This window comes from Taudactylus pleione, unplaced genomic scaffold, assembly GCF_031769625.1.
Source record: "Taudactylus pleione unplaced genomic scaffold, aTauple2 ptg001033l, whole genome shotgun sequence".
Taxonomy (NCBI): Eukaryota; Metazoa; Chordata; class Amphibia; order Anura; family Myobatrachidae; genus Taudactylus; species Taudactylus pleione.
Genome location: NW_028285434.1, coordinates 224,603 through 366,583, shown reverse-complemented (window position 1 = coordinate 366,583; position 141,981 = coordinate 224,603). Strand labels below are relative to the sequence as shown.

At 46.6% G+C, this 141,981-nt stretch overlaps 1 protein-coding gene across 2 annotated transcripts; it reads left to right on the top strand.

Annotated features, from left to right (window-relative positions):
* Positions 1 to 21,285: 21,285 nt before the first annotated feature.
* On the top strand, positions 21,286 to 114,195 carry TPP1 (tripeptidyl peptidase 1). Of its 2 annotated transcripts, XM_088461327.1 has the most exons (13): positions 21,286 to 21,392; positions 21,655 to 21,735; positions 29,230 to 29,369; positions 35,822 to 35,972; positions 37,151 to 37,272; positions 41,636 to 41,814; positions 94,169 to 94,367; positions 94,562 to 94,750; positions 103,993 to 104,065; positions 112,199 to 112,319; positions 112,416 to 112,574; positions 113,167 to 113,295; positions 113,404 to 114,195. In XM_088461327.1, the coding sequence occupies exons 1-13, from the start codon at positions 21,382 to 21,384 to the stop codon at positions 113,539 to 113,541; spliced, it is 1,692 nt and encodes a 563-aa protein (XP_088317453.1). In that variant the 5' UTR covers positions 21,286 to 21,381; the 3' UTR covers positions 113,542 to 114,195. The 2 variants fall into 2 exon arrangements, with proteins under 2 accessions (XP_088317453.1, XP_088317454.1); XM_088461328.1 differs by lacking the exon at positions 21,655 to 21,735 and having other exon boundaries at positions 21,297 to 21,392.
* The last annotated feature ends 27,786 nt before the right edge of the window (positions 114,196 to 141,981 follow it).

Sequence of the window (141,981 nt, the reverse complement as noted above, 5' to 3'; positions counted from 1 at the left end):
AGGAGGAGGCAGCAGGAGATGGAGCAGCATTAGGTGCAGCAGGAGTAGATGGGTGTCAGGGGCAGGAGGAGGCAGCATTAGGTGCAGCAGGAGTAGATGGGTGTCAGGGACAGGAGGAGGCAGCAGCAGATGGAGCAGCATTAGGTGCAGCAGGAGTAGATGGGTGTCAGGGACAGGAGGAGGCAGCAGCAGGAGATGGAGCAGCATTAGGTGCAGCAGGAGTAGATGGGTGTCAGGGGCAGGAGGAGGCAGCATTAGGTGCAGCAGGAGTAGATGGGTGTCAGGGACAGGAGGAGGCAGCAGCAGGAGATGGAGCAGCATTAGGTGCAGCAGGAGTAGATGGGTGTCAGGGGCAGGAGGAGGCAGCAGCAGGAGATGGAGCAGCATTAGGTGCAGCAGGAGTAGATGGGTGTCAGGGGCAGGAGGAGGCAGCATTAGGTGCAGCAGGAGTAGATGGGTGTCAGGGACAGGAGGAGGCAGCAGCAGGAGATGGAGCAGCATTAGGTGCAGCAGGAGTAGATGGGTGTCAGGGGCAGGAGGAGGCAGCAGCAGGAGATGGAGCAGCATTAGGTGCAGCAGGAGTAGATGGGTGTCAGGGGCAGGAGGAGGCAGCAGCAGGAGATGGAGCAGCATTAGGTGCAGCAGGAGTAGATGGGTGTCAGGGGCAGGAGGAGGCAGCATTAGGTGCAGCAGGAGTAGATGGGTGTCAGGGACAGGAGGAGGCAGCAGCAGGAGATGGAGCAGCATTAGGTGCAGCAGGAGTAGATGGGTGTCAGGGGCAGGAGGAGGCAGCAGCAGGAGATGGAGCAGCATTAGGTGCAGCAGGAGTAGATGGGTGTCAGGGACAGGAGGAGGCAGCAGCAGGAGATGGAGCAGCATTAGGTGCAGCAGGAGTAGATGGGTGTCAGGGGCAGGAGGAGGCAGCAGCAGGAGATGGAGCAGCATTAGGTGCAGCAGGAGTAGATGGGTGTCAGGGGCAGGAGGAGGCAGCAGCAGGAGATGGAGCAGCATTAGGTGCAGCAGGAGTAGATGGGTGTCAGGGGCAGGAGGAGGCAGCATTAGGTGCAGCAGGAGTAGATGGGTGTCAGGGACAGGAGGAGGCAGCAGCAGATGGAGCAGCATTAGGTGCAGCAGGAGTAGATGGGTGTCAGGGACAGGAGGAGGCAGCAGCAGGAGATGGAGCAGGAGTAGATGGGTGTCAGGGGCAGGAGGAGGTAGCAGCAGGAGATGGAGCAGCATTAGGTGCAGCAGGAGTAGATGGGTGTCAGGGGCAGGAGGAGGCAGCAGCAGGAGATGGAGCAGCATTAGGTGCAGCAGGAGTAGATGGGTGTCAGGGGCAGGAGGAGGCAGCATTAGGTGCAGCAGGAGTAGATGGGTGTCAGGGACAGGAGGAGGCAGCAGCAGATGGAGCAGCATTAGGTGCAGCAGGAGTAGATGGGTGTCAGGGACAGGAGGAGGCAGCAGCAGGAGATGGAGCAGGAGTAGATGGGTGTCAGGGGCAGGAGGAGGTAGCAGCAGGAGATGGAGCAGCATTAGGTGCAGCAGGAGTAGATGGGTGTCAGGGACAGGAGGAGGCAGCAGCAGGAGATGGAGCAGCATTAGGTGCAGCAGGAGTAGATGGGTGTCAGGGGCAGGAGGAGGCAGCAGCAGGAGATGGAGCAGCATTAGGTGCAGCAGGAGTAGATGGGTGTCAGGGGCAGGAGGAGGCAGCAGCAGGAGATGGAGCAGCATTAGGTGCAGCAGGAGTAGATGGGTGTCAGGGGCAGGAGGAGGCAGCATTAGGTGCAGCAGGAGTAGATGGGTGTCAGGGGCAGGAGGAGGCAGCAGCAGGAGATGGAGCAGCATTAGGTGCAGCAGGAGTAGATGGGTGTCAGGGGCAGGAGGAGGCAGCAGCAGGAGATGGAGCAGCATTAGCTGCAGCAGGAGTAGATGGGTGTCAGGGACAGGAGGAGGCAGCAGCAGGAGATGGAGCAGCATTAGGTGCAGCAGGAGTAGATGGGTGTCAGGGACAGGAGGAGGCAGCAGCAGGAGATGGAGCAGCATTAGGTGCAGCAGGAGTAGATGGGTGTCAGGGGCAGGAGGAGGCAGCAGCAGGAGATGGAGCAGCATTAGGTGCAGCAGGAGTAGATGGGTGTCAGGGGCAGGAGGAGGCAGCAGCAGGAGATGGAGCAGCATTAGGTGCAGCAGGAGTAGATGGGTGTCAGGGGCAGGAGGAGGCAGCATTAGGTGCAGCAGGAGTAGATGGGTGTCAGGGACAGGAGGAGGCAGCAGCAGGAGATGGAGCAGCATTAGGTGCAGCAGGAGTAGATGGGTGTCAGGGACAGGAGGAGGCAGCAGCAGGAGATGGAGCAGGAGTAGATGGGTGTCAGGGACAGGAGGAGGCAGCAGCAGGAGATGGAGCAGCATTAGGTGCAGCAGGAGTAGATGGGTGTCAGGGGCAGGAGGAGGCAGCAGCAGGAGATGGAGCAGCATTAGGTGCAGCAGGAGTAGATGGGTGTCAGGGGCAGGAGGAGGCAGCAGCAGGAGATGGAGCAGCATTAGGTGCAGCAGGAGTAGATGGGTGTCAGGGACAGGAGGAGGCAGCAGCAGGAGATGGAGCAGGAGTAGATGGGTGTCAGGGGCAGGAGGAGGTAGCAGCAGGAGATGGAGCAGCATTAGGTGCAGCAGGAGTAGATGGGTGTCAGGGACAGGAGGAGGCAGCAGCAGGAGATGGAGCAGCATTAGGTGCAGCAGGAGTAGATGGGTGTCAGGGGCAGGAGGAGGCAGCAGCAGGAGATGGAGCAGCATTAGGTGCAGCAGGAGTAGATGGGTGTCAGGGGCAGGAGGAGGCAGCAGCAGGAGATGGAGCAGCATTAGGTGCAGCAGGAGTAGATGGGTGTCAGGGGCAGGAGGAGGCAGCATTAGGTGCAGCAGGAGTAGATGGGTGTCAGGGGCAGGAGGAGGCAGCAGCAGGAGATGGAGCAGCATTAGGTGCAGCAGGAGTAGATGGGTGTCAGGGGCAGGAGGAGGCAGCAGCAGGAGATGGAGCAGCATTAGCTGCAGCAGGAGTGATGGGTGTCAGGGACAGGAGGAGGCAGCAGCAGGAGATGGAGCAGCATTAGGTGCAGCAGGAGTAGATGGGTGTCAGGGACAGGAGGAGGCAGCAGCAGGAGATGGAGCAGCATTAGGTGCAGCAGGAGTAGATGGGTGTCAGGGGCAGGAGGAGGCAGCAGCAGGAGATGGAGCAGCATTAGGTGCAGCAGGAGTAGATGGGTGTCAGGGGCAGGAGGAGGCAGCAGCAGGAGATGGAGCAGCATTAGGTGCAGCAGGAGTAGATGGGTGTCAGGGGCAGGAGGAGGCAGCATTAGGTGCAGCAGGAGTAGATGGGTGTCAGGGGCAGGAGGAGGCAGCAGCAGGAGATGGAGCAGCATTAGGTGCAGCAGGAGTAGATGGGTGTCAGGGGCAGGAGGAGGCAGCAGCAGGAGATGGAGCAGCATTAGCTGCAGCAGGAGTAGATGGGTGTCAGGGACAGGAGGAGGCAGCAGCAGGAGATGGAGCAGCATTAGGTGCAGCAGGAGTAGATGGGTGTCAGGGGCAGGAGGAGGCAGCATTAGGTGCAGCAGGAGTAGATGGGTGTCAGGGACAGGAGGAGGCAGCAGCAGGAGATGGAGCAGCATTAGGTGCAGCAGGAGTAGATGGGTGTCAGGGGCAGGAGGAGGCAGCAGCAGGAGATGGAGCAGCATTAGGTGCAGCAGGAGTAGATGGGTGTCAGGGGCAGGAGGAGGCAGCAGCAGGAGATGGAGCAGCATTAGGTGCAGCAGGAGTAGATGGGTGTCAGGGGCAGGAGGAGGCAGCATTAGGTGCAGCAGGAGTAGATGGGTGTCAGGGACAGGAGGAGGCAGCAGCAGGAGATGGAGCAGCATTAGGTGCAGCAGGAGTAGATGGGTGTCAGGGGCAGGAGGAGGCAGCAGCAGGAGATGGAGCAGCATTAGGTGCAGCAGGAGTAGATGGGTGTCAGGGGCAGGAGGAGGCAGCATTAGGTGCAGCAGGAGTAGATGGGTGTCAGGGACAGGAGGAGGCAGCAGCAGGAGATGGAGCAGCATTAGGTGCAGCAGGAGTAGATGGGTGTCAGGGGCAGGAGGAGGCAGCAGCAGGAGATGGAGCAGCATTAGGTGCAGCAGGAGTAGATGGGTGTCAGGGGCAGGAGGAGGCAGCAGCAGGAGATGGAGCAGCATTAGGTGCAGCAGGAGTAGATGGGTGTCAGGGGCAGGAGGAGGCAGCAGGAGATGGAGCAGCATTAGGTGCAGCAGGAGTAGATGGGTGTCAGGGGCAGGAGGAGGCAGCATTAGGTGCAGCAGGAGTAGATGGGTGTCAGGGACAGGAGGAGGCAGCAGCAGATGGAGCAGCATTAGGTGCAGCAGGAGTAGATGGGTGTCAGGGACAGGAGGAGGCAGCAGCAGGAGATGGAGCAGCATTAGGTGCAGCAGGAGTAGATGGGTGTCAGGGGCAGGAGGAGGCAGCATTAGGTGCAGCAGGAGTAGATGGGTGTCAGGGACAGGAGGAGGCAGCAGCAGGAGATGGAGCAGCATTAGGTGCAGCAGGAGTAGATGGGTGTCAGGGGCAGGAGGAGGCAGCAGCAGGAGATGGAGCAGCATTAGGTGCAGCAGGAGTAGATGGGTGTCAGGGGCAGGAGGAGGCAGCATTAGGTGCAGCAGGAGTAGATGGGTGTCAGGGACAGGAGGAGGCAGCAGCAGGAGATGGAGCAGCATTAGGTGCAGCAGGAGTAGATGGGTGTCAGGGGCAGGAGGAGGCAGCAGCAGGAGATGGAGCAGCATTAGGTGCAGCAGGAGTAGATGGGTGTCAGGGGCAGGAGGAGGCAGCAGCAGGAGATGGAGCAGCATTAGGTGCAGCAGGAGTAGATGGGTGTCAGGGGCAGGAGGAGGCAGCATTAGGTGCAGCAGGAGTAGATGGGTGTCAGGGACAGGAGGAGGCAGCAGCAGGAGATGGAGCAGCATTAGGTGCAGCAGGAGTAGATGGGTGTCAGGGGCAGGAGGAGGCAGCAGCAGGAGATGGAGCAGCATTAGGTGCAGCAGGAGTAGATGGGTGTCAGGGACAGGAGGAGGCAGCAGCAGGAGATGGAGCAGCATTAGGTGCAGCAGGAGTAGATGGGTGTCAGGGGCAGGAGGAGGCAGCAGCAGGAGATGGAGCAGCATTAGGTGCAGCAGGAGTAGATGGGTGTCAGGGGCAGGAGGAGGCAGCAGCAGGAGATGGAGCAGCATTAGGTGCAGCAGGAGTAGATGGGTGTCAGGGGCAGGAGGAGGCAGCATTAGGTGCAGCAGGAGTAGATGGGTGTCAGGGACAGGAGGAGGCAGCAGCAGATGGAGCAGCATTAGGTGCAGCAGGAGTAGATGGGTGTCAGGGACAGGAGGAGGCAGCAGCAGGAGATGGAGCAGGAGTAGATGGGTGTCAGGGGCAGGAGGAGGTAGCAGCAGGAGATGGAGCAGCATTAGGTGCAGCAGGAGTAGATGGGTGTCAGGGGCAGGAGGAGGCAGCAGCAGGAGATGGAGCAGCATTAGGTGCAGCAGGAGTAGATGGGTGTCAGGGGCAGGAGGAGGCAGCATTAGGTGCAGCAGGAGTAGATGGGTGTCAGGGACAGGAGGAGGCAGCAGCAGATGGAGCAGCATTAGGTGCAGCAGGAGTAGATGGGTGTCAGGGACAGGAGGAGGCAGCAGCAGGAGATGGAGCAGGAGTAGATGGGTGTCAGGGGCAGGAGGAGGTAGCAGCAGGAGATGGAGCAGCATTAGGTGCAGCAGGAGTAGATGGGTGTCAGGGACAGGAGGAGGCAGCAGCAGGAGATGGAGCAGCATTAGGTGCAGCAGGAGTAGATGGGTGTCAGGGGCAGGAGGAGGCAGCAGCAGGAGATGGAGCAGCATTAGGTGCAGCAGGAGTAGATGGGTGTCAGGGGCAGGAGGAGGCAGCAGCAGGAGATGGAGCAGCATTAGGTGCAGCAGGAGTAGATGGGTGTCAGGGGCAGGAGGAGGCAGCATTAGGTGCAGCAGGAGTAGATGGGTGTCAGGGGCAGGAGGAGGCAGCAGCAGGAGATGGAGCAGCATTAGGTGCAGCAGGAGTAGATGGGTGTCAGGGGCAGGAGGAGGCAGCAGCAGGAGATGGAGCAGCATTAGCTGCAGCAGGAGTAGATGGGTGTCAGGGACAGGAGGAGGCAGCAGCAGGAGATGGAGCAGCATTAGGTGCAGCAGGAGTAGATGGGTGTCAGGGACAGGAGGAGGCAGCAGCAGGAGATGGAGCAGCATTAGGTGCAGCAGGAGTAGATGGGTGTCAGGGGCAGGAGGAGGCAGCAGCAGGAGATGGAGCAGCATTAGGTGCAGCAGGAGTAGATGGGTGTCAGGGGCAGGAGGAGGCAGCAGCAGGAGATGGAGCAGCATTAGGTGCAGCAGGAGTAGATGGGTGTCAGGGGCAGGAGGAGGCAGCATTAGGTGCAGCAGGAGTAGATGGGTGTCAGGGACAGGAGGAGGCAGCAGCAGGAGATGGAGCAGCATTAGGTGCAGCAGGAGTAGATGGGTGTCAGGGACAGGAGGAGGCAGCAGCAGGAGATGGAGCAGGAGTAGATGGGTGTCAGGGACAGGAGGAGGCAGCAGCAGGAGATGGAGCAGCATTAGGTGCAGCAGGAGTAGATGGGTGTCAGGGGCAGGAGGAGGCAGCAGCAGGAGATGGAGCAGCATTAGGTGCAGCAGGAGTAGATGGGTGTCAGGGGCAGGAGGAGGCAGCAGCAGGAGATGGAGCAGCATTAGGTGCAGCAGGAGTAGATGGGTGTCAGGGACAGGAGGAGGCAGCAGCAGGAGATGGAGCAGGAGTAGATGGGTGTCAGGGGCAGGAGGAGGTAGCAGCAGGAGATGGAGCAGCATTAGGTGCAGCAGGAGTAGATGGGTGTCAGGGACAGGAGGAGGCAGCAGCAGGAGATGGAGCAGCATTAGGTGCAGCAGGAGTAGATGGGTGTCAGGGGCAGGAGGAGGCAGCAGCAGGAGATGGAGCAGCATTAGGTGCAGCAGGAGTAGATGGGTGTCAGGGGCAGGAGGAGGCAGCAGCAGGAGATGGAGCAGCATTAGGTGCAGCAGGAGTAGATGGGTGTCAGGGGCAGGAGGAGGCAGCATTAGGTGCAGCAGGAGTAGATGGGTGTCAGGGGCAGGAGGAGGCAGCAGCAGGAGATGGAGCAGCATTAGGTGCAGCAGGAGTAGATGGGTGTCAGGGGCAGGAGGAGGCAGCAGCAGGAGATGGAGCAGCATTAGGTGCAGCAGGAGTAGATGGGTGTCAGGGACAGGAGGAGGCAGCAGCAGGAGATGGAGCAGCATTAGGTGCAGCAGGAGTAGATGGGTGTCAGGGACAGGAGGAGGCAGCAGCAGGAGATGGAGCAGCATTAGGTGCAGCAGGAGTAGATGGGTGTCAGGGGCAGGAGGAGGCAGCAGCAGGAGATGGAGCAGCATTAGGTGCAGCAGGAGTAGATGGGTGTCAGGGGCAGGAGGAGGCAGCAGCAGGAGATGGAGCAGCATTAGGTGCAGCAGGAGTAGATGGGTGTCAGGGGCAGGAGGAGGCAGCATTAGGTGCAGCAGGAGTAGATGGGTGTCAGGGGCAGGAGGAGGCAGCAGCAGGAGATGGAGCAGCATTAGGTGCAGCAGGAGTAGATGGGTGTCAGGGGCAGGAGGAGGCAGCAGCAGGAGATGGAGCAGCATTAGCTGCAGCAGGAGTAGATGGGTGTCAGGGACAGGAGGAGGCAGCAGCAGGAGATGGAGCAGCATTAGGTGCAGCAGGAGTAGATGGGTGTCAGGGGCAGGAGGAGGCAGCATTAGGTGCAGCAGGAGTAGATGGGTGTCAGGGACAGGAGGAGGCAGCAGCAGGAGATGGAGCAGCATTAGGTGCAGCAGGAGTAGATGGGTGTCAGGGGCAGGAGGAGGCAGCAGCAGGAGATGGAGCAGCATTAGGTGCAGCAGGAGTAGATGGGTGTCAGGGGCAGGAGGAGGCAGCAGCAGGAGATGGAGCAGCATTAGGTGCAGCAGGAGTAGATGGGTGTCAGGGGCAGGAGGAGGCAGCATTAGGTGCAGCAGGAGTAGATGGGTGTCAGGGACAGGAGGAGGCAGCAGCAGGAGATGGAGCAGCATTAGGTGCAGCAGGAGTAGATGGGTGTCAGGGGCAGGAGGAGGCAGCAGCAGGAGATGGAGCAGCATTAGGTGCAGCAGGAGTAGATGGGTGTCAGGGGCAGGAGGAGGCAGCATTAGGTGCAGCAGGAGTAGATGGGTGTCAGGGACAGGAGGAGGCAGCAGCAGGAGATGGAGCAGCATTAGGTGCAGCAGGAGTAGATGGGTGTCAGGGGCAGGAGGAGGCAGCAGCAGGAGATGGAGCAGCATTAGGTGCAGCAGGAGTAGATGGGTGTCAGGGGCAGGAGGAGGCAGCAGCAGGAGATGGAGCAGCATTAGGTGCAGCAGGAGTAGATGGGTGTCAGGGGCAGGAGGAGGCAGCATTAGGTGCAGCAGGAGTAGATGGGTGTCAGGGACAGGAGGAGGCAGCAGCAGGAGATGGAGCAGCATTAGGTGCAGCAGGAGTAGATGGGTGTCAGGGGCAGGAGGAGGCAGCAGCAGGAGATGGAGCAGCATTAGGTGCAGCAGGAGTAGATGGGTGTCAGGGACAGGAGGAGGCAGCAGCAGGAGATGGAGCAGCATTAGGTGCAGCAGGAGCAGATGGGTGTCAGGGGCAGGAGGAGGCAGCAGCAGGAGATGGAGCAGCATTAGGTGCAGCAGGAGTAGATGGGTGTCAGGGGCAGGAGGAGGCAGCAGCAGGAGATGGAGCAGCATTAGGTGCAGCAGGAGTAGATGGGTGTCAGGGGCAGGAGGAGGCAGCATTAGGTGCAGCAGGAGTAGATGGGTGTCAGGGACAGGAGGAGGCAGCAGCAGATGGAGCAGCATTAGGTGCAGCAGGAGTAGATGGGTGTCAGGGACAGGAGGAGGCAGCAGCAGGAGATGGAGCAGGAGTAGATGGGTGTCAGGGGCAGGAGGAGGCAGCAGCAGGAGATGGAGCAGCATTAGGTGCAGCAGGAGTAGATGGGTGTCAGGGGCAGGAGGAGGCAGCATTAGGTGCAGCAGGAGTAGATGGGTGTCAGGGACAGGAGGAGGCAGCAGCAGATGGAGCAGCATTAGGTGCAGCAGGAGTAGATGGGTGTCAGGGACAGGAGGAGGCAGCAGCAGGAGATGGAGCAGGAGTAGATGGGTGTCAGGGGCAGGAGGAGGTAGCAGCAGGAGATGGAGCAGCATTAGGTGCAGCAGGAGTAGATGGGTGTCAGGGACAGGAGGAGGCAGCAGCAGGAGATGGAGCAGCATTAGGTGCAGCAGGAGTAGATGGGTGTCAGGGGCAGGAGGAGGCAGCAGCAGGAGATGGAGCAGCATTAGGTGCAGCAGGAGTAGATGGGTGTCAGGGGCAGGAGGAGGCAGCAGCAGGAGATGGAGCAGCATTAGGTGCAGCAGGAGTAGATGGGTGTCAGGGGCAGGAGGAGGCAGCATTAGGTGCAGCAGGAGTAGATGGGTGTCAGGGGCAGGAGGAGGCAGCAGCAGGAGATGGAGCAGCATTAGGTGCAGCAGGAGTAGATGGGTGTCAGGGGCAGGAGGAGGCAGCAGCAGGAGATGGAGCAGCATTAGCTGCAGCAGGAGTAGATGGGTGTCAGGGACAGGAGGAGGCAGCAGCAGGAGATGGAGCAGCATTAGGTGCAGCAGGAGTAGATGGGTGTCAGGGACAGGAGGAGGCAGCAGCAGGAGATGGAGCAGCATTAGGTGCAGCAGGAGTAGATGGGTGTCAGGGGCAGGAGGAGGCAGCAGCAGGAGATGGAGCAGCATTAGGTGCAGCAGGAGTAGATGGGTGTCAGGGGCAGGAGGAGGCAGCAGCAGGAGATGGAGCAGCATTAGGTGCAGCAGGAGTAGATGGGTGTCAGGGGCAGGAGGAGGCAGCATTAGGTGCAGCAGGAGTAGATGGGTGTCAGGGACAGGAGGAGGCAGCAGCAGGAGATGGAGCAGCATTAGGTGCAGCAGGAGTAGATGGGTGTCAGGGACAGGAGGAGGCAGCAGCAGGAGATGGAGCAGCATTAGGTGCAGCAGGAGTAGATGGGTGTCAGGGGCAGGAGGAGGCAGCAGCAGGAGATGGAGCAGGAGTAGATGGGTGTCAGGGACAGGAGGAGGCAGCAGCAGATGGAGCAGCATTAGGTGCAGCAGGAGTAGATGGGTGTCAGGGGCAGGAGGAGGCAGCATTAGGTGCAGCAGGAGTAGATGGGTGTCAGGGACAGGAGGAGGCAGCAGCAGGAGATGGAGCAGCATTAGGTGCAGCAGGAGTAGATGGGTGTCAGGGACAGGAGGAGGCAGCAGCAGGAGATGGAGCAGGAGTAGATGGGTGTCAGGGACAGGAGGAGGCAGCAGCAGGAGATGGAGCAGCATTAGGTGCAGCAGGAGTAGATGGGTGTCAGGGGCAGGAGGAGGCAGCAGCAGGAGATGGAGCAGCATTAGGTGCAGCAGGAGTAGATGGGTGTCAGGGACAGGAGGAGGCAGCAGCAGGAGATGGAGCAGCATTAGGTGCAGCAGGAGTAGATGGGTGTCAGGGGCAGGAGGAGGCAGCAGCAGGAGATGGAGCAGGAGTAGATGGGTGTCAGGGACAGGAGGAGGCAGCAGCAGATGGAGCAGCATTAGGTGCAGCAGGAGTAGATGGGTGTCAGGGACAGGAGGAGGCAGCAGCAGGAGATGGAGCAGCATTAGGTGCAGCAGGAGTAGATGGGTGTCAGGGGCAGGAGGAGGCAGCAGCAGGAGATGGAGCAGCATTAGGTGCAGCAGGAGTAGATGGGTGTCAGGGACAGGAGGAGGCAGCAGCAGGTGATGGAGCAGCATTAGGTGCAGCAGGAGTAGATGGGTGTCAGGGGCAGGAGGAGGCAGCAGCAGGAGATGGAGCAGCATTAGGTGCAGCAGGAGTAGATGGGTGTCAGGGGCAGGAGGAGGCAGCAGCAGGAGATGGAGCAGCATTAGGTGCAGCAGGAGTAGATGGGTGTCAGGGGCAGGAGGAGGCAGCATTAGGTGCAGCAGGAGTAGATGGGTGTCAGGGGCAGGAGGAGGCAGCAGCAGGAGATGGAGCAGCATTAGGTGCAGCAGGAGTAGATGGGTGTCAGGGGCAGGAGGAGGCAGCAGCAGGAGATGGAGCAGCATTAGGTGCAGCAGGAGTAGATGGGTGTCAGGGGCAGGAGGAGGCAGCAGCAGGAGATGGAGCAGCATTAGGTGCAGCAGGAGTAGATGGGTGTCAGGGGCAGGAGGAGGCAGCAGCAGGAGATGGAGCAGCATTAGGTGCAGCAGGAGTAGATGGGTGTCAGGGGCAGGAGGAGGCAGCATTAGGTGCAGCAGGAGTAGATGGGTGTCAGGGACAGGAGGAGGCAGCAGCAGGAGATGGAGCAGCATTAGGTGCAGCAGGAGTAGATGGGTGTCAGGGACAGGAGGAGGCAGCAGCAGGAGATGGAGCAGGAGTAGATGGGTGTCAGGGACAGGAGGAGGCAGCAGCAGGAGATGGAGCAGCATTAGGTGCAGCAGGAGTAGATGGGTGTCAGGGGCAGGAGGAGGCAGCAGCAGGAGATGGAGCAGCATTAGGTGCAGCAGGAGTAGATGGGTGTCAGGGACAGGAGGAGGCAGCAGCAGGAGATGGAGCAGCATTAGGTGCAGCAGGAGTAGATGGGTGTCAGGGGCAGGAGGAGGCAGCAGCAGGAGATGGAGCAGGAGTAGATGGGTGTCAGGGACAGGAGGAGGCAGCAGCAGATGGAGCAGCATTAGGTGCAGCAGGAGTAGATGGGTGTCAGGGACAGGAGGAGGCAGCAGCAGGAGATGGAGCAGCATTAGGTGCAGCAGGAGTAGATGGGTGTCAGGGGCAGGAGGAGGCAGCAGCAGGAGATGGAGCAGCATTAGGTGCAGCAGGAGTAGATGGGTGTCAGGGACAGGAGGAGGCAGCAGCAGGTGATGGAGCAGCATTAGGTGCAGCAGGAGTAGATGGGTGTCAGGGGCAGGAGGAGGCAGCAGCAGGAGATGGAGCAGCATTAGGTGCAGCAGGAGTAGATGGGTGTCAGGGGCAGGAGGAGGCAGCAGCAGGAGATGGAGCAGCATTAGGTGCAGCAGGAGTAGATGGGTGTCAGGGACAGGAGGAGGCAGCAGCAGGAGATGGAGCAGCATTAGGTGCAGCAGGAGTAGATGGGTGTCAGGGGCAGGAGGAGGCAGCAGCAGGAGATGGAGCAGCATTAGGTGCAGCAGGAGTAGATGGGTGTCAGGGGCAGGAGGAGGCAGCAGCAGGAGATGGAGCAGCATTAGGTGCAGCAGGAGTAGATGGGTGTCAGGGACAGGAGGAGGCAGCAGCAGGAGATGGAGCAGCATTAGGTGCAGCAGGAGTAGATGGGTGTCAGGGACAGGAGGAGGCAGCAGCAGGAGATGGAGCAGCATTAGGTGCAGCAGGAGTAGATGGGTGTCAGGGGCAGGAGGAGGCAGCAGCAGGAGATGGAGCAGCATTAGGTGCAGCAGGAGTAGATGGGTGTCAGGGGCAGGAGGAGGCAGCATTAGGTGCAGCAGGAGTAGATGGGTGTCAGGGACAGGAGGAGGCAGCAGCAGGAGATGGAGCAGCATTAGGTGCAGCAGGAGTAGATGGGTGTCAGGGACAGGAGGAGGCAGCAGCAGGAGATGGAGCAGGAGTAGATGGGTGTCAGGGACAGGAGGAGGCAGCAGCAGGAGATGGAGCAGCATTAGGTGCAGCAGGAGTAGATGGGTGTCAGGGGCAGGAGGAGGCAGCAGCAGGAGATGGAGCAGCATTAGGTGCAGCAGGAGTAGATGGGTGTCAGGGACAGGAGGAGGCAGCAGCAGGAGATGGAGCAGCATTAGGTGCAGCAGGAGTAGATGGGTGTCAGGGGCAGGAGGAGGCAGCAGCAGGAGATGGAGCAGGAGTAGATGGGTGTCAGGGACAGGAGGAGGCAGCAGCAGATGGAGCAGCATTAGGTGCAGCAGGAGTAGATGGGTGTCAGGGACAGGAGGAGGCAGCAGCAGGAGATGGAGCAGCATTAGGTGCAGCAGGAGTAGATGGGTGTCAGGGGCAGGAGGAGGCAGCAGCAGGAGATGGAGCAGCATTAGGTGCAGCAGGAGTAGATGGGTGTCAGGGACAGGAGGAGGCAGCAGCAGGTGATGGAGCAGCATTAGGTGCAGCAGGAGTAGATGGGTGTCAGGGGCAGGAGGAGGCAGCAGCAGGAGATGGAGCAGCATTAGGTGCAGCAGGAGTAGATGGGTGTCAGGGGCAGGAGGAGGCAGCAGCAGGAGACGGAGCAGCATTAGGTGCAGCAGGAGTAGATGGGTGTCAGGGGCAGGAGGAGGCAGCATTAGGTGCAGCAGGAGTAGATGGGTGTCAGGGGCAGGAGGAGGCAGCAGCAGGAGATGGAGCAGCATTAGGTGCAGCAGGAGTAGATGGGTGTCAGGGGCAGGAGGAGGCAGCAGCAGGAGATGGAGCAGCATTAGGTGCAGCAGGAGTAGATGGGTGTCAGGGGCAGGAGGAGGCAGCAGCAGGAGATGGAGCAGCATTAGGTGCAGCAGGAGTAGATGGGCGTCAGGGGCAGGAGGAGGCAGCAGCAGGAGATGGAGCAGCATTAGGTGCAGCAGGAGTAGATGGGTGTCAGGGGCAGGAGGAGGCAGCATTAGGTGCAGCAGGAGTAGATGGGTGTCAGGGACAGGAGGAGGCAGCAGCAGGAGATGGAGCAGCATTAGGTGCAGCAGGAGTAGATGGGTGTCAGGGACAGGAGGAGGCAGCAGCAGGAGATGGAGCAGGAGTAGATGGGTGTCAGGGACAGGAGGAGGCAGCAGCAGGAGATGGAGCAGCATTAGGTGCAGCAGGAGTAGATGGGTGTCAGGGGCAGGAGGAGGCAGCAGCAGGAGATGGAGCAGCATTAGGTGCAGCAGGAGTAGATGGGTGTCAGGGACAGGAGGAGGCAGCAGCAGGAGATGGAGCAGCATTAGGTGCAGCAGGAGTAGATGGGTGTCAGGGGCAGGAGGAGGCAGCAGCAGGAGATGGAGCAGGAGTAGATGGGTGTCAGGGACAGGAGGAGGCAGCAGCAGATGGAGCAGCATTAGGTGCAGCAGGAGTAGATGGGTGTCAGGGACAGGAGGAGGCAGCAGCAGGAGATGGAGCAGCATTAGGTGCAGCAGGAGTAGATGGGTGTCAGGGGCAGGAGGAGGCAGCAGCAGGAGATGGAGCAGCATTAGGTGCAGCAGGAGTAGATGGGTGTCAGGGACAGGAGGAGGCAGCAGCAGGTGATGGAGCAGCATTAGGTGCAGCAGGAGTAGATGGGTGTCAGGGGCAGGAGGAGGCAGCAGCAGGAGATGGAGCAGCATTAGGTGCAGCAGGAGTAGATGGGTGTCAGGGGCAGGAGGAGGCAGCAGCAGGAGACGGAGCAGCATTAGGTGCAGCAGGAGTAGATGGGTGTCAGGGGCAGGAGGAGGCAGCATTAGGTGCAGCAGGAGTAGATGGGTGTCAGGGGCAGGAGGAGGCAGCAGCAGGAGATGGAGCAGCATTAGGTGCAGCAGGAGTAGATGGGTGTCAGGGGCAGGAGGAGGCAGCAGCAGGAGATGGAGCAGCATTAGGTGCAGCAGGAGTAGATGGGTGTCAGGGGCAGGAGGAGGCAGCAGCAGGAGATGGAGCAGCATTAGGTGCAGCAGGAGTAGATGGGCGTCAGGGGCAGGAGGAGGCAGCAGCAGGAGATGGAGCAGCATTAGGTGCAGCAGGAGTAGATGGGTGTCAGGGGCAGGAGGAGGCAGCATTAGGTGCAGCAGGAGTAGATGGGTGTCAGGGACAGGAGGAGGCAGCAGCAGGAGATGGAGCAGCATTAGGTGCAGCAGGAGTAGATGGGTGTCAGGGACAGGAGGAGGCAGCAGCAGGAGATGGAGCAGGAGTAGATGGGTGTCAGGGACAGGAGGAGGCAGCAGCAGGAGATGGAGCAGCATTAGGTGCAGCAGGAGTAGATGGGTGTCAGGGGCAGGAGGAGGCAGCAGCAGGAGATGGAGCAGCATTAGGTGCAGCAGGAGTAGATGGGTGTCAGGGACAGGAGGAGGCAGCAGCAGGAGATGGAGCAGCATTAGGTGCAGCAGGAGTAGATGGGTGTCAGGGGCAGGAGGAGGCAGCAGCAGGAGATGGAGCAGGAGTAGATGGGTGTCAGGGACAGGAGGAGGCAGCAGCAGATGGAGCAGCATTAGGTGCAGCAGGAGTAGATGGGTGTCAGGGACAGGAGGAGGCAGCAGCAGGAGATGGAGCAGCATTAGGTGCAGCAGGAGTAGATGGGTGTCAGGGGCAGGAGGAGGCAGCAGCAGGAGATGGAGCAGCATTAGGTGCAGCAGGAGTAGATGGGTGTCAGGGGCAGGAGGAGGCAGCAGCAGGAGATGGAGCAGCATTAGGTGCAGCAGGAGTAGATGGGTGTCAGGGACAGGAGGAGGCAGCAGCAGGAGATGGAGCAGCATTAGGTGCAGCAGGAGTAGATGGGTGTCAGGGGCAGGAGGAGGCAGCAGCAGGAGATGGAGCAGGAGTAGATGGGTGTCAGGGACAGGAGGAGGCAGCAGCAGATGGAGCAGCATTAGGTGCAGCAGGAGTAGATGGGTGTCAGGGACAGGAGGAGGCAGCAGCAGGAGATGGAGCAGCATTAGGTGCAGCAGGAGTAGATGGGTGTCAGGGACAGGAGGAGGCAGCAGCAGGTGATGGAGCAGCATTAGGTGCAGCAGGAGTAGATGGGTGTCAGGGGCAGGAGGAGGCAGCAGCAGGAGATGGAGCAGCATTAGGTGCAGCAGGAGTAGATGGGTGTCAGGGGCAGGAGGAGGCAGCAGCAGGAGATGGAGCAGCATTAGGTGCAGCAGGAGTAGATGGGTGTCAGGGACAGGAGGAGGCAGCAGCAGGAGATGGAGCAGCATTAGGTGCAGCTTGAGTAGATGGGTGTCAGGGACAGGAGGAGGCAGCATTAGGTGCAGCAGGAGTAGATGGGTGTCAGGGACAGGAGGAGGCAGCAGCAGGAGATGGAGCAGCATTAGGTGCAGCTTGAGTAGATGGGTGTCAGGGACAGGAGGAGGCAGCATTAGGTGCAGCAGGAGTAGATGGGTGTCAGGGGCAGGAGGAGGCAGCAGCAGATGGAGCAGCATTAGGTGCAGCAGGAGTAGATGGGTGTCAGGGACAGGAGGAGGCAGCAGCAGGAGATGGAGCAGCATTAGGTGCAGCAGGAGTAGATGGGTGTCAGGGGCAGGAGGAGGCAGCAGCAGGAGATGGAGCAGCATTAGGTGCAGCAGGAGTAGATGGGTGTCAGGGACAGGAGGAGGCAGCAGCAGGTGATGGAGCAGCATTAGGTGCAGCAGGAGTAGATGGGTGTCAGGGGCAGGAGGAGGCAGCAGCAGGAGATGGAGCAGCATTAGGTGCAGCAGGAGTAGATGGGTGTCAGGGGCAGGAGGAGGCAGCAGCAGGAGATGGAGCAGCATTAGGTGCAGCAGGAGTAGATGGGCGTCAGGGGCAGGAGGAGGCAGCAGCAGGAGATGGAGCAGCATTAGGTGCAGCAGGAGTAGATGGGTGTCAGGGGCAGGAGGAGGCAGCATTAGGTGCAGCAGGAGTAGATGGGTGTCAGGGACAGGAGGAGGCAGCAGCAGGAGATGGAGCAGCATTAGGTGCAGCAGGAGTAGATGGGTGTCAGGGACAGGAGGAGGCAGCAGCAGGAGATGGAGCAGGAGTAGATGGGTGTCAGGGACAGGAGGAGGCAGCAGCAGGAGATGGAGCAGCATTAGGTGCAGCAGGAGTAGATGGGTGTCAGGGGCAGGAGGAGGCAGCAGCAGGAGATGGAGCAGCATTAGGTGCAGCAGGAGTAGATGGGTGTCAGGGACAGGAGGAGGCAGCAGCAGGAGATGGAGCAGCATTAGGTGCAGCAGGAGTAGATGGGTGTCAGGGGCAGGAGGAGGCAGCAGCAGGAGATGGAGCAGGAGTAGATGGGTGTCAGGGACAGGAGGAGGCAGCAGCAGATGGAGCAGCATTAGGTGCAGCAGGAGTAGATGGGTGTCAGGGACAGGAGGAGGCAGCAGCAGGAGATGGAGCAGCATTAGGTGCAGCAGGAGTAGATGGGTGTCAGGGGCAGGAGGAGGCAGCAGCAGGAGATGGAGCAGCATTAGGTGCAGCAGGAGTAGATGGGTGTCAGGGACAGGAGGAGGCAGCAGCAGGTGATGGAGCAGCATTAGGTGCAGCAGGAGTAGATGGGTGTCAGGGGCAGGAGGAGGCAGCAGCAGGAGATGGAGCAGCATTAGGTGCAGCAGGAGTAGATGGGTGTCAGGGGCAGGAGGAGGCAGCAGCAGGAGATGGAGCAGCATTAGGTGCAGCAGGAGTAGATGGGTGTCAGGGACAGGAGGAGGCAGCAGCAGGAGATGGAGCAGCATTAGGTGCAGCTTGAGTAGATGGGTGTCAGGGACAGGAGGAGGCAGCATTAGGTGCAGCAGGAGTAGATGGGTGTCAGGGACAGGAGGAGGCAGCAGCAGGAGATGGAGCAGCATTAGGTGCAGCTTGAGTAGATGGGTGTCAGGGACAGGAGGAGGCAGCATTAGGTGCAGCAGGAGTAGATGGGTGTCAGGGGCAGGAGGAGGCAGCAGCAGATGGAGCAGCATTAGGTGCAGCAGGAGTAGATGGGTGTCAGGGACAGGAGGAGGCAGCAGCAGGAGATGGAGCAGCATTAGGTGCAGCAGGAGTAGATGGGCGTCAGGGGCAGGAGGAGGCAGCAGCAGGAGATGGAGCAGCATTAGGTGCAGCAGGAGTAGATGGGTGTCAGGGGCAGGAGGAGGCAGCATTAGGTGCAGCAGGAGTAGATGAGTGTCAGGGACAGGAGGAGGCAGCAGCAGGAGATGGAGCAGCATTAGGTGCAGCAGGAGTAGATGGGTGTCAGGGACAGGAGGAGGCAGCAGCAGGAGATGGAGCAGGAGTAGATGGGTGTCAGGGACAGGAGGAGGCAGCAGCAGGAGATGGAGCAGCATTAGGTGCAGCAGGAGTAGATGGGTGTCAGGGGCAGGAGGAGGCAGCAGCAGGAGATGGAGCAGCATTAGGTGCAGCAGGAGTAGATGGGTGTCAGGGACAGGAGGAGGCAGCAGCAGGAGATGGAGCAGCATTAGGTGCAGCAGGAGTAGATGGGTGTCAGGGGCAGGAGGAGGCAGCAGCAGGAGATGGAGCAGGAGTAGATGGGTGTCAGGGACAGGAGGAGGCAGCAGCAGATGGAGCAGCATTAGGTGCAGCAGGAGTAGATGGGTGTCAGGGACAGGAGGAGGCAGCAGCAGGAGATGGAGCAGCATTAGGTGCAGCAGGAGTAGATGGGTGTCAGGGGCAGGAGGAGGCAGCAGCAGGAGATGGAGCAGCATTAGGTGCAGCAGGAGTAGATGGGTGTCAGGGACAGGAGGAGGCAGCAGCAGGTGATGGAGCAGCATTAGGTGCAGCAGGAGTAGATGGGTGTCAGGGGCAGGAGGAGGCAGCAGCAGGAGATGGAGCAGCATTAGGTGCAGCAGGAGTAGATGGGTGTCAGGGGCAGGAGGAGGCAGCAGCAGGAGATGGAGCAGCATTAGGTGCAGCAGGAGTAGATGGGTGTCAGGGACAGGAGGAGGCAGCAGCAGGAGATGGAGCAGCATTAGGTGCAGCTTGAGTAGATGGGTGTCAGGGACAGGAGGAGGCAGCATTAGGTGCAGCAGGAGTAGATGGGTGTCAGGGACAGGAGGAGGCAGCAGCAGGAGATGGAGCAGCATTAGGTGCAGCTTGAGTAGATGGGTGTCAGGGACAGGAGGAGGCAGCATTAGGTGCAGCAGGAGTAGATGGGTGTCAGGGGCAGGAGGAGGCAGCAGCAGGAGATGGAGCAGCATTAGGTGCAGCAGGAGTAGATGGGTGTCAGGGACAGGAGGAGGCAGCAGCAGGAGATGGAGCAGCATTAGGTGCAGCTTGAGTAGATGGGTGTCAGGGACAGGAGGAGGCAGCATTAGGTGCAGCAGGAGTAGATGGGTGTCAGGGACAGGAGGAGGCAGCAGCAGGAGATGGAGCAGCATTAGGTGCAGCTTGAGTAGATGGGTGTCAGGGACAGGAGGAGGCAGCATTAGGTGCAGCAGGAGTAGATGGGTGTCAGGGGCAGGAGGAGGCAGCAGCAGGAGATGGAGCAGCATTAGGTGCAGCAGGAGTAGATGGGTGTCAGGGACAGGAGGAGGCAGCAGCAGGAGATGGAGCAGCATTAGGTGCAGCTTGAGTAGATGGGTGTCAGGGACAGGAGGAGGCAGCATTAGGTGCAGCAGGAGTAGATGGGTGTCAGGGACAGGAGGAGGCAGCAGCAGGAGATGGAGCAGCATTAGGTGCAGCTTGAGTAGATGGGTGTCAGGGACAGGAGGAGGCAGCATTAGGTGCAGCAGGAGTAGATGGGTGTCAGGGGCAGGAGGAGGCAGCAGCAGGAGATGGAGCAGCATTAGGTGCAGCAGGAGTAGATGGGTGTCAGGGACAGGAGGAGGCAGCAGCAGGAGATGGAGCAGGAGTAGATGGGTGTCAGGGACAGGAGGAGGCAGCAGCAGGAGATGGAGCAGCATTAGGTGCAGCAGGAGTAGATGGGTGTCAGGGGCAGGAGGAGGCAGCAGCAGGAGATGGAGCAGCATTAGGTGCAGCAGGAGTAGATGGGTGTCAGGGACAGGAGGAGGCAGCAGCAGGAGATGGAGCAGCATTAGGTGCAGCAGGAGTAGATGGGTGTCAGGGGCAGGAGGAGGCAGCAGCAGGAGATGGAGCAGGAGTAGATGGGTGTCAGGGACAGGAGGAGGCAGCAGCAGATGGAGCAGCATTAGGTGCAGCAGGAGTAGATGGGTGTCAGGGACAGGAGGAGGCAGCAGCAGGAGATGGAGCAGCATTAGGTGCAGCAGGAGTAGATGGGTGTCAGGGGCAGGAGGAGGCAGCAGCAGGAGATGGAGCAGCATTAGGTGCAGCAGGAGTAGATGGGTGTCAGGGACAGGAGGAGGCAGCAGCAGGTGATGGAGCAGCATTAGGTGCAGCAGGAGTAGATGGGTGTCAGGGGCAGGAGGAGGCAGCAGCAGGAGATGGAGCAGCATTAGGTGCAGCAGGAGTAGATGGGTGTCAGGGGCAGGAGGAGGCAGCAGCAGGAGATGGAGCAGCATTAGGTGCAGCAGGAGTAGATGGGTGTCAGGGACAGGAGGAGGCAGCAGCAGGAGATGGAGCAGCATTAGGTGCAGCTTGAGTAGATGGGTGTCAGGGACAGGAGGAGGCAGCATTAGGTGCAGCAGGAGTAGATGGGTGTCAGGGACAGGAGGAGGCAGCAGCAGGAGATGGAGCAGCATTAGGTGCAGCTTGAGTAGATGGGTGTCAGGGACAGGAGGAGGCAGCATTAGGTGCAGCAGGAGTAGATGGGTGTCAGGGGCAGGAGGAGGCAGCAGCAGGAGATGGAGCAGCATTAGGTGCAGCAGGAGTAGATGGGTGTCAGGGACAGGAGGAGGCAGCAGCAGGAGATGGAGCAGCATTAGGTGCAGCTTGAGTAGATGGGTGTCAGGGACAGGAGGAGGCAGCATTAGGTGCAGCAGGAGTAGATGGGTGTCAGGGACAGGAGGAGGCAGCAGCAGGAGATGGAGCAGCATTAGGTGCAGCTTGAGTAGATGGGTGTCAGGGACAGGAGGAGGCAGCATTAGGTGCAGCAGGAGTAGATGGGTGTCAGGGGCAGGAGGAGGCAGCAGCAGGAGATGGAGCAGCATTAGGTGCAGCAGGAGTAGATGGGTGTCAGGGACAGGAGGAGGCAGCAGCAGGAGATGGAGCAGCATTAGGTGCAGCTTGAGTAGATGGGTGTCAGGGACAGGAGGAGGCAGCATTAGGTGCAGCAGGAGTAGATGGGTGTCAGGGACAGGAGGAGGCAGCAGCAGGAGATGGAGCAGCATTAGGTGCAGCTTGAGTAGATGGGTGTCAGGGACAGGAGGAGGCAGCATTAGGTGCAGCAGGAGTAGATGGGTGTCAGGGGCAGGAGGAGGCAGCAGCAGGAGATGGAGCAGCATTAGGTGCAGCAGGAGTAGATGGGTGTCAGGGACAGGAGGAGGCAGCAGCAGGAGATGGAGCAGCATTAGGTGCAGCTCCCGGCCTGTGTTATACACTTTCCCTCTCCCCCTCCCCGGGGGCAGCTGCTGTCACTGACTCATTACCCCGCTCCGGCACCGGCTCTCCCCTCATTATCCCTCATGTGACAGATATAGGAGGCGGAGGGGACACGTGATCGGTCAGCTGACAGCGGTCACATGACGGACATGATACAGTGTAACGGTCACATTACTCTCCGGCGCTGCAGACATGTCACACAGGTAACTCCGGCTCTACATACATGTGCCTCTGACTGCCCTACAGGGAGGTGCGTGTGGCCCTCGGGTGTCAGGAGGGAGGTGCGTGTGGCCCTCGGGTGTCAGGAGGGAGGTGCGTGTGGCCCTCGGGTGTCAGGAGGGAGGTGCGTGTGGCCCTCGGGTGTCAGGAGGGAGGTGCGTGTGGCCCTCGGGTGTCCGTGTAGTGCTGGTAATAACAGAAAACATGGAGTTTCCCTGATAATCTGCGTTTTACTCCTTCTCCCAGGATCCTGTTGCTCCTGGCACTCTGTGTACAGCTAACGCTCCCGGCACAAGGGGTCTACGTGGAGCCAGATCAGAGTCTCAGGTCAGCGATCACTCTAGTGTAATATCATATACTGTATGTTATAGGAGCAGGTTCTATTTCATAGTCGGAACAATAATCTTGTATATAAGTGAATGCAATTAGCGAGCAGCGAATCAGATGTTAAAATCCCAATATTAGTACACATTTCTGCTGGAAGATTCTGTAGCTGTTATAGGTTACGCTGCTAATTCCCCAGTGCACTATAATAACCAGGTCACCGCACCATATGAAAACATACAGGTGGTCAGACGCTTCTACCCGTCACCAAACAGCCCTAATGGCGCTTTTAACCTGAACCCCCCTTGCGGTAAGAAACGTATCTGAGAGGTGTAAACCCTTTTCTGCAGGAGTCATATGTGACCGGGGGAGGGAGCAGGTACAGTCATTGGTATCATACATGTGCTGCCGGGGGAGGGAGCAGGTACAGTCATTGGTATCATACATGTGCTGCCGGGTGAGGGAGCAGGTACAGTCATTGGTATCATATATGTCCTGCCGGGTGAGGGAGCAGGTACAGTCATTGGTATCATATATGTCCTGCCGGGTGAGGGAGCAGGTACAGTCATTGGTATCATGCTGCCGGGAGAGGGAGCAGGTACAGTCATTGGTATCATATATGTCCTGCCGGGTGAGGGAGCAGGTACAGTCATTGGTATCATACATGTGCTGCCGGGGGAGGGAACAGGTATAGTCATTGGTATCATACATGTGCTGCCGGGGGAGGGAACAGGTATAGTCATTGGTATCATACATGTGCTGCCGGGGGAGGGAACAGGTATAGTCATTGGTATCATGCTGCCGGGGGAGGGAACAGGTATAGTCATTGATATCATACATGTGCTGCCGGGAGAGGGAGCGGGTATAGTCATTGGTATCATACATGTCCTGCCGGGAGAGGGAGCAGGTACAGTCATTGGTATCATAAATGTGCTGCCAGGGGAGGGAACAGGTATAGTCATTGGTATCATACATGTGCTGCCGGGGGAGGGAACAGGTATAGTCATTGGTATCATACATGTGCTGCCGGGGGAGGGAACAGGTATAGTCATTGGTATCATACATGTGCTGCCGGGGGAGGGAGCAGGTACAGTCATTGGTATCATATATGTCCTGCCGGGAGAGGGAGCAGGTACAGTCATTGGTATCATATATGTCCTGCCGGGGGAGGGAGCAGGTATAGTCATTGGTATCATATATGTCCTGCCGGGTGAGGGAACAGGTATAGTCATTGGTATCATATATGTCCTGCCGGGGGAGGGAGCAGGTATAGTCATTGGTATCATACATGTCCTGCCGGGGGAGGGAGCAGGTATAGTCATTGGTATCATACATGTGCTGCCGGGGGAGGGAACAGGTATAGTCATTGGTATCATACATGTGCTGCCGGGGGAGGGAGCAGGTATAGTCATTGGTATCATATATGTCCTGCCGGGGGAGGGAGCAGGTATAGTCATTGGTATCATATATGTCCTGCCGGGAGAGGGAGCAGGTACAGTCATTGGTATCATATATGTCCTGCCGGGTGAGGGAGCAGGTACAGTCATTGGTATCATATATGTCCTGCCGGGGGAGGGAGCAGGTATAGTCATTGGTATCATACATGTGCTGCCGGGTGAGGGAGCAGGTACAGTCATTGGTATCATATATGTCCTGCCGGGAGAGGGAGCAGGTATAGTCATTGGTATCATGCTGCCGGGGGAGGGAACAGGTATAGTCATTGATATCATACATGTGCTGCCGGGAGAGGGAGCAGGTATAGTCATTGGTATCATGCTGCCGGGGGAGGGAACAGGTATAGTCATTGGTATCATACATGTCCTGCCGGGAGAGGGAGCAGGTACAGTCATTGGTATCATAAATGTGCTGCCGGGTGAGGGAGCAGGTACAGTCATTGGTATCATACATGTGCTGCCGGGGGAGGGAGCAGGTACAGTCATTGGTATCATACATGTGCTGCCGGGTGAGGGAGCAGGTACAGTCATTGGTATCATATATGTCCTGCCGGGTGAGGGAGCAGGTACAGTCATTGGTATCATATATGTCCTGCCGGGTGAGGGAGCAGGTACAGTCATTGGTATCATGCTGCCGGGAGAGGGAGCAGGTACAGTCATTGGTATCATATATGTCCTGCCGGGTGAGGGAGCAGGTACAGTCATTGGTATCATACATGTGCTGCCGGGGGAGGGAACAGGTATAGTCATTGGTATCATACATGTGCTGCCGGGGGAGGGAACAGGTATAGTCATTGGTATCATACATGTGCTGCCGGGGGAGGGAACAGGTATAGTCATTGGTATCATGCTGCCGGGGGAGGGAACAGGTATAGTCATTGATATCATACATGTGCTGCCGGGAGAGGGAGCGGGTATAGTCATTGGTATCATACATGTCCTGCCGGGAGAGGGAGCAGGTACAGTCATTGGTATCATAAATGTGCTGCCAGGGGAGGGAACAGGTATAGTCATTGGTATCATACATGTGCTGCCGGGGGAGGGAACAGGTATAGTCATTGGTATCATACATGTGCTGCCGGGGGAGGGAACAGGTATAGTCATTGGTATCATACATGTGCTGCCGGGGGAGGGAGCAGGTACAGTCATTGGTATCATATATGTCCTGCCGGGAGAGGGAGCAGGTACAGTCATTGGTATCATATATGTCCTGCCGGGGGAGGGAGCAGGTATAGTCATTGGTATCATATATGTCCTGCCGGGTGAGGGAACAGGTATAGTCATTGGTATCATATATGTCCTGCCGGGGGAGGGAGCAGGTATAGTCATTGGTATCATACATGTCCTGCCGGGGGAGGGAGCAGGTATAGTCATTGGTATCATACATGTGCTGCCGGGGGAGGGAACAGGTATAGTCATTGGTATCATACATGTGCTGCCGGGGGAGGGAGCAGGTATAGTCATTGGTATCATATATGTCCTGCCGGGGGAGGGAGCAGGTATAGTCATTGGTATCATATATGTCCTGCCGGGAGAGGGAGCAGGTACAGTCATTGGTATCATATATGTCCTGCCGGGTGAGGGAGCAGGTACAGTCATTGGTATCATATATGTCCTGCCGGGGGAGGGAGCAGGTATAGTCATTGGTATCATACATGTGCTGCCGGGTGAGGGAGCAGGTACAGTCATTGGTATCATATATGTCCTGCCGGGAGAGGGAGCAGGTATAGTCATTGGTATCATGCTGCCGGGGGAGGGAACAGGTATAGTCATTGATATCATACATGTGCTGCCGGGAGAGGGAGCAGGTATAGTCATTGGTATCATGCTGCCGGGGGAGGGAACAGGTATAGTCATTGGTATCATACATGTCCTGCCGGGAGAGGGAGCAGGTACAGTCATTGGTATCATAAATGTGCTGCCAGGGGAGGGAACAGGTATAGTCATTGGTATCATACATGTGCTGCCGGGGGAGGGAACAGGTATAGTCATTGGTATCATACATGTGCTGCCGGGGGAGGGAACAGGTATAGTCATTGGTATCATACATGTGCTGCCGGGGGAGGGAACAGGTATAGTCATTGGTATCATACATGTGCTGCCGGGGGAGGGAACAGGTATAGTCATTGGTATCATACATGTGCTGCCGGGGGAGGGAACAGGTATAGTCATTGGTATCATACATGTCCTGCCGGGGGAGGGAGCAGGTATTGTCATTGGTATCATACATGTCCTGCTCTCTGTCTACTTTCACTTGTTGTATTGTTGTTAAATAAGGGGGGTGTTAGGGATAGGCTATGGGAGGAGAGGGTGAGGGTTAGGTATGGCTATGGGAGGAGAGGGTTAGGTATGGCTATGGGAGGAGAGGGTTAGGGATAGGCTATGGGAGGAGAGGGTTAGGGATAGGCTATGGTAGGAGAGTGTTAGGGATAGGCTATGGGAGGATAGGGCTAGGTTAAGGGAGGAGAGGGTTGGGCTATGGGAGGAAAGGGATAGGGAAAGGCTATGGGAGGAGAGGATTAGGCTATGGGAGGAGAGGGTTAGGGATAGGCTATGGGAGGAGAGGGTTAGGGATAGGCTATGGGAGGAGAGGGTTAGGGCATAGGTTATGGGAGGAGAGGGTTAGGGATAGGCTATGGGAGGAGAGGGATAGGGATAGGCTGTGGGAGGTGAGGGTTAGGTATAGGCTATGGGAGGAGAGGGTTAGGCTATGGGAGGAGAGGGGTTAGGGATAGGCTATGGGAGGAGAGGGGTTAGGGATAGGCTATGGGAGGAGAGGGTTAGGCTATGGGAGGAGAGGGTTAGGCTATGGGAGGAGAGGGTTAGGGATAGGCTATGGGAGGAGAGGGTTAGGGATAGGCTATGGGAGGAGAGGGTTAGGGATAGGCTATGGGAGGAGAGGGTTAGGGATAGGCTATGGGAGGAGAGGGTTAGGGATAGGCTATGGGAGGAGAGGGTTAGGGCATAGGTTATGGGAGGTGAGGGTTAGGGATAGGCTATGGGAGGAGAGGGATAGGGATAGGCTGTGGGAGGTGAGGGCTAGGGGATAGGCTATGGGAGGAGAGGGTTAGGCTATGGGAGGAGAGGGGTTAGGGATAGGCTATTGGAGGAGAGGGGTTAGGGATAGGCTATGGGAGGAGAGGGGTTAGGGATAGGCTATGGGAGGAGAGGGGTTAGGGATAGGCTATGGGAGGAGAGGGGTTAGGGATAGGCTATGGGAGGAGAGGGGTTAGGTATAGGCTATGGGAGGAGAGGGTTAGGGATAGGCTATGGGAGGAGAGGGTGAGGGTTAGGTATGGCTATGGGAGGAGAGGGTTAGGTATGGCTATGGGAGGAGAGGGTTAGGGATAGGCTATGGGAGGAGAGGGTTAGGGATAGGCTATGGGAGGAGAGGGTGAGGGATAGGCTATGGGAGGAGAGGGTGAGGGATAGGCTATGGGAGGAGAGGGTTAGGGATAGGCTATGGGAGGAGAGGGTTAGGGATAGGCTATGGGAGGAGAGGGTGAGGGATAGGCTATGGGAGGAGAGGGTGAGGGATAGGCTATGGGAGGAGAGGGTGAGGGATAGGCTATGGGAGGAGAGGGTGAGGGATAGGCTATGGGAGGAGAGGGTGAGCGTTAGGCTACGGAAGGGAATGGTCAGGCACTAGGGGGTTGTTAGGCTATGGGAATGAAAGGGTTAGGGTTAGGCACAAGGGGAAGGGTTAGCAATGCTCCCCGCCACAAGTTCCAACAGAAGTCTTTAGGACATCTCTGCCAGAGCCAGAAGACACTATTCGAGCCATCGGACCCGCTGTACCAGGGAAGTTAAACCTAGACATGGTTCCACAAGTGCCAAAGGGCAGACACACTGGCACCTGTAGTCCCACTGTAAAAAACAATAGTACCCATCTAATATTAACACTATTCACATGCACCCAACGGCCAGCGGTGCAAGGAAGAGCCCGGGCTTCAGCCTGGGGTGCTCAAGAGAGGTTGGACCACTTTATTGGGGGGGGGGGGGGGGTCTCCACCTCGCCTGAGATCCCTGGCCTGGGTTGACTAGTCTGGGGTGTTAATGCTTTGGCCCGGGTGACCTGGTTGAAGGATCCCCTGGCTGTGGCATTACACTCCGGGTAGTTTGAGTCCGGTGCAGCCTGCGGGTATCTCACTGATCTGTGCAGCCTGCGGGTATCTCACTGATCTGTGCAGCCTGCAGGTATCTCACTGATCTGTGCAGCCTGCGGGTATCTCCCTGATCTGTGCAGCCTGCAGGTATCTCGCTGATCTGTGCAGCCTGCAGGTATCTCGCTGATCTGTGCAGCCTGCGGGTATCTCCCTGATCTGTGCAGCCTGCAGGTATCTCGCTGATCTGTGCAGCCTGCAGGTATCTCGCTGATCTGTGCAGCCTGCGGGTATCTCACTGATCTGTGCAGCCTGCAGGTATCTCGCTGATCTGTGCAGCCTGCAGGTATCTCGCTGATCTGTGCAGCCTGCAGGTATCTCGCTGATCTGTGCAGCCTGCAGGTATCTCGCTGATCTGTGCAGCCTGCAGGTATCTCGCTGATCTGTGCAGCCTGCAGGTATCTCGCTGATCTGTGCAGCCTGCAGGTATCTTGCTGATCTGTGCAGCCTGCGGGTATCTCGCTGATCTGTGCAGCCTGCAGGTATCTCGCTGATATGTGCAGCCTGCAGGTATCTCGCTGATCTGTGCAGCCTGCAGGTGGGTGTTTGGCAGCGGTCAGACAAAGGGAACTGGGGGATAAACTCAATTACATACACCATCGAAATTACGATTCTTGGTAAATTTGAGTTTTTCACCTGTCAAAAGTCTCCCGTGTTTCAGCGGTGCTGTGAGGGTTTCAACTCTGACCAGACAGGATTCTTAGTAAATTTACCCTGTAGATTTCGCTGTAGGTCAGGCATAGGAAAAACTTGGCACAAGTGTCACCTGTGTGGTCATACATTACCTACTACGTGTACTTCACTCTCTCTTTCTGCCCTAACCCGTACCTTCAAAGTGGAGGAGTTTTTTGCACTAGACCCTCGCACAATCAGAGAACCGAAGTCTGGCCTGCAAAGCCGGCAAAGCCAGGGCCACTGAGCCCTCCCACAGATATGCTGGGTACACACTAAACAATGTGCAAATAACACGATGCTCATCCTGATTTCCCTTAAACACCAGAACAAATAACCTAGTGCGTACACACTGTGCAATCTTACATCTTGTAACGTTTGGTCATTTCATTGTTAACTTTATAACATCAACATTTTGCCTGGTCGTCCGGTTGGGCGTACACACTAGACGATTTGAAGAATATCTTTACACTGCAGGCAGATCTGAAGATGCGATGAATGACGCACACGATATTGCGTACATACTGGACGATATGGACCTTTTGTCTTTGCGATTCGGCTCAAAATGTCAAATTGTCCAATATATATTGTGTAATGTGTACCCAGCTTTAGTTCTGCTTACAGTAAGATAACCGTACAAAATTCCGAAACATGTCTTCATCCCCAGATGACAAATGATCGCCCCAACACGAGGAAAGGACAGGGAAGCCGCTATCCATTACAGGACCCCTCTATGTAGGTGTCCACTAACCGTTCCAGGAGCCCTCTATGTATTAGCGGGGGCACTCAGGAATATGTCTGGCTTGTAATGTTAAGAATCTGCACCCAATGAGGAAAACGTGACCTACTCCTCATGTAGATCATTGTCACTATTGTGCGGACAGTCCTAATAGAGTATTGGTGCTGGAAGCCATATTGTCTATCCTCATGAATGGAGTGAGAGGAGGGAAAGTGATTAGGACACAAGGGGCTGGTGGACGGAGACTGGCTGAAGACCAGGTTTGGTTTAGGGTTGGTGAGGACGTTTGTTCACGGCTCATGTTCAGCAAATAATTCCAAAGAAAATTGTGTTGTAAATTGTTTGTGACATGAGATGTATAATGTGTAGAAGAAGTGAGTATAATCTCTCGCCCCTTTCAGAGTGGTGGTGGGTTCTGTGGTCCTATATCGGACATGGAGAGGTAATGATTGCTCTTCTTATCTGGCAGGATCCCGGAGGGATGGACGCGTGGAGCGCGCATCGCGGCGAGTGATCCTGTCGTACTGACCTTTGCTCTGAAGCAGCAGAATGTGGATAAGCTACAAGAGCTGGTGAGAGGAGTCTCCGATCCCGAATCCTCGCATTATGGTAAATGACCTTCCCCATATTCTGTCTGTGGCACTACATGATATATTATGGATAAGGTTTATATTTGCACATAGACTATATGGCCAGACGTCTGTGGACACCTCTTCCTATTGGTGTGTTTGGCCATTTATGCACAAAATCCAGCTACAGCCCATGCAGTCTCCATAACGAAACCCTTACCGTACAGTGGGTCACACTGCAGAGCTCCGGTGCATCTTGTGTGGCACTGAATTAGAATGCCACCTGTCCGATAGGTCAGTTTGTCACTAAGCTGCCCTCCTAGGTCTGCCCCAGTCACCTGTCCGATAGGTCAGTTTGTCACTTAGCTGCCCTCCTGGGTCTGCCCCAGTCACCTGTCCGATAGGTCAGTGTGTCACTTAGCTGCCCTCCTAGGTCTGCCCCAGTCACCTGTCCGATAGGTCAGTTTGTCACTTAGCTGCCCTCCTAGGTCTGCCCCAGTCACCTGTCCGATAGGTCAGTGCGTCACTTAGCTGCCCTCCTGGGTCTGCCCCAGTCACCTGTCCGATAGGTCAGTGCGTCACTTAGCTGCCCTCCTGGGTCTGCCCCAGTCACCTGTCCGATAGGTCAGTGCGTCACTTAGCTGCCCTCCTGGGTCTGCCCCAGTCACCTGTCCGATAGGTCAGTGCGTCACTTAGCTGCCCTCCTGGGTCTGCCCCAGTCACCTGTCCGATAGGTCAGTGCGTCACTTAGCTGCCCTCCTGGGTCTGCCCCAGTCACCTGTCCGATAGGTCAGTGCGTCACTTAGCTGCCCTCCTGGGTCTGCCCCAGTCACCTGTCCGATAGGTCAGTGCGTCACTTAGCTGCCCTCCTGGGTCTGCCCCAGTCACCTGTCCGATAGGTCAGTGCGTCACTTAGCTGCCCTCCTGGGTCTGCCCCAGTCACCTGTCCGATAGGTCAGTGCGTCACTTAGCTGCCCTCCTAGGTCTGCCCCAGTCACCTGTCCGATAGGTCAGTGCGTCACTTAGCTGCCCTCCTAGGTCTGCCCCAGTCACCTGTCCGATAGGTCAGTGCGTCACTTAGCTGCCTCCTAGGTCGGCCCCAGTCACCTGTCCGATAGGTCAGTGCGTCACTTAGCTGCCCTCCTAGGTCGGCCCCAGTCACCTGTCCGATAGGTCAGTGCGTCACTTAGCTGCCCTCCTAGGTCGGCCCCAGTCACCTGTCCGATAGGTCAGTGCGTCACTTAGCTGCCCTCCTAGGTCGGCCCCAGTCACCTGTCCGATAGGTCAGTGCGTCACTTAGCTGCCCTCCTAGGTCGGCCCCAGTCACCTGTCCGATAGGGTCAGTGCGTCACTTAGCTGCCCTCCTAGGTCGGCCCCAGTCACCTGTCCGATAGGTCAGTGCGTCACTTAGCTGCCCTCCTAGGTCGGCCCCAGTCACCTGTCCGATAGGTCAGTGCGTCACTTAGCTGCCCTCCTAGGTCGGCCCCAGTCACCTGTCCGATAGGTCAGTGCGTCACTTAGCTGCCCTCCTAGGTCGGCCCCAGTCACCTGTCCGATAGGTCAGTGCGTCACTTAGCTGCCCTCCTAGGTCTGCCCCAGTCACCTGTCTGATAGGTCAGTGCGTCACTTAGCTGCCCTCCTAGGTCTGCCCCAGTCACCTGTCCGATAGGTCAGTGTGTCACTTAGCTGCCCTCCTAGATCTGCCCAGTCACCTGTAAGTGCTGTTATTGTGAAAGGATATGGTCTATGAGCAGCTACCGCTCAGCCGTGAAGCGCGTGGGGTCACACGTAAGTCTGTTCTCAGATACCACACCCGCCGCCGGGGCCCAAGCTTCCTTAGTAAGCACGTGATGGATTGTTTCTCAATGACCAATCGGCACCTTCCTTGTGCATCGCCAGACGACGAGTGGTGTAAGGGGAAACCGCCATTGGACCCCGGAGCAGCGTAAATTACGGTAACATCGAAGCACATCGAGCAGCCGTGCAGACCTGTCTCATGTACAGCGGCTCTCCTGACAACGCTGCGCAGGAGATCAGTATGGCTAATTTATGTACGCCGTGTGACTGTGTGGAAATGGTAGGACCCCCCACCCCCCCCCCCCCCAGTTCCCCTCCCCAAATACTGACTGCCTGTCACTCACTCTGCGAATGAGTTCAATGTGCGTGGCTGCGTGCGGGTTAGCAAGACAATGGGCAGTGCGGCTTATACACAATGGCTCAGGCCTCAGTGACAGCAGATTGGAGAAGACCCCGTGTCAGCATACAATGCCCCTGCTGCACCAAGATTAGCGTGGAAGAACCCGACCTCAGTCCCCATGGAACGCTGACTGTAAGCCTTATCGCCCAGCGTACGTCCCTGACCTAGCCAGTGCTCCTGTGGCTGAATGGAGAGTGTAGGCCGTTATAGCATCAAAGAGGGGGAGGGGTCATTCCATAGTAATAACCATGTTTTTGGAATGAGATGTTCAACAAGCGCATACGATGTGCGAGCTTCTGGTGTCCAAACGCTTTTGCCCATGTACTGTATATCTAATTTTACTGTTGACCATGATATCACTCAGAAGTTATTCACTGCAGGCTGCCATATTTCTAAGCTCAAACTTGGATTAATAGAAACTGTAAGGGGGATGGCAGCTGCTTAGAGGATGAGCCCCGCTGAGATCAGAATATTTGAAAATGGGGTTTTCTGCATGAACTAAAGCGCCAAGTGCAAAACTAGACGACAGCTGAGGCTCCCAGCTGCCAGCATCACTGGTCCCAGTAGCCACAGAGCAGTGATGTCACATGGCTGACATCACCCGTATACATTCTATTATTATGGCAGTAAAGGCTTATATGGCTGCCAACCGCGAAATACAATACATTACTGGAATAATATGCTTGCATCAGCGTACCATATAACAATCATCCACAAACCCCATACAACAATCATCCACATACCCCATACAACAATTCATCCACATACCCCATATAACAGTCATCCACATACCCCATATAACAGTCATCCACATACCCCATATAACAGTCATCCACATACCCCATATAACAGTCATCCACATACCCCATACAGCAGTCATCCACACAACCCCATATAGCAGTCATCCACATACCCCATATAGCAGTCATCCACATACCCCCATATAGCAGTCATCCACATACCCCCATATAGCAGTCATCCACACACCCCATATAACAAACATTTACAAACAAAACATAGATCTCTCTTCTGATTTGGGAGAATTATTATGTATTATGATCTACCTGGTCCCACAGCCTAATAATTCTGTGTTAACTATACAACTTCTCAGGTAATTCCATTCAGATATCAGGTTGCAGCACATATGTCTCTTCATACATCTAACCAAAATACGCCGTGGGGCGCAAAATGCCAAGTGTGAGTGAGCCGCCAGGTCCAGTGTAACTCTGCTAATTACAGGCGCCTTTTTTTTATTTTTGCCCCGGAAAATTAGTCCTAGTCGCAATGCGATGAAACTAGGATACACCATAGACTGTGCTGAGTAATGTGATATGTGACACCTGTATATCTGTGTGCTCCTGAGTCTGTATATGGTGAGACTGTGCTGAGTAATGTGATAGGTGACACCTGTATATCTGTGTGCTCCTGAGTCTGTATATAGGAGACTGTGCTGAGTAATGTGATATGTGACACCTGTATATCTGTGTGCTCCTGAGTCTGTATATAGGAGACTGTGCTGAGTAATGTGATATGTGACACCTGTATATCTGTGTGCTCCTGAGTCTGTATATAGGAGACTGCGCTGAGTAATGTGATATGTGACACCTGTATATCTGTGTGCTCCTGAGTCTGTATATAGGAGACTGCGCTGAGTAATGTGATATGTGACATCTGTATATCTGTGTGCTCCTGAGTCTGTATATGGAGACTGCGCTGAGTAATGTGATATGTGACACCTGTATATCTGTGTGCTCCTGAGTCTGTATATAGGAGACTGCGCTGAGTAATGTGATATGTGACACCTGTATATCTGTGTGCTCCTGAGTCTGTATATAGGAGACTGTGCTGAGTAATGTGATATGTGACACCTGTATATCTGTGTGCTCCTGAGTCTGTATATAGGAGACTGCGCTGAGTAATGTGATATGTGACACCTGTATATCTGTGTGCTCCTGAGTCTGTATATAGGAGACTGCGCTGAGTAATGTGATATGTGACACCTGTATATCTGTGTGCTCCTGAGTCTGTATATAGGAGACTGTGCTGAGTAATGTGATATGTGACACCTGTATATCTGTGTGCTCCTGAGTCTGTATATAGGAGACTGCGCTGAGTAATGTGATATGTGACACCTGTATATCTGTGTGCTCCTGAGTCTGTATACGGGAGACTGTGCTGAGTAACGTGATATGTGACACCTGTATATCTGTGTGCTCCTGAGTCTGTATATAGGAGACTGCGCTGAGTAATGTGATATGTGACACCTGTATATCTGTGTGCTCCTGAGTCTGTATACGGGAGACTGTGCTGAGTAACGTGATATGTGACACCTGTATATATGTGTGCTCCTGAGTCTGTATATGGGAGACTGCGCTGAGTAATGTGATGTGTGACACCTGTATATCTGTGTGCTCCTGAGTCTGTATATGGGAGACTGCGCTGAGTAATGTGATATGTGACACCTGTATATCTGTGTGCTCCTGAGTCTGTATATGGGAGACTGCGCTGAGTAATGTGATATGTGACACCTGCATATCTGTGTGCTCCTGAGTCTGTATATGGGAGACTGCGCTGAGTAATGTGATATGTGACACCTGTATATCTGTGTGCTCCTGAGTCTGTATATGGGAGACTGCGCTGAGTAATGTGATATGTGACACCTGTATATCTGTGTGCTCCTGAGTCTGTATATAGGAGACTACGCTGAGTAATGTGACACCTGTATATCTGTGTGCTCCTGAGTCTGTATATGGGAGACTGCGCTGAGTAATGTGATATGTGACACCTGTATATCTGTGTGCTCCTGAGTCTGTATATGGGAGACTGCGCTGAGTAATGTGATATGTGACACCTGTATATCTGTGTGCTCCTGAGTCTGTATATGGGAGACTGCGCTGAGTAATGTGATATGTGACACCTGTATATCTGTGTGCTCCTGAGTCTGTATATAGGAGACTGCGCTGAGTAATGTGATATGTGACACCTGTATATCTGTGTGCTCCTGAGTCTGTATATGGGAGACTGCGCTGAGTAATGTGATATGTGACACCTGTATATCTGTGTGCTCCTGAGTCTGTATATGGGAGACTGCGCTGAGTAATGTGATATGTGACACCTGTATATCTGTGTGCTCCTGAGTCTGTATATAGAGACTGCGCTGAGTAATGTGATATGTGACACCTGTATATCTGTGTGCTCCTGAGTCTGTATATGGGAGACTGCGCTGAGTAATGTGATGTGTGACACCTGTATATCTGTGTGCTCCTGAGTCTGTATATAGGAGACTGCGCTGAGTAATGTGATATGTGACACCTGTATATCTGTGTGCTCCTGAGTCTGTATATAGGTGACTGCGCTGAGTAATGTGATGTGTGACACCTGTATATCTGTGTGCTCCTGAGTCTGTATATAGGAGACTGCGCTGAGTAATGTGATATGTGACACCTGTATATCTGTGTGCTCCTGAGTCTGTATATAGGAGACTGCGCTGAGTAATGTGATATGTGACACCTGTATATCTGTGTGCTCCTGAGTCTGTATATAGGTGACTGCGCTGAGTAATGTGATATGTGACACCTGTATATCTGTGTGCTCCTGAGTCTGTATATAGGAGACTGCGCTGAGTAATGTGATATGTGACACCTGTATATCTGTGTGCTCCTGAGTCTGTATATGGGAGACTGCGCTGAGTAATGTGATATGTGACACCTGTATATCTGTGTGCTCCTGAGTCTGTATATAGGAGACTGCGCTGAGTAATGTGATATGTGACACCTGTATATCTGTGTGATCCTGAGTCTGTATATGGAGACTGCGCTGAGTAATGTGATATGTGACACCTGTATATCTGTGTGCTCCTGAGTCTGTATATGGGAGACTGCGCTGAGTAATGTGATAGGAGCACACAGATATACAGGTGTCACATGAGTCTGTATGTGGGAGACTGAGCTGAGTAATGTGATATGTGACACCTGTATATCTGTGTGCTCCTGAGTCTGTATATGGGAGACTGTGCTGAGTGATGTGATATGTGACACAGGTATATCTGTGTGCTCCTGAGTCTGTATATGGGAGACTGCGCTGAGTAATGTGATATGTGACACTTGTATATCTGTGTGCTCCTGAGTCTGTATATAGGAGACTGCGCTGAGTAATGCTATGTTATATACTCTGTGTCCTGTTGTAATGAATCCTGTGAGTAGCTGGTATGAGTCAGACCTGGGGGAATGTGAGCCTCAATATTGGCCTCAGCAAAGTACTAACCATAGACTATGCCTGATGTCTGTCTCCCTCAGGTCAGTTCCTGTCCCTGGACGAGCTCCGTACCTTGGTCCAACCATCCCGGGACACCCTTAGGACAGTAAGGACCTGGCTGGAGAAGCATGGGGTTGAGGAGTGTAGCAGTGTCCTGACCAGAGACTTCTTGCAGTGCCAGACACAGGCCAGGTCAGTTTCCTGCTAGCATCACCATGACACACCTGGGTCATCTCCCCATAGACTCCTGCCCTCCATCCGGCTCTTGTCTGACTCTTCCGATCGGTCTCAGGTCTTCCTCTGTCTCCTGTCCTATTCCGCCTTTCAGTCCTTGTTTTCATTTACTTGCACCGCCCGCTATTTCAGGATTATCTGCCGTCATACACTATGTCTGGCTGCCTCTGTAATAAGTGCTGGAAGGAGCTGGGATGTCCCTCTGTAATAAGTGCTGGATGTAGCTGGGATTTCCCTCTGTAATAAGTGCTGGAAGTAGCTGGGATGTCCCTGTGTAATAAGTGCTGGAAGGAGCTGGGATGTCCCTGTGTAATAAGTGCTGGAATTAGCTGGGATGTCCCTGTGTAATAAGTGCTGGAAGTAGCTGGGATGTCCCTGTGTAATAAGTGCTGGAAGTAGCTGGGATGTCCCTGTGTAATAAGTGCTGGAAGTAGCTGGGATGTCCCTGTGTAATAAGTGCTGGAAGTAGCTGGGATGTCCCTGTGTAATAAGTGCTGGAAGTAGCTGGGATGTCCCTGTGTAATAAGTGCTGGAAGTAGCTGGGATGTCCCTGTGTAATAAGTGCTGGAAGTAGCTGGGATGTCCCTGTGTAATAAGTGCTGGAAGGAGCTGGGACGTCCCTGTGTAATAAGTGCTGGAAGTAGCTGTGTAATAAATGCTGGAAGTAGCTGGGACGTCCCTGTGTAATAAGTGCTGGAAGTAGCTGGGACGTCCCTGTGTAATAAGTGCTGGAAGTAGCTGGGATGTCCCTGTGTAATAAGTGCTGGAAGTAGCTGGGACGTCCCTGTGTAATAAGTGCTGGAAGTAGCTGGGATGTCCCTGTGTAATAAGTGCTGGAAGTAGCTGGGATGTCCCTGTGTAATAAATGCTGGAAGTAGCTGGGACGTCCCTGTGTAATAAGTGCTGGAAGTAGCTGGGATGTCCCTGTGTAATAAGTGCTGGTAGTAGCTGGGATGTCCCTGTGTAATAAGTGCTGGAAGTAGCTGGGATGTCCCTGTGTAATAAGTGCTGGAAGTAGCTGGGATGTCCCTGAGCGCTCCCTCCATGTCCCGTCCCCCCCCCCCCCCCCCCCCCCCCCCCCCGGTTGTATCATGCTGCGCACCCTAATCCAGCCCTTGTGCCTCCTTTTGTTGCAGCACTGCAGAATCTCTGCTCCCTGGTGCCCAATTCCATCGTTATATGAAAGGAAATATGAGTGTGGTGAGATCCAGCTCCCCGTACTCGCTGGTCCCGGAGGTGGCCGCACACATTGACTTTGGTTAGTTATAAATGGGAGGTACAGGCTCCGGTCACTGGTAATAAACCATTGTTTCACTGTAAAATAAGGGGACAGAAAAACATGAATTGGGAGAGGGGGGGTGTAACGGTGGACAGGCAGACACCTGTCTCTGCGTGGGGAGAGGGCAGGATAAGCAGACACCTATCTACGTGGGGAGAGGGCAGGATAAGCAGACACCTGTCTACGTGGGGAGAGGGCAGGATAGACGGACACCTGTCTGCGTGGGGGAGAGGGCAGGATAGACGGACACCTGTCTGCGTGGGGAGAGGGCAGGTTAAGCAGACGCCTGTCTCTGCGTGGGGAGAGGGCAGGATAGGCGGACACCTGTCTCTGCGTGGGGAGAGGGCAGGGTAAGCAGACACCTGTCTACGTGGGGGGACGGCAGGATAAGCAGACGCTTGTCTCTGCGTGGGGAGAGGGCAGGATAAGCAGACCCCTGTCTCTGTGGGGAGAGGGCAGGATAAGCAGACCCCTGACTCTGTAGGGAGAGGGCAGGATAAGCAGACCCCTGACTCTGTAGGGAGAGGGCAGGATAAGCAGACCCCTGACTCTGTAGGGAGAGGGCAGGATAAGCAGACCCCTGTCTCTGTAGGGAGAGGGCAGGATAAGCAGACACCTGTCTCTGTGGGGAGAGGGCAGGATAAGCAGACACCTGTCTCTGTGGGGAGAGGGCAGGATAAGCAGACCCCTGTCTCTGTGGGGAGAGGGCATGAAAGGCAAACACCTGTCTATGTGGGGGGGCGGCATGATAGGTGGACACCTGTCTCTGCGTGGGGGGAGGGCAGGGTAAGCAGACACCTGTCTACGTGGGGGGACGGCAGGATAAGCAGACACCTGTCTCTGCGTGGGGAGAGGGCAGGATAAGCAGACCCCTGTCTCTGCGTGGGGAGAGGGCAGGATAAGCAGACACCTGTCTCTGCGTGGGGAGAGGGCAGGATAAGCAGACACCTGTCTCTGCGTGGGGAGAGGGCAGGATAAGCAGACACCTGTCTCTGCGTGGGGAGAGGGCAGGATAAGCAGACCCCTGTCTATGTGGGGAGAGGGCAGGATAGGCAGACACCTGTCTATGTGGGGGGACGGCAGGATAAGCAGACACCTGTCTCTGTGGGGAGAGGGCAGGATAAGCAGACCCCTGTCTCTGTGGGGAGAGGGCAGGATAAGCAGACCCCTGTCTATGTGGGGAGAGGGCAGGATAAGCAGACCCCTGTCTCTGTGGGGAGAGGGCAGGATAAGCAGACCCCTGTCTCTGTGGGGAGAGGGCAGGATAAGCAGACCCCTGTCTCTGTGGGGAGAGGGCAGGATAAGCAGACCCCTGTCTCTGTGGGGAGAGGGCAGGATAAGCAGACCCCTGTCTCTGTAGGGAGAGGGCAGGATAAGCAGACCCCTGTCTCTGTGGGGAGAGGGCAGGATAAGCAGACCCCTGTCTCTGCGTGGGGGGAGGGCAGGATAAGCAGACACCTGTCTCTGTGGGGAGAAGGCAGGATAAGCAGACCCCTGACTCTGTGGGGAGAGGGCAGGATAAGCAGACCCCTGACTCTGTGGGGAGAGGGCAGGATAAGCAGACACCTGTCTCTGTGGGGAGAGGGCAGGATAAGCAGACCCCTGACTCTGTGGGGAGAGGGCATGATAAGCAGACACCTGTCTCTGTGGGGAGAGGGCAGGATAAGCAGACCCCTGTCTCTGCGTGGGGAGAGGGCAGGATAAGCAGACACCTGTCTCTGCGTGGGGAGAGGGCAGGATAAGCAGACACCTGTCTCTGCGTGGGGAGAGGGCAGGATAAGCAGACACCTGTCTCTGCGTGGGGAGAGGGCAGGATAAGCAGACACCTGTCTCTGCGTGGGGAGAGGGCAGGATAAGCAGACACCTGTCTCTGCGTGGGGAGAGGGCAAGATAGGCAGACACCTGTCTACGTGGGGGGACGGCAGGATAAGCAGACGCTTGTCTCTGCGTGGGGAGAGGGCAGGATAAGCAGACCCCTGTCTCTGTGGGGAGAGGGCAGGATAAGCAGACCCCTGACTCTGTAGGGAGAGGGCAGGATAAGCAGACGCTTGTCTCTGCGTGGGGAGAGGGCAGGATAAGCAGACCCCTGTCTATGTGGGGAGAGGGCAGGATAAGCAGACCCCTGTCTATGTGGGGAGAGGGCAGGATAGGCAGACCCCTGTCTATGTGGGGAGAGGGCAGGATAGGCAGACACCTGTGTATGTGGGGGGACGGCAGGATAAGCAGACCCCTGTCTCTGTGGGGAGAGGGCAGGATAAGCAGACCCCTGTCTCTGTGGGGAGAGGGCAGGATAAGCAGACCCCTGTCTCTGTGGGGAGAGGGCAGGATAAGCAGACCCCTGTCTATGTTGGGAGAGGGCAGGATAAGCAGACCCCTGTCTCTGTGGGGAGAGGGCAGGATAAGCAGACCCCTGTCTATGTGGGGAGAGGGCAGGATAAGCAGACCCCGGTCTCTGTGGGGAGAGGGCAGGAGAAGCAGACCCCTGTCTCTGTGGGGAGAGGGCAGGAGAAGCAGACCCCTGTCTCTGTGGGGAGAGGGCAGGAGAAGCAGACCCCTGTCTCTGTGGGGAGAGGGCAGGAGAAGCAGACCCCTGTCTCTGTGGGGAGAGGGCAGGAGAAGCAGACCCCTGTCTCTGTGGGGAGAGGGCAGGAGAAGCAGACCCCTGTCTCTGTGGGGAGAGGGCAGGAGAAGCAGACCCCTGTCTCTGTGGGGAGAGGGCAGGAGAAGCAGACCCCTGTCTCTGTGGGGAGAGGGCAGGAGAAGCAGACCCCTGTCTCTGTGGGGAGAGGGCAGGAGAAGCAGACCCCTGTCTCTGTGGGGAGAGGGCAGGAGAAGCAGACCCCTGTCTCTGTGGGGAGAGGGCAGGAGAAGCAGACCCCTGTCTCTGTGGGGAGAGGGCAGGAGAAGCAGACCCCTGTCTCTGTGGGGAGAGGGCAGGAGAAGCAGACCCCTGTCTCTGTGGGGAGAGGGCAGGAGAAGCAGACCCCTGTCTCTGTGGGGAGAGGGCAGGAGAAGCAGACCCCTGTCTCTGTGGGGAGAGGGCAGGAGAAGCAGACCCCTGTCTTTGTGGGGAGAGGGCAGGAGAAGCAGACCCCTGTCTCTGTGGGGAGAGGGCAGGAGAAGCAGACCCCTGTCTCTGTGGGGAGAGGGCAGGAGAAGCAGACCCCTGTCTCTGTGGGGAGAGGGCAGGAGACGCAGACCCCTGTCTCTGTGGGGAGAGGGCAGGAGAAGCAGACCCCTGTCTATGTGGGGGGACGGCAGGAGAAGCAGACCCCTGTCTCTGTGGGGGGACGGCAGGAGAAGCAGACCCCTGTCTCTGTGGGGAGAGGGCAGGAGAAGCAGACCCCTGTCTCTGTGGGGAGAGGGCAGGAGAAGCAGACCCCTGTCTCTGTGGGGAGAGGGCAGGAGAAGCAGACCCCTGTCTCTGTGGGGAGAGGGCAGGAGAAGCAGACCCCTGTCTCTGTGGGGAGAGGGCAGGATAAGCAGACCCCTGTCTCTGTGGGGAGAGGGCAGGAGAAGCAGACCCCTGTCTCTGTGGGGAGAGGGCAAGATAGGCAGACACCTGTCTACGTGGGGGGACGGCAGGATAAGCAGACGCCTGTCTCTGCGTGGGGAGAGGGCAGGATAAGCAGACCCCTGTCTCTGTGGGCAGAGGGCAGGATAAGCAGACCCCTGTCTCTGTGGGCAGAGGGCAGGATAAGCAGACCCCTGTCTCTGTGGGCAGAGGGCAGGATAAGCAGACCCCTGTCTCTGTGGGCAGAGGGCAGGATAAGCAGACCCCTGTCTCTGTGGGCAGAGGGCAGGATAAGCAGACCCCTGTCTCTGTGGGCAGAGGGCAGGATAAGCAGACCCCTGTCTCTGTGGGCAGAGGGCAGGATAAGCAGACCCCTGTCTCTGTGGGCAGAGGGCAGGATAAGCAGACCCCTGTCTCTGTGGGCAGAGGGCAGGATAAGCAGACCCCTGTCTCTGTGGGCAGAGGGCAGGATAAGCAGACCCCTGTCTCTGTGGGGAGAGGGCAGGATAAGCAGACCCCTGTCTCTGTGGGGAGAGGGCAGGATAGGCGGACACCTGTCTATGTGGGGGGACGGCAGGACACCTGTCACTGTAACGTAGCAGACAGACCCGCACTCGCACACAGAACATGGGCATCCTGCGTATCATGTTACTCAGCCGAAGCTGCTTGTGCTGGCTATTTGCATTGCTTTGGGACTAAGATGCATTTGAATGTAAAAAGTCGCACGAGAAGACACTAGGCGCGACTAGAAGGGCTGTTTAGCGCACAAGGAGGCCAAATGTATGAGGACCCATCTGTAGCTGGACATGGCTGTCTTTCTTTCCGCAGTGGGGGGACTGCATCGGTTTCCAGCTGAGAGGAAAGTCCTGAGAAGATCCGAGAACAAGCAAAGCAACCTGGGAGCAGCGTTTCACCTGGGGGTTACTCCGTCTGTGCTGCGCGAGAGGTACAATCTGTCCACCAGTGATATCGGGACTCACCCCAACAACAGCCAAGCCTGTGCCCAGGTATGAGTTACTGTGTGTATAATACCCCAGCAGTGCCCACCAACTGCCAGGCCTGTGCCCAGGTATGAGTTACTCCGTGTATATAATACCCCAGCAGTGCCCCCCAACAGCCAGGCCTGTGCCCAGGTATGAGTTACTCCAAGTGTGTATAATACCCCAACAGTGCCCCCCAACAGCCAGGCCTGTGCCCAGGTATGAGTTACTCCAAGTGTGTATAATACCCCAGCAGTGCCCACCAACAGCCAGGCTTGTGCCCAGGTATGAGTTACTCTGTATAATACCCCAGCAGTGCCCCCCAACAGCCAGGCCTGTGCCCAGGTATGAGTTACTCCAAGTGTGTATAATACCCCAGCAGTGCCCACCAACAGCCAGGCCTGTGCCCAGGTATGAGTTACTCCGTGTGTATAATACCCCAACAGTGCCCACCAACAGCCAGGCCTGTGCCCAGGTATGAGTTACTCCAAGTGTGTATAATACCCCAGCAGTGCCCACCAACAGCCAGGCCTGTGCCCAGGTTTGAGTTACTGTGTGTATAATACCCCAGCAGTGCCCACCAACAGCCAGGCCTGTGCCCAGGTATGAGTTACTCTGTGTATAATACCCCAGCAGTGCCCACCAACAGCCAGGCCTGTGCCCGGGTATGAGTTACTCCAAGTGTGTATAATACCCCAGTAGTGCCCACCAACAGCCAGGCCTGTGCCCAGGTATGAGTTACTGTGTGTATAATACCCCAGCAGTGCCCACCAACAGCCAGGCCTGTGCCCAGGTATGAGTTACTCTAATTGTGTATAATACCCCAACAGTGCCCCCCAACAGCCAGGCCTGTGCCCAGGTATGAGTTACTCCAAGTGTGTATAATACCCCAGCAGTGCCCACCAACAGCCAGGCCTGTGCCCAGGTATGAGTTACTCTGTGTATAATACCCCAGCAGTGCCCCCCAACAGCCAGGCCTGTGCCCAGGTATGAGTTACTGTGTGTATAATACCCCAGCAGTGCCCACCAACAGCCAGGCCTGTGCCCAGGTATGAGTTACTCTGTGTGTATAATACCCCAGCAGTGCCCCCCAACAGCCAGGCCTGTGCCCAGGTATGAGTTACTCTGTGTGTATAATACCCCAGCAGTGCCCCCCAACAGCCAGGCCTGTGCCCAGGTATGAGTTACTCTGTGTGTATAATACCCCAGCAGTGCCCACCAACAGCCAGGCATGTGCCCAGGTATGAGTTACTCTGTGTTTATAATACCCCAACAGTGCCCACCAACAGCCAGGCCTGTGCCCAGGTATGAGTTACTGTGTGTATAATACCCCAGCAGTGCCCACCAACAGCCAGGCCTGTGCCCAGGTATGAGTTACTGTGTGTATAATACCCCAACAGTGCCCACCTACAGCCAGGCCTGTGCCCAGGTATGAGTTACTGTGTGTATAATACCCCAGCAGTGCCCACCAACAGCCAGGCCTGTGCCCAGGTATGAGTTACTGCAAGTGTGTATAATACCCCAACAGTGCCCACCAACAGCCAGGCCTGTGCCCAGGTATGAGTTACTGTGTGTATAATACCCCAACAGTGCCCACCAACAGCCAGGCATGTGCCCAGGTATGAGTTACTCTAATTGTGTATAATACCCCAACAGTGCCCACCAACAGCCAGGCCTGTGCCCAGGTATGAGTTACTCTAATTGTGTATAATACCCCAACAGTGCCCCCCAACAGCCAGGCCTGTGCCCAGGTATGAGTTACTCCAAGTGTGTATAATACCCCAGCAGTGCCCACCAACAGCCAGGCTTGTGCCCAGGTATGAGTTACTCTGTGTGTATAATACCCCAGCAGTGCCCCCCAACAGCCAGGCCTGTGCCCAGGTATGAGTTACTCCAAGTGTGTATAATACCCCAGCAGTGCCCACCAACAGCCAGGCCTGTGCCCAGGTATGAGTTACTCCGTGTGTATAATACCCCAACAGTGCCCACCAACAGCCAGGCCTGTGCCCAGGTATGAGTTACTCCAAGTGTGTATAATACCCCAGCAGTGCCCACCAACAGCCAGGCCTGTGCCCAGGTTTGAGTTACTGTGTGTATAATACCCCAGCAGTGCCCACCAACAGCCAGGCCTGTGCCCAGGTATGAGTTACTCTGTGTATAATACCCCAGCAGTGCCCACCAATAGCCAGGCCTGTGCCCAGGTATGAGTTACTGTGTGTATAATACCCCAGCAGTGCCCACCAACAGCCAGGCCTGTGCCCAGGTATGAGTTACTCTGTGTATAATACCCCAGCAGTGCCCACCAACAGCCAGGCCTGTGCCCATGTATGAGTTACTCCAAGTGTGTATAATACCCCAGTAGTGCCCACCAACAGCCAGGCCTGTGCCCAGGTATGAGTTACTGTGTGTATAATACCCCAACAGTGCCCCCCAACAGCCAGGCCTGTGCCCAGGTATGAGTTACTCCAAGTGTGTATAATACCCCAGCAGTGCCCACCAACAGCCAGGCCTGTGCCCAGGTATGAGTTACTCTGTGTATAATACCCCAGCAGTGCCCCCCAACAGCCAGGCCTGTGCCCAGGTATGAGTTACTGTGTGTATAATACCCCAGCAGTGCCCACCAACAGCCAGGCCTGTGCCCAGGTATGAGTTACTCTGTGTGTATAATACCCCAGCAGTGCCCCCCAACAGCCAGGCCTGTGCCCAGGTATGAGTTACTCTGTGTATAATACCCCAGCAGTGCCCCCCAACAGCCAGGCCTGTGCCCAGGTATGTGTTACTCTGTGTGTATAATACCCCAGCAGTGCCCCCCAACAGCCAGGCCTGTGCCCAGGTATGAGTTACTCTGTGTGTATAATACCCCAGCAGTGCCCACCAACAGCCAGGCATGTGCCGAGGTATGAGTTACTCTGTGTTTATAATACCCCAACAGTGCCCACCAACAGCCAGGCCTGTGCCCAGGTATGAGTTACTGTGTGTATAATACCCCAGCAGTGCCCACCAACAGCCAGGCCTGTGCCCAGGTATGAGTTACTGTGTGTATAATACCCCAACAGTGCCCACCTACAGCCAGGCCTGTGCCCAGGTATGAGTTACTGTGTGTATAATACCCCAGCAGTGCCCACCAACAGCCAGGCCTGTGCCCAGGTATGAGTTACTGCAAGTGTGTATAATACCCCAGCAGTGCCCACCAACAGCCAGGCCTGTGCCCAGGTATGAGTTACTGTGTGTATAATACCCCAACAGTGCCCACCAACAGCCAGGCATGTGCCCAGGTATGAGTTACTCTAATTGTGTATAATACCCCAACAGTGCCCACCAACAGCCAGGCCTGTGCCCAGGTATGAGTTACTCTAATTGTGTATAATACCCCAACAGTGCCCCCCAACAGCCAGGCCTGTGCCCAGGTATGAGTTACTCCAAGTGTGTATAATACCCCAGCAGTGCCCACCAACAGCCAGGCTTGTGCCCAGGTATGAGTTACTCTGTGTGTATAATACCCCAGCAGTGCCCCCCAACAGCCAGGCCTGTGCCCAGGTATGAGTTACTCCAAGTGTGTATAATACCCCAGCAGTGCCCACCAACAGCCAGGCCTGTGCCCAGGTATGAGTTACTCCGTGTGTATAATACCCCAACAGTGCCCACCAACAGCCAGGCCTGTGCCCAGGTATGAGTTACTCCAAGTGTGTATAATACCCCAGCAGTGCCCACCAACAGCCAGGCCTGTGCCCAGGTATGAGTTACTCTGTGTGTATAATACCCCAGCAGTGCCCACCAACAGCCAGGCCTGTGCCCAGGTATGAGTTACTGTAAGTGTGTATAATACCCCAGCAGTGCCCACCAACAGCCAGCCTGTGCCCAGGTATGTTACTGTAAGTGTGTATAATACCCCAGCAGTGCCCACCAACAGCCAGGCCTGTGCCCAGGTATGTTACTGTAAGTGTGTATAATACCCCAGCAGTGCCCACCAACAGCCAGGCCTGTGCCCAGGTATGAGTTACTGTAAGTGTGTATAATACTATAGCAGTGCCCGCTAAGTTACTAGTCTGCACCCATTGGGGATAAGCTGGCTGTGCAGGAATATGTGGGAAGAGTCATACAGTGATATACGCTCGTCATAGTGACCTGATCTGCGCACACAGGGTTTGAAAAATGACAATTAGGAGCTGATTGGCTGGAAGGTAATCTCCTTCCACTTATAGTAAAAAGACCCTTATGTAACAGTAACTGCCCTCTACATCTGGTGTTTCATTTATAGGGGGCACTGTGTGATAGGTGTAATACAGGTTCCCTGTGTATAGTAATGTGAGGCACTGTGTGATAGGTGTAATACAGGTCCCTGTGTATAGTATATAGCACATAACAGTATAATAGGAATGCTGTCATTATAGTAATGTGAGGCACTGTGTGATATGTGTAATACAGGTTCCCTGTGTATAGTAATGTGAGACACTGTGTAATAGGTGTAATACAGGTTCCCTGTGTATAGTATATAGCATATAACAGTATAATAGGAATGCTGTCATTATAGTAATGTGAGGCACTGTGTGATAGGTGTAATACAGGTTCCTGTGTATAGTATATAGCACAGAGCACATAACAGTATAATAGGAATGCTGTCATTATAGTAATGTGAGGCACTGTGTGATGTGTGTAATACATGTTCCTGTGTATAGTATATAGTATATAGCACATAACAGTATAATAGGAATGCTCTGTCATTATAGTAATGTGAGGCACTGTGTGATATGTGTAATACAGGTTCCTGTGTATAGTATATAGCACATAACAGTATAATAGGAATGCTCTGTCATTATAGTAATGTGAGGCACTGTGTGATGTGTGTAATAGAGGTTCCCTGTGTATAGTATATAGCACAGAGCACATAACAGTATAATAGGAATGCTCTGTCATTATAGTAATGTGAGGCACTGTGTGATAGGTGTAATACAGGTTCCCTGTGTATAGTATATAGCACAGAGCACATAACAGTATAATAGGAATGCTGTCATTATAGTAATGTGAGGCACTGTGTGATGTGTGTAATACATGTTCCTGTGTATAGTATATAGCACATAACAGTATAATAGGAATGCTCTGTCATTATAGTAATGTGAGGCACTGTGTGATGTGTGTAATATAGGTTCCCTGTGTATAGTATATAGCACATAACAGTATAATAGGAATGCTCTGTCATTATAGTAATGTGAGGCACTGTGTGATGTGTGTAATAGAGGTTCCCTGTGTATAGTATATAGCACAGAGCACATAACAGTATAATAGGAATGCTCTGTCATTCTAGTAATGTGAGGCACTGTGTGATGTGTGTAATACAGGTTCCTGTGTATAGTATAGAGCACATAACAGTATAATAGGAATGCTGTCATTATAGTAATGTGAGGCACTGTGTGATATGTGTAATACAGGTTCCTGTGTTTAGTATATTGCACATAACAGTATAATAGGAATGCTCTGTCATTATAGTAATGTGAGGCACTGTGTGATGTGTGTAATACAGGTTCCCTGTGTATAGTATATAGCACAGAGCACATAACAGTATAATAGGAATGCTGTCATTATAGTAATGTGAGGCACTGTGTGATGTGTGTAATACAGGTTCCTGTGTATAGTATATAGCACATAACCGTATAATAGGAATGCTGTCATTATAGTAATGTGTGGCACTGTGTGATGTGTGTAATACTGGTTCCTGTGTATAGTATATAGCACAGAGCACATAACAGTATAATAGGAATGCTGTCATTATAGTAATGTGAGGCACTGTGTGATATGTGTAATACAGGTTCCCTGTGTATAGTATATAGCACATAACAGTATAATTGGAATGCTGTCATTATAGTAGTGTGAGGCACTGTGTGATAGGTGTAATACAGGTTCCCTGTGTATAGTATATAGCATATAACAGTATAATAGGAATGCTCTGTCATTATAGTAATGTGAGGCACTGTGTGATAGGTGTAATACAGGTTCCTGTGTATAGTATATAGCACATAACAGTATAATAGGAATGCTGTCATTATAGTAATGTGAGGCACTGTGTGATAGGTGTAATACAGGTTCCCTGTGTATAGTATATAGCACGAGCACATAACAGTATAATAGGAATGCTTTGTCATTATAGTAATGTGAGGCACTGTGTGATACGTGTAATACAGGTTCCTGTGTATAGTATATAGCACATAACAGTATAATAGGAATGCTCTGTCATTATAGTAATGTGAGGCACTGTGTGATGTGTGTAATACAGGTTCCCTGTGTATAGTATATAGCACATAACAGTATAATAGGAATGCTGTCATTATAGTAATGTGAGGCACTGTGTGATAGGTGTAATACACGTTCCTGTGTATAGTATATAGCACAGAGCACATAACAGTATAATAGGAATTCTGTCATTATAGTAATGTGAGGCACTGTGTGATAGGTGTAATACAGGTTCCTGTGTATAGTATATAGCACATAACAGTATAATAGGAATGCTGTCATTATAGTAATGTGAGGCACTGTGTGATGTGTGTAATACAGGTTCCCTGTGTATAGTATATAGCATATAACAGTATAATAGGAATGCTCTGTCATTGTAATGTGAGGCACTGTGTGATAGGTGTAATACAGGTTCCCTGTGTATAGTAATGTGAGGCACTGTGTGATAGGTGTAATACAGGTTCCCTGTGTATAGTATATAGCACAGAGCACATAACAGTATAATAGGAATGCTGTCATTATAGTAATGTGAGGCACTGTGTGATAGGTGTAATACAGGTTCCTGTGTATAGTATATAGCACAGAGCACATAACAGTATAATAGGAATGCGCTGACATTATAGTACTGTGAGGCACTGTGTGATATGTGTAATACAGGTTCCTGAGTATAGTATATAGCACATTACAGTATAATGGATATGCTCTGTCATTATAGTAATGTGAGGCACTGTGTGATGTGTGTAATACAGGTTCCTGTGTATAGTATATAGCACAGAGCACATAACAGTATAATAGGAATGCTCTGTCATTATAGTAATGTGAGGCACTGTGTGATGTGTGTAATACAGGTTCCTGTGTATAGTATATAGCACAGAGCACATAACAGTATAATAGGAATGCTCTGTCATTATAGTAATGTGAGGCACTGTGTGATGTGTGTAATACAGGTTCCTGTGTATAGTATATAGCACAGAGCACATAACAGAATAATAGGAAAGCTGTCATTATAGTAATGTGAGGCACTGTGTGATAGGTGTAATACAGGTTCCTGTGTATAGTATATAGCACAGAGCACATAACAGTATAATAGGAATGCTCTGTCATTATAGTAATGTGAGGCACTGTGTGATATGTGTAATACAGGTTCCCTGTGTATAGTATATAGCACATAACAGTATAATAGGAATGCTCTGTCATTATAGTAATGTGAGGCACTGTGTGATATGTGTAATACAGGTTCCTGTGTATAGTATATAGCACATAACAGTATAATAGGAATGCTGACATTATAGTAATGTGAGGCACTGTGTGATAGGTGTAATACAGGTTCCTGTGTATAGTATATAGCACAGAGCACATAACAGTATAATAGGAATGCTCTGTCATTATAGTAATGTGAGGCACTGTGTGATATGTGTAATACAGGTTCCCTGTGTATAGTATATAGCACAGAGCACTTGACAGTATAATAGGAATGCTCTGTCATTATAGTAATGTGAGGCACTGTGTGATGTGTGTAATACAGGTTCCTGTGTATAGTATATAGCACAGAGCACATAACAGTATAATAGGAATGCTGTCATTATAGTAATGTGAGGCACTGTGTGATGTGTGTAATACAGGTTCCTGTGTATAGTATAGAGCACATAACCGTATAATAGGAATGCTCTGTCATTATAGTAATGTGAGGCACTGTGTGATAGGTGTAATACATGTTCCTGTGTATAGTATATAGCACAGAGCACATAATAGTATAATAGGAATGCTCTGTCATTATAGTAATGTGAGGCACTGTGTGATAAGTGTAATACAGGTTCCTGTGTATAGTATATAGCACAGAGCACATAACAGTATAATAGGAATGCTCTGTCATTATAGTAATGTGAGGCACTGTGTGATGTGTGTAATACAGGTTCCTGTGTATAGTATATAGCACAGAGAACATAACAGTATAATAGGAATGCTTTGTCATTATAGTAATGTGAGGAATTGTGTGATATTTGTAATACAGGTTCCTGTGTATAGTATATAGCACAGAGAACATAACAGTATAATAGGAATGCTGTCATTATTGTAATGTGAGGCACTGTGTGATAGGTGTAATACAGGTCCCCTGTATATAGTATATAGCACATAACAGTATAATAGGAATGCTCTGTCATTATAGTAATGTGAGGCACTGTGTGATAGGTGTAATACAGGTTCCTGTGTATAGTATATAGCACATAACAGTATAATAGGAATGCTGTCATTATAGTAATGTGAGGCACTGTGTGATGTGTGTAATACAGGTTCCCTGTGTATAGTATATAGCACAGAGCACATAACAGTATAATAGGAATGCTGTCATTATAGTAATGTGAGGCACTGTGTGATAGGTGTAATACAGGTTCCTGTGTATAGTATATAGCACAGAGCACATAACAGTATAATAGGAATGCTGTCATTATAGTAATGTGAGGCACTGTGTGATAGGTGTAATACAGGTTCCCTGTGTATAGTATATAGCACAGAGCACATAACAGTATAATAGGAATGCTGTCATTATAGTAATGTGAGGCACTGTGTGATAGGTGTAATACAGGTCCCTGTGTATAGTATATAGCACAGAGCACATAACAGTATAATAGGAATGCTGACATTATAGGAATGTGAGGCACTGTGTGATGTGTGTAATACAGGTTCCTGTGTATAGTATATAGCACAGAGCACATAACAGTATAATAGGAATGCTCTGTCATTATAGTAATGTGAGGCACTGTGTGATATGTGTAATACAGGTTCCTGTGTATAGTATATAGCACAGAGCACATAACAGTATAATAGGAATGCTGTCATTATAGTAATGTGAGGCACTGTGTGATGTGTGTAATACAGGTTCCTGTGTATAGTATATAGCACATAACAGTATAATAGGAATGCTGTCATTATAGTAATGTGAGGCACTGTGTGATAGGTGTAATACAGGTTCCCTGTGTATAGTATATAGCACAGAGCACATAACAGTATAATAGGAATGCTGTCATTATAGTAATGTGAGGCACTGTGTGATAGGTGTAATACAGGTTCCTGTGTATAGTATATAGCACATAACAGTATAATAGTATAATAGGAATGCTCTGTCATTATAGTAATGTGAGGCACTGTGTGATGTGTGTAATACAGGTTCCTGTGTATAGTATAGAGCACATAACCGTATAATAGGAATGCTGTCATTATAGTAATGTGAGGCACTGTGTGATAGGTGTAATACAGGTTCCTGTGTATAGTATATAGCACATAACAGTATAATAGGAATGCTCTGTCATTATAGTAATGTGAGGCACTGTGTGATGTGTGTAATACAGGTTCCTGTGTATAGTATATAGCACAGAGCACATAACAGTATAATAGGAATGCTGACATTATAGTAATGTGAGGCACTGTGTGATAGGTGGAATACAGGTTCCTGTGTATAGTATATAGCACAGAGCACGTAACAGTATAATAGGAATGCTGACATTATAGTAATGTGAGGCACTGTGTGATAGGTGTAATACAGGTTCCTGTGTATAGTATATAGCACAGAGCACATAACAGTATAATAGGAATGCTCTGTCATTATAGTAATGTGAGGCACTGTGTGATATGTGTAATACAGGTTCCCTGTGTATTTTATATAGCACATAACAGTATAATAGGAATGCTCTGTCATTATAGTAATGTGAGGCACTGTATGATGTGTGTAATACAGGTTCCTGTGTATAGTATATAGCACAGAGCACATAACCGTATAATAGGAATGCTCTGTCATTATAGTAATGTGAGGCACTGTGTGATAGGTGTAATACAGGTTCCCTGTGTATAGTATATAGCACAGAGCACTTGACAGTATAATAGGAATGCTCTGTCATTATAGTAATGTGAGGCACTGTGTGATAGGTGTAATACAGGTTCCTGTGTATAGTATATAGCACAGAGCACATAACAGTATAATAGGAATGCGCTGACATTATAGTACTGTGAGGCACTGTGTGATATGTGTAATACAGGTTCCTGAGTATAGTATATAGCACATTACAGTATAATGGATATGCTCTGTCATTATAGTAATGTGAGGCACTGTGTGATGTGTGTAATACAGGTTCCTGTGTATAGTATATAGCACAGAGCACATAACAGTATAATAGGAATGTTCTGTCATTATAGTAATGTGAGGCACTGTGTGATAGGTGTAATACAGGTTCCCTGTGTATAGTATATAGCACAGAGCACATAACAGTATAATAGGAATGCTCTGTCATTATAGTAATGTGAGGCACTGTGTGATAGGTGTAATACAGGTTCCTGTGTATAGTATATAGCACATAACAGTATAATAGGAATGCTCTGTCATTATAGTAATGTGAGGCACTGTGTGATGTGTGTAATACAGGTTCCTGTGTATAGTATATAGCACAGAGCACATAACAGTATAATAGGAATGCTCTGTCATTCTAGTAATGTGAGGCACTGTGTGATATGTGTAATACAGGTTCCCTGTGTATAGTATATAGCATATAACAGTATAATAGGAATGCTCTGTCATTATAGTAATGTGAGGCACTGTGTGATAGGTGTAATACAGGTTCCTGTGTATAGTATATAGCACAGAGCACATAACAGTATAATAGGAATGCTCTGTCATTATAGTAATGTGAGGCACTGTGTGATATGTGTAATACAGGTTCCCTGTGTATAGTATATAGCACAGAGCACTTGACAGTATAATAGGAATGCTCTGTCATTATAGTAATGTGAGGCACTGTGTGATGTGTGTAATACAGGTTCCTGTGTATAGTATATAGCACAGAGCACATAACAGTATAATAGGAATGCTGTCATTATAGTAATGTGAGGCACTGTGTGATGTGTGTAATACAGGTTCCTGTGTATAGTATAGAGCACATAACAGTATAATAGGAATGTTCTGTCATTATAGTTATGTGAGGCACTGTGTGATAGGTGTAATACAGGTTCCTGTGTATAGTATATAGCACAGAGCACATAATAGTATAATAGGAATGCTCTGTCTTTATAGTAATGTGAGGCACTGTGTGATAAGTGTAATACAGGTTCCTGTGTATAGTATATAGCACAGAGCACATAACAGTATAATAGGAATGCTTTGTCATTATAGTAATGTGAGGAACTGTGTGATATGTGTAATACAGGTTCCTGTGTATAGTATATAGCACAGAGAACATAACAGTATAATAGGAATGCTGTCATTATTGTAATGTGAGGCACTGTGTGATAGGTGTAATACAGGTCCCCTGTATATAGTATATAGCACATAACAGTATAATAGGAATGCTCTGTCATTATAGTAATGTGAGGCACTGTGTGATAGGTGTAATACAGGTTCCTGTGTATAGTATATAGCACATAACAGTATAATAGGAATGCTGTCATTATAGTAATGTGAGGCACTGTGTGATGTGTGTAATACAGGTTCCCTGTGTATAGTATATAGCACAGAGCACATAACAGTATAATAGGAATGCTGTCATTATAGTAATGTGAGGCACTGTGTGATAGGTGTAATACAGGTTCCTGTGTATAGTATATAGCACAGAGCACATAACAGTATAATAGGAATGCTGTCATTATTGTAATGTGAGGCACTGTGTGATAGGTGTAATACAGGTCCCTGTGTATAGTATATAGCACAGAGCACATAACAGTATAATAGGAATGCTGACATTATAGTAATGTGAGGCACTGTGTGATGTGTGTAATACAGGTTCCTGTGTATAGTATATAGCACAGAGCACATAACAGTATAATAGGAATGCTCTGTCATTATAGTAATGTGAGGCACTGTGTGATATGTGTAATACAGGTTCCTGTGTATAGTATATAGCACAGAGCACATAACAGTATAATAGGAATGCTGTCATTATAGTAATGTGAGGCACTGTGTGATGTGTGTAATACAGGTTCCTGTGTATAGTATATAGCACATAACAGTATAATAGGAATGCTGTCATTATAGTAATGTGAGGCACTGTGTGATAGGTGTAATACAGGTTCCCTGTGTATAGTATATAGCACAGAGCACATAACCGTATAATAGGAATGCTGTCATTATAGTAATGTGAGGCACTGTGTGATAGGTGTAATACAGGTTCCTGTGTATAGTATATAGCACATAACAGTATAATAGGAATGCTCTGTCATTATAGTAATGTGAGGCACTGTGTGATGTGTGTAATACAGGTTCCTGTGTATAGTATATAGCACAGAGCACATAACAGTATAATAGGAATGCTGACATTATAGTAATGTGAGGCACTGTGTGATAGGTGGAATACAGGTTCCTGTGTATAGTATATAGCACAGAGCACATAACAGTATAATAGGAATGCTGACATTATAGTAATGTGAGGCACTGTGTGATAGGTGTAATACAGGTTCCTGTGTATAGTATATAGCACAGAGCACATAACAGTATAATAGGAATGCTCTGTCATTATAGTAATGTGAGGCACTGTGTGATATGTGTAATACAGGTTCCCTGTGTATAGTATATAGCACATAACAGTATAATAGAAATGCTCTGTCATTATAGTAATGTGAGGCACTGTATGATGTGTGTAATACAGGTTCCTGTGTATAGTATATAGCACAGAGCACATAACAGTATAATAGGAATGCTCTGTCATTATAGTAATGTGAGGCACTGTGTGATATGTGTAATACAGGTTCCCTGTGTATAGTATATAGCACAGAGCACTTGACAGTATAATAGGAATGCTCTGTCATTATAGTAATGTGAGGCACTGTGTGATAGGTGTAATACAGGTTCCTGTGTATAGTATATAGCACAGAGCACATAACAGTATAATAGGAATGCTGTCATTATTGTAATGTGAGGCACTGTGTGAATGGTGTAATACTGGTTCCTGTGTATAGTATATAGCACAGAGCACATAATAGTATAATAGGAATGCTCTGTCATTATAGTAATGTGAGGCACTGTGTGATAGGTGTAATACTGGTTCCTGTGTATAGTATATAGCACAGAGCACATAATAGTATAATAGGAATGCTCTGTCATTATAGTAATGTGAGGCACTGTGTGATAGGTGTAATACAGGTTCCTGTGTATAGTATATAGCACAGAGCACATAACAGTATAATAGGAATGCTGTCATTATTGTAATGTGAGGCACTGTGTGATAGGTGTAATACAGGTCCCTGTGTATAGTATATAGCACAGAGCACATAACAGTATAATAGGAATGCTGTCATTATAGTAATGTGAGGCACTGTGTGATGTGTGTAATACAGGTTCCTGTGTATAGTATATAGCACAGAGCACATAACAGTATAATAGGAATGCTCTGTCATTATAGTAATGTGAGGCACTGTGTGATATGTGTAATACAGGTTCCTGTGTATAGTATATAGCACAGAGGACATAACAGTATAATAGGAATGCTGTCATTATAGTAATGTGAGGCACTGTGTGATGTGTGTAATACAGGTTCCTGTGTATAGTATATAGCACATAACAGTATAATAGGAATGCTGTCATTATAGTAATGTGAGGCACTGTGTGATAGGTGTAATACAGGTTCCCTGTGTATAGTATATAGCACAGAGCACATAACAGTATAATAGGAATGCTGACATTATAGTAATGTGAGGCACTGTGTGATGTGTGTAATACAGGTTCCCTGTGTATAGTATATAGCACAGAGCACATAGCCGTATAATAGGAATTCTCTGTCATTATAGTAATGTGAGGCACTGTGTGATAGGTGTAATACAGGTTCCTGTGTATAGTATATAGCACATAACAGTATAATAGGAATGCTGTCATTATAGTAATGTGAGGCACTGTGTGATAGGTGTAATTCAGGTTCCCTGTGTATAGTATATAGCACAGAGCACATAACAGTATAATAGGAATGCTGTCATTATAGTAATGTGAGGCACTGTGTGATGTGTGTAATAAAGGTTCCCTGTGTATAGTATATAGCACAGAGCACATAACCGTATAATAGGAATGCTGTCATTATAGTAATGTGAGGCACTGTGTGATGTGTGTAATACAGGTTCCCTGTGTATAGTATATAGCATATAACAGTATAATAGGAATGCTCTGTCATTATAGTAATGTGAGGCACTGTGTGATAGGTATAATACAGGTTCCTGTGTATAGTATATAGCACAGAGCACATAACAGTATAATACGAATGCTGTCATTATAGTAATGTCAGGCACTGTGTGATAGGTGTAATACAGGTTCCCTGTGTATTTTATATAGCACATAACAGTATAATAGGAATGCTCTGTCATTATAGTAATGTGAGGCACTGTATGATGTGTGTAATACAGGTTCCTGTGTATAGTATATAGCACAGAGCACATAACCGTATAATAGGAATGCTCTGTCATTATAGTAATGTGAGGCACTGTGTGATAGGTGTAATACAGGTTCCCTGTGTATAGTATATAGCACAGAGCACTTGACAGTATAATAGGAATGCTCTGTCATTATAGTAATGTGAGGCACTGTGTGATAGGTGTAATACAGGTTCCTGTGTATAGTATATAGCACAGAGCACATAACAGTATAATAGGAATGCGCTGACATTATAGTACTGTGAGGCACTGTGTGATATGTGTAATACAGGTTCCTGAGTATAGTATATAGCACATTACAGTATAATGGATATGCTCTGTCATTATAGTAATGTGAGGCACTGTGTGATGTGTGTAATACAGGTTCCTGTGTATAGTATATAGCACAGAGCACATAACAGTATAATAGGAATGTTCTGTCATTATAGTAATGTGAGGCACTGTGTGATAGGTGTAATACAGGTTCCCTGTGTATAGTATATAGCACAGAGCACATAACAGTATAATAGGAATGCTCTGTCATTATAGTAATGTGAGGCACTGTGTGATAGGTGTAATACAGGTTCCTGTGTATAGTATATAGCACATAACAGTATAATAGGAATGCTCTGTCATTATAGTAATGTGAGGCACTGTGTGATGTGTGTAATACAGGTTCCTGTGTATAGTATATAGCACAGAGCACATAACAGTATAATAGGAATGCTCTGTCATTCTAGTAATGTGAGGCACTGTGTGATATGTGTAATACAGGTTCCCTGTGTATAGTATATAGCATATAACAGTATAATAGGAATGCTCTGTCATTATAGTAATGTGAGGCACTGTGTGATAGGTGTAATACAGGTTCCTGTGTATAGTATATAGCACAGAGCACATAACAGTATAATAGGAATGCTCTGTCATTATAGTAATGTGAGGCACTGTGTGATATGTGTAATACAGGTTCCCTGTGTATAGTATATAGCACAGAGCACTTGACAGTATAATAGGAATGCTCTGTCATTATAGTAATGTGAGGCACTGTGTGATGTGTGTAATACAGGTTCCTGTGTATAGTATATAGCACAGAGCACATAACAGTATAATAGGAATGCTGTCATTATAGTAATGTGAGGCACTGTGTGATGTGTGTAATACAGGTTCCTGTGTATAGTATAGAGCACATAACAGTATAATAGGAATGTTCTGTCATTATAGTTATGTGAGGCACTGTGTGATAGGTGTAATACAGGTTCCTGTGTATAGTATATAGCACAGAGCACATAATAGTATAATAGGAATGCTCTGTCTTTATAGTAATGTGAGGCACTGTGTGATAAGTGTAATACAGGTTCCTGTGTATAGTATATAGCACAGAGCACATAACAGTATAATAGGAATGCTTTGTCATTATAGTAATGTGAGGAACTGTGTGATATGTGTAATACAGGTTCCTGTGTATAGTATATAGCACAGAGAACATAACAGTATAATAGGAATGCTGTCATTATTGTAATGTGAGGCACTGTGTGATAGGTGTAATACAGGTCCCCTGTATATAGTATATAGCACATAACAGTATAATAGGAATGCTCTGTCATTATAGTAATGTGAGGCACTGTGTGATAGGTGTAATACAGGTTCCTGTGTATAGTATATAGCACATAACAGTATAATAGGAATGCTGTCATTATAGTAATGTGAGGCACTGTGTGATGTGTGTAATACAGGTTCCCTGTGTATAGTATATAGCACAGAGCACATAACAGTATAATAGGAATGCTGTCATTATAGTAATGTGAGGCACTGTGTGATAGGTGTAATACAGGTTCCTGTGTATAGTATATAGCACAGAGCACATAACAGTATAATAGGAATGCTGTCATTATTGTAATGTGAGGCACTGTGTGATAGGTGTAATACAGGTCCCTGTGTATAGTATATAGCACAGAGCACATAACAGTATAATAGGAATGCTGACATTATAGTAATGTGAGGCACTGTGTGATGTGTGTAATACAGGTTCCTGTGTATAGTATATAGCACAGAGCACATAACAGTATAATAGGAATGCTCTGTCATTATAGTAATGTGAGGCACTGTGTGATATGTGTAATACAGGTTCCTGTGTATAGTATATAGCACAGAGCACATAACAGTATAATAGGAATGCTGTCATTATAGTAATGTGAGGCACTGTGTGATGTGTGTAATACAGGTTCCTGTGTATAGTATATAGCACATAACAGTATAATAGGAATGCTGTCATTATAGTAATGTGAGGCACTGTGTGATAGGTGTAATACAGGTTCCCTGTGTATAGTATATAGCACAGAGCACATAACCGTATAATAGGAATGCTGTCATTATAGTAATGTGAGGCACTGTGTGATAGGTGTAATACAGGTTCCTGTGTATAGTATATAGCACATAACAGTATAATAGGAATGCTCTGTCATTATAGTAATGTGAGGCACTGTGTGATGTGTGTAATACAGGTTCCTGTGTATAGTATATAGCACAGAGCACATAACAGTATAATAGGAATGCTGACATTATAGTAATGTGAGGCACTGTGTGATAGGTGGAATACAGGTTCCTGTGTATAGTATATAGCACAGAGCACATAACAGTATAATAGGAATGCTGACATTATAGTAATGTGAGGCACTGTGTGATAGGTGTAATACAGGTTCCTGTGTATAGTATATAGCACAGAGCACATAACAGTATAATAGGAATGCTCTGTCATTATAGTAATGTGAGGCACTGTGTGATATGTGTAATACAGGTTCCCTGTGTATAGTATATAGCACATAACAGTATAATAGAAATGCTCTGTCATTATAGTAATGTGAGGCACTGTATGATGTGTGTAATACAGGTTCCTGTGTATAGTATATAGCACAGAGCACATAACAGTATAATAGGAATGCTCTGTCATTATAGTAATGTGAGGCACTGTGTGATATGTGTAATACAGGTTCCCTGTGTATAGTATATAGCACAGAGCACTTGACAGTATAATAGGAATGCTCTGTCATTATAGTAATGTGAGGCACTGTGTGATAGGTGTAATACAGGTTCCTGTGTATAGTATATAGCACAGAGCACATAACAGTATAATAGGAATGCTGTCATTATTGTAATGTGAGGCACTGTGTGAATGGTGTAATACTGGTTCCTGTGTATAGTATATAGCACAGAGCACATAATAGTATAATAGGAATGCTCTGTCATTATAGTAATGTGAGGCACTGTGTGATAGGTGTAATACTGGTTCCTGTGTATAGTATATAGCACAGAGCACATAATAGTATAATAGGAATGCTCTGTCATTATAGTAATGTGAGGCACTGTGTGATAGGTGTAATACAGGTTCCTGTGTATAGTATATAGCACAGAGCACATAACAGTATAATAGGAATGCTGTCATTATTGTAATGTGAGGCACTGTGTGATAGGTGTAATACAGGTCCCTGTGTATAGTATATAGCACAGAGCACATAACAGTATAATAGGAATGCTGTCATTATAGTAATGTGAGGCACTGTGTGATGTGTGTAATACAGGTTCCTGTGTATAGTATATAGCACAGAGCACATAACAGTATAATAGGAATGCTCTGTCATTATAGTAATGTGAGGCACTGTGTGATATGTGTAATACAGGTTCCTGTGTATAGTATATAGCACAGAGGACATAACAGTATAATAGGAATGCTGTCATTATAGTAATGTGAGGCACTGTGTGATGTGTGTAATACAGGTTCCTGTGTATAGTATATAGCACATAACAGTATAATAGGAATGCTGTCATTATAGTAATGTGAGGCACTGTGTGATAGGTGTAATACAGGTTCCCTGTGTATAGTATATAGCACAGAGCACATAACAGTATAATAGGAATGCTGACATTATAGTAATGTGAGGCACTGTGTGATGTGTGTAATACAGGTTCCCTGTGTATAGTATATAGCACAGAGCACATAGCCGTATAATAGGAATTCTCTGTCATTATAGTAATGTGAGGCACTGTGTGATAGGTGTAATACAGGTTCCTGTGTATAGTATATAGCACATAACAGTATAATAGGAATGCTGTCATTATAGTAATGTGAGGCACTGTGTGATAGGTGTAATTCAGGTTCCCTGTGTATAGTATATAGCACAGAGCACATAACAGTATAATAGGAATGCTGTCATTATAGTAATGTGAGGCACTGTGTGATGTGTGTAATAAAGGTTCCCTGTGTATAGTATATAGCACAGAGCACATAACCGTATAATAGGAATGCTGTCATTATAGTAATGTGAGGCACTGTGTGATGTGTGTAATACAGGTTCCCTGTGTATAGTATATAGCATATAACAGTATAATAGGAATGCTCTGTCATTATAGTAATGTGAGGCACTGTGTGATAGGTATAATACAGGTTCCTGTGTATAGTATATAGCACAGAGCACATAACAGTATAATACGAATGCTGTCATTATAGTAATGTCAGGCACTGTGTGATAGGTGTAATACAGGTCCCCTGTGTATAGTATATAGCACATAACAGTATAATAGGAATGCTCTGTCATTATAGTAATGTGAGGCACTGTGTGATGTGTGTAATACAGGTTCCCTGTGTATAGTATATAGCACAGAGCACATAACCGTATAATAGGAATGCTGTCATTATAGTAATGTGAGGCACTGTGTGATGTGTGTAATACGGGTTCCCTGTGTATAGTATATAGCACATAACAGTATAATAGGAATGCTGTCATTATAGTAATGTGAGGCACTGTGTGATAGGTGTAATACAGGTTCCTGTGTATAGTATATAGCACAGAGCACATAACAGTAAAATAGGAATTATGTCATTATAGTAATGTGAGGCACTGTGTGATAGGTGTAATACAGGTTCCTGTGTATAGTATATAGCACATAACAGTATAATAGGAATGCTCTGTCATTATAGTAATGTGAGGCACTGTATGATGTGTGTAATACAGGTTCCTGTGTATAGTATATAGCACAGAGCACATAACAGTATAATAGGAATGCTCTGTCATTATAGTAATGTGAGGCACTGTGTTGATATGTGTAATACAGGTTCCCTGTGTATAGTATATAGCACAGAGCACTTGACAGTATAATAGGAATGCTCTGTCATTATAGTAATGTGAGGCACTGTGTGATAGGTGTAATACAGGTTCCTGTGTATAGTATATAGCACAGAGCACATAACAGTATAATAGGAATGCTGACATTATAGTAATGTGAGGCACTGTGTGATAGGTGTAATACAGGTTCCTGTGTATAGTATATAGCACAGAGCACATAACCGTATAATAGGAATGCTGTCATTATAGTAATGTGAGGCACTGTGTGATGTGTGTAATACAGGTTCCCTGTGTATAGTATATAGCACAGAGCACATAACCGTATAATAGGAATGCTCTGTCATTATAGTAATGTGAGGCACTGTGTGATAGGTGTAATACAGGTTCCTGTGTATAGTATATAGCACATAACAGTATAATAGGAATGCTGTCATTATAGTAATGTGAGGCACTGTGTGATAGGTGTAATTCAGGTTCCCTGTGTATAGTATATAGCACAGAGCACATAACAGTATAATAGGAATGCTGTCATTATAGTAATGTGAGGCACTGTGTGATGTGTGTAATAAAGGTTCCCTGTGTATAGTATATAGCACAGAGCACATAACCGTATAATAGGAATGCTGTCATTATAGTAATGTGAGGCACTGTGTGATATGTGTAATACAGGTTCCTGTGTATAGTATATAGCACAGAGCACATAACAGTATAATAGGAATGCTGTCATTATAGTAATGTGAGGCACTGTGTGATATGTGTAATACAGGTTCCCTGTGTATAGTATATAGCACAGAGCACATAACAGTATAATAGGAATTATGTCATTATAGTAATGTGAGGCACTGTGTGATAGGTGTAATACAGGTTCCTGTGTATAGTATATAGCACATAACAGTATAATAGGAATGCTCTGTCATTATAGTAATGTGAGGCACTGTGTGATGTGTGTAATACAGGTTCCCTGTGTATAGTATATAGCACATAACAGTATAATAGGAATGCTCTGTCATTATAGTAATGTGAGGCACTGTGTGATGTGTGTAATACAGGTTCCTGTGTATAGTATATAGCACAGAGCACATAACAGTATAATAGGAATGCTCTGTCATTATAGTAATGTGAGGCACTGTGTGATAGGTGTAATACAGGTTCCTGTGTATAGTATATAGCACAGAGCACATAACAGTATAATAGGAATGCTCTGTCATTATAGTAATGTGAGGCACTGTGTGATAGGTGTAATACAGGTTCCCTGTGTATAGTATATAGCACAGAGCACATAACCGTATAATAGGAATGCTGTCATTATAGTAATGTGAGGCACTGTGTGATATGTGTAATACAGGTTCCTGTGTATAGTATATAGCACAGAGCACATAACAGTATAATAGGAATGCTGTCATTATAGTAATGTGAGGCACTGTGTGATAGGTGTAATACAGGTTCCCTGTGTATAGTAATGTGAGGCACTGTGTGATAGGTGTAATACAGGTTCCTGTGTATAGTATATAGCACAGAGCACATAACAGTATAATAGGAATGCTCTGTCATTATAGTAATGTGAGGCACTGTGTGATATGTGTAATACAGGTTCCCTGTGTATAGTATATAGCATATAACAGTATAATAGGAATGCTCTGTCATTATAGTAATGTGAGGCACTGTGTGATAGGTGTAATACAGGTTCCTGTGTATAGTATATAGCACAGAGCACATAACAGTATAATAGGAATGCTCTGTCATTATAGTAATGTGAGGCACTGTGTGATATGTGTAATACAGGTTCCTGTGTATAGTATATAGCACAGAGAACATAACCGTATAATAGGAATGCTGTCATTATTGTAATGTGAGGCACTGTATGATAGGTGTAATACAGGTTCCTGTGTATAGTATATAGCACAGAGCACATAACAGTATAATAGGAATGCTGTCATTATTGTAATGTGAGGCACTGTGTGATAGGTGTAATACAGGTCCCTGTGTATAGTATATAGCACAGAGCACATAACAGTATAATAGGAATGCTGTCATTATAGTAATGTGAGGCACTGTGTGATGTGTGTAATACAGGTTCCCTGTGTATAGTATATAGCACAGAGCACATAACAGTATAATAGGAATGCTGTCATTATTGTAATGTGAGGCACTGTGTGATGTGTGTAATACAGGTTCCTGTGTATAGTATATAGCACATAACAGTATAATAGGAATGCTGACATTATAGTAATGTGAGGCACTGTGTGATAGGTGTAATACAGGTTCCTGTGTATAGTATATAGCACATAACAGTATAATAGGAATGCTGTCATTATAGTAATGTGAGGCACTGTGTGATAGGTGTAATACAGGTTCCCTGTGTATAGTATATAGCACAGAGCACATAACAGTATAATAGGAATGCTGTCATTATAGTAATGTGAGGCACTGTGTGATGTGTGTAATACAGGTTCCCTGTGTATAGTATATAGCACAGAGCACATATCCGTATAATAGGAATGCTGTCATTATAGTAATGTGAGGCACTGTGTGATGTGTGTAATACAGGTTCCTGTGTATAGTATATAGCACATAACAGTATAATAGGAATGCTGTCATTATAGTAATGTGAGGCACTGTGTGATAGGTGTAATACAGGTCCCCTGTGTATAGTATATAGCACATAACAGTATAATAGGAATGCTCTGTCATTATAGTAATGTGAGGCACTGTGTGATGTGTGTCATACAGGTTCCCTGTGTATAGTATATAGCACAGAGCACATAACCGTATAATAGGAATGCTGTCATTATAGTAATGTGAGGCACTGTGTGATGTGTGTAATACCAGGTTCCCTGTGTTAGTATATAGCATATAACAGTATATAGGAATGCTCTGTCATTATAGTAATGTGAGGCACTGTGTGATAGGTGTAATACAGGTTCCTGTGTATAGTATATAGCACAGAGCACATAACAGTATAATAGGAATGCTCTGACATTATAGTACTGTGAGGCACTGTGTGATAGGTGTAATACAGGTTCCTGAGTATAGTATAGCACATTACAGTATAATAGGGAATGCTTTGTCATTATAGTAATGTGAGGCACTGTGTGATTGTGTAATACAGGTTCCTGTGTATAGGTATATAGCACAGAGCACATAACAGTATAATAGGAATGCTGTCATTATAGTAAAGTGAGGCACTGTGTGATGTGTGTAATACAGGTTCCTGTGTATAGTATAATACAGCAGAGCACATAACAGTATAATAGGAATGCTCTGTCATTATAGTAATGTGAGGCACTGTGTGATAGGTGTAATACAGGTTCCTGTGTATAGTATATAGCACATAACAGTATATTAGGAATGGCTGTCATTATAGTAATGTGAGGCACTGTGTGATAGGGTGTAATACAGGTTCCTGTGTATAGTAATGTGAGGCACTGTGTGATAGGTGTAATACAGGTTCCTGTGTATAGTATATAGCACAGAGCACATAACAGAATAATAGGAAAGCTGTCATTATGGTAATGTGAGGCACTGTGTGATAGGTGTAATACAGGTTCCTGTGTATAGTATATAGCACAGAGCACATAACAGTATATTAGGAATGCTGTCATTATAGTAATGTGAGGCACTGTGTGATAGGTGTAATACAAGTTCCCTGTGTATAGTAATGTGAGGCACTGTGTGATAGGTGTAATACAGGTTCCCTGTGTATAGTATATAGCACAGAGCACATAACAGTATAATAGGAATGCTCTGTCATTATAGTAATGTGAGGCACTGTGTCATATGTGTAATACAGGTTCCCTGTGTATAGTATATAGCACATAACAGTATAATAGGAATGATTTGTCATTATAGTAATGTGAGGCACTGTGTGATATGTGTAATACAGGTTCCTGTGTATAGTATATAGCACAGAGAACATAACAGTATAATAGGAATGCTGTCATTATTGTAATGTGAGGCACTGTGTGATAGGTGTAATACAGGTTCCTGTGTATAGTATATAGCACAGAGCACATAACAGTATAATAGGAATGCTGTCATTATTGTAATGTGAGGCACTGTGTGATAGGTGTAATACAGGTCCCTGTGTATAGTATATAGCACAGAGCACATAACAGTATAATAGGAATGCTGACATTATAGTAATGTGAGGCACTGTGTGATGTGTGTAATACAGGTTCCTGTGTATAGTACATAGCACAGAGCACATAACAGTATAATAGGAATGCTCTGTCATTATAGTAATGTGAGGCACTGTGTGATATGTGTAATACAGGTTCCCTGTGTATAGTATATAGCATATAACAGTATAATAGGAATGCTCTGTCATTATAGTAATGTGAGGCACTGTGTGATATGTGTAATACAGGTTCCCTGTGTATAGTATATAGCATATAACAGTATAATAGGAATGCTCTGTCATTATAGTAATGTGAGGCACTGTGTGATAGGTGTAATACAGGTTCCTGTGTATAGTATATAGCACAGAGCACATAACAGTATAATAGGAATGCTCTGTCATTATAGTAATGTGAGGCACTGTGTGATATGTGTAATACAGGTTCCTGTGTATAGTATATAGCACAGAGAACATAACAGTATAATAGGAATGCTGTCATTATTGTAATGTGAGGCACTGTGTGAATGGTGTAATACTGGTTCCTGTGTTTAGTATATAGCACAGAGCACATAACCGTATAATAGGAATGCTGTCATTATAGTAATGTGAGGCACTGTGTGATGTGTGTAATACAGGTTCCTGTGTATAGTATATAGCACATAACAGTATAATAGGAATGCTCTGTCATTATAGTAATGTGAGGCACTGTGTGATAGGTGTAATACAGGTTCCTGTGTATAGTATATAGCACAGAGCACATAACAGTATAATAGGAATGCTGTCATTATTGTAATGTGAGGCACTGTGTGATAGGTGTAATACAGGTCCCTGTGTATAGTATATAGCACAGAGCACATAACAGTATAATAGGAATGCTGTCATTATAGTAATGTGAGGCACTGTGTGATGTGTGTAATACAGGTTCCTGTGTATAGTATATAGCACATAACAGTATAATAGGAATGCTGTCATTATAGTAATGTGAGGCACTGTGTGATAGGTGTAATACAGGTTCCCTGTGTATAGTATATAGCACAGAGCACATAACAGTATAATAGGAATGCTGACATTATAGTAATGTGAGGCACTGTGTGATAGGTGTAATACAGGTTCCTGTGTATAGTATATAGCACAGAGCACATAACCGTATAATAGGAATGCTGTCATTATAGTAATGTGAGGCACTGTGTGATGTGTGTAATACAGGTTCCTGTGTATAGTATATAGCACATAACAGTATAATAGGAATTCTGTCATTATAGTAATGTGAGGCACTGTGTGATAGGTGTAATACAGGTTCCCTGTGTATAGTATATAGCACAGAGCACATAACAGTATAATAGGAATGCTGTCATTATAGTAATGTGAGGCACTGTGTGATGTGTGTTATACAGGTTCCCTGTGTATAGTATATAGCACAGAGCACATAACCGTATAATAGGAATGCTGTCATTATAGTAATGTGAGGCACTGTGTGATGTGTGTAATACAGGTTCCTGTGTATAGTATATAGCACATAACAGTATAATAGGAATGCTGTCATTATAGTAATGTGAGGCACTGTGTGATAGGTGTAATACAGGTTCCTGTGTATAGTATATAGCACAGAGCACATAACAGTATAATAGGAATTCTGTCATTATAGTAATGTGAGGCACTGTGTGATAGGTGTAATTCAGGTCCCCTGTGTATAGTATATAGCACATAACAGTATAATAGGAATGCTCTGTCATTATAGTAATGTGAGGCACTGTGTGATAGGTGTAATACAGGTTCCCTGTGTATAGTATATAGCACAGAGCACATAACCGTATAATAGGAATGCTGTCATTATAGTAATGTGAGGCACTGTGTGATGTGTGTAATACAGGTTCCCTGTGTATAGTATATAGCATATAACAGTATAATAGGAATGCTCTGTCATTATAGTAATGTGAGGCACTGTGTGATGTGTGTAATACAGGTTCCTGTGTATAGTATATAGCACAGAGCACATAACAGTATAATAGGAATGCTCTGTCATTATAGTAATGTGAGGCACTGTGTGATAGGTGTAATACAGGTTCCTGTGTATAGTATATAGCACAGAGCACATAACAGTATAATAGGAATGCTCTGTCATTATAGTAATGTGAGGCACTGTGTGATAGGTGTAATACAGGTTCCTGTGTATAGTATATAGCACATAACAGTATATTAGGAATGCTGTCATTATAGTAATGTGAGGCACTGTGTGATAGGTGTAATACAGGTTCCCTGTGTATAGTAATGTGAGGCACTGTGTGATAGGTGTAATACAGGTTCCTGTGTATAGTATATAGCACAGAGCACATAACACAATAATAGGAAAGCTGTTATTATAGTAATGTGAGGCACTGTGTGATAGGTGTAATACAGGTTCCTGTGTATAGTATATAGCACAGAGCACATAACAGAATAATAGGAAAGCTGTCATTATAGTAATGTGAGGCACTGTGTCATATGTGTAATACAGGTTCCCTGTGTATAGTAATGTGAGGCACTGTGTGATAGGTGTAATACAGGTTCCCTGTGTATAGTATATAGCACAGAGCACTTGACAGTATAATAGGAATGCTCTGTCATTATAGTAATGTGAGGCACTGTGTCATATGTGTAATACAGGTTCCCTGTGTATAGTATATAGCACATAACAGTATAATAGGAATGCTCTGTCATTATAGTAATGTGAGGCACTGTGTGATATGTGTAATACAGGTTCCCTGTGTATAGTATATAGCACAGAGCACTTGACAGTATAATAGGAATGCTCTGTCATTATAGTAATGTGAGGCACTGTGTGATAGGTGTAATACAGGTTCCTGTGTATAGTATATAGCACAGAGCACATAACAGTATAATAGGAATGCTTTGTCATTATAGTAATGTGAGGCACTGTGTGATATGTGTAATACAGGTTCCTGTGTATAGTATATAGCACAGAGAACATAACAGTATAATAGGAATGCTTTGTCATTATAGTAATGTGAGGCACTGTGTGATATGTGTAATACAGGTTCCTGTGTATAGTATATAGCACAGAGCACATAACAGTATAATAGGAATGCTCTGTCATTATAGTAATGTGAGGCACTGTGTCATATGTGTAATACAGGTTCCCTGTGTATAGTATATAGCACATAACAGTATAATAGGAATGCTCTGTCATTATAGTAATGTGAGGCACTGTGTGATAGGTGTAATACAGGTTCCTGTGTATAGTATATAGCACAGAGCACATAACAGTATAATAGGAATGCTGTCATTATTGTAATGTGAGGCACTGTGTGATAGGTGTAATACAGGTCCCTGTGTATAGTATATAGCACAGAGCACATAACAGTATAATAGGAATGCTGACATTATAGTAATGTGAGGCACTCTGTGATGTGTGTAATACAGGTTCCTGTGTATAGTACATAGCACAGAGCACATAACAGTATAATAGGAATGCTCTGTCATTATAGTAATGTGAGGCACTGTGTGATATGTGTAATACAGGTTCCTGTGTATAGTATATAGCACAGAGCACATAACAGTATAATAGGAATGCTGTCATTATAGTAATGTGAGGCACTGTGTGATGTGTGTAATACAGGTTCCCTGTGTATAGTATATAGCACAGAGCACATAACCGTATAATAGGAATGCTCTGTCATTATAGTAATGTGAGGCACTGTGTGATAGGTGTAATACAGGTTCCCTGTGTATAGTATATAGCACAGAGCACATAACAGTATAATAGGAATGCTCTGTCATTATAGTAATGTGAGGCACTGTGTGATGTGTGTAATACAGGTTCCCTGTGTATAGTATATAGCACAGAGCACATAACAGTATAATAGGAATGCTGTCATTATAGTAATGTGAGGCACTGTGTGATAGGTGTAATACAGGTTCCCTGTGTATAGTATATAGCACAGAGCACATAACAGTATAATAGGAATGCTGTCATTATAGTAATGTGAGGCACTGTGTGATGTGTGTAATACAGGTTCCTGTGTATAGTATATAGCACATAACAGAATAATAGGAAAGCTGTCATTATAGTAATGTGAGGCACTGTGTGATAGGTGTAATACAGGTTCCCTGTGTATAGTATATAGCACAGAGCACATAACAGTATAATAGGAATGCTGTCATTATAGTAATGTGAGGCACTGTGTGATGTGTGTAATACAGGTTCCCTGTGTATAGTATATAGCACAGAGCACATAACCGTATAATAGGAATGCTCTGTCATTATAGTAATGTGAGGCACTGTGTGATAGGTGTAATACAGGTTCCTGTGTATAGTATATAGCACATAACAGTATAATAGGAATGCTGTCATTATAGTAATGTGAGGCACTGTGTGATAGGTGTAATACAGGTTCCTGTGTATAGTATATAGCACAGAGCACATAACAGTATAATAGGAATTCTGTCATTATAGTAATGTGAGGCACTGTGTGATGTGTGTAATACAGGTTCCTGTGTATAGTATATAGCACAGAGCACATAACAGTATAATAGGAATGCTCTGTCATTATAGTAATGTGAGGCACTGTGTGATAGGTGTAATACAGGTTCCTGTGTATAGTATATAGCACATAACAGTATAATAGGAATGCTGTCATTATAGTAATGTGAGGCACTGTGTGATGTGTGTAATACAGGTTCCCTGTGTATAGTATATAGCATATAACAGTATAATAGGAATGCTCTGTCATTATAGTAATGTGAGGCACTGTGTGATAGGTGTAATACAGGTTCCTGTGTATAGTATATAGCACAGAGCACATAACAGTATAATAGGAATGCTCTGACATTATAGTACTGTGAGGCACTGTGTGATATGTGTAATACAGGTTCCTGAGTATAGTATATAGCACATTACAGTATAATAGGAATGCTCTGTCATTATAGTAATGTGAGGCACTGTGTGATGTGTGTAATACAGGTTCCTGTTTATATTATATAGCACAGAGCACATAACAGTATAATAGGAATGCTCTGTCATTATAGTAATGTGAGGCACTGTGTGATGTGTGTAATACAGGTTCCCTGTGTATAGTATATAGCACATAACAGTATAATAGGAATGCTCTGTTATTATAGTAATGTGAGGCACTGTGTGATGTGTGTAATACAGGTTCCTGTGTATAGTATATAGCACAGAGCACATAACAGTATAATAGGAATGCTCTGTCATTATAGTAATGTGAGGCACTGTGTGATAGGTGTAATACAGGTTCCTGTGTATAGTATATAGCACATAACAGTATATTAGGAATGCTGTCATTATAGTAATGTGAGGCACTGTGTGATAGGTGTAATACAGGATCCCTGTGTATAGTAATGTGAGGCACTGTGTGATAGGTGTAATACAGGTTCCTGTGTATAGTATATAGCACAGAGCACATAACAGTATAATAGGAATGCTCTGTCATTATAGTAATGTGAGGCACTGTGTGATATGTGTAATACAGGTTCCCTGTGTATAGTATATAGCATATAACAGTATAATAGGAATGCTCTGTCATTATAGTAATGTGAGGCACTGTGTGATAGGTGTAATACAGGTTCCTGTGTATAGTATATAGCACAGAGCACATAACAGTATAATAGGAATGCTCTGTCATTATAGTAATGTGAGGCACTGTGTGATATGTGTAATACAGGTTCCCTGTGTATAGTATATAGCACAGAGCACTTGACAGTATAATAGGAATGCTCTGTCATTATAGTAATGTGAGGCACTGTGTGATATGTGTAATACAGGTTCCTGTGTATAGTATATAGCACATTACAGTATAATAGGAATGCTCTGTCATTATAGTAATGTGAGGCACTGTGTGATGTGTGTAATACATGTTCCTGTGTATAGTATATAGTATATAGCACATAACAGTATAATAGGAATGCTGTCATTATAGTAATGTGAGGCACTGTGTGATGTGTGTAATACAGGTTCCTCTGTATAGTATATAGCACATAACAGTATAATAGGAATGCTGTCATTATAGTAATGTGAGGCACTGTGTGATAGGTGTAATACAGGTTCCCTGTGTATAGTATATAGCACAGAGCACATAACAGTATAATAGGAATGCTGACATTATAGTAATGTGAGGCACTGTGTGATATGTGTAATACAGGTTCCCTGTGTATAGTATATAGCACAGAGCACATAACCGTATAATAGGAATGCTCTGTCATTATAGTAATGTGAGGCACTGTGTGATAGGTGTAATACAGGTTCCTGTGTATAGTATATAGCACATAACAGTATAATAGGAATGCTGTCATTATAGTAATGTGAGGCACTGTGTGATAGGTGTAATACAGGTTCCTGTGTATAGTATATAGCACAGAGCACATAATAGTATAATAGGAATGCTCTGACATTATAGTACTGTGAGGCACTGTGTGATGTGTGTAATACAGGTTCCTGTGTATAGTATATAGCACATAACAGTATAATAGGAATGCTGTCATTATAGTAATGTGAGGCACTGTGTGATGTGTGTAATACAGGTTCCCTGTGTATAGTATATAGCACAGAGCACATAACCGTATAGTAGGAATGCTGTCATTATAGTAATGTGAGGCACTGTGTGATGTGTGTAATACAGGTTCCTGTGTATAGTATATAGCACATAACAGTATAATAGGAATGCTGTCATTATAGTAATGTGAGGCACTGTGTGATAGGTGTAATACAGGTTCCTGTGTATAGTATATAGCACAGAGCACATAACCGTATAATATGAATGCTGTCATTATAGTAATGTGAGGCACTGTGTGATATGTGTAATACAGGTTCCTGTGTATAGTATATAGCACATTACAGTATAATAGGAATGCTCTGTCATTATAGTAATGTGAGGCACTGTGTGATGTGTGTAATACATGTTCCTGTGTATAGTATATAGTATATAGCACATAACAGTATAATAGGAATGCTGTCATTATAGTAATGTGAGGCACTGTGTGATAGGTGTAATACAGGTTCCTGTGTATAGTATATAGCACATAACAGTATAATAGGAATGCTCTGTCATTATAGTAATGTGAGGCTTTGTGTGATATGTGTAATACAGGTTCCTGTGTATAGTATATAGCACATAACAGTATAATAGGAATGCTCTGTCATTATAGTAATGTGAGGCACTGTGTGATAGGTGTAATACTGGTTCCCTGTGTATAGTATATAGCACAGAGCACATAATAGTATAATAGGAATGCTCTGTCATTATAGTAATGTGAGGCACTGTGTGATAGGTGTAATACAGGTTCCTGTGTATAGTATATAGCACATAACAGTATAATAGGAATGCTCTGTCATTATAGTAATGTGAGGCACTGTGTGATAGGTGTAATACAGGTTCCTGTGTATAGTATATAGCACATAACAGTATAATACGAATGCTGTCATTATAGTAATGTGAGGCACTGTGTGATGTGTGTAATACAGGTTCCTGTGTATAGTATATAGCTCATAACAGTATAATAGGAATGCTGTCATTATAGTAATGTAAGGCACTGTGTGATGTGTGTAATACAGGTTCCTGTGTATAGTATATAGCACAGAGCACATAACAGTATAATAGGAATGCTGTCATTATAGTAATGTGAGGCACTGTGTGATGTGTGTAATACAGGTCCCCTGTGTATAGTATATAGCACATAACAGTATAATAGGAATGCTCTGTCATTATAGTAATGTGAGGCACTGTGTGATAGGTGTAATACAGGTTCCTGTGTATAGTATATAGCACATTACAGTATAATCGGAATGCTCTGTCATTATAGTAATGTGAGGCACTGTGTGATAGGTGTAATACAGGTTCCCTGTGTATAGTATATAGCACAGAGCACATAATAGTATAATAGGAATGCTCTGTCATTATAGTAATGTGAGGCACTGTGTGATAGGTGTAATACTGGTTCCTGTGTATAGTATATAGCACAGAGCACATAACCGTATAATAGGAATGCTCTGTCATTATAGTAATGTGAGGCACTGTGTGATAGGTGTAATACAGGTTCCCTGTGTATAGTATATAGCACATAACAGTATAATAGGAATGCTGTCATTATAGTAATGTGAGGCACTGTGTGATAGGTGTAATACAGGTTCCTGTGTATAGTATATAGCACAGAGCACATAACAGTATAATAGGAATGCTGTCATTATAGTAATGTGAGGCACTGTGTGATATGTGTAATACAGGTTCCTGTGTATAGTATATAGCACATAACAGTATAATAGGAATGCTCTGTCATTATAGTAATGTGAGGCTTTGTGTGATATGTGTAATACAGGTTCCTGTGTATAGTATATAGCACATAACAGTATAATAGGAATGCTCTGTCATTATAGTAATGTGAGGCACTGTGTGATAGGTGTAATACAGGTTCCTGTGTATAGTATATAGCACATAACAGTATAATAGGAATGCTGTCATTATAGTAATGTGAGGCACTGTGTGATGTGTGTAATACAGGTTCCTGTGTATAGTTTATAGCACAGAGCACATAACAGTATAATAGGAATGCTGTCATTATAGTAATGTGAGGCACTGTGTGATGTGTGTAATACAGGTTCCTGTGTATAGTATATAGCACAGAGCACATAACAGTATAATACGAATGCTGTCATTATAGTAATGTGAGGCACTGTGTGATAGGTGTAATACAGGTCCCCTGTGTCTAGTATATAGCACATAACAGTATAATAGGAATGCTCTGTCATTATAGTAATGTGAGGCACTGTGTGATATGTGTAATACAGGTTCCTGTGTATAGTATATAGCACATTACAGTATAATCGGAATGCTCTGTCATTATAGTAATGTGAGGCACTGTGTGATAGGTGTAATACAGGTTCCCTGTGTATAGTATATAGCACAGAGCACATAACAGTATAATAGGAATGCTGTCATTATAGTAATGTGAGGCACTGTGTGATAGGTGTAATACAGGTTCCTGTGTATAGTATATAGCACATAACAGTATAATAGGAATGCTGTCATTATAGTAATGCGAGGCATTGTGTGATAGGTGTAATACAGGTCCCTGTGTATAGTATATAGCACAGAGCACATAACAGTATAATAGGAATGCTGTCATTATAGTAATGTGAGGTACTGTGTGATAGGTGTAATACAGGTTCCTGTGTATAGTATATAGCACATAACAGTATAATAGGAATGCTGTCATTATAGTAATGCGAGGCATTGTGTGATAGGTGTAATACAGGTCCCTGTGTATAGTATATAGCACAGAGCACATAACAGTATAATAGGAATGCTGTCATTATAGTAATGTGAGGCACTGTGTGATAGGTGTAATACAGGTTCCCTGTGTATAGTATATAGCACATAACAGTATAATAGGAATGCTCTGTCATTATAGTAATGTGAAGCACTGTGTGATAGGTGTAATACAGGTTCCTGTGTATAGTATATAGCACATAACAGTATAATAGGAATGCTGTCATTATAGTAATGTGAGGCACTGTGTGATATGTGTAATACAGGTCCCTGTGTATAGTATATAGCACAGAGCACATAACAGTATAATAGGAATGCTCTGACATTATAGTACTGTGAGGCACTGTGTGATGTGTGTAATACAGGTTCCTGTGTATAGTATATAGCACATAGCACATAACAGTATAATAGGAATGCTTTGTCATTATAGTAATGTGAGGCACTGTGTGATATGTGTAATACAGGTTCCTGTGTATAGTATATAGCACAGAGAACATAATAGTATAATAGGAATGCTCTGTCATTATAGTAATGTGAGGCACTGTGTGATATGTGTAATACAGGTTCCTGTGTATAGTATATAGCACAGAGAACATAATAGTATAATAGGAATGCTCTGTCATTATAGTAATGTGAGGCACTGTGTGATAGGTGTAATACAGGTTCCTGTGTATAGTATATAGCACAGAGCACATTACAGTATAATAGGAATGCTCTGTCATTATAGTAATGTGAGGCACTGTGTGATATGTGTAATACAGGTTCCTGTGTATAGTATATAGCACATAACAGTATAATAGGAATGCTCTGTAATTATAGTAATGTGAGGCACTGTGTGATGTGTGTAATACAGGTTCCTGTGTATAGTATATAGCACAGAGCACATAATAGTATAATAGGAATGCTCTGTCATTATAGTATTGTGAGGCACTGTGTGATAGGTGTGTAATACAGGTTCCCTGTGTATAGTATATAGCACAGAGCACATAACAGTATAATAGGAATGCTCTGTCATTATAGTATTGTGAGGCACTGTGTGATAAGTGTAATATAGGTTCCCTGTGTATAGTATATAGCACATAACAGTATAATAGGAATGCTCTGTCATTATAGTATTGTGAGGCACTGTGTGATAAGTGTAATATAGGTTCCCTGTGTATAGTATATAGCACATAACAGTATAATAGGAATGCTGTCATTATAGTAATGTGAGGCACTGTGTGATGTGTGTAATACAGGTTCCTGTGTATAGTATATAGCACATAACACAATAATAGGAAAGCTGTCATTATAGTAATGTGAGGCACTGTGTGATAGGTGTAATACAGGTTCCTGTGTATAGTATATAGCACAGAGCACATAACAGAATAATAGGAAAGCTGTCATTATAGTAATGTGAGGCACTGTGTGATAGGTGTAATACAGGTTCCTGTGTATAGTATATAGCACAGAGCACATAACAGTATATTAGGAATGCTGTCATTATAGTAATGTGAGGCACTGTGTGATAGGTATAATACAGGTTCCCTGTGTATAGTAATGTGAGGCACTGTGTGATAGGTGTAATACAGGTTCCCTGTGTATAGTATATAGCACAGAGCACTTGACAGTATAATAGGAATGCTCTGTCATTATAGTAATGTGAGGCACTGTGTCATATGTGTAATACAGGTTCCCTATGTATAGTATATAGCACATAACAGTATAATAGGAATGCTCTGTCATTATAGTAATGTGAGGCACTGTGTGATATGTGTAATACAGGTTCCCTGTGTATAGTATATAGCACAGAGCACTTGACAGTATAATAGGAATGCTCTGTCATTATAGTAATGTGAGGCACTGTGTGATAGGTGTAATACAGGTTCCTGTGTATAGTATATAGCACAGAGCACATAACAGTATAATAGGAATGCTTTGTCATTATAGTAATGTGAGGCACTGTGTGATATGTGTAATACAGGTTCCTGTGTATAGTATATAGCACAGAGAACATAACAGTATAATAGGAATGCTTTGTCATTATAGTAATGTGAGGCACTGTGTGATATGTGTAATACAGGTTCCTGTGTATAGTATATAGCACAGAGCACATAACAGTATAATAGGAATGCTCTGTCATTATAGTAATGTGAGGCACTGTGTCATATGTGTAATACAGGTTCCCTGTGTATAGTATATAGCACATAACAGTATAATAGGAATGCTCTGTCATTATAGTAATGTGAGGCACTGTGTGATAGGTGTAATACAGGTTCCTGTGTATAGTATATAGCACAGAGCACATAACAGTATAATAGGAATGCTGTCATTATTGTAATGTGAGGCACTGTGTGATAGGTGTAATACAGGTTCCTGTGTATAGTATATAGCACAGAGCACATAACCGTATAATAGGAATGCTCTGTCATTATAGTAATGTGAGGCACTGTGTGATAGGTGTAATACAGGTTCCCTGTGTATAGTATATAGCACAGAGCACATAACAGTATAATAGGAATGCTCTGTCATTATAGTAATGTGAGGCACTGTGTGATGTGTGTAATACAGGTTCCCTGTGTATAGTATATAGCACAGAGCACATAACAGTATAATAGGAATGCTGTCATTATAGTAATGTGAGGCACTGTGTGATGTGTGTAATACAGGTTCCCTGTGTATAGTATATAGCACAGAGCATATAACAGTATAATAGGAATGCTCTGTCATTATAGTAATGTGAGGCACTGTGTGATAGGTGTAATACAGGTTCCTGTGTATAGTATATAGCACAGAGCACATAACAGTATAATACGAATGCTGTCATTATAGTAATGTGAGGCACTGTGTGATGTGTGTAATACAGGTTCCTGTGTATAGTATATAGCTCATAACAGTATAATAGGAATGCTGTCATTATAGTAATGTAAGGCACTGTGTGATGTGTGTAATACAGGTTCCTGTGTATAGTATATAGCACAGAGCACATAACAGTATAATAGGAATGCTGTCATTATAGTAATGTGAGGCACTGTGTGATGTGTGTAATACAGGTCCCCTGTGTATAGTATATAGCACATAACAGTATAATAGGAATGCTCTGTCATTATAGTAATGTGAGGCACTGTGTGATAGGTGTAATACAGGTTCCTGTGTATAGTATATAGCACATTACAGTATAATCGGAATGCTCTGTCATTATAGTAATGTGAGGCACTGTGTGATAGGTGTAATACAGGTTCCCTGTGTATAGTATATAGCACAGAGCACATAATAGTATAATAGGAATGCTCTGTCATTATAGTAATGTGAGGCACTGTGTGATAGGTGTAATACTGGTTCCTGTGTATAGTATATAGCACAGAGCACATAACCGTATAATAGGAATGCTCTGTCATTATAGTAATGTGAGGCACTGTGTGATAGGTGTAATACAGGTTCCCTGTGTATAGTATATAGCACATAACAGTATAATAGGAATGCTGTCATTATAGTAATGTGAGGCACTGTGTGATAGGTGTAATACAGGTTCCTGTGTATAGTATATAGCACAGAGCACATAACAGTATAATAGGAATGCTGTCATTATAGTAATGTGAGGCACTGTGTGATATGTGTAATACAGGTTCCTGTGTATAGTATATAGCACATAACAGTATAATAGGAATGCTCTGTCATTATAGTAATGTGAGGCTTTGTGTGATATGTGTAATACAGGTTCCTGTGTATAGTATATAGCACATAACAGTATAATAGGAATGCTCTGTCATTATAGTAATGTGAGGCACTGTGTGATAGGTGTAATACAGGTTCCTGTGTATAGTATATAGCACATAACAGTATAATAGGAATGCTGTCATTATAGTAATGTGAGGCACTGTGTGATGTGTGTAATACAGGTTCCTGTGTATAGTATATAGCACAGAGCACATAACAGTATAATAGGAATGCTGTCATTATAGTAATGTGAGGCACTGTGTGATGTGTGTAATACAGGTTCCTGTGTATAGTATATAGCACAGAGCACATAACAGTATAATACGAATGCTGTCATTATAGTAATGTGAGGCACTGTGTGATAGGTGTAATACAGGTCCCCTGTGTCTAGTATATAGCACATAACAGTATAATAGGAATGCTCTGTCATTATAGTAATGTGAGGCACTGTGTGATATGTGTAATACAGGTTCCTGTGTATAGTATATAGCACATTACAGTATAATCGGAATGCTCTGTCATTATAGTAATGTGAGGCACTGTGTGATAGGTGTAATACAGGTTCCCTGTGTATAGTATATAGCACAGAGCACATAACAGTATAATAGGAATGCTGTCATTATAGTAATGTGAGGCACTGTGTGATAGGTGTAATACAGGTTCCTGTGTATAGTATATAGCACATAACAGTATAATAGGAATGCTGTCATTATAGTAATGCGAGGCATTGTGTGATAGGTGTAATACAGGTCCCTGTGTATAGTATATAGCACAGAGCACATAACAGTATAATAGGAATGCTGTCATTATAGTAATGTGAGGTACTGTGTGATAGGTGTAATACAGGTTCCTGTGTATAGTATATAGCACATAACAGTATAATAGGAATGCTGTCATTATAGTAATGCGAGGCATTGTGTGATAGGTGTAATACAGGTCCCTGTGTATAGTATATAGCACAGAGCACATAACAGTATAATAGGAATGCTGTCATTATAGTAATGTGAGGCACTGTATGATGGGTGTAATACAGGTTCCTATGTATAGTATATAGCACAGAGCACATAACAGTATAATAGGAATGCTCTGTCATTATAGTAATGTGAGGCACTGTGTGATATGTGTAATACAGGTCCCTGTGTATAGTATATAGCACAGAGCACATAACAGTATAATAGGAATGCTGTCATTATAGTAATGTGAGGCACTGTGTGATAGGTGTAATACAGGTTCCCTGTGTATAGTATATAGCACATAACAGTATAATAGGAATGCTCTGTCATTATAGTAATGTGAAGCACTGTGTGATAGGTGTAATACAGGTTCCTGTGTATAGTATATAGCACATAACAGTATAATAGGAATGCTGTCATTATAGTAATGTGAGGCACTGTGTGATATGTGTAATACAGGTCCCTGTGTATAGTATATAGCACAGAGCACATAACAGTATAATAGGAATGCTCTGACATTATAGTACTGTGAGGCACTGTGTGATGTGTGTAATACAGGTTCCTGTGTATAGTATATAGCACAGAGCACATAACAGTATAATAGGAATGCTTTGTCATTATAGTAATGTGAGGCACTGTGTGATATGTGTAATACAGGTTCCTGTGTATAGTATATAGCACAGAGAACATAATAGTATAATAGGAATGCTCTGTCATTATAGTAATGTGAGGCACTGTGTGATATGTGTAATACAGGTTCCTGTGTATAGTATATAGCACAGAGAACATAATAGTATAATAGGAATGCTCTGTCATTATAGTAATGTGAGGCACTGTGTGATAGGTGTAATACAGGTTCCTGTGTATAGTATATAGCACAGAGCACATTACAGTATAATAGGAATGCTCTGTCATTATAGTAATGTGAGGCACTGTGTGATATGTGTAATACAGGTTCCTGTGTATAGTATATAGCACATAACAGTATAATAGGAATGCTCTGTAATTATAGTAATGTGAGGCACTGTGTGATGTGTGTAATACAGGTTCCTGTGTATAGTATATAGCACAGAGCACATAATAGTATAATAGGAATGCTCTGTCATTATAGTATTGTGAGGCACTGTGTGATAGGTGTGTAATACAGGTTCCCTGTGTATAGTATATAGCACAGAGCACATAACAGTATAATAGGAATGCTCTGTCATTATAGTATTGTGAGGCACTGTGTGATAAGTGTAATATAGGTTCCCTGTGTATAGTATATAGCACATAACAGTATAATAGGAATGCTCTGTCATTATAGTATTGTGAGGCACTGTGTGATAAGTGTAATATAGGTTCCCTGTGTATAGTATATAGCACATAACAGTATAATAGGAATGCTGTCATTATAGTAATGTGAGGCACTGTGTGATGTGTGTAATACAGGTTCCTGTGTATAGTATATAGCACATAACACAATAATAGGAAAGCTGTCATTATAGTAATGTGAGGCACTGTGTGATAGGTGTAATACAGGTTCCTGTGTATAGTATATAGCACAGAGCACATAACAGAATAATAGGAAAGCTGTCATTATAGTAATGTGAGGCACTGTGTGATAGGTGTAATACAGGTTCCTGTGTATAGTATATAGCACAGAGCACATAACAGTATATTAGGAATGCTGTCATTATAGTAATGTGAGGCACTGTGTGATAGGTATAATACAGGTTCCCTGTGTATAGTAATGTGAGGCACTGTGTGATAGGTGTAATACAGGTTCCCTGTGTATAGTATATAGCACAGAGCACTTGACAGTATAATAGGAATGCTCTGTCATTATAGTAATGTGAGGCACTGTGTCATATGTGTAATACAGGTTCCCTATGTATAGTATATAGCACATAACAGTATAATAGGAATGCTCTGTCATTATAGTAATGTGAGGCACTGTGTGATATGTGTAATACAGGTTCCCTGTGTATAGTATATAGCACAGAGCACTTGACAGTATAATAGGAATGCTCTGTCATTATAGTAATGTGAGGCACTGTGTGATAGGTGTAATACAGGTTCCTGTGTATAGTATATAGCACAGAGCACATAACAGTATAATAGGAATGCTTTGTCATTATAGTAATGTGAGGCACTGTGTGATATGTGTAATACAGGTTCCTGTGTATAGTATATAGCACAGAGAACATAACAGTATAATAGGAATGCTTTGTCATTATAGTAATGTGAGGCACTGTGTGATATGTGTAATACAGGTTCCTGTGTATAGTATATAGCACAGAGCACATAACAGTATAATAGGAATGCTCTGTCATTATAGTAATGTGAGGCACTGTGTCATATGTGTAATACAGGTTCCCTGTGTATAGTATATAGCACATAACAGTATAATAGGAATGCTCTGTCATTATAGTAATGTGAGGCACTGTGTGATAGGTGTAATACAGGTTCCTGTGTATAGTATATAGCACAGAGCACATAACAGTATAATAGGAATGCTGTCATTATTGTAATGTGAGGCACTGTGTGATAGGTGTAATACAGGTTCCTGTGTATAGTATATAGCACAGAGCACATAACCGTATAATAGGAATGCTCTGTCATTATAGTAATGTGAGGCACTGTGTGATAGGTGTAATACAGGTTCCCTGTGTATAGTATATAGCACAGAGCACATAACAGTATAATAGGAATGCTCTGTCATTATAGTAATGTGAGGCACTGTGTGATGTGTGTAATACAGGTTCCCTGTGTATAGTATATAGCACAGAGCACATAACAGTATAATAGGAATGCTGTCATTATAGTAATGTGAGGCACTGTGTGATAGGTGTAATACAGGTTCCCTGTGTATAGTATATAGCACAGAGCACATAACAGTATAATAGGAATGCTGTCATTATAGTAATGTGAGGCACTGTGTGATGTGTGTAATACAGGTTCCTGTGTATAGTATATAGCACATAACAGAATAATAGGAAAGCTGTCATTATAGTAATGTGAGACACTGTGTGATAGGTGTAATACAGGTTCCCTGTGTATAGTATATAGCACAGAGCACATAACAGTATAATAGGAATGCTGTCATTATAGTAATGTGAGGCACTGTGTGATGTGTGTAATACAGGTTCCCTGTGTATAGTATATAGCACAGAGCACATAACCGTATAATAGGAATGCTCTGTCATTATAGTAATGTGAGGCACTGTGTGATAGGTGTAATACAGGTTCCTGTGTATAGTATATAGCACATAACAGTATAATAGGAATGCTGTCATTATAGTAATGTGAGGCACTGTGTGATAGGTGTAATACAGGTTCCTGTGTATAGTATATAGCACAGAGCACATAACAGTATAATAGGAATTCTGTCATTATAGTAATGTGAGGCACTGTGTGATGTGTGTAATACAGGTTCCTGTGTATAGTATATAGCACAGAGCACATAACAGTATAATAGGAATGCTCTGTCATTATAGTAATGTGAGGCACTGTGTGATAGGTGTAATACAGGTTCCTGTGTATAGTATATAGCACATAACAGTATAATAGGAATGCTGTCATTATAGTAATGTGAGGCACTGTGTGATGTGTGTAATACAGGTTCCCTGTGTATAGTATATAGCATATAACAGTATAATAGGAATGCTCTGTCATTATAGTAATGTGAGGCACTGTGTGATAGGTGTAATACAGGTTCCTGTGTATAGTATATAGCACAGAGCACATAACAGTATAATAGGAATGCTCTGACATTATAGTACTGTGAGGCACTGTGTGATATGTGTAATACAGGTTCCTGAGTATAGTATATAGCACATTACAGTATAATAGGAATGCTCTGTCATTATAGTAATGTGAGGCACTGTGTGATGTGTGTAATACAGGTTCCTGTGTATATTATATAGCACAGAGCACATAACAGTATAATAGGAATGCTCTGTCATTATAGTAATGTGAGGCACTGTGTGATGTGTGTAATACAGGTTCCCTGTGTATAGTATATAGCACATAACAGTATAATAGGAATGCTCTGTTATTATAGTAATGTGAGGCACTGTGTGATGTGTGTAATACAGGTTCCTGTGTATAGTATATAGCACAGAGCACATAACAGTATAATAGGAATGCTCTGCTCTGTCATTATAGTAATGTGAGGCACTGTGTGATAGGTGTAATACAGGTTCCTGTGTATAGTATATAGCACATAACAGTATATTAGGAATGCTGTCATTATAGTAATGTGAGGCACTGTGTGATAGGTGTAATACAGGATCCCTGTGTATAGTAATGTGAGGCACTGTGTGATAGGTGTAATACAGGTTCCTGTGTATAGTATATAGCACAGAGCACATAACAGAATAATAGGAAAGCTGTCATTATAGTAATGTGAGGCACTGTGTGATAGGTGTAATACAGGTTCCTGTGTATAGTATATAGCACAGAGCACATAACAGTATAATAGGAATGCTCTGTCATTATAGTAATGTGAGGCACTGTGTGATAAGTGTAATACAGGTTCCCTGTGTATAGTATATAGCATATAACAGTATAATAGGAATGCTCTGTCATTATAGTAATGTGAGGCACTGTGTGATAGGTGTAATACAGGTTCCTGTGTATAGTATATAGCACAGAGCACATAACAGTATAATAGGAATGCTCTGTCATTATAGTAATGTGAGGCACTGTGTGATATGTGTAATACAGGTTCCCTGTGTATAGTATATAGCACAGAGCACTTGACAGTATAATAGGAATGCTCTGTCATTATAATAATGTGAGGCACTGTGTGATATGTGTAATACAGGTTCCTGTGTATAGTATATAGCACAGAGCACATAACAGTATAATAGGAATGCTGTCATTATAGTAATGTGAGGCACTGTGTGATATGTGTAATACAGGTTCCTCTGTATAGTATATAGCACATAACAGTATAATAGGAATGCTGTCATTATAGTAATGTGAGGCACTGTGTGATAGGTGTAATACAGGTTCCCTGTGTATAGTATATAGCACAGAGCACATAACAGTATAATAGGAATGCTGACATTATAGTAATGTGAGGCACTGTGTGATATGTGTAATACAGGTTCCCTGTGTATAGTATATAGCACAGAGCACATAACCGTATAATAGGAATGCTCTGTCATTATAGTAATGTGAGGCACTGTGTGATAGGTGTAATACAGGTTCCTGTGTATAGTATATAGCACATAACAGTATAATAGGAATGCTGTCATTATAGTAATGTGAGGCACTGTGTGATAGGTGTAATACAGGTTCCTGTGTATAGTATATAGCACATAACAGTATAATAGGAATGCTGTCATTATAGTAATGTGAGGCACTGTGTGATAGGTGTAATACAGGTTCCTGTGTATAGTATATAGCACAGAGCACATAATAGTATAATAGGAATGCTCTGACATTATAGTACTGTGAGGCACTGTGTGATGTGTGTAATACAGGTTCCTGTGTATAGTATATAGCACATAACAGTATAATAGGAATGCTGTCATTATAGTAATGTGAGGCACTGTGTGATGTGTGTAATACAGGTTCCCTGTGTATAGTATATAGCACAGAGCACATAACCGTATAGTAGGAATGCTGTCATTATAGTAATGTGAGGCACTGTGTGATGTGTGTAATACAGGTTCCTGTGTATAGTATATAGCACATAACAGTATAATAGGAATGCTGTCATTATAGTAATTATGAGGCACTGTGTGATAGGTGTAATACAGGTTCCTGTGTATAGTATATAGCACAGAGCACATAACAGTATAATACGAATGCTGTCATTATAGTAATGTGAGGCACTGTGTGATATGTGTAATACAGGTTCCTGTGTATAGTATATAGCACATTACAGTATAATAGGAATGCTCTGTCATTATAGTAATGTGAGGCACTGTGTGATGTGTGTAATACATGTTCCTGTGTATAGTATATAGTATATAGCACATAACAGTATAATAGGAATGCTGTCATTATAGTAATGTGAGGCACTGTGTGATAGGTGTAATACAGGTTCCTGTGTATAGTATATAGCACATAACAGTATAATAGGAATGCTCTGTCATTATAGTAATGTGAGGCTTTGTGTGATATGTGTAATACAGGTGCCTGTGTATAGTATATAGCACATAACAGTATAATAGGAATGCTCTGTCATTATAGTAATGTGAGGCACTGTGTGATAGGTGTAATACTGGTTCCCTGTGTATAGTATATAGCACAGAGCACATAATAGTATAATAGGAATGCTCTGTCATTATAGTAATGTGAGGCACTGTGTGATAGGTGTAATACAGGTTCCTGTGTATAGTATATAGCACATAACAGTATAATAGGAATGCTCTGTCATTATAGTAATGTGAGGCACTGTGTGATAGGTGTAATACAGGTTCCTGTGTATAGTATATAGCACAGAGCACATAACAGTATAATAGGAATGCTGTCATTATAGAAATGTGAGGCACTGTATGATGGGTGTAATACAGGTTCCTATGTATAGTATATAGCACAGAGCACATAACAGTATAATAGGAATGCTCTGTCATTATAGTAATGTGAGGCACTGTGTGATATGTGTAATACAGGTCCCTGTGTATAGTATATAGCACAGAGCACATAACAGTATAATAGGAATGCTGTCATTATAGTAATGTGAGGCACTGTGTGATAGGTGTAATACAGGTTCCCTGTGTATAGTATATAGCACATAACAGTATAATAGGAATGCTCTGTCATTATAGTAATGTGAGGCACTGTGTGATAGGTGTAATACAGGTTCCTGTGTATATTATATAGCACATAACAGTATAATAGGAATGCTGTCATTATAGTAATGTGAGGCACTGTGTGATAGGTGTAATACAGGTTCCCTGTGTATAGTATATAGCACAGAGTACATAACAGTATAATAGGAATGCTGACATTATAGTAATGTGAGGCACTGTGTGATAGGTGTAATACAGGTTCCTGTGTATAGTATATAGCACAGAGCACATAACAGTATAATAGGAATGCTGTCATTATAGTAATGTGAGGCACTGTGTGATATGTGTAATACAGGTTCCTGTGTATAATATATAGCACATAACAGTATAATAGGAATGCTGTCATTATAGTAATGTGAGGCATAGTGTGATAGGTGTAATACAGGTTCCCTGTGTATAGTATATAGCACAGAGCACATAACAGTATAATAGGAATGCTGTCATTATAGTAATGTGAGGCACTGTGTGATATGTGTAATACAGGTTCCTGTGTATAGTATATAGCACATAACAGTATAATAGGAATGCTCTGTCATTATAGTAATGTGAGGCACTGTGTGATGTGTGTAATACAGGTTCCCTGTGTATAGTATATAGCACAGAGCACATAACCGTATAATAGGAATGCTCTGTCATTATAGTAATGTGAGGCACTGTGTGATGTGTGTAATACAGGTTCCCTGTGTATAGTATATAGCACAGAGCATATAACAGTATAATAGGAATGCTCTGTCATTATAGTAATGTGAGGCACTGTGTGATAGGTATAATACAGGTTCCTGTGTATAGTATATAGCACAGAGCACATAACAGTATAATACGATTGCTGTCATTATAGTAATGTGAGGCACTGTGTGATAGGTGTAATACAGGTTCCTGTGTATAGTATATAGCTCATAACAGTATAATAGGAATGCTGTCATTATAGTAATGTGAGGCACTGTGTGATGTGTGTAATACAGGTTCCTGTGTATAGTATATAGCACAGAGCACATAACAGTATAATAGGAATGCTGTCATTATAGTAATGTGAGGCACTGTGTGATGTGTGTAATACAGGTCCCCTGTGTATAGTATATAGCACATAACAGTATAATAGGAATGCTCTGTCATTATAGTAATGTGAGGCACTGTGTGATATGTGTAATACAGGTTCCTGTGTATAGTATATAGCACATTACAGTATAATCGGAATGCTCTGTCATTATAGTAATGTGAGGCACTGTGTGATAGGTGTAATACAGGTTCCCTGTGTATAGTATATAGCACAGAGCACATAATAGTATAATAGGAATGCTCTGTCATTATAGTAATGTGAGGCACTGTGTGATAGGTGTAATACTGGTTCCTGTGTATAGTATATAGCACAGAGCACATAATAGTATAATAGGAATGCTCTGTCATTATAGTAATGTGAGGCACTGTATGATAGGTGTAATACAGGTTCCCTGTGTATAGTATATAGCACATAACAGTATAATAGGAATGCTGTCATTATAGTAATGTGAGGCACTGTATGATGGGTGTAATACAGGTCCCTGTGTATAGTATATAGCACAGAGCACATAACAGTATAATAGGAATGCTGTCATTATAGTAATGTGAGGCACTGTGTGATAGGTGTAATACAGGTTCCCTGTGTATAGTATATAGCACATAACAGTATAATAGGAATGCTCTGTCATTATAGTAATGTGAGGCACTGTGTGATAGGTGTAATACAGGTTCCTGTGTATAGTATATAGCACATAACAGTATAATAGGAATGCTGTCATTATAGTAATGTGAGGCACTGTGTGATGTGTGTAATACAGGTTCCCTGTGTATAGTATATAGCACAGAGCACATAACCGTATAGTAGGAATGCTGTCATTATAGTAATGTGAGGCACTGTGTGATGTGTGTAATACAGGTTCCTGTGTATAGTATATAGCACATAACAGTATAATAGGAATGCTGTCATTATAGTAATGTGAGGCACTGTGTGATAGGTGTAATACAGGTTCCTGTGTATAGTATATAGCACAGAGCACATAACAGTATAATAGGAATGCTGTCATTATAGTAATGTGAGGCACTGTGTGATATGTGTAATACAGGTTCCTGTGTATAGTATATAGCACATAACAGTATAATAGGAATGCTCTGTCATTATAGTAATGTGAGGCACTGTGTGATAGGTGTAATACAGGTTCCTGTGTATAGTATATAGCACATAACAGTATAATAGGAATGCTGTCATTATAGTAATGTGAGGCATTGTGTGATGTGCGTAATACAGGTTCCTGTGTATAGTATATAGCACAGAGCACATAACAGTATAATACGAATGCTGTCATTATAGTAATGTGAGGCACTGTGTGATAGGTGTAATACAGGTTCCTGTGTATAGTATATAGCACATAACAGTATAATAGGAATGCTGTCATTATAGTAATGTGAGGCACTGTGTGATGTGTGTAATACAGGTTCCTGTGTATAGTATATAGCACAGAGCACATAACAGTATAATAGGAATGCTGTCATTATAGTAATGTGAGGCACTGTGTGATGTGTGTAATACAGGTTCCTGTGTATAGTATATAGCACAGAGCACATAACAGTATAATACGAATGCTGTCATTATAGTAATGTGAGGCACTGTGTGATAGGTGTAATACAGGTCCCCTGTGTCTAGTATATAGCACATAACAGTATAATAGGAATGCTCTGTCATTATAGTAATGTGAGGCACTGTGTGATATGTGTAATACAGGTTCCTGTGTATAGTATATAGCACATTACAGTATAATCGGAATGCTCTGTCATTATAGTAATGTGAGGCACTGTGTGATAGGTGTAATACAGGTTCCCTGTGTATAGTATATAGCACAGAGCACATAACAGTATAATAGGAATGCTGTCATTATAGTAATGTGAGGCACTGTGTGATTTGTGTAATACAGGTTCCTGTGTATAGTATATAGCACATAACAGTATAATAGGAATGCTGTCATTATAGTAATGCGAGGCATTGTGTGATAGGTGTAATACAGGTCCCTGTGTATAGTATATAGCACAGAGCACATAACAGTATAATAGGAATGCTGTCATTATAGTAATGTGAGGCACTGTATGATGGGTGTAATACAGGTTCCTATGTATAGTATATAGCACAGAGCACATAACAGTATAATAGGAATGCTCTGTCATTATAGTAATGTGAGGCACTGTGTGATATGTGTAATACAGGTCCCTGTGTATAGTATATAGCACAGAGCACATAACAGTATAATAGGAATGCTGTCATTATAGTAATGTGAGGCACTGTGTGATAGGTGTAATACAGGTTCCCTGTGTATAGTATATAGCACATAACAGTATAATAGGAATGCTCTGTCATTATAGTAATGTGAAGCACTGTGTGATAGGTGTAATACAGGTTCCTGTGTATAGTATATAGCACATAACAGTATAATAGGAATGCTGTCATTATAGTAATGTGAGGCACTGTGTGATATGTGTAATACAGGTCCCTGTGTATAGTATATAGCACAGAGCACATAACAGTATAATAGGAATGCTCTGACATTATAGTACTGTGAGGCACTGTGTGATGTGTGTAATACAGGTTCCTGTGTATAGTATATAGCACAGAGCACATAACAGTATAATAGGAATGCTTTGTCATTATAGTAATGTGAGGCACTGTGTGATATGTGTAATACAGCTTCCTGTGTATAGTATATAGCACAGAGAACATAATAGTATAATAGGAATGCTCTGTCATTATAGTAATGTGAGGCACTGTGTGATATGTGTAATACAGGTTCCTGTGTATAGTATATAGCACAGAGAACATAATAGTATAATAGGAATGCTCTGTCATTATAGTAATGTGAGGCACTGTGTGATAGGTGTAATACAGGTTCCTGTGTATAGTATATAGCACAGAGCACATTACAGTATAATAGGAATGCTCTGTCATTATAGTAATGTGAGGCACTGTGTGATATGTGTAATACAGGTTCCTGTGTATAGTATATAGCACATAACAGTATAATAGGAATGCTCTGTAATTATAGTAATGTGAGGCACTGTGTGATGTGTGTAATACAGGTTCCTGTGTATAGTATATAGCACAGAGCACATAATAGTATAATAGGAATGCTCTGTCATTATAGTATTGTGAGGCACTGTGTGATAGGTGTAATACAAGTTCCTGTGTATAGTATATAGCACAGAGCACATAACAGTATAATAGGAATGCTGTCATTATAGTAATGTGAGGCACTGTGTGATAGGTGTAATACAGGTTCCCTGTGTATAGTATATAGCACAGAGCACATAACAGTATAATAGGAATGCTCTGTCATTATAGTATTGTGAGGCACTGTGTGATAAGTGTAATATAGGTTCCCTGTGTATAGTATATAGCACATAACAGTATAATAGGAATGCTGTCATTATAGTAATGTGAGGCACTGTGTGATAGGTGTAATACAGGTTCCTGTGTATAGTATATAGCACAGAGCACATAACAGTATAATAGGAATGCTCTGTCATTATAGTAATGTGAGGCACTGTGTGATAGGTGTAATACAGGTCCCTGTGTATAGTATATAGCACAGAGCACATAATAGTATAATAAGAATGCTCTGACATTATAGTACTGTGAGGCACTGTGTGATGTGTGTAATACAGGTTCCTGTGTATAGTATATAGCACATAACAGTATAATAGGAATGCTGACATTATAGTAATGTGAGGCACTGTGTGATAGGTGTAATACAGGTTCCTGTGTATAGTATATAGCACAGAGCACATAACAGTATAATAGGAATGCTGTCATTATAGTAATGTGAGGCACTGTGTGATAGGTGTAATACAGGTTCCCTGTGTATAGTATATAGCACATTACAGTATAATAGGAATGCTGTAATTATAGTAATGTGAGGCACTGTGTGATGTGTGTAATACAGGTTCCTGTGTATAGTATATAGCACAGAGCACATAATAGTATAATAGGAATGCTGTCATTATAGTAATGTGAGGCACTGTGTGATAGGTGTAATACAGGTTCCCTGTGTATAGTATATAGCACATTACAGTATAATAGGAATGCTGTAATTATAGTAATGTGAGGCACTGTGTGATATGTGTAATACAGGTTCCTGTGTATAGTATATAGCACATAACAGTATAATAGGAATGCTCTGTCATTATAGTAATGTGAGGCACTGTGTGATATGTGTAATACAGGTTCCTGTGTATAGTATATAGCATATAACAGTATAATAGGAATGCTCTGTCATTATAGTAATGTGAGGCACTGTGTGATAGGTGTAATACAGGTTCCTGTGTATAGTATATAGCACATAACAGTATAATAGGAATGCTCTGTCATTATAGTAATGTGAGGCACTGTGTGATAGGTGTAATACAGGTCCCTGTGTATAGTATATAGCACAGAGCACATAATAGTATAATAGGAATGCTCTGTCATTATAGTATTGTGAGGCACTGTGTGATAGGTGTAATACAGGTTCCTGTGTATAGTATATAGCACAGAGCACATAACAGTATAATAGGAATGCTGTCATTATAGTAATGTGAGGCACTGTGTGATAGGTGTAATACAGGTTCCTGTGTATAGTATATAGCACAGAGCACATAACAGTATAATAGGAATGCTCTGTCATTATAGTAATGTGAGGCACTGTGTGATGTGTGTAATACAGGTTCCTGTGTATAGTATATAGCACAGAGCACATAACAGTATAATAGGAATGCTCTGTCATTATAGTAGTGTGAGGCACTGTGTGATGTGTGTAATACAGGTTCCTGTGTATAGTATATAGCACAGAGCACATAACAGTATAATAGGAATGCTGTCATTATAGTAATGTGAGGCACTGTGTGATAGGTGTAATACAGGTTCCTGTGTATAGTATATAGCACATAACAGTATAATAGGAATGCTGTCATTATAGTAATGTGAGGCACTGTGTGATAGGTGTAATATAGGTTCCCTGTGTATAGTATATAGCACAGAGCACATAACAGTATAATAGGAATGCTGTCATTATAGTAATGTGAGGCACTGTGTGATAGGTGTAATACAGGTTCCCTGTGTATAGTATATAGCACATAACAGTATAATAGGAATGCTCTGTCATAGTAATGTGAGGCACTGTGTGATGTGTGTAATACAGGTTCCTGTGTATAGTATATAGCACATAACAGTATAATAGGAATGCTGTCATTATAGTAATGTGAGGCACTGTGTGATGTGTGTAATACAGGTTCCCTGTGTATAGTATATAGCACATAACAGTATAATAGGAATGCTCTGTCATTATAGTGATGTGAGACACTGTGTGATGTGTGTAATACAGGTTCCTGTGTATAGTATATAGCACAGAGCACATAACAGTATAATAGGAATGCTCTGTCATTATAGTAATGTGAGGCACTGTGTGATAGGTGTAATACAGGTTCCTGTGTATAGTATATAGCACATAACAGTATAATAGGAATGCTGACATTATAGTAATGTGAGGCACTGTGTGATGTGTGTAATACAGGTTCCTGTGTATAGTATATAGCACAGAGCACATAACCGTATAATAGGAATGCTCTGTCATTATAGTAATGTGAGGCACTGTGTGATAGGTGTAATACAGGTTCCCTGTGTATAGTATATAGCACAGAGCACATAACAGTATAATAGGAATGCTCTGTCATTATAGTAATGTGAGGCACTGTGTGATAGGTGTAATACAGGTTCCCTGTGTATAGTATATAGCACAGAGCACATAACAGTATAATAGGAATGCTCTGTCATTATAGTAATGTGAGGCACTGTGTGATGTGTGTAATACAGGTTCCTGTGTATAGTATATAGCACATAACAGTATAATAGGAATGCTGTCATTATAGTAATGTGAGGCACTGTGTGATGTGTGTAATACAGGTTCCTGTGTATAGTATATAGCACATAACAGTATAATAGGAATGCTGTCATTATAGTAATGTGAGGCACTGTGTGATAGGTGTAATACAGGTTCCCTGTGTATAGTATATAGCACATAACAGTATAATAGGAATGCTCTGTCATTATAGTAATGTGAGGCACTGTGTGATAGGTGTAATACAGGTTCCTGTGTATAGTATATAGCACAGAGCACATAACAGTATAATAGGAATGCTGTCATTATAGTGATGTGAGGCACTGTGTGATAGGTGTAATACAGGTTCCTGTGTATAGTATATAGCACATAACAGTATAATAGGAATGCTCTGTCATTATAGTAATGTGAAGCACTGTGTGATAGGTGTAATACAGGTTCCTGTGTATAGTATATAGCACAGAGCACATAACAGTATAATAGGAATGCTGTCATTATAGTGATGTGAGGCACTGTGTGATAAGTGTAATACAGGTTCCTGTGTATAGTATATAGTAATGTGAGGCACTGTGTGATGTGTGTCCTTATACCGCGAGGTTACGGCCTATATGGAATAGCTCTCTGTATGTTCCAGTTCACTGTATGGTGATTACTTATTGCCCAGATGATATGTAGACCATCGGCTGTGACTGTATGGTGATTACTTATTGCCCAGATGATATGTAGACCATAGGCTGTGACTGTTAGGTGATTACTTATTGCCCAGATGATATGTAGACCATCGGCTGTGACTGTATGGTGATTACTTATTGCCCAGATGATATGTAGACCATCGGCTGTGACTGTATGGTGATTACTTATTGCCCAGATGATATGTAGACCATCGGCTGTGACTGTATGGACGCTGTCATTGTCTATACGTTTCCCTTTTCTCATTACAGTTCCTGGAGCAGTATTTCCACCCTGCCGACCTCTGGGAGTTTATGCAGCTGTTTGGAGGCGGCTTCCAGCACCGCACAGAGGTGGATCAGGTGATCGGGCAGCAGGGAGGAGGCCGCGCCGGCCTGGAAGCCAGTTTGGATGTAGAGTACATCATGAGCATGGGCGCCAACATATCCACATGGGTATTTAGTAACCCGGGTAAGTTGGCACGACCTTGGGATCATGGTATCTCAGCCAGCATGCCAGTGTTTGGGGGCACCCTAATGGCATTACATGGGACGGCACCACTCATGTTTGTGTGGTTTCAGGGTAATGAATGGATCTGACAAGGTGTATTCTATGTATAATACTGAAGGCTCTTGTTCCACCACATTGTACGTTTCCCCCCTCAGGACGCCACGAGTCCCAGGAACCCTTCCTAGAATGGATATTACTGCTAAGTAATATGTCCTCGCTCCCGTGGGTACATACCATCAGCTATGGTGACGATGAGGACAGTCTGTCTGTGGCTTTCATGCAGAGGATCAATGTGGAGTTCATGAAGGCAGCAGCCAGAGGACTCACAATCCTGTTTGCTTCAGGTAATGGTTGTGATAGTGTCAGTGACCATAGTAATTCCCTCCCAGTCAGCCACGTAGGGGTGTAATGGGGGCATGCAAAAAGCAGGAGCACACACCAATGATAACGCTATTATAGGAGCACACACCAATGATAACACTATTACAGGAGCACACACCAATGATAACACTATTACAGGAGCACACACCAATGATAACACTATTACAGGAGCACACACCAATGATAACACTATTACAGGAGCACACACCAATGATAACACTATTACAGGAGCACACACCAATGATAACACTATTACAGGAGCACACACCAATGATAACACTATTACAGGAGCACACACCAATGATAACACTATTACAGGAGCACAGGGTGAGCAGAGCACACACCAATGATAACACTATTACAGGAGCACACACCAATGATAACACTATTACAGGAGCACACACCAATGATAACACTATTACAGGAGCACACACCAATGATAACACTATTACAGGAGCACACACCAATGATAACACTATTACAGGAGCACACACCAATGATAACACTATTACAGGAGCACACACCAATGATAACACTATTACAGGAGCACACACCAATGATAACACTATTACAGGAGCACACACCAATGATAACACTATTACAGGAGCACACACCAATAATAACACTATTACAGGAGCACACACCAATGATAACACTATTACAGGAGCACACACCAATGATAACACTATTACAGGAGCACACACCAATGATAACACTATTACAGGAGTACACACCAATGATAACGCTATTACAGGAGCACACACCAATGATAACGCTATTACAGGAGCACACACCAATGATAACGCTATTACAGGAGCACACACCAATGATAACACTATTACAGGAGCACACACCAATGATAACACTATTACAGGAGCACACACCAATGATAACACTATTACAGGAGCACACACCAATGATAACACTATTACAGGAGTACAGGGTGAGGAGAGCACACACCAATGATAACACTATTACAGGAGCACACACCAATGATAACACTATTACAGGAGCACACACCAATGATAACACTATTACAGGAGCACACACCAATGATAACACTATTACTGGAGCACAGGGTGAGGAGTAGCACACACCAATAATAACACTATTACAGGAGCACACACCAATGATAACACTATTACAGGAGCACACACCAATGATAACGCTATTACAGGAGTACACACCAATGATAACGCTATTACAGGAGCACACACCAATGATAACGCTATTACAGGAGCACACACCAATGATAACACTATTACAGGAGCACACACCAATGATAACACTATTACAGGAGCACACACCAATGATAACACTATTACAGGAGTACACACCAATAATTACACTATTACAGGAGCACACACCAATGATAACGCTATTACAGGAGTACACACCAATAATTACACTATTACAGGAGCACACACCAATGATAACGCTATTACAGGGGTACAGGGTGAGGAGAAGTAGGAGCACACACCAATAATAACACTATTACAGGAGCACACACCAATAATAACACTATTACAGGAGCACACACCAATAATTACACTATTACAGGAGCACACACCAATGATAACACTATTACAGGAGTTCACTCCAATGATAACACTATTACAGGAGTACACACCAATGATAACACTATTACAGGAGCACACACCAATGATAACACTATTACAGGAGCACACACCAATGATAACACTATTACAGGAGCACACACCAATGATAACACTATTACAGGAGCACACACCAATGATAACACTATTACAGGAGCACACACCAATGATAACACTATTACAGGAGCACAGGGTGAGGAGAGCACACACCAATGATAACACTATTACAGGAGCACACACCAATGATAACACTATTACAGGAGCACACACCAATGATAACACTATTACAGGAGTACACACCAATGATAACACTATTACAGGAGCACACACCAATGATAACACTATTACAGGAGCACACACCAATGATAACACTATTACAGGAGTACACACCAAAGATAACACTATTACAGGAGCACACACCAATGATAACACTATTACAGGAGCACACACCAATGATAACACTATTACAGGAGCACACACCAATAATAACACTATTACAGGAGCACACACCAATGATAACACTATTACAGGAGCACACACCAAAGATAACACTATTACAGGAGCACACACCAATGATAACACTATTACAGGAGTACACACCAATGATAACACTATTACAGGAGCACACACCAATGATAACACTATTACAGGAGTACACACCAAAGATAACACTATTACAGGAGCACACACCAATAATAACACTATTACAGGAGCACACACCAATGATAACACTATTACAGGAGTACACACCAATAATAACACTATTACAGGAGCACACACCAATGATAACACTATTACAGGAGCACACACCAATGATAACACTATTACAGGAGCACACACCAATGATAACACTATTACAGGAGTACACACCAATGATAACGCTATTACAGGAGCACACACCAATGATAACTCTATTACAGGAGCACACACCAATGATAACACTATTACAAGAGCACACACCAATAATAACACTATTACAGGAGCACACACCAATGATAACACTATTACAGGAGCACACACCAATGATAACACTATTACAGGAGCACACACCAATAATAACTCTATTACAGGAGCACACACCAATGATAACACTATTACAGGAGCACACACCAATAATAACACTATTACAGGAGCACACACCAATGATAACACTATTACAGGAGCACACACCAATGATAACACTATTACAGGAGCACACACCAATAATAACACTATTACAGGAGCACACACCAATGATAACACTATTACAGGAGCACACACCAATGATAACGCTATTACAGGAGTACACACCAATGATAACGCTATTACAGGAGCACACACCAATGATAACACTATTACAGGAGCACACACCAATGATAACACTATTACAGGAGCACACACCAATGATAACACTATTACAGGAGCACACACCAATAATTACACTATTAAAGGAGCACACACCAATGATAACGCTATTACAGGGGTACAGGGTGAGGAGAAGTAGGAGCACACACCAATAATAACACTATTACAGGAGCACACACCAATGATAGCACTATTACAGGAGTACACACCAATGATAACGCTATTACAGGAGTACAGGGTGAGGAGAGCACACACCAACGTTAACACTATTACAGGAGCACACACCAATGATAACGCTATTACAGGAGCACACACCAATGATAACGCTATTACAGGAGCACACACCAATGATAACACTATTACAGGAGCACACACCAATGATAACACTATTACAGGAGCACACACCAATGATAACGCTATTACAGGAGCACACACCAATGATAACACTATTACAGGAGCACACACCAATGATAACACTATTACAGGAGTACAGGGTGAGGAGAAGCACACACCAATGATAACACTATTACAGGAGCACACACCAATGATAACACTATTACAGGAGTACAGGGTGAGGAGAAGCAGCAGCACACACCAATGATAACACTATTACAGGAGTACACACCAATGATAACACTATTACAGGAGAACACACCAATGATGACGCTATTACAGGAGTACACACCAATGATAACACTATTACAGGAGCACACACCAATGATAACACTATTACAGGAGCACAGGGTGAGGAGAGCACACACCAATGATAACACTATTACAGGAGCACACACCAATGATAACACTATTACAGGAGCACACACCAATGATAGCACTATTACAGGAGTACACACCAATGATAACGCTATTACAGGAGCACACACCAATGATAACACTATTACAGGAGCACACACCAATGATAACACTATTACAGGAGCACACACCAATGATGACGCTATTACAGGAGTACACACCAATGATAACACTATTACAGGAGCACAGGGTGAGGAGAGCACACACCAATGATAACACTATTACAGGAGCACACACCAATGATAGCACTATTACAGGAGTACACACCAATGATAACGCTATTACAGGAGCACACACCAATGATAACACTATTACAGGAGCACACACCAATGATAACACTATTACAGGAGCACACACCAATGATGACGCTATTACAGGAGTACACACCAATGATAACGCTATTACAGGAGCACAGGGTGAGGAGAGCACACACCAATGATAACACTATTACAGGAGCTCACACCAATGATAACACTATTACAGGAGCACACACCAATGATAACACTATTACAGGAGCACACACCAATGATAACACTATTACAGGAGCACACACCAATGATAACACTATTACAGGAGCACACACCAATGATAACACTATTACAGGAGCACACACCAATGATAACACTATTACAGGAGCACACACCAATGATAACACTATTACAGGAGTACACACCAATGATAACACTATTACAGGAGTACAGGGTGAGGAGAAGCAGCAGCACACACCAATGATAACACTATTACAGGAGTACACACCAATGATAACGCTATTACAGGAGCACACACCAATAATAACACTATTACAGGAGCACACACCAATGATAACGCTATTACAGGAGCACAGGGTGAGGAGAGCACACACCAATGATAACACTATTACAGGAGCTCACACCAATGATAACACTATTACAGGAGCACACACCAATGATAACACTATTACAGGAGCACACACCAATGATAACACTATTACAGGAGCACACACCAATGATAACACTATTACAGGAGCACACACCAATGATAACACTATTACAGGAGCACACACCAATGATAACACTATTACAGGAGCACACACCAATGATAACACTATTACAGGAGCACACACCAATGATAACACTATTACAGGAGCACACACCAATGATAACACTATTACAGGAGCACACACCAATGATAACACTATTACAGGAGCACACACCAATGATAACGCTATTACAGGAGCACACACCAATGATAACACTATTACAGGAGTACACACCAATGATACCACTATTACAGGAGCACACACCAATGATACCACTATTACAGGAGTACAGGGTGAGGAGAAGCAGCAGCACACACCAATGATACCACTATTACAGGAGTACAGGGTGAGGAGAGCACACACCAATGATAACACTATTACAGGAGTACACACCAATGATAACGCTATTACAGGAGCACACACCAATAATAACACTATTACAGGAGTACACACCAATGATAACACTATTACAGGAGCACACACCAATGATAACACTATTACAGGAGTACACACCAATGATAACACTATTACAGGAGTACACACCAATGATAACGCTATTACAGGAGTACAGGGTGAGGAGAGCACACACCAATGATAACACTATTACAGGAGCACACACCAATGATAACACTATTACAGGAGTACACACCAATGATAACACTATTACAGGAGTACACACCAATGATAACGCTATTACAGGAGTACAGGGTGAGGAGAGCACACACCAATGATAACACTATTACAGGAGCACACACCAATGATAACACTATTAGTGGAGCACAGGGTGAGGAGAAGCACACACCAATGATAACACTATTACAGGAGTACACACCAATGATAACACTATTAGTGGAGCACAGGGTGAGGAGAGCACACACCAATGATAACACTATTACAGGAGCACACACCAATAATTACACTATTAAAGGAGCACACACCAATGATAACGCTATTACAGGAGCACACACCAATGATAACGCTATTACAGGAGCACACACCAATGATAACGCTATTACAGGAGCACACACCAATGATAACACTATTACAGGAGCACACACCAATGATAACGCTATTACAGGAGCACACACCAATGATAACACTATTACAGGAGTACACATCAATGATAACACTATTACAGGAGCACACACCAATGATAACACTATTACAGGAGCACACACCAATGATAACACTATTACAGGAGCACACACCAATGATAACACTATTACAGGAGTACACACCAATGATAGCACTATTACAGGAGTACACACCAATGATAACGCTATTACAGGAGTACAGGGTGAGGAGAGCACACACCAACGATAACACTATTACAGGAGCACACACCAATGATAGCACTATTACAGGAGTACACACCAATGATAACGCTATTACAGGAGTACAGGGTGAGGAGAGCACACACCAACGATAACACTATTACAGGAGCACACAACAATGATAACACTATTACAGGAGTACACACCAATAATAACACTATTACAGGAGTACACACCAATGATAACACTATTACAGGAGCACACACCAATGATAACACTATTACAGGAGCACACACCAATGATAACACTATTACAGGAGTACACACCAATGATAACACTATTACAGGAGTACACACCAATGATAACACTATTACAGGAGTACAGGGTGAGGAGAAGCACACACCAACGATAACACTATTACAGGAGCACACACCAATGATAACGCTATTACAGGAGCACACACCAATGATAACACTATTACAGGAGCACACACCAATGATAACACTATTACAGGAGCACACACCAATGATAATGCTATTACAGGAGCACACACCAATGATAACACTATTACAGGAGCACACACCAATGATAACACTATTACAGGAGCACACACCAATGATAACACTATTAAAGGAGCACACACCAATGATAACACTATTACAGGAGTACACACCAATAATAACACTATTACAGGAGTACACACCAATGATAACACTATTACAGGAGCACACACCAATGATAACACTATTACAGGAGCACACACCAATGATAACACTATTACAGGAGCACACACCAATGATAACACTATTACAGGAGTACACACCAATGATAACGCTATTACAGGAGCACACACCAATGATAACACTATTACAGGAGCACACACCAATGATAACGTTATTACAGGAGCACACACCAATGATAACGCTATTACAGGAGTACAGGGTGAGGAGAGCACACACCAATGATAACACTATTACAGGAGTACACACCAATGATAACACTATTACAGGAGTACACACCAATGATAACACTATTACAGGAGCTCACACCAATGATAACACTATTACAGGAGCACACACCAATGATAACACTATTACAGGAGTACACACCAATGATAACGCTATTACAGGAGTACAGGGTGAGGAGAGCACACACCAATGATAACACTATTACAGGAGTACACACCAATGATAACACTATTACAGGAGTACACACCAATGATAACACTATTACAGGAGTACACACCAATGATAACACTATTACAGGAGTACACACCAATGATAACACTATTACAGGAGCACACACCAATGATAACACTATTACAGGAGCACACCCCAATGATAACACTATTACAGGAGCACACCCCAATGATAACACTATTACAGGAGTACACACCAATGATAACACTATTACAGGAGCACACACCAATGATAACGCTATTACAGGAGCACACACCAATGATATCACTATTACAGGAGCACACACCAATGATAACACTATTACAGGAGTACAGGGTGAGGAGAAGCACACACCAATGATAACACTATTACAGGAGCACACACCAATGATAACACTATTACAGGAGCACACACCAATGATAACACTATTACAGGAGTACACACCAATGATAACACTATTACAGGAGTACAGGGTGAGGAGAAGCAGCAGCACACACCAATGATAACACTATTACAGGAGTACACACCAATGATAACACTATTACAGGAGTACACACCAATGATAACACTATTACAGGAGTACACACCAATGATAACACTATTACAGGAGTACAGGGTGAGGAGAAGCAGCAGCACACACCAATGATAACACTATTACAGGAGTACACACCAATGATAACACTATTACAGGAGTACACACCAATGATAACACTATTACAGGAGCTCACACCAATGATAGCACTATTACAGGAGCACACACCAATGATAACACTATTACAGGAGCACACACCAATGATAACACTATTACAGGAGCACACACCAATGATAACACTATTACAGGAGCACAGGGTGAGGAGAAGCACACACCAATGATAACACTATTACAGGAGTACACACCAATGATAACACTATTACAGGAGCACACACCAATGATAACACTATTACAGGAGTACACACCAATGATAACACTATTACAGGAGCACACACCAATAATAATACTATTACAGGAGTACACACCAATGATAACACTATTACAGGAGCACACACTAATGATAACACTATTACAGGAGCACACACTAATGATAACACTATTACAGGAGCACACACCAATGATCATGCTATTACAGGAGCACACACCAATGATAACACTATTACAGGAGTACACACCAATGATAACACTATTACAGGAGCACACACCAATGATAACACTATTACAGGAGTACACACCAATGATAACACTATTACAGGAGCACACACCAATAATAATACTATTACAGGAGTACAAACCAATGATAACACTATTACAGGAGTACACACCAATGATAACACTATTACAGGAGCACACACTAATGATAACACTATTACAGGAGCACACACTAATGATAACACTATTACAGGAGCACACACCAATGATCATGCTATTACAGGAGCACACACCAATGATCATGCTATTACAGGAGCACACACCAATGATAACGCTATTACAGGAGCACACACCAATGATAACACTATTACAGGAGCACACACCAATGATAACACTATTACAGGAGCACACACCAATGATAACACTATTACAGGAGTACACACCAATGATAACACTATTACAGGAGCACACACCAATGATAACACTATTACAGGAGCACACACCAATGATAACACTATTACAGGAGCACACACCAATGATATCATTGGTGTGTGCTCCTGTAATAGCGTTATCATTGGTGTGTGCTCCTGTAATAGTGTTATCATTGGTGTGTGCTCCTGTAATAGTGTTAACACTATTACAGGAGTACAGGGTGAGGAGAAGTAGAAGTTTCAGGGTGTACGTATGTTATAGGGAGACACATGAATAGATGCTGCTGGTACAGGTGGCACCTGCCAAGGTGTATGATTGCCCCTCCCCTAACACGTAACCGTATGACAACCAGCCAATCAGATAACAGCCTTCTGTAATTAACTTTTCAGGTGACGACGGAGCTGGATGCAGAACAGTTGGTAAAGAGAAAAATGTCTTCCGCCCCAGCTTCCCAGCCTCCAGGTAAGTGCTCTGTGCTGGCCGTGTATAACCCTACATGTTACAGGGCTCTGTGCTGGCTGTATATAACCATACATGTTACAGGGTTCTGTGCTGGCCGTGTTTAACCATACATGTTACAGGGCTCTGTGCTGGCGTGTTTAACCATACATGTTACAGGGCTCTGTGCTGGCCGTGCATAACCATACATGTTACAGGGCTCTGTGCTGGTCGGATATATAACCATACATGTTACAGGGCTCTGTGCTGGCCGGATATATAACCATACATGTTACAGGGCTGTGTGCTGGCCGGATATATAACCATACATGTTACAGGGCTGTGTGCTGGCCGTGTATATAACCATACATGTTACAGGGCTCTGTGCTGGCCGTGTATATAACCATACATGTTACAGGGCTCTGTGCTGGCCGTGTATATAACCATACATGTTACAGGGCTCTGTGCTGGCCGGGTATATAACCATACATGTTACAGGGCTCTGTGCTGGCCGGATATATAACCATACATGTTACAGGGCTCTGTGCTGGCCGGATATATAACCATACATGTTACAGGGCTGTGTGTAACCATGCATGTTACAGGGCTGTGTGCTGGCCGTGTATATAACCATACATGTTACAGGGCTGTGTGCTGGCCGTGTATATAACCATACATGTTACAGGGCTCTGTGCTGGCCGTGTATATAACCATACATGTTACAGGGCTCTGTGCTGGCCGTGTATATAACCATACATGTTACAGGGCTCTGTGCTGGCCGTGTATATAACCATACATGTTACAGGGCTCTGTGCTGGCCGTGTATATAACCATACATGTTACAGGGCTCTGTGCTGGCCGTGTATATAACCATACATGTTACAGGGCTCTGTGCTGGCCGTGTATATAACCATATGTGTTACAGGGCAGCATGGGCAGTCATTGTAGCTTAGAATGGGCAAAACAACGTTGGCAAGCAGTGTAGTGTGGGACTGACAGTGTGGTGTAGTACAGGAATGAAGTGTAGTGTGAGACTGACAGTGTGGTGTAGTACAGGAATGGCATGCAGTCTGTAGTGTGAGACTGACAGTGTGGTGTAGTACAGGAATGGCATGCAGTCTGTAGTGTGAGACTGACAGTGTGGTGTATTACAGTAATGGCGTGCAGTGTGTAGTGTGAGACTGACAGTGTGGTGTAGTACAGGAATGGCATGCAGTGTGTATTGTGAGACTGACAGTGTGGTGTAGTACAGTAATGACATGCAGTGTGTAGTGTGAGACTGACAGTGTGGTGTAGTACCGTAATGAAGTGTAGTGTGAGACTGACAGTGTGGTGTACTACAGGAATGGCATGCAGTGTGTAGTGTGAGACTGACAGTGTGGTGTAGTACCGTAATGAAGTGTAGTGTGAGACTGACAGTGTGGTGTAGTACAGGAATGGCGTGCAGTGTGTATTGTGAGACTGACAGTGTGGTGTAGTACAGTAATGGCATGCAGTGTGTAGTGTGAGACTGACAGTGTGGTGTAGTACCGTAATGAAGTGTAGTGTGAGACTGACAGTGTGGTGTAGTACAGGAATGGCGTGCAGTGTGTAGTGTGAGACTCACAGTGTGGTGTAGTACAGGAATGGTGTGTAGTGTGAGACTGACAGTGTGGTGTAGTACAGGAATGGCGTGCAGTGTGTAGTGTGAGACTGACCGTGTGGTGTAGTATAAGAATGGCTTGTAGTGTGAGACTGACAGTGTGGTGTAGTACAGGAATGGCATGCAGTGTGTATTGTGAGACTGACAGTGTGGTGTAGTACAATAATGGCGTGCAGTGTGTAGTGTGAGACTGACAAGTGTGGTGTAGTACAGTAATGGCATGCAGTGTGTAGTGTGAGACTGACAGTGTGGTGTAGTACCGTAATGAAGTGTAGTGTGAGACTGACAGTGTGGTGTACTACAGGAATGGCGTGCAGTGTGTAGTGTGAGACTGACAGTGTGGTGTAGTACAGGAATGGTGTGTAGTGTGAGACTGACAGTGTGGTGTAGTACAGGAATGGTGTGTAGTGTGAGACTGACAGTGTGGTGTAGTACAGGAATGGCGTGCAGTGTGTTGTAGAGTGGAATGCCTAGATGGGTAGGTGGTGTGGCACAGTCGGGTGGTATAATGTAGGCTGGAGTGGGCATAGTCACAGGAAGGCAGTGTGTAGTGTGTAATGGGAATGATGTGTAGTTCAGGTGTCACAGGAAGGCAGTGTGTAATGGGAATGATGTGTAGTCACAGGAAGGCAGTGTGTAATGGGAATGATGTGTAGTCACAGGAAGGCAGTGTGTAATGGGAAGGATGTGTAGTCACAGGAAGGCAGTGTGTAATGGGAATGATGTGTAGTCACAGGAAGGCAGTGTGTAATGGGAATGATGTGTAGTCACAGGAAGGCAGTGTGTAGTGTGTAATGGGAATGATGTGTAGTCACTGGAAGGCAGTGTGTAGTGTGTAATGGGAAGGATGTGTAGTCACAGGAAGGCAGTGTGTAATGGGAATGATGTGTAGTCACAGGAAGGCAGTGTGTAGTGTGTAGTGTGTAATGGGAATGATGTGTAGTCACAGGAAGGCAGTGTGTAATGGGAAGGATGTGTAGTCACAGGAAGGCAGTGTGTAATGGGAAGGATGTGTAGTCACAGGAAGGCAGTGTGTAATGGGAATGATGTGTAGTCACAGGAAGGCAGTGTGTAATGGGAATGATGTGTAGTCACAGGAAGGCAGTGTGTAGTGTGTAATGGGAATGATGTGTAGTCACTGGAAGGCAGTGTGTAGTGTGTAATGGGAATGATGTGTAGTCACAGGAAGGCAGTGTGTAGTGTGTAATGGGAATGATGTGTAGTCACAGGAAGGCAGTGTGTAATGGGAATGATGTGTAGTCACAGGAAGGCAGTGTGTAATGGGAATGATGTGTAGTCACAGGAAGGCAGTGTGTAATGGGAATGATGTGTAGTCACAGGAAGGCAGTGTGTAGTGTGTAATGGGAATGATGTGTAGTCACAGGAAGGCAGTGTGTAGTGTGTAATGGGAATGATGTGTAGTCACAGGAAGGCAGTGTGTAGTGTGTAATGGGAATGATGTGTAGTCACAGGAAGGCAGTGTGTAATGGGAATGATGTGTAGTCACAGGAAGGCAGTGTGTAATGGGAATGATGTGTAGTCACAGGAAGGCAGTGTGTAGTGTGTAATGGGAATGATGTGTAGTCACAGGAAGGCAGTGTGTAGTGTGTAATGGGAATGATGTGTAGTCACAGGAAGGCAGTGTGTAGTGTGTAATGGGAATGATGTGTAGTCACAGGAAGGCAGTGTGTAATGGGAATGATGTGTAGTCACAGGAAGGCAGTGTGTAGTGTGTAATGGGAATGATGTGTAGTCACAGGAAGGTAGTGTGTAATGGGAATGATGTGTAGTCACAGGAAGGCAGTGTGTAGTGTGTAATGGGAATGATGTGTAGTCACAGGAAGGCAGTGTGTAGTGTGTAATGGGAATGATGTGTAGTCACAGGAAGGCAGTGTGTAGTGTGTAATGGGAATGATGTGTAGTCACAGGAAGGCAGTGTGTAATGGGAATGATGTGTAGTCACAGGAAGGCAGTGTGTAGTGTGTAATGGGAATGATGTGTAGTCACAGGAAGGCAGTGTGTAGTGTGTAATGGGAATGATGTGTAGTCACAGGAAGGCAGTGTGTAGTGTGTAATGGGAATGATGTGTAGTCACAGGAAGGCAGTGTGTAATGGGAATGATGTGTAGTCACAGGAAGGCAGTGTGTAGTGTGTAATGGGAATGATGTGTAGTCACAGGAAGGCAGTGTGTAGTGTGTAATGGGAATGATGTGTAGTCACAGGAAGGCAGTGTGTAATGGGAATGATGTGTAGTCACAGGAAGGCAGTGTGTAATGGGAATGATGTGTAGTCACAGGAAGGCAGTGTGTAGTGTGTAATGGGAAGGATGTGTAGGCACAGGAAGGCAGTGTGTAGTGTGTAATGGGAATGATGTGTAGTCACAGGAAGGCAGTGTGTAATGGGAATGATGTGTAGTCACAGGAAGGCAGTGTGTAGTGTGTAATGGGAAGGATGTGTAGTCACAGGAAGGCAGTTTGTAATGGGAAGGATGTGTAGTCACAGGAAGGCAGTGTGTAATGGGAAGGATGTGTAGTCACAGGAAGGCAGTGTGTAATGGGAAGGATGTGTAGTCACAGGAAGGCAGTGTGTAGTGTGTAATGGGAATGATGTGTAGTCACAGGAAGGTAGTGTGTAATGGGAATGATGTGTAGTCACAGGAAGGCAGTGTGTAATGGGAATGATGTGTAGTCACAGGAAGGTAGTGTGTAATGGGAATGATGTGTAGTCACAGGAAGGCAGTGTGTAGTGTGTAATGGGAATGATGTGTAGTCACAGGAAGCAGTGTGTAGTGTGTAATGGGAATGATGTGTAGTCACAGGAAGGCAGTGTGTAGTGTGTAATGGGAATGATGTGTAGTCACAGGAAGGCAGTGTGTAATGGGAATGATGTGTAGTCACAGGAAGGCAGTGTGTAATGGGAATGATGTGTAGTCACAGGAAGGCAGTGTGTAATGTGTAATGGGAATGATGTGTAGTCACAGGAAGGCAGTGTGTAGTGTGTAATGGGAATGATGTGTAGTCACAGGAAGGCAGTGTGTAGTGTGTAATGGGAAGGATGTGTAGGCACAGGAAGGCAGTGTGTAGTGTGTAATGGGAAGGATGTGTAGTCACAGGAAGGCAGTGTGTAATGGGAATGATGTGTAGTCACAGGAAGGCAGTGTGTAATGGGAAGGATGTGTAGTCACAGGAAGGCAGTGTGTAGTGTGTAATGGGAATGATGTGTAGTCACAGGAAGGCAGTGTGTAATGGGAATGATGTGTAGTCACAGGAAGGCAGTGTGTAGTGTGTAATGGGAAGGATGTGTAGTCACAGGAAGGCAGTGTGTAATGGGAATGATGTGTAGTCACAGGAAGGCAGTGTGTAGTGTGTAATGGGAAGGATGTGTAGTCACAGGAAGGCAGTGTGTAGTGTGTAATGGGAAGGATGTGTAGTCACAGGAAGGCAGTGTGTAGTGTGTAATGGGAATGATGTGTAGTCACAGGAAGGCAGTGTGTAATGGGAATGATGTGTAGTCACAGGAAGGCAGTGTGTAGTGTGTAATGGGAAGGATGTGTAGTCACAGGAAGGTAGTGTGTAATGGGAATGATGTGTAGTCACAGGAAGGCAGTGTGTAATGGGAATGATGTGTAGTCACAGGAAGGCAGTGTGTAATGGGAATGATGTGTAGTCACAGGAAGGCAGTGTGTAGTGTGTAATGGGAATGATGTGTAGTCACAGGAAGGCAGTGTGTAGTGTGTAATGGGAATGATGTGTAGTCACAGGAAGGCAGTGTGTAGTGTGTAATGGGAATGATGTGTAGTCACAGGAAGGCAGTGTGTAGTGTGTAATGGGAATGATGTGTAGTCACAGGAAGGCAGTGTGTAATGGGAATGATGTGTAGTCACAGGAAGGCAGTGTGTAATGGGAATGATGTGTAGTCACAGGAAGGCAGTGTGTAGTGTGTAATGGGAATGATGTGTAGTCACAGGAAGGCAGTGTGTAGTGTGTAATGGGAATGATGTGTAGTCACAGGAAGGCAGTGTGTAGTGTGTAATGGGAATGATGTGTAGTCACAGGAAGGCAGTGTGTAGTGTGTAATGGGAATGATGTGTAGGCACAGGAAGGCAGTGTGTAGTGTGTAATGGGAATGATGTGTAGTCACAGGAAGGCAGTGTGTAGTGTGTAATGGGAAGGATGTGTAGTCACAGGAAGGCAGTGTGTAGTGTGTAATGGGAAGGATGTGTAGTCACAGGAAGGCAGTGTGTAATGGGAATGATGTGTAGTCACAGGAAGGCAGTGTGTAGTGTGTAATGGGAAGGATGTGTAGTCACAGGAAGGCAGTGTGTAGTGTGTAATGGGAATGATGTGTAGTCACAGGAAGGCAGTGTGTAATGGGAATGATGTGTAGTCACAGGAAGGCAGTGTGTAATGGGAATGATGTGTAGTCACAGGAAGGCAGTGTGTAGTGTGTAATGGGAATGATGTGTAGTCACAGGAAGGCAGTGTGTAGTGTGTAATGGGAATGATGTGTAGTCACAGGAAGGCAGTGTGTAGTGTGTAATGGGAATGATGTGTAGTCACAGGAAGGCAGTGTGTAGTGTGTAATGGGAATGATGTGTAGTCACAGGAAGGCAGTGTGTAATGGGAATGATGTGTAGTCACAGGAAGGCAGTGTGTAATGGGAATGATGTGTAGTCACAGGAAGGCAGTGTGTAGTGTGTAATGGGAATGATGTGTAGTCACAGGAAGGCAGTGTGTAGTGTGTAATGGGAATGATGTGTAGTCACAGGAAGGCAGTGTGTAGTGTGTAATGGGAATGATGTGTAGTCACAGGAAGGCAGTGTGTAGTGTGTAATGGGAATGATGTGTAGGCACAGGAAGGCAGTGTGTAGTGGGAATGATGTGTAGTCACAGGAAGGCAGTGTGTAATGGGAATGATGTGTAGTCACAGGAAGGCAGTGTGTAATGGGAATGATGTGTAGTCACAGGAAGGCAGTGTGTAATGGGAATGATGTGTAGGCACAGGAAGGCAATGTGAGTTTGAAGCCAGGCGCAGTTGGGTGGCATGAGCAATGACAGACAGTGTGGCATGATGAGGTAGGATGGCATAGAATGTAATTGTGGCATGGACAGGTATAATTTAGTTTTACTCAGGGAGGTGATAACACAATGACTAAAGCTGGGTACAGACTACAACGACGGGCAATCAGGGCGAATTACCTCTGTCCCGTACCATCTGTGATTTCCTGTGCACACTGCGCACTTTACTGATTCATGAAACGATATCTCATTCTGTCTTTCATTAAACTGCATCACCTTGTGCAATATGGCCCCTCATTCAGAGGCGGTCGCTAGGGCGCGATCGATCGTATCATAAAAGAGCGAGAAAATGCAAATTGAGCTCAAAATCGCATCGCTCATCGTAGGCGAGGAAACTCCCATCACAATGAAAACGCACCTCCTGAGTATCGTAAAGCGGTGAGCGAGGACTACAGTCACAGAAATGTGTCGGTCGCTGGCGCCAAGCTATGTGCCCATCGTGGTTCCCACATCTGCACTTTCCATGGTTCTTCTGCCTATCTCGATGCGGATGCGAGCAGCGTGCAATCGCTTTGGTTTATTTGTCTATTCTTCTAATGTAAATTTAGCATGCGTTGTTTGATGTTGGGTGTAAGAAATCTGGTCATGGGCTTTATTATTTAAAAAAAAAAAAAAACAAAGCATGCTGGGATGTGTAGTGCCACAAACCCCAAAAAATATAAAAGAAACATCTATAAAAACATGTATTTAGCATTTGAACCAAAATAAGGGAATTATGATTATTAAATGTATTTGAAATGGTTTTGCAAACAAATGTAATGTAATATAATATAATGTAAAGTAATGTAATGTAATGTAAAGTAATGTAATGTAATGTAATGTAAAGTAATGTAATGTAATGTAAAGCCAATTAACGCAACCACTTTGCTAATATACATTGTAATGACAAACACCTGTTACTTTGGTAATTGACTCCAGACATCGGCAGAGGCAGAAACCATGGCCTGCAGTCGCAGTGCTTCAGGTAGACCCTGGGCTCACTCAAGCACTACGAGAAGTAGCATCTTAGAGGCAGCGGTATGACGTGTGCGATGACCTGCTCAGTAATTTATGCACGCATTGAAATCTCTCTTTTTACGACACACGCTTGCGTTCGCTGCGCCACGCCCCCGTTCACATACACCTTCCGCTGTTACCACCCACAAACGGAACTATCTGTCAATCAGAGCTACGACGAAGTAATGACTGACGACAGACTCCATATTGCTCGCAAGAACTGGGTTGCACACGTGCAATGACGACTACACACATGTACACATGACAAAAAAAAAATCGCTCGTTGTGATCGATCGTGCCCTAGCGACCGCCTCTGAATGAGGTCCTATATCTTCTGATGGGCCGTGCAGCAAGGCCAACCAAATATATAGTGTACAACGTACGACTGACCGGACCCCTCTATCGCACACCTTGTATAATGTAATGTTTGTTGTCTTTCAGTCCTTATGTCACCACTGTTGGTGGAACGTCCTTTAAGAACCCCTTTCAGGTGGTTTATGAAGTGACCGATTACATCAGTGGGGGTGGATTCAGCAATGTCTTCCCCATGCCAGATTACCAGGTAAGGGGGGCAGCGGCTCCTTGTGCTGGTTTGTTAATCTCCTCTCATCGTCGTTCTCCGAGGTCACCTCTGGTGTCCATCTGCTTCTCCCTGAAGGTCTCGGCAGTATCACAGTACCTGAAGTCCATGGTGAAGTTACCACCAGACAGTTACTATAACCACAGTGGACGAGCATATCCTGATGTGGCAGCTCTCTCTGACAACTACTGGGTTGTGACAGATCGTGTCCCTATTCCCTGGGTGTCGGGGACCTCGGTGAGCGTTTAGGGCCACTCTTACATCTTTTTCAGTCAGGTCAATGGAGCGTCGTCTGTAGTACACATTACATGGCTGTGTCACCCCCAGGCCTCTCCAGCTCATATGCACAGGCAGATCATTGTCCTCCTTCCCACTCCTCTCCCGCCTGACCCGTCTGATCTGCTCTTCCCCTGATCCCCATCCCTTCTTGCCTAATTCCCTTGTCCACCACCCAATTATTCCGATCCTTCCATCGAATACTACAGTACACCCCTCTACTCGCTCCCCCTTTCCTGAGTTACATCCTTTCCATTTCCTCCTGATGTCTGGTTGGCTGACCTACCTGACCCCTGATGCTGATGTGGTGTGGGGATCACTGAGGATGGGCTGAGATCTCTGATTGGCTGACCTACCTGACCGCTGATGTGGTGTGGGGATCACTGAGGATGGGCTGAGATCTCTGATTGGCTGACCTGCCTGACCCCTGATCCTGATACGGTGTGGGGAGACCCTGAGCTTGGGGCTTTATTTTGGTTCTGGTAATGTCTCTATATTAGTAGACTAGATGTCATGTCAGTGAATGCTCCCTGATGAATTATATTTATTCTAGGCGTCCACACCCGTCTTTGGTGGAATCATCTCTGTAATAAATGACCATCGTATAAAAAGGGGCCTCTCCCCCCTGGGATTCCTAAACCCAGCGCTGTACCGTCTTCAGGCCTCTGACGCTCTGTATGATGTAAGTACTGAGCTGACCGTTTGTTATGGTTATGGTGTGTCCATAACAGCATCTACACTTACCCCGACGTTTCTTCTGCCTCACCCCCTTGTTCTCTCTCACCCTCAGGTCACCCAGGGATGTCACTTATCCTGTATTGATGACCTTGTTTTAGGACAGGGTTTCTGTGCAGCTCCAGGATGGGACCCGGTAACTGGTTGGGGAACACCAAACTTCCCTGCATTACTGAAAGCCTTGCTTCTCTGACACCTGTGCCTCGCTGCCCTGGCTGTGCCTCCAGTAACTGGCTGTGGCCTCCTCTAGGGGGCTCCTTACTCTTCTAAAAACTGTGCACTTCAAAAAGTTACCGCTGATCATTCTCTGCTTCTATCCCTTCCTGCTTCACAATTATCCCTCTATCCAGACCCAGCTGAGAACCTTCTCGTGGTATCTTATGTGTGTGTGTAGGGGTGGCTGTGGCTGGTTAGGCCAGCAATACGTGTATATATACATTGTTTGTGTACCGTTCTCTCAGAGACCCCCTTCGTGATTTACTATCTCTTCTCTGTATACACCTGTGTGATTCATTACCCTCACCCCTGCCAGGATCTGCCCCTCCTCGGTCTGGCCCCCGGCTGGATGCAGTGACTCCATCACCCATCTGGGAGATCCCTCAGTGCACCATTAATCTCAGGGAGTGCAGAATGCACAATTAGGAAATATCTGGGGGATATTCAGCAGTGATGGGGCAGTGGGGTAATAGGAGACTGGAAGATTACTGATGGGGGCAGTGGGGTAATAGAGGACATTGGAAGATTACTGATGGGGGCAGTCTCTGGGAACACAGCGTTAAGAAATAATTTTCCTTTATTTGCTTTTTGGGTTTACCTTGATTACAATAAATGGATTTTCTTTGTTATATATGATGTGTTATTATTACCCTTTATATACCCGCTGTCATCGCCCTCTATATACCCGCTGTCATCACCCCTTATATACCCGCTGTTAATATTACTTTTCTTGTATCAGCAATTAGAGGTCTCTTGTGTCTACTCCATTCTACCCCATAAAGTAGCTGCTGGTTACTCTTAGGAAGTGCAGGAACACACAATTAGGAATTATATGGGGGTAATAGAGGAGATGGGAAATAGGGAAGATTAGTGATGGGGCAGTAGGGTAATAGAGGAGACAGGGAAGATTAGTGATGGGGCAGTGGGGTAATAGAGGAGACAGGGAAGATTAGTGATGGGGCAGTGGGGTAATAGAGGAGACAGGGAAGATTAGTGATGGGGCAGTGGGGTAATAGAGGAGACAGGGAAGATTAGTGATGGGGCAGTGGGGTAATAGAGGAGACACTGAAGATTAGTGATGGGGGCAGTGGGGTAATAGAGGAGACGGGGAGCAGTCAGGGAAGATTAGTGATTGGGGCAGTGGGGTAATAGAGGAGACCGGGAGCAGTCAGGGAAGATTAGTGATGGGGGCAGTGGGGTAATAGAGGAGACGGGGAGCAGTCAGGGAAGATTAGTGATGGGGGCAGTGGGGTAATAGAGGAGACTGCTTCCTGTCAGGGAAGATTAGTGATGGGGCAGTGGAGTAATAGAGGAGACGGGGAGCAGTCAGGGAAGATTAGTGATGGGGGCAGTGGGGTAATAGAGGAGACAGGGAGCAGTCAGGGAAGATTAGTGATGGGGGCAGTGGGGTAATAGAGGAGACCGGGAGCAGTCAGGGAAGATTAGTGATGGGGGCAGTGGGGTAATAGAGGAGACCGGGAGCAGTCAGGGAAGATTAGTGATGGGGCAGTGGGGTAATAGAGGAGACGGGGAGCAGTCAGGGAAGATTAGTGATGGGGCAGTGGGGTAATAGAGGAGTCAGGGAAGATTAGTGATGGGGCTTTTGGGGTAATAGAGGAGACAGGGAAGATTAGTAATGGGGCAGTGGGGTAATAGAGGAGACAGGGAAGATTAGTGATGGGGCAGTGGGGTAATAGAGGAGATGGGGAGCAGTCAGGGAAGATTAGTGATGGGGCAGTGGGGTAATAGAGGAGTCAGGGAAGATTAGTGATGGGGCTTTTGGGGTAATAGAGGAGACAGGGAAGATTAGTGATGGGGCAGTGGGGTAATGGAGGAGACAGGGAAGATTAGTGATGGGGCAGTGGGGTAATAGAGGAGACAGGGAAGATTAGTGATGGGGCAGTGGGGTAATAGAGGAGACAGGGAAGATTAGTGATGGGGGCAGTGGGGTATTAGAGGAGACGGGGAGCAGTCACGGAAGATTAGAGATGGGGGCAGTGAGGTAATAGAGGAGACGGGGAAGATTAGTGATGGGGCAGTGGGGTAATAGAGGAGACAGGGAAGATTAGTGATGGGGGCAGTGGGGTAATAGAGGAGACGGGGAGCAGTCATTGAAGATTAGTGATGGGGCAGTGCGGTAATAGAGGAGACGGGGAGCAGTCATTGAAGATTAGTGATGGGGCAGTGGGGTAATAGAGGAGACAGGGAGCAGTCATTGAAGATTAGTGATGGGGCAGTGGGGTAATAGAGGAGACAGGGAAGATTAGTGATGGGGGCAGTGGGGTAATAGAGGAGACGGGGAGCAGTCATTGAAGATTAGTGATGGGGCAGTGCGGTAATAGAGGAGACGGGGAGCAGTCATTGAAGATTAGTGATGGGGCAGTGGGGTAATAGAGGAGACAGGAAGCAGTCAGGGAAGATTAGTGATGGGGCTTTTGGGGTAATAGAGGAGACAGGGAAGATTAGTGATGGGGCAGTGGGGTAATAGAGGAGACAGGGAAGATTAGTGATGGGGCAGTGGGGTAATAGAGGAGACTGGGAGCAGTCAGGGAAGATTAGTGATGGGGGCAGTGGAGTAATAGAGGAGATGAGATGTGGTCAGGGAAGATTAGTGATGGGGGCAGTGGGGTAATAGAGGAGATGAGATGTGGTCAGGGAAGATTAGTGATGGGGCAGTGGGGTAATAGAGGATACTGGAAGCAGTCAGGGAAGATTAGTGATGGGGGCAGTGGGGTAATAGAGAAGATGAGATGTGGTCAGGGAACATTAGTGATGGGGCAGTGGAGTAATAGAGGAGACGGGGAGCAGTCAGGGAAGATTAGTGATGGGGGCAGTGGGGTAATAGAGGAGACGGGGAGCAGTCAGGGAAGATTAGTGATGGGGGCAGTGGGGTAATAGAGGTGACAGGGAAGATTAGTGATGGGGGCAGTGGGGTAATAGAGGAGACGGGGAAGATTAGTGATGGGGCAGTGGGTAATAGAGCAGTCATTGAAGATTAGTGATGGGGCAGTGGGGTAATAGAGGAGACTGTGAGCAGTCAGGGAAGATTAGTGATGGGGCAATGGGGTAATAGAGGAGACTGGGAGCAGTCATTGAAGATTAGTGATGGGGCAGTGGGGTAATAGAGGAGACAGGGAAGATTAGTGATGGGGCAGTGGGGTATTAGAGGAGACACGGAAGATTAGTGATGGGGCAGTGGGGTAATAGAGGAGACAGGGAAGATTAGTGATGGGGGCAGTGGGGTAATAGATGAGACGGGGAGCAGTCATTGAAGATTAGTGATGGGGCAGTGGGGTAATAGAGGAGACAGGGAAGATTAGTGATGGGGGCAGTGGGGTAATAGAGGAGACTGGGAGCAGTCAGGGAAGATTAGTGATGGGGCAGTGGGGTAATAGAGGAGACTGGGAGCAGTCAGGGAAGATTAGTGATGGGGCAGTGTGGTAATAGAGGAGACGGGGAAGATTAGTGATGGGGCAGTGGGGTAATAGAGGAGACGGGGAAGATTAGTGATGGGGCAGTGGGGTAATAGAGGAGACAGGAAGAAGTCAGGGAAGATTAGTGATGGGGCTTTTGGGGTAATAGAGGAGACAGGGAAGATTAGTGATGGGGCAGTGGGGTAATAGAGGAGACAGGGAAGATTAGTGATGGGGCAGTGGGGTAATAGAGGAGACAGGGAAGATTAGTGATGGGGCAGTGGGGTAATAGAGGAGACAGGGAAGATTAGTGATGGGGGCAGTGGGGTAATAGAGGAGACGGGGAGCAGTCAGGGAAGATTAGTGATGGGGGCAGTGGGGTAATAGAGGAGACAGGGAAGATTAGTGATGGGGCAGTGGGGTAATAGAGGAGACAGGGAAGATTAGTGATGGGGCAGTGGGGTAATAGAGGAGATGGGGAGCAGTCATTGAAGATTAGTGATGGGGCAGTGGGGTAATAGAGGAGACTGGGAGCAGTCATTGAAGATTAGTGATGGGGCAGTGGGGTAATAGAGGAGACAGGGAAGATTAGTGATGGGGCAGTGGGGTAATAGAGGAGACGGGGAGCAGTCATTGAAGATTAGTGATGGGGCAGTGGGGTAATAGAGGAGACTGGGAGCAGTCACGGAAGATTAGAGATGGGGGCAGTGGGGTAATAGAGGAGACGGGGAAGATTAGTGATGGGGCAGTGGGGTAATAGAGGAGACAGGGAAGATTAGTGATGGGGGCAGTGGGGTAATAGAGGAGACGGGGAGCAGTCAGGGAAGATTAGTGATGGGGCAGTGGGGTAATAGAGGAGACAGGGAGCAGTCATTGAAGATTAGTGATGGGGCAGTGGGGTAATAGAGGAGACGGGGAAGATTAGTGATGGGGCAGTGGGGTAATAGAGGAGACAGGGAGCAGTCATTGAAGATTAGTGATGGGGCTTTTGGGGTAATAGAGGAGACAGGGAAGATTACTGATGGGGCAGTGGGGTAATAGAGGAGACAGGGAAGATTAGTGATTGGGGCAGTGGGGTAATAGAGGAGACGGGAGCAGTCATTGAAGATTAGTGATGGGGCAGTGGGGTAATAGAGGAGACGGGGAGCAGTCAGGGAAGATTAGTGATGGGGCAGTGGGGTAATAGAGGAGACAGGGAAGATTAGTGATGGGGGCAGTGGGGTAATAGAGGAGACGGGGAGCAGTCATTGAAGATTAGTGATGGGGCAGTAGGGTAATAGAGGAGACAGGGAAGATTAGTGATGGGGGCAGTGGGGTAATAGAGGAGACAGGAAGCAGTCAGGGAAGATTAGTGATGGGGCTTTTGGGGTAATAGAGGAGACAGGGAAGATTAGTGATGGGGCAGTGGGGTAATAGAGGAGACAGGGAAGATTAGTGATGGGGCAGTGGGGTAATAGAGGAGACAGGGAAGATTAGTGATGGGGGCAGTGGGGTAATAGAGGAGACGGGGAGCAGTCATTGAAGATTAGTGATGGGGCAGTGGGGTAATAGAGGAGACAGGGAAGATTAGTGATGGGGGCAGTGGGGTAATAGAGGATACTGGAAGCAGTCAGGGAAGATTAGTGATTGGGGCAGTGGGGTAATAGAGGAGACCGGGAGCAGTCAGGGAAGATTAGTGATGGGGGCAGTGGGGTAATAGAGGAGACTGGGAGCAGTCAGGGAAGATTAGTGATGGGGCAGTGGGGTAATAGAGGAGACAGGGAAGATTAGTGATGGGGCAGTGGGGTATTAGAGGAGACGGGGAGCAGTCACGGAAGATTAGAGATGGGGGCAGTGGGGTAATAGAGGAGACGGGGAAGATTAGTGATGGGGCAGTGGGGTAATAGAGGAGACAGGAAGCAGTCACGGAAGATTAGAGATGGGGGCAGTGGGGTAATAGAGGAGACGGGGAAGATTAGTGATGGGGCAGTGGGTAATAGAGGAGACAGGGAAGATTAGTGATGGGGGCAGTGGGGTAATAGAGGAGACGGGGAGCAGTCAGGGAAGATTAGTGATGGGGGCAGTGGGGTAATAGAGGAGACTGGGAGCAGTCAGGGAAGATTAGTGATGGGGCAGTGGGGTAATAGAGGAGACAGGGAAGATTAGTGATGGGGAAGTGGGGTATTAGAGGAGACGGGGCGCAGTCACGGAAGATTAGAGATGGGGCAGTGGGGTAATAGAGGAGACAGGGAAGATTAGTGATGGGGAAGTGGGGTATAAGAGGAGACGGGGAGCAGTCACGGAAGATTAGAGATGGGGGCAGTGGGGTAATAGAGGAGACGGGGAAGATTAGTGATGGGGCAGTGGGGTAATAGAGGAGACAGGAAGCAGTCAGGGAAGATTAGTGATGGGGCTTTTGGGGTAATAGAGGAGACAGGGAAGATTAGTGATGGGGCAGTGGGGTAATAGAGGAGATAGGGAGCAGTGAGGGAAGATTAATGATGGGGGCAGTGGAGTAATAGAGGAGACGGGGAGCAGTCAGGGAAGATTAGTGATGGGGGCAGTGGGGTAATAGAGGAGACAGGGAGCAGTCAGGGAAGATTAGTGATGGGGGCAGTGGGGTAATAGAGGAGACGGGGAGCAGTCAGGGAAGATTAGTGATTGGGGCAGTGGGGTAATAGAGGAGACCGGGAGCAGTCAGGGAAGATTAGTGATGGGGGCAGTGGGGTAATAGAGGAGATAGGAAGCAGTCAGGGAAGATTAGTGATGGGGGCAGTGGAGTAATAGAGGAGATGAGATGTGGTCAGGGAAGATTAGTGATGGGGCAGTGGGGTAATAGAGGAGACGGGGAGCAGTCAGGGAAGATTAGTGATGGGGGCAGTGGAGTAATAGAGGAGATGAGATGTGGTCAGGGAACATTAGTGATGGGGCAGTGGAGTAATAGAGGAGACGGGGAGCAGTCAGGGAAGATTAGTGATGGGGGCAGTGGGGTAATAGAGGAGACAGGGAGCAGTCAGGGAAGATTAGTGATGGGGGCAGTGGGGTAATAGAGGATACTGGAAGCAGTCAGGGAAGATTAGTGATTGGGGCAGTGGGGTAATAGAGGAGACCGGGAGCAGTCAGGGAAGATTAGTGATGGGGGCAGTGGGGTAATAGAGGATACTGGAAGCAGTCAGGGAAGATTAGTGATGGGGCAGTGGGGTAATAGTGGAGACGGGGAGCAGTCAGGGAAGATTAGTGATGGGGGCAGTGGGGTAATAGAGGAGACAGGGAGCAGTCAGGGAAGATTAGTGATGGGGGCAGTGGGGTAATAGAGGAGACGGGGAGCAGTCAGGGAAGATTAATGATGGGGGCAGTGGAGTAATAGAGGAGACGGGAAGCAGTCAGGGAAGATTAGTGATGGGGGCAGTGGGGTAATAGAGGAGACAGGGAGCAGTCAGGGAAGATTAGTGATGGGGGCAGTGGGGTAATAGAGGATACTGGAAGCAGTCAGGGAAGATTAGTGATTGGGGCAGTGGGGTAATAGAGGAGATGAGATGTGGTCAGGGAAGATTAGTGATGGGGCAGTGGGGTAATAGAGGAGACGGGGAGCAGTCAGGGAAGATTAGTGATGGGGGCAGTGGGGTAATAGAGGATACTGGAAGCAGTCAGGGAAGATTAGTGATTGGGGCAGTGGGGTAATAGAGGAGACCGGGAGCAGTCAGGGAAGATTAGTGATGGGGGCAGTGGGGCAATAGAGGATACTGGAAGCAGTCAGGGAAGATTAGTGATGGGGCAGTGGGGTAATAGTGGAGACGGGGAGCAGTCAGGGAAGATTAGTGATGGGGGCAGTGGGGTAATAGAGGATACTGGAAGCAGTCAGGGAAGATTAGTGATTGGGGCAGTGGGGTAATAGAGGAGACCGGGAGCAGTCAGGGAAGATTAGTGATGGGGGCAGTGGGGTAATAGAGGATACTGGAAGCAGTCAGGGAAGATTAGTGATGGGGCAGTGGGGTAATAGTGGCGACGGGGAGCAGTCAGGGAAGATTAGTGATGGGGGCAGTGGGGTAATAGATGATACTGGAAGCAGTCAGGGAAGATTAGTGATGGGGCAGTGGGGTAATAGTGGCGACGGGGAGCAGTCAGGGAAGATTAGTGATGGGGCAGTGGGGTAATAGTGGCGACGGGGAGCAGTCAGGGAAGATTAGTGATGGGGGCAGTGGGGTAATAGAGGAGATGAGATGTGGTCAGGGAAGATTAGTGATGGGGCAGTGGGGTAATAGAGGAGACGGGGAGCAGTCAGGGAACATTAATGATGGGGTACCGGGGTAATAGAAGGGAACAGTCTCTGGGAATTCAGGGTGCCTCCTCCATTACCTGTATTTGATTTGGGGGCTTCCCTGGACCCTCTCGCCTCCTCACACACTCCAATAAACACATTGTTAGGTTAATATAAATGTAGAGGTAAGTAGTGATAGATGATGTCATCGCTGTAGTGCGCACATGCGTGTCAGACCTATCGTGCACGGCTCGCGGGTATACTGCAGAGATTACATAACAATCGTCTCCCCGTCTCCCTCTGCATATTATAGTAACATACCGGCGCCTACGCCTTTGTCAGCCGCAGCCGATTCTTTGCCTCTGGCTACAGGTAACAGTGGCGCATTAATGTTCATTGTCTTATTACCATGATATTCATTGTTGTGCAATCGCAGCAGCACAACTCTGAGCATTGAATATCTCTGAAGGTACACACACACACACACACACACACACACGATTTTGTTACCACCGATTTTATAAACGATTATCTGTCAGATTTTTTAAAGTGTAATGAACGATTTTTGTAACTTCCCTTAATGAAAATCGTCCAGTTGGTCAGTCAGAATAAAGTACAAACGGGAATGCGATAATCGTTCATCGGTTGAACTACAACAACATCGATATCGTTCAATCATTGAAAAAATCGTTCAGTTTCTGAGTTCTGTCGTTCAAAATATCGTTACGTGTTATACAACGTAAGTGTTGTATTGCTGGGCTTCACAAGGCATCAATTATTATTATTATATCTATTACCCTTTATCACCTGATGTAATACAAAACACCGCGCTTGTCACAGGTACGGGAAGACTGCAACATAAATACCTAATGAAATAGAAACCAGCACCACCCTAAACAGGACAGGTTCTAGGTCCGATTCCTACTATTTCCGATGGGCAACGGACACATTTTTACCCCTTTTATACACTGATTCCCACGTCCAGCCGGGTCACTGAACAAAGGATTCACGCCGTGTCACAGCCATCTGAGGGTCTCATTCAGAGCCGCTCGTAAGTGGCCGCTCGTTCGTTCCGAGCGATTTTCGCACATCTGCGCATGCGGTTGGGTTTTCTACTTCAGGGTCCATAGGGGGTCCACAGGGTTGACCTTGGGGTATAGCTGGATCTGGATCCACGGGCACCACGCAGTTAAAGCTTTGCTGCTCCCAGGATGCACTTGGGTCCGTCCTCCTCTATACCCCGCCCCGGCCACAGGCACCTCAGTTTTAGTTGGTGCCCGGCCGGAGTCGGGTCACCCTGTCGCAGTGGGGCTGCAGGAGCAGCCCCTAAGCTTTATTTTAAAAGAGAAATTTTTTATTTTTTTCTTCTTTTTTTACACTTTTAGAGCGGCAGCATCAGACTGTCCTTTAGGACGTCCACGCTGCCGCTCCTTCTCCCCGCTGGCGCCGCGACGCCAGTACAGCTCTGGGGATCGCGGCGGGACCCCAGAGCCTGTACTAGCCGGGCTCTGGGGACTCCCTTGACTGCTGCCGGACGCGACGGGGATCAGGTAAGCCGCGGGTCGCCGCGTGCGGCGGCCCGCGGATACTTCAATGCAGTCAGGAGCCTCCGGTCTCTGGGGACAGACCGGAGGCGCTAGCGGCGGCGGCGGGCTCCCCCTCAATTGAGGAATACCCCGCGTGTCCGCTAGACCACCAGGGTATCAGGCTGGTAGCGGGACCGGCAACCCGGGGGTTAATTGCTAGCCAGGGGAGGCAGCCTTCCCTGTCTAGCGGCTCCTCCCCTCAGCTCAGCGCGCCTTTCAACTAGGAGTCTGGCGTCGCTGAGCTGCTCTTATCTCTCGGCCACTCCTCCTCTGAGGTCTCCGGCGGCCATCTTTACTGGCACATCGCAGACTCCCAGGCGGTATCAAGTGGACCGGTCCCCCTGTGTACCTCTCCCCTGCTAAAGGACAGTGTACACAGCGCTATAGCCCTCCCAGACACTGAATCTGGGCGGTTGATTGTAGCGGAAGGTGCAGTGAGTATAACTTTTCTGCATTGTATGTGACTATTGCTAGTGCTGCCTGTCTGTGACTTATTCTCCTTACTGTCAGCTTATAACTATCCCTTTCCTTCTCCTACGGCCCGGCAGGTGTGTGGGGGAAGGGCGTTTTTCTGAGACCCTCACTTATATAAAACACGTATTTTTGGGGTCAGTCACATACTGTTGTGTGCTACACAGTACCATATCTGGGCTGTTGTGTCGCATACTGGTGAGTGCGCGGGTGTTAAAACCGTTATTCCTCTGGTGATACCTATTTCTTGTGATTTACGGTATCATGTCTGATGAGGAGACTGAGCGCTCTGTGGCTCCTGTGCTATTTTCCTGCAGACGTTGTGCTGCTGGAGTTGATGGGGAGGACTTATCTCAGGATGGTCTGTGCGGGCGGTGCCAGCTGGTACCGGGCCCCTCCAACCCCCCTGTATCACAGGACCCTCCTTGGGCGATGTTTTCACAGGTGCTGGCGTCTATTGCGGACCGGTTATCGGTCCCATCAGCGGTCCCTTCTAGGGCGTTACCGCAGCCCACCATCCCCCATTCCCCGAGGGTTCCACAATTGTTGCGGTCTTCCCCCGGGGCCCAGACTGTGGGTCCTTACTCGGGACTGCCTGTGTATGTGCAGTCTTCCCCAGGGACGTGTCAGTCTGTAGTGCCTTTGCAGAGTGTTGCTCCGACGGCTCCTCCGCCTTGGGTGGATGTTCTATCCAGCTCCGTACAGAGTCTGGCGGCTTCATCCTCGGCGTTTCAGTCTATGTTGCAAGGTGATGTGCCACCAAGGGTGTCTAAACGTCCGGTTGTGAGTTCACTAGCTGCGCAGTTGTCGGACTCGGAAGTGTCCTCAGATTATCCTACATGTTGAGGATGATGCGCCGGCTCCTAGGTCGAAGTTTCCTAATTTTAAAAAGGCCAAGGTGACCTCAACTGTGTTCCCCCTGTCTGATCAATTATCGGATCATATGGCGGCGGCCTGGCAATTACCTAGTAAGAGGTTCCATCCACAGAAGAGGTTGGCGGCGAACTATCCTTTTCCTGAAGCTCATTGCAGGAAATGGGAAACTCCGCCGGCGGTGGATTCCCACGTTACCCGCTTGATCAAAAGCGCGACGTTGCCATTGCCGTCTATCTCCTCTTTGAAGGATCCCACGGACAGGAAGGTGGAGACTTGTTTAAAGTCCATTTATTCTCTTTCCGGGGCGGTGGCTCGCCCGTCCATGGCTATCTCCTGGGTGGCTAAAGCCATTGAGGCATGGGCCAATGCCTTGGAGGATACCTTTCCTGATGAGGCTCCGGATATCCAGAGAGCGTTAGTGGGACAGATGCGGGATGCAGCTTCCTATATTGGGGAAGCGTCTTTGGATGCCAGCCTGCTCACTTCTAGGGTGTCGGCTGCAGCGGTATCTGCTCGGCGCTCCCTGTGGCTGAGGTCCTGGAGGGCTGATGCAGATTCAAAAAAGGGTCTGGAGGCCTTGCCTTTTAATGGTGATTTACTATTTGGTCCGGATTTGGACAGAATAGTGGATACTTTGGCTAAGTCCAAGTCGGCTTTTCTCCCTTCGGCCTCTGCGCCGGCTAAAGTGAGGAGCTCTGCCTTTCGGTCCTTTCGGGTTCAGGGTAAGGCCAAGGGCCAGTCCTTCCCGAGACATTCGGCGACCAAGGCCGCACCCAAGCCCAAGAAGCAGGCATGGAGTGCTCGGCGCCCTTCTTCCAAGCAGGAGGATAAGCCTGCTGCCTGATGGGACGGGCCTCTCTCTGGGGGACCCCAGAGTGGGAGGCCGACTTCTCCAATTCGCCCAGTGTTGGCACAATACCACCACGGATGCCTGGGTTCGAGAAGTAGTCTCTCAGGGGTACGCCCTGTCTTTTCGGTTCAGGCCGCCCCACCAGTTTTTTTGTACGAGTCCTTCTCTGGACAAGACCAAAGCTGGTCAGATTCAGGTAGCTATAGAATCCTTGCTACAAGCAGGGGTCATTGTTCCCGTTCCGCAGTCTCAGCGCGGGACGGGGTACTATTCTACTCTGTTTCTGGTACAGAAACCCAATGGTTCTCATCGCCCTATCCTGAATTTGAAGTCTCTGAACAGATACCTCAGAGTTCCCAGGTTCAGGATGGAAACGTTACGTTCCATCATTCTGGCGATGGAACCCGGGGATTATATGGTCTCCCTCGATATCCAGGACGCCTATCTCCATGTGCCCATAGCACCGGCACATCAGCGGTATCTGAGGTTTGCTATCCTGAACCATCACTACCAATTTCGGGCGTTGCCTTTTGGCCTTTCCACGGCTCCGAGGGTGTTCACCAAGGTGATGGCGGTTATGGCTGCCCACCTTCGGGGTCAGGGTCTACGTCTGTTGCCGTACCTGGACGATCTTCTGCTGCTGGCGAGCTCCCCGGAGGTGCTTCTTCGACATCTCCACCTGACCATTGCTTGTCTTCAAGCACACGGGTGGTTGATAAACTGGAAGAAGTCCTCCCTGATTCCATCACAGCGGATGGTTCATTTGGGAGCCCTGCTGGATTCTCGTCAGCAGCGGATTTTCCTGACTCCAGAGAAGGTCTCCTCCCTGCAGCTGCGGATACACAGTTGCCTGAGCAGTTGCCGCCTGTCGGTCCATTCAGCTATGAGAGTTCTGGGGTCCATGGTGTCGACATTCGACATGGTGGAATTTGCCCAGTTCCATTACCGGCCCCTGCAGGGGCTGATTCTATCGGAATGGAACGGGTTACCTCACCGGATCCGCTCTCAGATGCTGGTGTTGTCCGCGGAGGTTCGGCAGTCTTTGGCTTGGTGGCTTCAGACGGTGCATCTGGTCGAGGGGCGCCCCTTTTGGATCCCGGACTGGGTCCTGCTCACGACGGATGCCAGTCTTCGGAGTTGGGGGGCAGTGACCGGCTCATTATCGCTTCAGGGTCGTTGGTCCGCGGAAGAAGCACTTCTCCCCATCAACATCCTGGAACTGCGGGCTGTGTACAGGGCCCTGCAGTCGTCCGGCCCCGCTCTTCACGGAAGGGCGGTTCAGGTGCAGTCCGACAACGCCACCACGGTGGCGTACATCAACCACCAAGGGGGAACTCGCAGTCGGGCAGCAATGTCGGAGGTGTCTCGCATTCTTGCTTGGGCGGAGTGTCACGTTCCAGCGATCTCGGCAGTCTTCATTCCCGGAGTCCTCAATTGGGAGGCGGACTTCCTCAGCCGTCACGATGTGCATCCCGGGGAATGGTCGCTTCACCCAGAGGTGTTTCAGCTACTCGTGGACAGGTGGGGGCTGCCGGAGCTGGACTTGATGGCCTCCCGTCACAATCACAAGTTGCCCGTTTACGGGTCAAGGACAAGAGACGCAGGCGCCTGTCTGGTAGACGCTCTGTCGGTGAAATGGACGTTTCACCTGGCGTATCTGTTTCCTCCGATATCCTTACTTCCTCGGGTTCTGCGGAAATTCAAGCAGGACGGCGGCACGCTCGTGCTGGTGGCTCCGGCGTGGCCCAGACGTCCTTGGTACTCCGATCTGAGGTGCCTCTCCATCGACGCTCCGTACCTTCTTCCTCAGCGTCGGGACCTGTTGTCTCAGGGGCCCTGCCTTTACCCGGATCTGGGTCGGCTGTCTTTGACGGCGTGGCTCTTGAGACAGCCGTCTTGAGGTCTAGGGGTTTCTCCAGTTCAGTGATTGGTACCATGCTTAGGGCACGCAAGCCTGCCTCCGCGCGGATTTACCACAGGGTGTGGCGCACTTATTTTCAGTGGTGTGAATCCAGAAACTATGATCCGCAGGTGTTCCGGGTTTCCAGAATCTTGGAATTTCTTCAATCGGGGTTGGACCTCGGCTTACGCCTGGCCTCTCTGAAGGTTCATGTGTCTGCTTTGTCCGTGTGGTTTCAGCGACGGATTGCTACACTGCCAGATGTTTACACCTTTTTCCAAGGTGTTCTCAGGATCCAGCCTCCCTTCGTGCCTCCGGTGGCTCCGTGGGACTTGACGGTGGTACTGAGGGTCTTGCAGGGTCCTCCTTTTGAGCCGCTTGAGTCGGTGGAGCTCAAGTGGCTGACGTTTAAGACCATTTTTCTCCTGGCAATTGCTTCGGCCAGGAGGGTTTCAGAATTGGGGGCGCTTTCCTGTCGCCCTCCTTTTCTGATTTTTCACCAGGACAGGGCAGTGCTCCGCACGCGTCCTGAGTTTTTGCCCAAAGTGGTTTCAAAGTTCCACATTAATCAGGAACTTGTTGTGCCAGCTTTTCAGTCACCTGATCTTTCGGCTGGTGAGGCTTCCTTGGATGTGGTCCGGGCACTTAGAATCTATGTGGACCGGACTGCTTCGGTTAGGAAGTCGGATTCTTTGTTTGTCCTCTTTGGTTTTCACAAGAGGGGTTGGCCTGCCAACAAGCAAACGATAGCCCGTTGGCTTCGTTCAGTTATTTGTGAGGCTTATGCGCAGGAGGGTTTACCTGTGCCAGCCTCTGTTAAGGCTCATTCCACTCGTTCTGTGGGTCCCTCTTGGGCTGCTAGACGTGGCGCCTCCGCTGTTCAGCTGTGTAAGGCGGCTACTTGGTCTTCAATTCAGACGTTTTTGAGGTTTTATGCGTTTGACACCTTCGCCTCTCAGGATGCATCCTTTGGGCGCCGGGTACTCCTTTCAGCACAGGAGCGTCCCCGCCCCTAGTTGAACTGCTTTGGGACATCCCCAAGGTCAACCCTGTGGACCCCCTATGGACCCTGAAGTAGAAAACAAGAGATATGGTAAGAACTTACCTTTGTTATCTCTGTTTCTACGAAGTCCATAGGGTCCACAGGGCGCCCGCCCTGACGCACCTGGCTTCAAATGGGCTGTGTGGCTGGTCACCGGTTTTCCGTCTCCCATTTCTGTGAGTATGGTTTCTTGTGTGTTCCAGTCTTCCTTCTCTCTGTTTAGTCTCCTCCTCCGGCCTTAGCTGCTTACCAACTGAGGTGCCTGTGGCCGGGGCGGGGTATAGAGGAGGACGGACCCAAGTGCATCCTGGGAGCAGCAAAGCTTTAACTGCGTGGTGCCCGTGGATCCAGATCCAGCTATACCCCAAGGTCAACCCTGTGGACCCTATGGACTTCGTAGAAACAGAGATAACAAAGGTAAGTTCTTACCATATCTCTTGTTTTAGTACGCATGCGCGAACCAGTCAGTGTGGTTAGAAATCGTGTGCTCGCAAAACAGCGAGTGCCTGCTAATTTGAGTGACAGGAGGAGGCGTATGTGGGTGGTAGCAGGGGAAGGTGCTTGAAAACGGGGAGTGGAGATCTGAACGCAGGCGTGCCAAACGGTTAAAACGGGTGTTTTATGGGTGTGCATAATTAACAAAGCAGAGTCATCGACCACGTCACTTGGTTGTTTTATAGTCAGAACTGCTCGCATGATTGCGGTAGAAAATGCAACCACAAGAATAGCGAGCAGTTCCAGGGCCGCAACTAGGGTGGGGCTGGAGGTGCACGTGCACCGGGTGAGCCGCTGTACCTGGTGCCAGTGACCTCCAGCCCGGCGCTGCAGAGAGGCTCCAAGCCGGACGTCCGCTGGTAATATTTATTACCAGCGGGCGGCCGGCTCCTTCTCTGCAGCGACGCGGTGTAGCCGGAGGCTGGAGTTCTCTCCCGAACTCCAGCTTCCGGCTCTCCCCACGGGCACTATGGGGGAGACATCATGACATCTCCCCCATAGTTCCAAGGAGCAGCCGGCGGACCGGACGCGACGCTGGATGCAGGAGCGGGGTTCAAGGTAAGTATTTTTTTTTTAATAAGCTGCACTACAGGGGCATTATTATGGGGGCAGGGGCATTACCACAGGGGCATTACTATGGGGGCATAGGCAATAAGGGGCATTACTAATGGGGCATGAGCACTACAGGGGCATTACTATTGGGGCATGGGCACTACAGGGGCATTACCACAGGGGCATTACTGTGGGGGCATGAGCACTACAGGGGCATTACTGTAAGGGCACTACAGGGATATTACTATGGGGGCATGGGCAATACAGGGGCATTACTATGAGAGCATGGGCACTGCAGGGGCATTAATATGGGAGCATGGGCACTACAGGGGCATTACTGTATGGTGGGCACTTCAGGGGCATTACTATGGGGGCATTACAATATGGGCACTACTGCAGGGGGAATTACATGGGGGGCGCCAAATTACTGTCTTGCCCCTGGTGACAAAAATCCTAGATTCGGCCCTGGCAGTTCATACGCCTTTTGATTAATCTAATAAATAGCGGAGATGACGTATGATGCGAGCGGCCAGGGGGCGTCTTTACAAAATAGCGAGCTCATGTTTTGTTCGCTCGTTCAGACATAGAGGTGTCAACAGACCGCAAAGAGCGAACGGTTCATTTAAATAGCCAGCCCCTTTTTCTGGACGAGCGAGCGCAAATAGCGTCCGGCTCTGAATGAGGTCCTGAGTCCCATTTACACTGCAGGCTGGACGTGGATTACTGCCAGGGCTTCTCTGCCGGAGATTGTAGATGACATCATATCTAAGCGCCAGTGAGCCGGCTGGCCATAGGCTGTTAGAGGGACCTGGATCGTATGACCATTCACACTACAGTGTTACACAGGTCGTTCCCGTGTTTAAACCTTCTCGCTGCCGGGGTTGGGTCACTGACATGGGAGTACATCCCTGGTCCCATATGTAGGACACTACATCCCTGGTCCCATATGTAGGACACTACTTGGCCACAACCAACCTGGAAAAGAGCAGCACGATCTGGCCTCAGAGACAGACATAGGGAAACCTTGCACCATGAGGAGTGGGCTCAGATTAGGGAGGACAATGGAAAATCATTTATGTACCCAATCACTCCCAGACACTAGCGCGCCAATTACTTAATGCTGCAACGTGCTCAATAACTGCAAACTGGAAGAAATGAGCACCTCCACCCATCGCTGCGCTGATTACATCCATATAGAACACGTACAGTATCACCTGGATCCAAACGGCAGCAGAAGTTCCCTAAACGTAATACATACAGCAATCTTCTGGTTCTCAGGTTTCCATTACACCAATCGGTGTCTGTCTAGTAGCATTAGCCTTCACCTTCAGTAACAATACTAAGAGAGGGATGTTCAGGTGAACACAATCTTGCTCAACTATAGATTAAGCAGCTGATTCATAGCCGCTCGCTAGATGCGATCCCTAGGACGACGTGTATGCAAATTGCGTAGGCAGTGTAATCGCACACCAATGCATTAGCACGCCCACTATTTCTTAGAGCGCGATCACACAGGGTATACAGAAACACACCAGCCTGTTTTAAGACGCCCACTTCTGCACGTCATGTCCAGGAAGTGTGTGCAACCATCGGGTAACATCGGATGCTATCGCAGCGCTTCAGGTTGACCATACCCTGCCGCAAGCACTGCGAGCACTTCAGTGTAATAAACAGCCAGGTGACGAGTACTATAATGCTGTCCTATAATTATGCACGTCTGCACCTCCACTCCCCCGTTTTTTAATGGCCAGCCCCTGTTACCACCTACAAATGGCTTCTCCTGTCACTCACTCTGCTGGGCTGTCTCTGTGCAGCGAGCGAACGCATTGTGAACTTTTGCTAAGGTACGGTCACATGCACTGCGATGCATACACCAGTTGTGGCGAACCCTGGCACTCCAGCTGCTGTGGGGCTACATATCCCAGCATGTCCTGCCTGGCAGGGCATGCTGGGTTATGTAGTCCCACCGCAGCTGGAATGCCAGGGTTCACCACCACTGGCATACACACTGCATACCTTCGGCAGCAGCGAGAGTTTGCATCTTAGCGAGCGGGTGTGGATGAGCTCAATAGCCGCTGGGATGAAATGCAGATGCTGGAAACCCGACATAGCAGGTTAGTCCCCTAACCCTCCCTTAGGGGTGCCTAACCCAAAACTCCCCCTGGGTGGTACCTAACCCGAAGCCCCCCCTGGGGGTGCCTAAACCTAACCCCCCCGCCCCTGAAACCTAACCTTCCCGGGGAGGTGCCTAACCCTAACCTCCCCCCAGTAGTGCCTATCCCCCCCTTCCCCTGGCCTAACCCTACCCGGGGGGTGCCTAATCCTAACCTCCCCCCAGTAGTGCCTATCCCCCCCTTCCCCTGGCCTAACCCTACCCGGGGGGTGCCTAACCTTAACCTCCCCCCAGTAGTGCCTATCCCCCCCTTCCCCTGGCCTAACCCTTCCCGGGGGTTGCCTAACCCCAAGTACCCTGGGGGATGCCTCAACCTAACCACTCCCCAGCGGCTAAGGACAGCCAGACTCATCTCGATCAGTCCTTCAGCATTCCGGTGGTTCAACGCCTATCTTAAGTGCCTTGTTGGTCTTCTGCTGTTGGGATATAGACCGGCGGCATTTAGTCTGCCGGTCTATAAGCTACATCCCAGTGCGATCACGCCAAAAGAGCAATTAACTCATTTAGCGCAGTGTCTGTTTTAGAATTGGTTCTTTTTATTTTACCCCAAAATGTTGATAAATTAGTCCTTCACCTAGATCAGCCTGACCAACCCGTGACTACAGATAACAGATAGCAGCAACTGAGGAGGAAACTGCTGCTGACATCTGACACACAGACATTATACCAGCATGTGACTGAGAAGGCAGCCAGTGCTACATTACTCTCACCTGATGCAGGAAGCAGATAACTGATAGCAGTGACTGAGGAGGAAACTGCTGCTGACATCTGACACACAGACATTATACCAGCATGTGTCTGAGAAGGCAGCCAGTGCTACGTTACTCTCACCTGATGCAGGAAGCAGATAACTGATAGCAGTGACTGAGGAGGAAACTGCTGCTGACATCTGACACACAGACATTATACCAGCATGTGTATGAGAAGGCAGCCAGTGCTACGTTACTCTCACCTGATGCAGGAAGCAGATAACTGATAGCAGTGACTGAGGAGGAAACTGCTGCTGACACACAGACATTATACCAGCATGTGTCTGAGAAGGCAGCCAGTGCTACATTACTCTCACCTGATGCAGGAAGCTGATAACTGATAGCAGTGACTGAGGAGGACACTGCTGCTGACATCTGACACACAGACATTATACCAGCATGTGTCTGAGAAGGCAGCCAGTGCTACTTTACTCTCACCTGATGCAGGAAGCAGATAACTGATAGCAGTGACTGAGGAGGAAACTGCTGCTGACATCTGACACACAGACATTATACCAGCATGTGTCTGAGAAGGCAGCCAGTGCTACGTTACTCTCACCTGATGCAGGAAGCAGATAACTGATAGCAGTGACTGAGGAGGAAACTGCTGCTGACATCTGACACACAGACATTATACCAGCATGTGTCTGAGAAGGCAGCCAGTGCTACGTTACTCTCACCTGATGCAGGAAGCAGATAACTGATAGCAGTGACTGAGGAGGAAACTGCTGCTGACATCTGACACACAGACATTATACCAGCATGTGTCTGAGAAGGCAGCCAGTGCTACGTTACTCTCACCTGATGCAGGAAGCAGATAACTGATAGCAGTGACTGAGGAGGAAACTGCTGCTGACATCTGACACACAGACATTATACCAGCATGTGTATGAGAAGGCAGCCAGTGCTACATTACTCTCACCTGATGCAGGAAGCAGATAACTGATAGCAGTGACTGAGGAGGAAACTGCTGCTGACATCTGACACACAGACATTATACCAGCATGTGTCTGAGAAGACAGCCAGTGCTACATTACTCTCACCTGATGCAGGAAGCAGATAACTGATAGCAGTGACTGAGGAGGAAACTGCTGCTGACATCTGACACACAGACATTATACCAGCATGTGTCTGAGAAGGCAGCCAGTGCTACGTTACTCTCACCTGATGCAGGAAGCAGATAACTGATAGCAGTGACTGAGGAGGAAACTGCTGCTGACATCTGACACACAGACATTATACCAGCATGTGTATGAGAAGGCAGCCAGTGCTACGTTACTCTCATCTGATGCAGGAAGCAGATAACTGATAGCAGTGACTGAGGAGGAAACTGCTGCTGACACACAGACATTATACCAGCATGTGTCTGAGAAGGCAGCCAGTGCTACATTACTCTCACCTGATGCAGGAAGCAGATAACTGATAGCAGTGACTGAGGAGGAAACTGCAGCTGACATCTGACACACAGACATTATACCAGCATGTGTCTGAGAAGGCAGCCAGTGCTACGTTACTCTCACCTGATGCAGGAAGCAGATAACTGATAGCAGTGACTGAGGAGGAAACTGCTGCTGACATCTGACACACAGACATTATACCAGCATGTGTATGAGAAGGCAGCCAGTGCTACGTTACTCTCACCTGATGCAGGAAGCAGATAACTGATAGCAGTGACTGAGGAGGAAACTGCTGCTGACACACAGACATTATACCAGCATGTGTCTGACAAGGCAGCCAGTGCTACATTACTCTCACCTGATGCAGGAAGCTGATAACTGATAGCAGTGACTGAGGAGGACACTGCTGCTGACATCTGACACACAGACATTATACCAGCATGTGTCTGAGAAGGCAGCCAGTGCTACTTTACTCTCACCTGATGCAGGAAGCAGATAACTGATAGCAGTGACTGAGGAGGAAACTGCTGCTGACATCTGACACACAGACATTATACCAGCATGTGTCTGAGAAGGCAGCCAGTGCTACGTTACTCTCACCTGATGCAGGAAGCAGATAACTGATAGCAGTGACTGAGGAGGAAACTGCTGCTGACATCTGACACACAGACATTATACCAGCATGTGTCTGAGAAGGCAGCCAGTGCTACGTTACTCTCACCTGATGCAGGAAGCAGATAACTGATAGCAGTGACTGAGGAGGAAACTGCTGCTGACATCTGACACACAGACATTATACCAGCATGTGTATGAGAAGGCAGCCAGTGCTACGTTACTCTCACCTGATGCAGGAAGCAGATAACTGATAGCAGTGACTGAGGAGGAAACTGCTGCTGACACACAGACATTATACCAGCATGTGTCTGAGAAGGCAGCCAGTGCTACATTACTCTCACCTGATGCAGGAAGCTGATAACTGATAGCAGTGACTGAGGAGGACACTGCTGCTGACATCTGACACACAGACATTATACCAGCATGTGTCTGAGAAGGCAGCCAGTGCTACTTTACTCTCACCTGATGCAGGAAGCAGATAACTGATAGCAGTGACTGAGGAGGAAACTGCTGCTGACATCTGACACACAGACATTATACCAGCATGTGTCTGAGAAGGCAGCCAGTGCTACGTTACTCTCACCTGATGCAGGAAGCAGATAACTGATAGCAGTGACTGAGGAGGAAACTGCTGCTGACATCTGACACACAGACATTATACCAGCATGTGTCTGAGAAGGCAGCCAGTGCTACGTTACTCTCACCTGATGCAGGAAGCAGATAACTGATAGCAGTGACTGAGGAGGAAACTGCTGCTGACATCTGACACACAGACATTATACCAGCATGTGTCTGAGAAGGCAGCCAGTGCTACGTTACTCTCACCTGATGCAGGAAGCAGATAACTGATAGCAGTGACTGAGGAGGAAACTGCTGCTGACATCTGACACACAGACATTATACCAGCATGTGTATGAGAAGGCAGCCAGTGCTACATTACTCTCACCTGATGCAGGAAGCAGATAACTGATAGCAGTGACTGAGGAGGAAACTGCTGCTGACATCTGACACACAGACATTATACCAGCATGTGTCTGAGAAGACAGCCAGTGCTACATTACTCTCACCTGATGCAGGAAGCAGATAACTGATAGCAGTGACTGAGGAGGAAACTGCTGCTGACATCTGACACACAGACATTATACCAGCATGTGTCTGAGAAGGCAGCCAGTGCTACGTTACTCTCACCTGATGCAGGAAGCAGATAACTGATAGCAGTGACTGAGGAGGAAACTGCTGCTGACATCTGACACACAGACATTATACCAGCATGTGTATGAGAAGGCAGCCAGTGCTACGTTACTCTCACCTGATGCAGGAAGCAGATAACTGATAGCAGTGACTGAGGAGGAAACTGCTGCTGACACACAGACATTATACCAGCATGTGTCTGAGAAGGCAGCCAGTGCTACATTACTCTCACCTGATGCAGGAAGCAGATAACTGATAGCAGTGACTGAGGAGGAAACTGCAGCTGACATCTGACACACAGACATTATACCAGCATGTGTCTGAGAAGGCAGCCAGTGCTACGTTACTCTCACCTGATGCAGGAAGCAGATAACTGATAGCAGTGACTGAGGAGGAAACTGCTGCTGACATCTGACACACAGACATTATACCAGCATGTGTATGAGAAGGCAGCCAGTGCTACGTTACTCTCACCTGATGCAGGAAGCAGATAACTGATAGCAGTGACTGAGGAGGAAACTGCTGCTGACACACAGACATTATACCAGCATGTGTCTGACAAGGCAGCCAGTGCTACATTACTCTCACCTGATGCAGGAAGCTGATAACTGATAGCAGTGACTGAGGAGGACACTGCTGCTGACATCTGACACACAGACATTATACCAGCATGTGTCTGAGAAGGCAGCCAGTGCTACTTTACTCTCACCTGATGCAGGAAGCAGATAACTGATAGCAGTGACTGAGGAGGAAACTGCTGCTGACATCTGACACACAGACATTATACCAGCATGTGTCTGAGAAGGCAGCCAGTGCTACGTTACTCTCACCTGATGCAGGAAGCAGATAACTGATAGCAGTGACTGAGGAGGAAACTGCTGCTGACATCTGACACACAGACATTATACCAGCATGTGTCTGAGAAGGCAGCCAGTGCTACGTTACTCTCACCTGATGCAGGAAGCAGATAACTGATAGCAGTGACTGAGGAGGAAACTGCTGCTGACATCTGACACACAGACATTATACCAGCATGTGTATGAGAAGGCAGCCAGTGCTACGTTACTCTCACCTGATGAAGACAGCATAGTCTGCGATTTGTAGAATAATATTTATTAAGCTTTCACAAGGTGCGCATTAGATATATATAAGAAATACATTTTGTACTCCTGCTTAATGACAGAAGGCAGACGGAGGTGAGGAGTAGATCCGAGCACCTGTCCTCCACCACCGCCGAGTTATAATACGTTACAGTGATATTACATATTTATACATTGGCAGAGCATTGCTATATAGGGGTGTGGCAGCAAGGTATGGGGGGTAATTAGTACAGTACACTGCCCTAGGCACATGGCAAAGCAACAACAGTAGTATAGAATCTCACATGTCTTAAATGAGACTAGCAGACAACACGCAGTATAACAGGAAATTATAATTATATTCGGGGTATTCAATATGGGTGCGATAACATCGTTTTTTGCGTTAATATCACTTGTTTTACTTTTACACCCTATTCAATTTCAAAGACTTATCGCAGTTTTGAAAAGTCTTTGCTAAAAAAACGGGAATAACTTTTCACTATTGAATAGGTGTCGAAAAAAAGTGCAGAATTGGGGGTTAGGGGTGCAGGCTTAAAAAAAGATTGACATTTAAAAAAGAACTGTGTCAAAAAAAGTTTTAAAAAAATATAGGGACACCCAAAAAATTAATTTAAAAATTGGGGTGCAAAAAAAAAAAAATGGGAAAAAATTGTTAAACAATGGGCAAATAGGTTCAGGGCTATTCTGCAAGTATGCGGCAGGTGTATTCTAGAATAGGCTATTAGCGGCAGGTGTATTCTAGAATAGATTATTAGCGGCAAGTGTATTCTAGAATAGATTATTAGCGGCAGGTGTATTCTAGAATAGGCTATTAGCGGCAGGTGTATTCTAGAATAGATTATTAGCGGCAGGTGTATTCTAGAATAGATTATTAGCGGCAGGTGTATTCTAGAATAGATTAGCGGCAGGTGTATTCTAGAATAGGCTATTAGCGGCAGCTGTATTCTAGAATAGGCTATTAGCGGCAGCTGTATTCTAGAATAGATTAGCGGCAGGTGTATTCTAGAATAGGCTATTAGCGGCAGGTGTATTCTAGAATAGGCTATTAGCGGCAGCTCTATTCTAGAATAGGCTATTAGCGGCAGCTGTATTCTAGAATAGGCTATTAGCGGCAGCTGTATTCTAGAATAGCTATTAGCGGCAGCTGTATTCTAGAATAGATTAGCGGCAGGTGTTTTCTAGAATAGAATTATAGCGGCAGGTGCACAAATGCAGAATTTTAAAAAAAATTACTTCAGGGACACCAAAATATGCTAGTACCCATTTTCATGTGCCCCAAATTTGATGGGACCACTTAAAAAAATGAAAAAAATAACCTAAGTGCTCTTCTGCATCACTTCTTCAATGTCGGGAAAAAAGCACCTGCTGCGGCTATTTAAATCCCCGACTTTCAATTAAAGGCTAAAACGGGGGGTACCCATAGTGTTCCCCCATGTTTTTACAACTTTAGGGTGGTCTTACAATTATTTTAAGGAAAAATTCGTAACTTTACGCAAATCCAACTTCGAAGTTTCCCGTTTTCGTTAATTTTATTTTTGAATACGGGGATAAGCGGGAGCGCGCACCATAACTTTACGCAGAAAAAAACTCTGATATGAAACGTTAACTTCGCCAGGGAAGTTAACCTTTCATATTGAATACCCCTCTAAGTGTATTCCTAAATTTCTGAAAATATAGGAATAATTACGGTTGATTTGGTGTAACACTGATGTGGACCCTAATTAGCAAGAACATAATTGCATTGGATTTATAATTTGAAAGCCTAATGGCCCTAATAGTGGTTTATGTGATTTTGTTTTCAGTGTATTGGGGATATTATAAAACAATATGAAACTTGGAATTAAGAGGATTATAATGAACTAAAATTATAAACCGCCATATAACATTATAATGTAGTTTTATATATTTTTATATATCAGTGTTTGTGTGATTGAAGGTAGTGGTCCTGTGCTCCTCAGCTGTTAGATCAGTAGTGGTCCTGTGCTCCTCAGCTGTTAGATCAGTAGTGGTCCTGTGCTCCTCAGCTGTTAGATCAGTAGTAGTCCTGTGCTCCTCAGCTGTTAGATCAGTAGTAGTCCTGTGCTTCTCAGCTGTTAGATCAGTAGTAGTCCTAAATTCTGTAACTCTTAGGTAAGTGTTGGTTCTTTGTTACTCAGCTGTGAAGTCAGTAGCAGTCCTGTGTTCCTCAGTTATTAGATTAATAGTAGTCTTATTTTCCTTTGCTGTTAGATTATTTGTGTGCTCATGTTGATGAGCTTCTAGGTCAGTATTAGTTATGTGTTCCTCATCTGATAGGGCAGTAGGGGTCCCATGATCCTCAGCTGGTAGGGCAGTAGGGGTCCCATGATCCTCAGCTGGTAGGGCAGTAGGGGTCCCATGATCCTCAGCTGGTAGGGCAGTAGGGGTCCCATGATCCTCAGCTGGTAGGGCAGTAGGGGTTTCTTGTTGTTGAGCTGTTAGGTCAGTAATGGTCCCATGTTTCTCAGCTATTATGTCAATATTGATTCTGCATTACTGAGCTGTTATTTTAGTAGTGGTGTCATGTTCCTTTGCTATGAGGTCAGTAGTGGTCCCATGTTGCTGAGCTGTTACTGTATGTCAGTAGGGGGTCCCGTTGTTACTGGGGAACATGGAGAGCCGTCGGCTGTTACAGGAGCTTGACTGAGTCACTGTTGCTTGACATAGTGGGAGATATACTTGTGCTGGTTTCGGATACTCTATACAGCAAAGCTCTGGTCAGAAGAGACACAGAAGAATCTAACCAAGTCCTTACAGGAATAACCTCACATCACCATAGATCATTGGTATCAGTGTTCATCTCATTATGTGAGTTATAAACGAGCCATTGGACTTTATAAGGATTTAAATTAGTTTAAATATAACACCCGTACTTGTATACACATGATCAAAAAAAGTTTCAGAATCAGGGTTTAAGTAATGGATTGCTATTAACTGCTACATATTAACTAGCACCACATAGACCCTCTTGCAATAACTTTTTATTATATCTTGAAGTATGTTTTTTCTTTATTTATAGGAATGTATGTCATTGTGACATTTATTTGATATTTCCATATCCTAGGACCTCTTTACTGTGTATGAATTAATTATATATTATTGCATTGTTTAACAACACTGTTATATTTAAATAAGGTACATTGTTACAACAAACCCTCTAACATTTGTTTCATTCACTAAATCGCTATTTATAAATGTATTAGCCTTTGTGGAATTCTCATCTGGCTGAATCAGTGTAGCTCCCTTTAGTATAATTATTTAATAGAGTTGGAAACACCCTAATATTGTGCTGTTGCAGACACTGCCAGTGTTTCAGCTGGCACTTTGTACTCTCCTGTGTTCCTCAGCTGTTAGATCAGTAGAGGTCCCATGTTCATCAACTATTAAGTCAGTAGTAGTCCATTTTGCTAGGCTGTTAGGTCAGTATCAATATTCTCTTCTTTAGCGCTTAGTTTAGAGGTGGTCCCATGTTCCGTGCTTTTAGTTTAGTAGTGGTCCCTTGTTCCTTGGCTTTTAGTTTACTAGTGGTCTCATGTTCTTTGGCTTTTAGTTTACTAGTGGTTTCATGTTCTTTGGCTTTTAGTTTACCAGTGGTCCAATATTCCTTGGTTTTAGTTTAGTAGTGGTGTCGTGTTCCTTGGCTTTTAGTTTACCAGTGGTCCCCATGTTCCTTGGCTTTTAGTTTAGTAGTGGTCTTGTCTTCCTTGGCTTTTAGTTTAGTAGTGGTCTTGTGTTCCTTCGTTTTTAGTTTACTAGTGGTCTCATGTTCTTTGGCTTTTAGTTTACCAGTGGTCCCATATTCCTTGGTTTTAGTTTAGTAGTGGTCCCTTGTTCCTTGGCTTTTAGTTTACTAGTGGTTTCATGTTCTTTGGCTTTTAGTTTACCAGTGGTCCCATATTCCTTGGTTTTAGTTTAGTAGTGGTGTCGTGTTCCTTGGCTTTTAGTTTACCAGTGGTCCCATGTTCCTTGGCTTTTAGTTTAGTAGTGGTCTTTTCTTCCTTGGCTTTTAGTTTAGTAGTGGTCTTGTGTTCCTTCGTTTTTAGTTTACTAGTGGTCCCGTGTTCCTTGGCTTTTAGTTTAGTAGTGGTCCCGTGTTCCTTGGCTTTTAGTTTAGTAGTGGTCCCTTGTTCCGTGGCTTTTAGTTTACTAGTGGTCCCGTGTTCTTTGACTTTTAGTTTACCAGTGATCACATGTTCCTTGGTTTTAGTTTAGTAGTGGTCTCGTGTTCCTTGGCTTTTAGTTTAGTAGTGGTCCCGTGTTCGTTGGCTTTTAGTTTAACAGTGGTCCCGTGTTCTTTGGCCTTTAGTTTACCAGTGGTCCCATGTTCCTTGGCTTTTAGTTTAGTAGTGGTCTCATGTTCTTGGGCTTTTAGTTTACCAGTGGTCCCATATTCCTTGGTTTTAGTTTAGTAGTGGTCCCTTGTTCCTTGGCTTTTAGTTTACTAGTGGTCTCATGTTCTTTGGCTTTTAGTTTACCAGTGGTCCCATATTCCTTGGTTTTAGTTTAGTAGTGGTGTCGTGTTCCTTGGCTTTTAGTTTACCAGTGGTCCCATGTTCCTTGGCTTTTAGTTTACTAGTGGTCTCATGTTCTTTGGCTTTTAGTTTACCAGTGGTCCCATATTCCTTGGTTTTAGTTTAGTAGTGGTGTCGTGTTCCTTGGCTTTTAGTTTACCAGTGGTCCCATGTTTCTTGGCTTTTAGTTTAGTAGTGGTCTTTTCTTCCTTGGCTTTTAGTTTAGTAGTGGTCTTGTGTTCCTTCGTTTTTAGTTTACTAGTGGTCCCGTGTTCCTTGGCTTTTAGTTTAGTAGTGGTCCCTTGTTCCGTGGCTTTTAGTTTACTAGTGGTCCCGTGTTCTTTGACTTTTAGTTTACCAGTGGTCACATGTTCCTTGGTTTTAGTTTAGTAGTGGTCTTGTCTTCCTTGGCTTTAATTTAGTAGTGGTCTCATGTTCTTTGGCTCTTAGTTTACTAGTGGTCCCATGTTCCTTGGCTTTTAGTTTAGCAGTGGTCCCTTGTTCCTTGGCTTTTAGTTTACTAGTGGTCTCATGTTCTTTGGCTTTTAGTTTACCAGTGGTCCCATATTCCTTGGTTTTAGTTTAGTAGTGGTGTCGTGTTCCTTGGCTTTTAGTTTACCAGTGGTCCCATGTTCCTTGGCTTTTAGTTTACTAGTGGTCTCATGTTCTTTGGCTTTTAGTTTACCAGTGGTCCCATATTCCTTGGTTTTAGTTTAGTAGTGGTGTCGTGTTCCTTGGCTTTTAGTTTACCAGTGGTCCCATGTTTCTTGGCTTTTAGTTTAGTAGTGGTCTTTTCTTCCTTAGCTTTTAGTTTAGTAGTGGTCTTGTGTTCCTTCGTTTTTAGTTTACTAGTGGTCCCGTGTTCCTTGGCTTTTAGTTTAGTAGTGGTCCCTTGTTCCGTGGCTTTTAGTTTACCAGTGGTCCCATGTTTCTTGGCTTTTAGTTTAGTAGTGGTCTTTTCTTCCTTGGCTTTTAGTTTAGTAGTGGTCTTGTGTTCCTTCGTTTTTAGTTTACTAGTGGTCCCGTGTTCCTTGGCTTTTAGTTTAGTAGTGGTCCCTTGTTCCGTGGCTTTTAGTTTACTAGTGGTCCCGTGTTCTTTGACTTTTAGTTTACCAGTGGTCACATGTTCCTTGGTTTTAGTTTAGTAGTGGTCTTGTCTTCCTTGGCTTTAATTTAGTAGTGGTCTCATGTTCTTTGGCTCTTAGTTTACTAGTGGTCCCATGTTCCTTGGCTTTTAGTTT

What these genes read in the sequence shown, in the direction of transcription:
- TPP1 (XM_088461327.1), top strand. An exon ending in ACAGCCAAGCCTGTGCCCAG is followed by an intron (nt 41,815 to 94,168) that starts GTATGAGTTACT and finishes TTCTCATTACAG; the next exon opens with TTCCTGGAGCAGTATTTCCA. An exon ending in CCTCTGACGCTCTGTATGAT is followed by an intron (nt 113,296 to 113,403) that starts GTAAGTACTGAG and finishes TCTCACCCTCAG; the next exon opens with GTCACCCAGGGATGTCACTT.